Source organism: Rhineura floridana, chromosome 1 (assembly GCF_030035675.1).
Source record: "Rhineura floridana isolate rRhiFlo1 chromosome 1, rRhiFlo1.hap2, whole genome shotgun sequence".
NCBI lineage: Eukaryota > Metazoa > Chordata > Lepidosauria > Squamata > Rhineuridae > Rhineura > Rhineura floridana.
Window position 1 is genome coordinate 160,977,514 of NC_084480.1, and position 112,224 is coordinate 161,089,737.

Consider the following 112,224-nt stretch of genomic DNA (forward strand, 5'->3'; position numbering starts at 1 on the left):
TGAGACTTAAAGACTTAGTAAAATAAGAAAAGCAACTTTATTTATAGAAATACATAGTAGATAGGAAAGGCATACCTAGTTCTAACCAATTAAGTTGGAGGCACAACACCCAGGTTTGGGAGTTGCCCTCTTGGCTCAGAAGAGAGAGCAAAGGCAAAGCTGTCTCCTCTCTCTCAGACAGTTGAAGAAGAGAAAGGGCAGAAGGAGGACGGGCAGATAAGCTTCCCTAAGCATATCAGTCTGTGGCGGAAGGAAGTCAGTCAGAGCATCACAGGTAAAGGTAGTCAAGCCTAGCCATCTGGAGGACCCCAACTCTATCTCCCTTCTGGAACATAAACAAAAGAACAAAACAGGAGTTGGTCTTGCTCCATTTCCAACATCCTCCATCAATTCTATAAGAACATAAGAAGAGCCTGCTGGATCAGGCCAGTGGCCCATCCAGTCCAGCATCCTGTTCTCACAGTGGCCAACCAGGTGCTTGGGGGAAGACCACAAGCAGGACCCGAGTGCAAGAACACTCTCCCCTCCTGAGGCTTCCGGCAACTGGTTTTCAGAAGCATGCTGCCTCTGACTAGGGTGGCAGAGCACAGCCATCATGGCTAGTAGCCATTGATAGCCCTGTCCTCCATGAATTTGTCTAATCTTCTTTTAAAGCCATCCAAGCTGGTGGCCATTACTGCATCTTGTGGGAGCAAATTCCATAGTTTAACTATGCGCTGAGTAAAGAAGTACTTCCTTTTGTCTGTCCTGAATCTTCCAACATTCAGCTTCTTTGAATGTCCACGAGTTCTAGTATTATGAGAGAGGGAGAAGAACTTTTCTCTATCCACTTTCTCAATGCCATGCATAATTTTATACACTTCTATCATGTCTCCTCTGACCCGCCTTTTCTCTAAACTAAAAAGGCCCAAATGCTGCAACCTTTCCTCGTAAGGGAGTCGCTCCATCCCCTTGATCATTCTGGTTGCCCTCTTCTGAACCTTTTCCAACTCTAGAATATCCTTTTTGAGATGAGGCGACCAGAACTGTACACAGTATTCCAAATGCGGCCGCACCATAGATTTATACAACAGCATTATGATATCGGCTGTTTTATTTTCAATATTTTTCCTAATTATCGCTAGCATGGAATTTGCCTTTTTCACAGCTGCCGCACACTGGGTTGACATTTTCATTGTGCTGTCCACTACAACCCCGAGGTCTCTCTCCTGGTCGGTCACCGCCAGTTCAGACCCCATGAGCGTATATGTGAAATTCAGATTTTTTGCTCCAATATGCATAATTTTACACCTGTTTATATTGAATTGCATTTGCCATTTTTCCGCCCATTCACTCAGTTTGGAGAGGTCTTTTTGGAGCTCTTCGCAATCCCTTTTTGTTTTAACAACCCTGAACAATTTTGTATCGTCAGCAAACTTGGCCACTTCACTGCTCACTCCTAATTCTAGGTCATTAATGAACAAGTTGAAAAGTACAGGTCCCAATACTGATCCTTGAGGGACTCCACTTTCTACAGCCCTCCATTGGGAGAACTGTCCGTTTATTCCTACTCTCTGCTTTCTGCTTCCAAACCAATTCCTTATCCACAAGAGGACCTCTCCTCTTATTCCATGACTGCTAAGCTTCCTCAGAAGTCTTTGGTGAGGTACCTTGTCAAAAGCTTTTTGAAAGTCTAAGTACACTATGTCCACTGGATCACCTCTATCTATATGCTTGTTGACACTCTCAAAGAATTCTAATAGGTTACTGAGACAGGACTTTCCCTTGCAGAAGCCATGCTGGCTCTGCTTCAGCAAGGCTGTTCTTCTATGTGCTTAGTTAATCTAGCTTTAATTATACTTTCTACCAGTTTTCCAGGGACAGAAGTTAAGCTAACTGGCCTGTAATTTCCGGGATCCCCCTCTGGATCCCTTTTTGAAGATTGGCGTTACATTTGCCACTTTCCAGTCCTCAGGCACGGAGGAGGACCCGAGGGACAAGTTACATATTTTAGTTAGCAGATCAGCAATTTCACATTTGAGTTCTTTGAGAACTCTTGGGTGGATGCCATCCGAGCCAGGTGATTTGTCAGTTTTTATATTGTCTATTAAGCCTAAAACTTCCTCTCTCGTTACCACTATTTGTCTCAGTTCCTCAGAATCCCTTCCTGCAAATGTTAGTTCAGGTTCAGGGATCTGCCCTATATCTTCCACTGTGAAGACAGATGCAAAGAATTCATTTAGCTTCTCTGCAGTCTCCTTATCGTTCTTTAGTACACCTTTGACTCCCTTATCATCCAAGGGTCCAATCGCCTCCCTAGATGGTCTCCTGCTTTGAATGTATTTATAGAATTTGTTTTGGTTTCTTTATGTTCTTAGCAATGTGCTCCTCAAATTCTTTTTTCGCATCCCTTATTGTCTTCTTGCATTTCTTTTGCCAGAGTTTGTGTTCCTTTTTATTTTCTTCATTCGGACAAGACTTCCATTTTCTGAAGGAAGACTTTTTGCCTCTAAGAGCTTCCTTGACTTTGCTTGTTAACCATGCTGGCATCTTCTTGGCCCTGGTGGTACCATTTCTGATCTGCGGTATGCACTCCAGTTGAGCTTCTAATATACGGTTTTTAAACAACTTTCAAGCATTTTCAAGTGATGTGACCCTCTGGACTTTGTTTTTCAGCTTTCTTTTTACCAATCCCCTCATTTTTGTGAAGTTTCCTCTTTTGAAGTCAAATGTGACCGTGTTGGATTTTCTTGGCAATTGGCCATTTACTTGTATGTTTAATTTAATAGCACTATGGTCACTGCTCCCAATCGGTTCAACAACACTTACATCTCGCACCAGGTCCCGGTCCCCACTGAGGATTAAGTTCAGGGTTGCCGCCCCTCTGGTCGGTTCCATGACCAACTGGTCTAGGGAATAGTCATTTAGAATATCTAGAAATTTTGCTTGTTTGTCGTGACTGGAACACATATGCGGCCAGTCTATGTCTGGGTTGTTGAAGTCACCCATTACTACCACATTTCCTAGTTTGGATGCTTCCTCAATTTCATATCTCATCTCCAGGTCTCCCTGAGCATTTTGATCAGGGGGACAATAGATCGTTCCCAGTATTAAATCCCTCCTGGGGCATGGTATCACCACCCACAACGATTCTGTGGAGGAGACCACCTCTTTTGAGGTTTCAAGCTTGCTGCATTCAATGCCTTCTTTCACGTATAGAGCGACTCTGCCACCAATACGTCCTTCCCTGTCCTTCCCATATAGTTTATATCCAGGGATAACCGTATCCCACTGGTTTTCTCCATTCCACCAGGTCTCCGTTATGCTCACTATATCAATGCTCTTCTCTAAGACCAAGCACTCCAGTTCTCCCATCTTGGTTCGGAGGCTCCTAGCATTAGCATACAGGCACTTGTAAGCAGTGTCTCTCTTCAAGTGTCTTTGGCACTTGTGGTTTGGCCTGTGGTAATTTTGCCCTTCTGAATTTATATCCTGTGCCCCTGCTCTCACAATGCCTACTTCTAGGCCTACCCCTTTTAAAATGTCATCATTTCTTTGGTCTTTATCCCAGGGGGGAGGTTTATTCCGAACCGGACCTTCCTCAGCTCCTGTCGGGTTTTCCCCCTCAGTCAGTTTAAAAGCTGCTCTGCCACCTTTTTAATTTTAAGTGCCAGCAGTCTGGTTCCATTCTGGTTCAAGTGGAGCCCATCCCTTTTGTACAGGCCCGGCTTATCCCAAAATGTTCCCCAGTGCCTAACAAATCCAAACCCCTCCTCCCGACACCATCGTCTCATCCACGCATTGAGACTACAAAGCTGTGCCTGTCTGGCTGGTCCTGCGGGGGAACCGGTAGCATTTCAGAGAAAGCCACCTTGGAGGTCCTGGCTTTCAGCATCCTACCTAGCAACCTAAATTTTGCTTCCAGGACCTCTCGGCTGCATTTCCCCATGTCATTGGTGCCAATGTGCACCATGACCACTGACTCCTCCCCAGCACTGTCTACCAAATTATCTAAGCGACGGACAATATCCACAACCTTCGCAACAGGCAGGCAAAACACCTTGTGGTCTACACGCCCACCACACACCCCACTGTCTATGTTCCTAATGATTGAATCGCCCACTACAAGGATTCCTCCACCTCCCGGAGATATATCCTCGGCACGAAAGGATAGCTGCTCATCCCCCAAGGAATGGGTCCCTTCTAAGGGATCGCTTCCCTCGTCCTTGGCTGGATGCTCTCCTTCCCTGAGACCATCGTTCTCCATGATAGCAGGAGAGCTATCATCCTCGGAGCGGGACACAGCTATAATGTCCCTGAAGGCCTCCTCCACACACCTCTCTGCCTCTCTCAGGTTTTCCAGGTCAGCCACCTTGGCCTCAAGGAAATGAAGTCGTTCCCGGTGAGCCAGGAGCTCATTGCACCGAGAGCACACCCATGACTTCTGTCCAACAGGCAGATAGTCGTACATGCTGCAGGCAGTGCAAAACACTGGAAAGCCCCCACACCCCTGCTGGCTTCTAACCTGCATAGTTTTGTTTAAGGTTTATTACGTCAATGGGTTGGGGACTGCGGTTTAGTTGAGGTCAGGGAACAGACGGGCAGAGTAGGGGGCCCTGGCTTCCTCGCCCTGCTGCCGAACTATGTACTTTACAAGGGAGGAAAAAGTGTCCACCTTTACCACCAAGGGGTATGGGGAGGAGAGGTTACTCAGACGCTTTGTGGCCACCAGGGGAAGATCTGAAGGTTGCCACTACACTTCTGGGTGTCACATTGGTGACCCTGATATAAGGGCTCTGGCAGATTCTAGAATGGGAGGGGGAACCTGGGACCCTCCAGATGTTCAGCTCCCATCAATCCCAGCTCAAATGGTCAGGGATTATGGGAGTTGTAATCCAACGGCTTCTAAAAGGCCACAGGCTGCTCATACTTACTCCAACTTTCTTTCTTAGAGAAAGTTTTCTGCCATGGAGATGCCTGGATTCCAACCAGCCCTGCTACCTGCTCTTCTGACTGGCTGCCATTGTCTCTTAATCTCACTCACCTGGGTCTCACAGCAAGAAATCTGTCTGGCTGTGACCAGAACTCAACAGCCTAGAACCTATTCCTGCACTGAGCTGGGGATTGGACTCAATGGCTTTATAGGCCCCTTCCAACTCCACTATTCTATGATTCTAGAAATATGATCTGCAGATAAACAGAGCCTTGTCCTGTTGGGAGAAAGTGGGCACAAAGCCTTTTGGAGGGCTGGAGGATAAAGCAATAAGGGTGTCAATGGCAAGGAAAAGGGGGTAGGTTCAGAGCATTAGACGATTACTACCTCCCAACCAGTAAATCTATTTGCCCTGAGGGCTAGCACCTGTGTGTTACCTTCTGCTGCCAAGGAGGGATATGCACATGCAAACATTAGGGGCAATTTGGGGACACCAGGGAGTTATGCAATGATGGGAGGTCTCTGTCCTCTTTCATCCTCTTTCCCACTCCCCAGGTTTTATGCCTTCAGCATCTCCACATGGACACTGAAAGTGACAAATAGATATTTCTTGAACTGATCACTTTTTGAAAGGAAGGCAAAAACTGCAGATGTCCCTTTTAAATATGTCAAAAGAAAAACTTTATTTTTAGAAGTAGGGTCCCTCCCAGTGTCCAGACAAGAAGGGCTTTTTGCAACATATAGTTTTGGCTCCTAGACGCACTGAATTTCTCTCCATGGATGGTTTGGGAGGAAAGGCAGGCTTTGGGGAAACAAAATAACCCAACTCTACAAATATCTTTACTGTCTCACTTTTCCTTGCTGCTTGCAGCTCAGATTTCCCCTGCTGAGGCTGCTTCAACACCGCCGCCGCCACCTCCTCCTCCTTCACAGAGCCTTCTTCCTGGCTTCCTTCTTTCCCAAGTGATCCCAGCCAAGCAAGGGTTATGTAGGGAATGTGATGATATCATGGTATTATATAGCCAATCAGATTTAGCTATGACACTTTATCATGGAGAACAAATGGAGCCAATGCTTTCTGTCACTCTAAAATGGTGTGTGGAGAAGGGAAAGCATGTTCCCGTTACCAAGGTGACCATGCTGTGAAGGCAAGAGAGAAAGTACCACCTCAATTGCCTTGGCCAGAGGGGGAGCTCCTTTTGTGTAACAAATTATCCGCTTTCAGCAGACCCTAGAAAAATTACTAAAAGAGAGGCCCTTTTCATAGGAGGCTAAAATGTTCACAAAAATGTGTTCCCTCTTGGCTCAACCATTTATGATACATTCATTTCTCATTGTGCTATCGTACTCTTCCTCCTAGGCATCAAACACTGGAGAATCTAAATTTTTCCTCCCTGCGCTCCAGAGAGAGAGGCTAGGTTGGGAGATCATGTTCTTGCATTTCCTGTCTTTCTTCCATAATAGAACCCAGGCAGTATACATATGGTCCCCAGGCAGTCTCCCATCCAGGCACTGACAAGACTCAAACCTGATTAACTTCAGCAAGCTGGTGGCCTCATATGCCTTCAGACCATGCCATGGGACTTGCCCAAGGCACAATCCCATCCTGAAGACAGTACTGGGCTTTGTGGGCCCTCGGCCAAATGCCTTCACTTGGACCTCTTTGGGTGGGTCCCTCTCCTCCTTGCCACTGTCACAACTGCCCATTCACTTTCCCACCCTCTGAGACAATCTGCGCCACGTCCCAGATGAAGAGCACAAGGCAAATGAAAGGATGTTGCTGTATGCCCCCCTCTTTCTTATCAATGCCTGTGTGTTTGGAGAGGTCTGCTGAACTGACAACAGCAAGGAGAAGGAGTAATAAGGCTAGAAAGCTCTGGAGATTGATAGTGGCTCAACTACGAGGGTGACCCTCAGCTGATACCCAAAAATGCCAACCCCTGACACCCCTGGCCCCAAAACAAGCAGTGAGTTTCATGTAGGGTTGCCATATTGCCCGGTTAGCCGGGTTTTACCCGGATTCTTTGCATGCCACCCAGCGCCCATTTAGCCCATTAGGTGGCCCGGATTCTCAGCTTTAATTTTTTTTAAAAAGTAAGTTTCTAGGTGGTCCGGTTCTCAAGATATACATAAAAACGTCAGCCGCCCCCAACTGTTAAATCTTTCTTTAAACAGTACTTTACAGCACTTCGTAGCTTTAACCCCGCCCATTCAGGATTGCAGCCAATCAGTCAACAGCACAATTCAAATATCAATATGCAAATAATTTGCATAATATGCAGATTAGCCTGCCCAGATTTGTGGAACTGGAATATGGCAACCCTAGTTTCATGGCTCAGCAGGGATTTGTACCTCGGATTCTTACACCCAAGCCTAATACTCTCTCTCCATTGAACCACACTGGCTCTTATCTGCCTCATCATCTCAGTCATAAAAAATGGTAAAGCCACAGGACCAAGCTGCTTCCCTTTCCCCACCGCCTCTTTAACTCCGGTCATGCACCCTGCTGAGCCTCATGTTCTAATCTTGTTTCATTTGCCTGTGAATGTTATATGCATGTCAGGCTGTGAATTTTGTGCATATAGTGAAGAGTAGAAACAAGTAAAGAAAACCTGGTTCATTACGGGCAGAAGTCTCTAGCTCAGGGATCCCCAAACTTTTTGTCGCATTTGGAATTTGTAAGAGTTGCAGGAACTTTTGCAGAGCAGCTGCTGTGTGGTGTGACCAATCACAAAATGGCTGCTGTGGACCTGGCTAATCACAAAATTTACTACCGCAACAAAACACCTATTTTACAGAAAGCAAACTGTTGAGGCCCAAAGACAAGAAACTTGCTCATGAAAACGAGTACAAGGCAGAGGCTGTGTCTGAGTCCCAAATACTAAGCCATGTATTTGACCCCACTTGGCACAACAAAGCATGTTTCACAGAAGGCAAACTGTTGCGCTACCCATTTCCTTTCCTTTCTGTTCCAACAGAATACCCATTTCACAGAAAGATTAGGAGAGGCTTATATCCTAGAGCAAATTCTTAGAGAAGACTTCTGCAGATGATGTGGCAATGCTTTCCAAAACCTAGCAACAATTTCTGATCATATTATGATTGCATTGTTAAGGTAAAGTAATATTAACATTAAAAGATATCAACTCTGATATCTTTGCAACAACTCTGCCTAGGATTGCTGTCTTTTAGCTTTGCTCTTAATAGCAAATTAATCTCAAGCAATGAGCAGGTGACCTATTTAGATCCATTCCACAAAGAAAAATAAATCTGCTTCACTGGCAGATATGAGCAGATCAGTCTTTTCAGAAAGGTACAAAAGAAGGTAGGCTGCTTTGTTAATCTGTTCATTTGGCATCCCAAACACTTTTCCAGGGTAAAATTTCTGCTGACCCTTCCAAGAAACAGATACTGGAATATGATCTCAGTATAGATGGCCTTATAGGCCCCTTCCAACTCTAGTATTCTATGATTCTATAAAGCTTGCACAGAGTCCCTCCAGGCCACAGCAGCCACTCAGCCAATCCCCTTTTTGTTTCCTCTGTGAGGTCACGCTGCTCAACAATTCTGGTAGGCAGATGGTGCTTGAATGTTCATTTCTAACTGACCGTTAGAGCTGGAAGGAGGGATTTGTGGTTTTCTTGATTTGTTCATTTTTGTTATTTTATTAAATATCTATATATATAAGATTCAGAGTTTGTTAGGTTAAGAGTCTGAGTTACTCATGTTTATTTGTTTTTCCAATATATATAAAATATTGTTTGTTTAATGATAGAAATATATATATTTATATATTTGTTTGAGAATTAGTTAGCTAATTGTGTTATTTATGTTTTCCCAATTTTTAATATGCATATTTTATTAGTTGGGGGGGATTCCGTTTAACTTAGATAGGATGATCAGCGTGGGATTTTTCATTTACTATATGGGCTGAGAGAGACCAATGTAATGATATGTGTAGAATACTTTATCCATATTAATGATATGTAAACATTAGTTTGTGGAAAACCATCAAAAATGTTGGGCAACCTGTCAAACTTGTAAAGAACCCACCCACTGGGTTCACTAGTAGCATGCCAAGTAGGACAAATGGAAACACAATTTTAAAGAAATCTTTTTCGACTTCTTCTCTGTAAATGTTGAAGTTGAATATTCTCCCAATCCAATGCCAAATATTCAAAAATCCTACTCTGAGTCCTGTGACTCGGTGGATTGTGTCCATTCCTTTCACTTTGAATACACACAGAGACCCATGTTGTCTCAGTGAACCGCTTTCACTCAGAAAACTTGTTTCCCACTAGCAGGAAGAGAACCCAGTTGGCCCTAAGAGACTCAGTCATTAGAATCACTGGTCATTCTCTCTGACTTCATCTGCTCATTGCTGTCTCCTTTTTCTGTGGCAGGGTTGGGCCCCAAAACTGACCACGCATGAGGACATTGATCCACAACCTCAGGTGGAACCTGTTGCCACTACCAAGACATCTGCCCTGGAAAAGGAGGCTGACAGTTTGAAGGGCCAGTTCTCAAAGAAGAGAGATTCGAAGCAGAAACTACAAAACTGCTTGGTGCAAATGGAAAAGCAGTGTAATGTGCAGGATTGCTATCTAAAACAATTACAGCAGAAAATAAATGAACTGCTGGAGATGAGAGACACGATGGCTAGGCAGAAACAGGAACCTGCAGAAAAAAAGAATGAAAAGAAGACCTGGAGAATCAACTTCAAGAAGCCCAAGAACAAATTGCCCAGATGAACAAGCAGCAAGATGGCACAGAACTGATCAAGACACAGTATGAGAAACAGGTGGCCTTTGAGGGGACCATGAAAACCCCAGCTGTGAATAGGCTGGCTGAGGTTAAGAATAGCAAGAATCCTTTCCAATTAGGAGCCACCAATAGCACCTGACCCTTTTGTACAACTGCCACCAAGAGGTTTGAAGGCAATTTTTTCCTTCACTGAAATAAGACTGAAACATCCCAAAATTTATGAAAAATGTTTTTGTTCTGGAAGGACAGTTAAATATAAATACAAATATTACAGAAGTTAACAGTGAGGTTGTGTTTTTTGCAGCTATATGATTTACTAATGTGTTTGTGCTTATTGAAAATGCTGTGGAGGACTGATCAAATTAGGAATAGCTGGTAATAGTACAAATATAGCTTCAATTCTGCTACACAAAAGCTCCGTTGGAAACATTCACACTACATTTCACAAAAGGAATCAAATTATTTGGGAAACACAGTTCTTCCATATTTTCTTCACTTGCCCTGAAACTCTCATGTCAAAAGAGTTGACATGAAAAGGTGGGTATAATCCTCACTTTTACCCCTCTTGATTTTGAGTACAGTGTAGTGGTGGTTAATGGTTATTAGTATTCTGCCTTAAATTATCTTGAGTTATAAGTATCCCTTAGCCATCAAGTGTCAGTTGGGCAAGCAACACATTAATAAAAAGGGTAAAATTGTCTTGCCAGAGAATAAAGCTGATTCACTAATAGGCAAAAAACCTTGCGGTTTAAGCACGTACCTATAGCCCACAGATATTTCTATCAAACTTTAAAAAGCAGGGAAATTGGGCAGCTAAAGTGAATGCACCAGGGGAGCAGGACACCTGACCTCCTCTCTGAGATATTGGACTGCCCTAATAATTTTTCAAGATGTAAACACAATTTGGGTTGGTCTTTCACAGTCCAATTCACTTCCTCTGTAGCTTGGAAGAATTTGGTAACGTGTGCCTCTGAGCATATGGTGAGTGGTGGCAATACCTGCCATCTCCAAAGATTGAGAATTATATTTTTGTATGTTTGTTGGTGTTCTTACTTTGCTTCATTCCTGTGTTACTATTGTTTCTACAGAGAATTTAATCTAGACAATTTTATTTCTCTCATTATTCATCATAGAAACATGTGTCAAATTTATTTTTATTAATTTCAAAGCCTTTTTATTGGTCAGTGTCATATGATGATGAAGACAGCCTTTTGTGTTTCAAATTGGAGGTTATGTTCTATTTCTATTTTGGGTGCATTAACAGCTGAATCTGAAACTGCAGTTTGATGTAAAATCAGACTGATTGCAATATGTTGCTTCTTCAGGAATGACTCCAGCTGTTGGAAAAAACAACCTTAGCCTGCCCAAGATGCATGTTTTCAGGCTGCTATGTTTAAACCAATTCATTTAAAGCAAGGTGGGCACGGTCAGTTAAAAACATAGAGCACACCTAGAATATATTTCACCTCCCACTGTTTTATCTTGTGCAAACTGAGACACTCCTGATGTCCACGGGACACTATTCTGCAGAATAGTCAGTGCCATTATTGCATAATTATTTTTGGACTTTTTTAGTGTACATTTTGCAAAATGTTGCTGTACTTCACATATTCACAGAAACAGAAGCAAAAGAAAATGATTTCCTATAGGAAACGTCACTAAAATTGCAAAGGAAATCTTGTTCCTGTTATTTGGGCTGATTGCAGGTGTTGCCACCACTCAACATATGCTCAGAGGCACATGTCACCAAATTCTTCCAAGCTACACAGGAAGTGGATTGGACTGTGAAAGACCAACCCAAATTGTGTTTTCATTTTGATAAATTAGTAGGGCAGTGCAATAACTCAGAGAGGAGGTCGGGTCTCCTGCTCCCCTGGTGCATTCATTATAGCTGCCCAATTTCCCTGCTTTTTAAAGTTTGATAGAAATATCTGTGGGCTATAGGTATGTTCTTAAACCGCAAGGGTTTTTTTTGCCTATTAGTGAATTTCTCTGCTTTTTAATCCGGGAGGTAAGAAATGGGATCCTGGCAAGGTTGCTGAGAATGGATTGATCATTTGCATGCTTATTGAGTTCAGTGGGATTTACTCCCCTGCAATCATGCCTAGGATAGGTGAAACTGACCACAGGGGATGGGGAGGAAGGGAAGGGAGGAAGGGCAGAGGGGGGAGGGGGAGGGGAGCAGGCAGGAGGGGGAGGGGAGGAGGACAGGTTTGATCATTTGCATGTTTATTGAGTTCAGTGGGATTTACTCCTGTGCAATCATGAGGAAGAAGGAAGAGGGGAGGGGAGGGGAGGAGGAAGGGGAAAGCCAGGTCTGTTCATTTCTATGCTTATTGAGTTCAGTGGGATTTACTCCTATATAATCATGGTTAGGATAGGTAAAACTGACCATGGGGGAGGAGCAGAGGGAGGGGAGAGAGGGAAGGAGAAAGGGAGGTGAGAGGTGAGTGGAAGGTGGGGGCAGGGAAGGAGGGGATTGGAGTGGGAGAGGCAAAGGAAGGGGCAGGGGAGGGCAGGTTTGAAAATTTGCATGCTTATTGAGTTCAATAGTATTTACTCCCGTGCAATTATGCTTAAGATAGGTAAAACTGACCATCAGGGGGAGGGGAGGGGAAGGAGGGCATTGGAGTGGGAGGTGATTGGAGGTGAAGGGGCAATAGGGAGGAGATAGGAAGGAGGAGAAGGAGGGTGAGTTTGATCAGTTGCATACTTTTTGGGTTCAATGGGATTTATTTCTATGCAATCATGTTTGAAAATGGATGGACTGCCTTCAAGTCGATCCCGACTTATGGCGACACTATGAATAGGGTTTTCATGGTAAACGGTATTCAGAGGTGGTTTTACCATTGCCTTCCTCTGAGGTTGAGAGGCAGTGACTGGCCCAAGGTCACCCAGTGAGCTTCATGGCTGTGTGGGGATTTGAACCCTGGTCTCCCAGGTCATAGTCCAACACTGACCTGGGGGAGGGGCAGGGAAGGGAGGAGCAGGGTGAGGGGAGGAGATTGGGTGGGTGGGCACTGGGCAGAGAGGAAGCCCCTTTCCTTTCCAAAAGGAAAACATTGTGAACAGTATCATTGCTTTCTGGGTTTCGCCCACTGTTTTATTCTACAGCAGGCACATGTAGCCTCCCATGCAAATTTAAACCAAAGCTGTCCCTGGCCATATCCACACCAGACTGTTATTTCACTTTGGACAGTCGTGGCTTCTCTCAAAGAGTCCTGGGAAGTGTAGTTAGTGAAGGGTGCTGAGAGTTGCTACGAGACGCCCTGTTCCCCTCACAGACTAATCAGAGCAGCTGATTGTTAAACCAGTCTGGCCACTGGAACTCTCTCAGGGGAATAGGAGTCTCCTCTCAGCACCCTTCACGAACTACACTTCGCAGGATTCTCTGAGGGAAGCCATGACTGTCTCACGTGAAATCAAAGTCTGGTGTGGGTGTGGCCCCCTGATTAGCCAAGCCAAGCAGCTGTGAGTCTGGCTTTTAGAACACTGACAGTTGGTTTTTACTGAGCATGCCCGACATTATCATTGAGTTCAAGCCAAAATTTCTTAAATTTATTCAAAATCAGCCAGACATTTTTTTTTAACCTTTAAACTGCAGAAGATGAAGGTTAGCATATGAGGTAAGGATAGTAACAGGATTACAGGTACTCTGTGACCAGATTATGAGAACTCTGAGAAAAAAGTCCAAAAGGGCTCTGGTTTTTTCCCCTCTCTTTAGACTTTGAACTCTCACTTCTTTCTGACTGTTTTGTTTATCGCCATGAAAATTTAAAGGGTTGTTAAGCAAGCGTTTCTGAGTTCAGGACTATAAGTTTTGTAAGGTTTTGTTTTGAAATGAGCTTATGGGAAGCATCAGAATAGGAAGGGGGTATTTTCAATTTAACACTGCGGAATGTGAAAAATCCACGCTGGCTATAGCATACAGTCACTCTCATGGCTGTATAATAGAAAAGCGAATGCTGAGTCCTTTGTGCCTGTGATATTCTCTATCTTTGTGGAGAGAATTTTGAAGTAGCAACTCTGCTCATTCTCCCCCTCCCCCCGATTCTTTTTGTTTAAATTCGCTTTGAAATAATCGATAGTGTGAGTGATACTTTGAGTACTTTATGTTGATTGTAAGCAGCAGAGGGGAAGACACTGACTTGATTATCTGCCTTAATCTGCACTTGAAAAGGAATGTAAACAGGCAATAGAGTTCAGAACAAAGATCAATACCAGTGAAGACTCATGAATAGTGATTATAATATTGATGTCTCTGCAAAGCACAGAAAATAAAAAAATTGGAAAAATAAAATGACATGGGAGGAAAAAGGAATCAGATGGTTAACGACTGCACGGGGGCCACATTTACCTGGCTCCTTCTGGGAGTGCAAATAAGGATGTGACAGGGTAGCAAGAGCCTGGCAACGACCAAAATCCCTCATCTCTGGAGTCTAAGTTCTGTTTTCTTTCACACGGCTTTGGCTACCCTTGTAGCTCAGTTCCCCCTCTAGGATGCAGACCTTAACATGGTGAGGGGGTTTGAGAGTGTTGAAGAAGCTGAGAGCAATGCCGTCAGGAGTCTAGACCAAGAGGCTAGACTCCTAGCAGGGGAATACCATGGCAGAATGGTCAATGCTGAGACACCAGACTAAGATGCATCCAAACTCAGAGGAAGGCAATGGTAAACCACCTCTGAATATCTCTTACCACGAAAACCCTATGAACAGAGCATCCAAAATGCAACACGAGATAGTGCTGGAAGATGAGACCCCCCAGGTCAGAAGGCACTCACCGAGCTACTGGGGAAGAACAAAGGACAAGTACGAGTAGTACTGTGACTAATGATGCAGCTGGGTCAAAGCCAAAAGGAAGCCCAGAAGCTGATGCGCACAGATGCAAAAGGAGAGGCCAGAGTTGTACGATGCACACAATTGGAACATGGAATGTGAGAAGCATGAACCAGGGAAAGTTAGAAATTGTCAAGCAAGAAATGGAACGCATCAACATTACAATACTTGGTGTGAGCGAACTAAAATGGACGGGAATGGGACATTTCCAATCAGGCAACTACAAAATATTTTATGCAGGAAATGAGAAATTAAGAAGAAATGGGGTTGCTTTAATAGTGAGAAGCGATGTAGCAAGAGCAATTAGGAGCTACAACGCAAGGTCTGCGAGAGTGATATCAATGAGATTAAATGGGAAACCTATCAACATAACCATCATCCAAGTCTATGCTCCAATGGCAAACACAGAAGAAGAGGAATTAGAGAGATTTTATGCAGAAGTACAGGAAGAAATTGATCACACACCAAAAGAAGATGTGCTGATAATCATGGGGGATTGGAATGCAAAAGTAGGGAACAGAGAAGAATTAGGAATTGTGGGGAAATGGGGCCTAGGGGACAGAAACAAAGCAGGAGAAAGACTTCTTGAATTCTGTGAAGCCAACAATTTGTTTCTTGCGAACACATTTTTTGAACAACTGGAAAGACGACTGTACATGTGGACATCACCAAATGGTCAATATAGGAATCAAATTGATTATATAATTGGTAGCAGAAGGTGGAGAAGTTCCATACTTTCTGCAAAAACAAGACCAGGAGCAGACTGCGGTACAGATCATGAACTGGTCGTATCGAAAATCAGAGTAAAGCTAAGAAAGACCAACAAAGCAATCATAACGCCAAAATACAATTTAAATAACATCCCAGAAGCATATAAAGATCAAATAAGGAACAGGTTTGAGGCTTTAAACGTAATTGACAGAGAACCAGAAGAACTATGGACTGAAGTCAGGGACGTTATCAGGGAAGAATGCAAAAAGACAATACCTCTTGTTAAAAAGAGAGAAAGACCTCAATGGATGACTGAAGAAACTCTTAAAATGGTTAAAGAGAGAAGGAAAGCAAAAGCAAAGGAGATAGAAACACAGTCAGAACCCTAAATGCAACAATACAGCGACTAGTACGTAGGGACAAAGAGAACTATTACAATAGTTACTGTATAGAAATAGAAGAGGACAACAAAAAGGGTAGAACAAGAGCCCTATTCCAAAAGATTAGAGACAGGAAAGGGAAATTTAAACCAAGAGTAGGGATGTTGAATAATCAACAGGGGAACACACTGACTGACCGAGATGAAATAAAAGGAAGATGGAAGCAATACACTGAAGACCTATATAAAATATATGCAAGGATGACAGATTCATGGAGGAACCATATGCTGAAGAATCAGAAATTTTAGAATGTGAGGTGAAAGCTGCTCTTAAAATGCTTGGAAGAAACAAATCACCAGGAATTCACGGCATACCAATAGAGTTGCTACAAGCTACTGAGACTGAATCAGTCCAAATTTTGACTAAAATCTGACAAGAAATATGGAAAACTAAACAATGGCCCACAGACTGGAAGCGTTCCATATACATCCCAATTCCAAAAAAGGGGATCCCAGGGAATGCAGTAATTATCAAACAATTGCCTTAATATCCCATGCAAGTAAAGTAATGCTCAAGATTCTACAACAACGGCTCTTGCCATATATGGAGCAAGAAATGCCAGATGTCCAAGCTGGATTTAGAAAGGGAAGAGGCACCAGAGATCATATCGCAAACATACGTTGGATAATGGAACGGACAAAGGAATTTCAGAAGAAAATCACCCTGTGCTTTAGAGATTACAGCAAAGCCTTTGACTGTGTAGATCATGAAAAACTATGGAATGCTTTAAAAGAAATGGGGGTGCCACAGCATCTCATTGTCCTGATGCGTAACCTATACTCTGGACAAGAGGCTACTGTAAGGACAGAATATGGAGAAACCGATTGGTTCCCCATCGGAAAGGGTGTGAGACAGGGGTGTATTTTATCACCCTATTTGTTTAATCTATATGCAGAACATATCATATGGAAAGCAGGATTGGACCAAGAAGAAGGAGGTGTGAAAATTGGAGGGAGAAATATCAATAATTTAAGATATGCAGACGATACCATACTACTAGCAGAAACCAGGAATGATTTGAAACAAATGCTGATGAAAGTTAAAGAGGAAAGCACAAAAGCAGGACTACAGCTGAACGTCAAAAAGACTAAAGTAATAACAGAAGATTTATGCAACTTTACAGTTGACAATGAGGACATTGAACTTGTCAAGGATTATGTCTTGGTACAATCATTAACCAAAATGGAGACAATAGTCAAGAAATCAGAAGAAGGCTAGGACTGGGGAGGGCAGCTGTGAGAGAACTAGAAAAGGTCCTCAAATGTAAACAACACTGAACACTAAAGTCAGGATCATTCAGACCATGGTATTTCCGATCTCTATTTATGGATGTGAAAGTTGGACAGTGAAAAAGCTGATAAGAGAAAAATCAACTCATTTGAAATGTGGTGATGCAGAAGAGCTTTGCGGATACCATGGACTGCAAAAAAGACAAATAATTGGGCATTAGAACAAATCAAACCAGAACTATCATTAGAAGCTAAAATGATGAAACTGAGGTTATTATACTTTGGACACATAATGAGAAGACATGATTCATTAATAAAGATAATAATGCTGGGAAAAACAGAAGGAAGTAGAAAAAGAGGAAGGCCAAACAAGAGATGGATTGATTCCATAAAGGAAGCCACAGACCTGAACTTGCATGATCTGAACAGGGTGGTTCATGACAGATGCTCTTGGAGGTCACTGATTCATAGGGTCACCACAAGTCATAGTCGACTTGGAGGCACATAACAACAACAACAAGGAGATAATAAACATGGAAATTCCTGAAGAGTTGGACATTTACTAAGTGTCTAGCCACCAGTCACTGCTGTGCTTCTGATTTGACTTACACAGCACTACGTTTCTGAAGAGATCATGTACTGGGTATGGGATGTCCAGTGAGGGGAAGTTGCTGTAATTTCTGCACCTTTGGCTGAGTCAGGCTGTAAGATGTAAAATTAGCAAATGAAAGAGGTGGAAATGTGAACCCTGCTGTCTCCGAGATCCAAGCCCAGCTCTCAGTCCAGTGGAAGGGAAACTGCTAATGTGTGACTTTAGGTCCAAAAAGAACAATGGAACACATTCTGGTGGGAAAGGGGCAGGAGCACATGGCCCTCTACACACTACTTATCCATATCTCAGTAGACCCCTCTATAACCTCCCCACTCCAGCCTTATACCTCTTGAAAAGCTGTAAGTTCTAAATATATATCTCAAAATCTAGAAACCAGAATTATATTTGCATTGTAAGTAAATTTGAGACATCGCATAACTCAGTGGCATATATTGGTTTATGGAGGTATTTTGGACTGGGGGTGGGGGTAAGGGTCCAAACCTAGAGGAACAAGCTTGGCAGAAAGACACAAAAATATTCTCAGTCTCAGACTATACATGGTGGCATCAGATTGCTGCATTTAAACCTGGATCTGTCCCCATCATGCAGAAGACAGAGGAGGGGCTGCATCAAGGAGCAAGAGGGATGCATGGCCAGGGAAGGAAGCATATGGAATTTCTCTCTGCCCGTGGCTTCTCCGCAGTCTGTCCTCCTCCCAAGCCAGATTCTGACATTGGAAGTGAGCTTGGCAAAGAGAGGGGAGCTGCAGGGGAATTACAGGGGGCCACAGGGCAGTTCAGCCTCCTTCCCCTTCCCTCCTTAAGGTTGTTTCCACACTAGGGCATTCATACATACATGGGCCACTGTTCCTGGGTGCCCATTTGTGCACCTTCATCCACACATGAGTGCTTTCAATTTTATACTCCCATTCCTTGACGGGGTGCATTCCTGCTTTATGTTGTTGCCCCTTCCCCTCCATTAATACTTCCTCACCTGCCATACGTTCAAGAAACCTGATGTCTGTTGAGGACGTGCTCAGGTATTTTAGCTGTGCTTGTGCACCCTTAAACATTTTTGCAAATTTCTGAAATACACGTTTTCTAATAATCTGGTGATTTGCACAAAAGAGAAGTAAAAGAACATTTTTTCTAGTGTGTGTCCCTCCAGGCCAGGAAACCCAGGATCTGTTGTGGGCATGCATGCGTACAGGTTTTGTTTATTTATTTATTTATGAAATATAATTTTTCAATAGACCACATTTGCACAAAAGAGCAGTAAAAAAAATACTGTATATGTGTGTGTCACTCCAAGTCAGGCAAAGATTTAGAGTTGTTCACGTGAAAGGGTGCCACGTACTTTCTTCTTTTCCCGATTCCTGTGCCTGCAAGGGCAATTTTTATTTTTAATATAGCTTTTTTTGTGCAAGAGCGGTTCTGTCCAAAGAAATGGTTTAAAAATAAAAATACTCCAAGTGACATCAGCAACAACTGATGGAAAAGTGCAGTCTGCATCCTTTCCTTTCGGCTAATGGAAACAAAATGGAAATAGTGGGCACGGCAATAGACAGCAATGCACTCATCGAAATGTCACCACACATGTAAGAAAACCTACCTGCAAAATGCATTTCAGTATGTCCACAGTTGGCTGGTAACATGCAAATTTACACTGGATTTTCTTCCATTATCAGATTATCCGCATATTGGGAAAATCCAAATTTAACATGGGGAGGCTGCCACTTGGATGAGGACATACATTATGAGGATGCTGCAGAAACAATGACCACCCAGAGACACAAGTTGCTTCAGATCCACATTAAACTCTAGGGTGGATAAGTCCTAAATCAAGAGTCCCCTCCCCCACACTTTCTACATGAACTTCTGGATATAAACATTCACATCCCTGCTATTGTTCCATATAGCCTGAATTTCAGTTTCAAGTAACAAAAATATGGTGGAATAGGATGGAATGGGAATAGGATGGGAGGAAAAACTGTTAATTTCAGAGCAGAATAGAAAGTAGCCCTTGCAGATGGAAGCAGCAGAGCAGCAAAGCAGATGGGGTGACTGATGCAATCTCAGGCAGTAGCAATGGCAACTAAGCAGAAAGTGTTAAGGCCCAGGAGATCTCCCAGTGGGCTGCCAGCTGAAGGATGCATCAGGACAATGCACAGAAAAGTCCCTCGTGGAGAGACATTTGTGGCTGTTTTGTGACAGGAGAGTTTCACATGGAATCCACTATAGTTATGCCAGCTGTGCATTTTGGGATGCAAAGGGAAATGGGCTAGGTCTCATCCCCATTCTCAGCCCTGTTGACCCACACAGGCCCTGAAAGCCGTCGCTGCAGTGTACTGGACTGCTTTCCTCGAAATCCCAGCATCTGGCTGACAGCACGGAGGAGTTGATCATGGTCCCTCTCCATTCCAGACAGGCGGTGCTCCTGCAAGATATACATTAGAGAAACAGTTGCGTAAGCCCAAGCAACTCTCACTGAAAAAATTAAGTACTGGAGCACTGGACTAGTGAGGACCACTGAATCCTTGGTGAAGCAATTGTCTAACATCACAATATGCCCAGACGTATGTTCAGCATGTTAGTGTGCAGTAAAACAATCAGGTGGCCATTTTGCAGCTTGTCCAGTGACTCATATTTTATCACAATGAAATGTGCTGAATTGCCCTTTGGGAGAGTGTCATTCATCCACCAAATGAGATACTGAAGCTTCTGAGTAAACAGTAGGATTCTGTGTGTCCTATCTACTATTTCAGAGCCTCTGTTCAGCAGTGCCCTAGAGTGGCTCCCCATTTCTCCTCCCCTCCCCCACCCTGACCACTGGGTTGACCCAGAGCCCTGAATGGCTCCAGAGGTCCCTTACCAGATGTTTGGTCTTCTCCTCACTAGCGCGAAGCTTCTCGTGATCCTTCTTCCAGTTGGTTTCTACACCTGAGATCCTACAATAGAAGAGGACCCAGCATGGTCTTGAGATTTCAATCTGGACTTAAGAGATCTGGTTTCAACCTCCCCACCCACTGCCACGGGTTCACTGGTTGGCCTGCCTTGGGCAAGTCATTGTCTCTCAGCCTTGGCCCACCACCTGCAGGACCTCACAAGGGTTATAAAGGACAGAGTTGTAGAACTCTTTTCACATTCATGAGATGCTACTTACAACAAAGGATGCCTGCCCACCCCCTCCTTTAATTAATTAATTTATGTTATTCATTTATATCTCGCCTTTATCCCAGAACTGGGACAAAAATTAAAACAAATACAGTTAAAAACATACAAAAGGTTATTGTTAAAATGTAATTAAGCCATCTGTAGAATTAAAGCCATTAAACAAATAGCCATTAAAAAAATACAAAATCAGTAAAACAGCATCCTGTTAATTAATAGCCCTTGCAGTCAGATCCCAAAAGCCTGTTGGAATAGAAACAATTTCACCTGCCGACAGAATGACAGCAGGGAGAGAGTAAGTCTAACCTCTCTAAGAAGGGAGCTCCTTCTGGGAGGAAGGGCAAGATATTAAATAAATAAATAGATAGGTTAGAAGGGAATTCAAGAGCCTGGGGGCAGCCACCGAGAAAGCCCTCTCCCGTGTTCCTACCAGACATGCCAGTGAGGGTGGTGAAATCAAGAGACGGGCCTCCCTGGACAATCTCAGAGCTCAGACAGGCTCATATTCTTGGTACTGGGACAGTGCCCTTCACAGCTGCAGGGACCAGCCCACCATAGAGTTGCCAAGATGTTTCTTTGCATATTCCAAGGGAGAGGCCATTAGAGGCTCAGTCTGGAAGTCCCAGGAGCTCATGCTGTTCTCTGATATTGCCAGCAGAAAACTTCCCTAAATGGTCCCTCTGGCAGTGAAATGAACAAGAATAGGAGCTAATGGATATAGAGCCACCAATTCAGCAGCATATGACACTATTAATGTTAGATGGGGATGGAAAAATATGTCTGTTTCGGTTCTCTCAGTTTCATTTTTCCAATCTTAATTTCAGTTCTCCACATTTTTGCAGCAATTTACCATTTTTTAAAAAATCCTCATGAAAATTCTCCAGTATTTTAGTGAGAATGTCTCCTAATAAACACATTTTTGTAAGCACTTTTGACTGCTATATATATTTGAGTAAGTGCAAATTTGAAAAGGATGGCTGTGTTTCAGTTCTCATATTGTTTTGGAAAGTGTGGATTTGATTGATTCGGCTTGAATCGGTTTAAGGAGCTAGCGACCTCTCCCTGCCCCAAGTTTAAGTACCAGAGCTAAGGTCACCCTGCAGCTCCTTCAGGCTCATCTCGCTGAACTCCTGGTATCTCTTACCTGCTGCTTAGTTGCATAAGGCAGCTCTCTGTGTCCTCCAGCCTCGTGCAGAGAGTCTCTTCCCGCTCCTGAAACTTGGCCTGCTCCTCTAGGAGCATTTGATTCTGGATAGTCAGTCTTTCCAGCTGCTCTTCAAAGAGTTGCTGCTTCTCCCTTGCTGTGGTCAGCTCCATCTGGAGCTCTTCCATCTGCCTACCATACTGTGGGGTAAGCAAGGTCAGCAGTTAGACTAGCCAGGACCCTGCAGGAGTGAAATGTCTCTCCTGGGTCACCCTGCACACGGTTGATGGGGTAGAAGCAGGGTGCACAGCCAGGGCCAGGGACTCAGAGGAAGGAATCCTATCTGTAACTCAAAAGGGGAAGCAGGACTGGGGGAGCCATGCAAAAGCCAAAGAGAAAAGGTGGGAGATGAGTGCTATGAGGTTTGTTCTGTTGCAGATGAGGAAATTTCCAGCCTCTGGTGCCTCAGTAAAGTGTTAACAATATTACAGACCTCAACTGATTTGAGCCCTCTCATAACTGTTCATGCTTCACTCAATAAAGATTTCTTTTGGCAAGAGGCCCTCTGTTCTGCATTAGAAAGCCCCCATTCCATCACTAGAATAAACTGGCGGAGGTGGGAGGGGAAATATTTGCACTGAGTTGCACCCACCTGTAAAACTCAGAGTTGCAGCTATATAGCATAGTTGCCAAGAGACTGAGCAACGAATCAGGGAGTCCCTGGTTCAAATCTTGCCTTCTCAGTCATAGAGACATACTTATTGTGCATCACCACCTCTGTTTTCTGAAAATGGAGGCATATGATGCTAGTCAAACTCTGCCCCTTTTTACTCTTAAAACCTCGTTGGATCAAGTTGAGTGCATTTTTTAAAAATTCAGCTTCAGGCAGATTTTGCAAGTGAATAGTAGATCAGCCCATTTGTCTTCCAGGTATGGCCAATGGGAAAACTTTTCTGCAGGCTCAGGCAGAGATGGTGATTGGCCCTATGATTTGCTCTGGGTGGGCCTTAAAGATCTGACGTCATCAGTGGGAAGGGAGGTGTGGCCAGCAGATATTTCTATACCACCTGTCATCCAAATGGATGCCAAGGCAATGAGTGCACAGTGGGCATGAATTGAGCTATATCACGCAATGAATGTGAAGTATATTAAGCACTTTAAATACTATTTTGTTTGGATTTGATCTAAGAAACCAGACGTGGCTACTGCCACCAATTTTTGTCTACATAAATATGTATTATTAGTAGTGACAGAATTAGTTTGTGTGTGTGTGTGTGTTTCTTTTACTAAGGACTGGAAGGAAAGAGTTGGGACTCCTGGAAATATCTGGGTAGAAGAAAAGATCAGTAGGAGAGTATAGCATGGGCATGGCATTAACACACCTGCTTGCTAAGTCTAAACACCCCAGAAGCATCCAAAGATCTTGAATCTAGATGCTATCACATTCCCCTTCTCAAGTATATATACAGTCTGTAAAATTCTGGGGTGCCAAGTGTGGAACAGTTTTGGGGGGAACTCAATTTCAGGCAAAGTAAGTGTAATGGAACAAAAGTCTACCTCCAGATGGCATAATTAACACCGTTCCAGGCATAGAAGTTTACCAGTCCAGATGGTACAGCCACCTCTAAACTAGCCATAGATCATTGCCAAGGAGAGCAGTTTTTGGAGGAATCACGACTAATCCAAGTTGACAGTGAACTTTCATTCTTGCCCCAACAAGCATAACAGTAACAAGTGGAATCAGGAATCGGGGTGCCTGAGTTAGATGCATTGTTTGATAATCCGAGTGGAATTCTCTACTACCTGTTCCAGCGGGTGCATGGCATACAGGCCACTTTGCTTTGCAGCTGCCTCCTCTGAGTGTCTCAACCACGGCACGGTGGGTTTTGGGTGGAGCGATGTGGATGGGTGGAGCTTTGAACACCCCTAGAAGACAGGCAATGTTATGAGGTGGGCTTTTAGGATAGTTCGTCAAGACAGCAGGGGCATAACAGATCCTGGGTCTCGCCCAGCCTCCTTCCATGATGGAATATTCTACAAATGGAGCATCTCTGTTGGGTACCTACTCAATATTGCCAGGCAACTCATTTCTGGGTTTATTAAATTAAGTCCTACTCAGAGTATACCTACTAAATTAATAAACCAAAGTTAGTCATGTCTATTAACTTCACTGGGTCCGTTCTGAGTTGATTGCAGTCGATTTTGCAGGACTAGCTCAAACAGAGAGACCATGTCGGATAGTAATGTCAAAGTCTTTCCTCCTGGACTTGAATGAGGGACACAGACTGTTCAGCATACTAGGAGGGAAAACTGTTTTGGTGGTGTCTGTTCCTCCTTCTGCCCCCACAGTAGAGAATGGGAGAAGAGAGGATGGCATGTACTGTACTTGCACACTAATAATGCCATGAAGTGTACATGTATGTGCATGTGTGTGTGTGGGGAACCTGGTGCTGACACCACCTCAAACCTCATGACACTGGCACATCAACTGCAGTCTGCACCCACCTGCTCTTTCTTGCCTGTATGTTAGGACTGATGCGCAACTAATCTCCCAGGATATATTCACAAACTCACACCTTAAGAGAGGCCATTGTAAGGCTGGCTACTCCTCTGCATGGATTCCACGTGGGAAGTAATTGCCTGGGTTCCTTTTCTGTCTACCAGAATTCTGCATTTAAAAACCCCATATTCTATGACCAAAAATCAATTCTGTAATCAAATATATATTTGTATGCTTAATTCTATTGGAATAAGAGTTGTGCTTGTATGTTTTATGGCAATGTTTGGTAGAGACTGCGAAGAAGGAGTGGGATCTGTGGATAAACAAGTAAGGGGAGTAACATGGAAGGGCAGGATGCTGTCCTACGTGACAAAGTGCTACCTCCTGATCACCCAGATCCTATCTACTCTCTAACCATGATTCTCTTCACAATGAGAGTGGGTGTCCCCGTGACTGCGCATATTCTGCACTCCATGTAGGCCATACAGTTCTTGCCGAAGGAACTGATATAAAGCTGAAGGCATTTGGTGGCTATCAAGACTGTGCTTGAATGATTGGGAGGCCCAGTCTAGACCCAGATTACCTGAAAGGCCTTGCTGCTGCTGCTGCCATCAGCATGTGGGTAAGAGGTAGAGAGCCGAGGGCTGCTGTCCTGGCTCTTGGCCACGTGCTGTGTGCTGCTCTGCTTCTCAAGATGGCGAGCTGCCTTGCTCTGAGTTGGGACGCTCTGGGTGCGCTGCACTTTGCTCCTGGTTTTGGCTGGCTGCACTGGGGCCAGTGGCTCTTCCTTGGCTCGGCCTTTCTGAATGCTGGTCATGGACTGGCTCTTGATCAGAGGACTGTGCTTACCCAACTCCCGCGGTGGCACAAATCCTGGCTTCTGACTTTCTGTCTGTCTGGAATGCAAAGAAGAAGAAGAGTGAGCAAGGGGCATAACCCTAACACCACACCTATCACCTGAACTCAGTCCCCATCCCTGAACCTGTCACTGCTGCTGTTACTTAACACTACCAAGTCCAGAGAGAAGGAATGACCCTTGACTCTCATTCTAATGAGCAGGGGGGAGTCCCCCCCAGAACAGTTCAAATTTTAATGTAAAAATATCTAAACTCAAATGTATACCTATTTGTTTTATTTTCCCTAACACACTCAATTTCTTTTATTTTAATGGATGTTTTAACATTTAAAACATGCAGAATTATTTCTGCATGTGTGGGGGTGTCAGGAAGAGGGGCTGGGTTAACTGAGGGCCGGTGCAGGAAGGGTCTTGGCTTCTTAAAAACACATGGTCAGAAAATCCCAGAAGGTCATCAAATCCCTACGCAAGAGGAAGGACCATCAAGCTATCAACCATCCACCCACAACTCAACCAACACACCCAAATCACAAAGAAAGCAAACCCCCACCCAGCGTCAGAAGCCAATCTGAGCTGCGGGAAATGCCTTCTGAGCAACAAATATGGTGGTCATTTCAACCCAGAGCATGATCAAAGCCCATCCACTATGGAAGGGTTTCTTCTTCTTATCCTTCTGTGCCTAGAGAGCTAGCACCCATCCCTCACCCTTTCAGTGCACCCCTCCTGCCAACCACCTCGAAGCTACAGATGCAAGCAGGAATATGCACAATGGATGTGCAGTCACTCATTACCTCTCATCTGCGTTGGGCCCAAGTCGAACAGTGACAGGCACTGGTGTCCCTTCCTGGATGGCATGGAGGATTGTGGGCAGGGGCTCCAATCTCTCTCTTGTCCACTTATATGCAACAGAGCAGAAAGTACTGGTGAGAAGAGCCCAGTCATTTCCCAGAGGACTTGCAAAAATGGGAAATTGGTAGTGTTGGCTTGGCCAGACTGAATGTTGGATTTGCTCTCACTCTGGAGCAGAGAATCATACTCACAGCCTGACCAGATGAGTCTGACAATGCCTGCACTTTATGTATTTGTTAAAATACATACACACTCATTTGAAGACTATCTCCTGCTTTGGTTGAATCTCCCTCCACACACCTAACCCTTACAATCCTGTCCTAATTCTTTGTAAGCAGATTCATTTTAAGAATAAGTCGTGAATTTCAAATCTTCAAACCAAATACCCATCTGCCTTCATACCTCCAGTCACAAAAACCACCCCGCTCTCTATCATGTCTCCCGGTGTCCCCAAACTTAGTGCTCCCATATCACTTCCATTTTTTCTGACTGTACTGCCATTGAGTTCCTCTCTTCCAGATTTAACACCATGGGATCCTCCAGATTTAACACCACGGATGCTTGATTTGTGAATGGGCCAATGAGATATCACAAATTGGTAGTTGGCAACAGGGTTTTTTATTTATTGGATTTTCTCAGGAAAGGAAAAATCCAGATTAGATGGGAAAAAAATATGGGCTTGCATTTTAATGCCAACAGTGTCAACAGTAGATACTTCAAAAAACCTGCATGCATGAGGCACATTGTTCCCACAATAAACACCCATCTGGAAGCACCCCATACCCAGTACTAGCCAAGTAGCTGGCACCTTTATGTAAAATGACTGGTATAAGCCACTGGTGAACTGTAGAAGGGAGGGGAACATACAGCTAATCCCAGGAACTTGGATGGCAGGCTTTGAAAGATGTTGTCTCCCTGATGGACAGGCTTTTGGTTCATATATGCTTCTCCTGGGTCCTGCTCTGCATCCTAGACATGAGCAGGTCCCGTCAGAGTATCTTGCCACCAGGGGGCAGGCAAGCCCATCAAGTGGAGATGATACACAGCAAAGCGGCTAATACCTCTTCCAGGGTGGAAAAGATGTTGCAGAGCAGGGCGTGCAGGATGGACAATTCCAGGGCTAGGTCAATGGAGTCGTCATAGGCAGGCAAGTGGATGGCGCTGCCAGGGCTTGAGACACTGCTGAGGAATGTCTTCATGGTGCCCCATTTGCTCTCCAGAAACTCATTCATAAAGCTCATGTAGGCCTCCTTTTCCCCAAACCTGCAGGAAATGGAATGCCAGGTGTGGCTGTGAACTATGGATCAGATACTAGCTCTTTGCACCACTGAGGCTCCTAATCAATTACACAATTCCTGCTGGGACCCCAAGAGGGCCGTTAAGAATGTCAGAAGAGACCTGCCGGATCAGACTATCTAGATCAGCATTCTGTTTCTCACAGTGGCCAACCAGATGGGAAGCCAAAAACAGGACGTTAGAGCAATGGCCTTCTCCTGCTGTCAGAGGCATGCTGCCTTCAGATGCTGGAGGATAGTATATAGCCATCACGACTGGTACCCATTGGTAGTCTTGCCCTTCATGAATTTGTCTAATCCCCTCTTAAAACTGTTAACAATTGTTGAGAGAACAAACATGAAAAAGATCGCAAAATACTTGCAGCTCAATCCTATGGAATGAGGTATGATTAAGACCTAACTTGGCAAAGGACTTATCCATCAAGATTACTGTATACATTATCCACAACAGTAGCATGTGGAATGGCAGGGACTCAAACAAAAATCAGAACACCTCTATCTTGCAGTATCTTCAGCAAAACAGCAGATTCATAATAATTCAAGAGGGTAAAGGAGTTGTCCCTCCCCCAACGTCTCTCCCACCCTGCAAAAACAAGACATGTTTTGGAGCATGACATTTCTTGCATGAGTACAATATATATACTTCTGAATAATTAATTTTTCATTATATGAATCAATTGAACAACTTGCTTTTGGGCATTTCAAAACATATTTAAAGACTGCTGACTGAAATGCCTTCAGTAAATATACTTAGTTTAAAAGTACATATGCCGCTGAAAAAAGTACAATTATCTTCTTTGCTATCAATTCTGCACACGCACAGAAACCTGCACACACACACATTTTTTATCTAGCAGTATGATTGGTTTTAATATTGGATGTAGTTTAATTTCATTTTAATGTAGATTCTGTATGTTTTAATTATATGTGCTTTTATTTGGAAGCCGCCGTGAGTTCCAGTATTGGAAGGATGGCGGGATATAAATAAAGAATAACTAACTAACTAACACACATGGAAACCAAGTGCAAATCTGGCTTTTTTCTTTGAAATCTTGTCTGGGCTAGAATTCCAAACTGTTTCCAGACCTCATATTGAGTCAGTCTTCCTAGCCAGAGCTAGGGACACAGTTACCTACGTGGTCAAGTTCGCCAGGTTCTGGATAACCTTAGCCACTAGCGTCAGGGTACGGGAGGTGGTGTCATCCGGATATTCCTGAGTGAGGCCAAAGAGGCTGGGAGACATGATGGCCGGGCAGAGGAAGCGCAAGAAGAGGGATGCCGAGATGAGCCGCTGCCCAATGCCTGCTTTGCCCCGCAACTGGCATGCCTCTTGCCAGGCGCTGAAGACCTCACTAAGCTCAGCTGGAAAAGAGCTGCAGAGAGAAGGGAGGAGATGACTGGCTGTGAGCAGGCCTGAGGCTGACATTTTGTGATGAAGGGGCCTCAGAGAATGCCAGGGTGGGATGAGAAATCACTACAGAACAATCAACGCCTAAATGCAGGTAGACAAATACGTTTAAAGTTATTGAATTACACTATATTCAATATTGATAAAATGTAAAATACAATATTTCTGCTTGTCAGTTATGCCAAAGAAGATTTGTTGTGTAGGGTGACAGAGCACTTTAATTGCATAAACCAAAATAGTTTGGGCTTGAATTCCTTCCTCAAAATAGGGACAGTCTAGTCTGGAGGCACCCTTAGACACATGGCATGATCATACCTCGCTGCAGGAACTCACTGGCTTAACTCTGCTTAACCCTTTCTATTAATCTCAGCTGTTGGCTTATACTGCATACGCTTAAACCCTTGAGCCCTAACATCACAGAGAGAGCTCCTGTTCAAACTGATTATACTACAAGTTACTAATTCATGTGGGCCAGTACACTGCCTGGTAGAGGAGCTGTAAGAGAGCTCCTGGATTGGACCTTCCTGGTCTGTGAATGAGAAGCACAGAAAACCACAAATACCACACAAAGAAACCACAAATGGCAGCCCCAGTTTCTCTTCCATGGGCCCAGTGGGGAGAGCTCCCCCAATGCTCCATTCAAGAACTCACTGGCTAGAAGCAGCAATCCTCTGGAAGATCTCTTCACAGATGTGTTCCAGGTTGCTGCGGTTGTCAGCCAGGTCACATGGTGCACATTTGCTGGGGTCCACTTCACAGCTATTCTCTAAAGAGCATGGCTGGGCTACAATGTCACCTGCAATACATCCACATGCTTTAATTTCAGCCAGGCTACGATGTTGGCTGTAGTGGCAACAGAGATACTCTTGGACATCACTCACAATGATGACCAGCCTACTTAACCACGCCCAACTGCTACTGCTATGAAGGATCATTTTGCATACATTTGGGTTCCAAAGGAATTGGCACACAAACTGTACTTTTGCATTCCATTGCCATTTAACTCCAGCCTGCCACTGAGGATAACACTCATGAACCTAATAAAAAGGGTTCTTGTCCACAAAAGCTTATTCCACAATAAAATATGTTAGTTTTTAAGGAACCGCAATGGCTTCTGGATAATGCTCAGTGTTTGAGGACTAAAATTCTTGAAGCGGCAGTACTACATTTTGGGACAGATTATTTTTAGGCCTGTAAAGAACCTTGTGTTTTTTTAAACAATGTTAATATTTTGTTATTTAAATTTTTGTGCACTGTATTCTTTTCTGATGTGTATTTTGTATTTGTGTTTTGGTTTTTTTTGTGAGCCGCCTTGAGGGCCTTTTGGCCAAAAAGGCGGCATAGAAATAGAATAAATAAATAAATAAACCACAATACTCTTTGTTACTAGAGCCCCAAAGTGCTTGGGTGGCCCTAGGCTGCTGCTGCTACAATAAAGCACCCTTAAGGCAGGAATAAAAAACCTAACTAGTTCCTCCTGAAAATACCACAAGCCACTGTCCATGTATTGCCAAACCAGCTGTCTGCTCAACTTACTCAGTGTGGCCAGCAGATATGGGCCTCCCACCAGCTTCATGTATTCGTCGATAGCCTTGGTGGCAAGTGTATTCTCACGGAAAATCAATGCTTCACGCTCATCAAAACGGTCCAGCTCTGCCACACCCAAGTCAATGAGAAAGTCCTGCAGTACAGGAGGGGTAGGGTTGGTTGGACAAGCCTAGCTTTGCCTGAGGGATCTCCCATACTGCTGCATCACCCCTGAATCCAGGCTCCCAACTTAGTGATATCTACTATCTATATTCTGTTATCTGGGAAACTGCAAAGTGATTCAGGGTAATTCTTGCAGTTGTTTCTGACAGCCACCTTAGTAGTCTACCACACTAGATATCCTAGAAGAAGAAACATCTGAGGGTAGAACTAGCAGAACTCAACAGGAAAAGGAAATGGGATTTAGGTGGCCAAACATGGCCAGAGGGCACAGAGAGTGGAGTGGGAGCTGCCTCCAGACTCTTTTGGCTGTTGCCTGATCCCAGGCCTTCCTTCTCATCCTCTACAATTGCAAACAAAGATATACCTTGGCTTTGCCTGTGCTTTGCAACACCCGCACTAGGACACCTGTCAGTTCCTCCTTGTCCCGAGCATTGAGGCTGTGCTCCAATCCAGCACAAAGCTCCCGATAGTGGAAGGTGAGATATTCAGCAAACTCTTTGTATTGCACGATGGGCAGCACACGGATGTTGCAGTAGCGCCCTCGTAGCCGCAGGGTGGGCATGTTGGGCCTCTCCCCTCCCAAGGGATACCATCTCTCCAAAGGCTGGCGTACAGCGGCCAGTTCGTGTAGGGGCATGGCCATGCTTGCAATGGTGCTGCCCTTTGGCCGCTGCCCCTCCTCCTCCTGCACTAGGCAGACCTGCAGTTCTACAGCTGGTGGCAGAGCCTTCAGGTCAAAGTGCTCGCCCCAGAAGATAGTCCCAGTGGGGCGGGCTTGCTTTGTTGTGGTGCGAGCATACAGGACCCCATCCAGTCGCAGCTCACTGAGATAGCGCTTCCTGGGAACCAGGTCCCGGGCTTCGTACACCCAAAGGCTCAACATACGCTCAATCCGTTCACAGTTGTCCTGAGGAAATGACCCAGAGATTGCATTAAGAAAAGAGACATGCTGCAAAGCAAGATGTAGTAGGAGCTAAAACCAGAAGTCAATAAACAGGAATCAATATGAGTGTCGGGGAACTGGTGAACAAAGATTAAGGCATAATGAGGGAAAGGCAAGAGGCAAGTACGATTAAGTCAAAGGCAGAGGGAGGATCAAGATGGGAACTGTGGTGGGGGATACACCATAGTGGGGGAATTGGTTGCAAAGGTAGCATGTATGCATTGTGAGAAGCACAAAGTAAGGAAAGTCTTTTTTACCATACTGGGCTGGACAACTCGGCGCAAGTCATCCATCCAGCGGGTCCTCTCAGCAGCAGATGCACAACTGAAGCAGCGACGCCCCCCAGCGCTCAGCACCTGAGAGAAGGGAGAGTTGCACTTAAAGCAGGGCCTGGGTTGGCCTGTCCTTTGCTTTCCTTTTGTTGCAGAGGCCCCATGTGTGACCAAACCCTTTGTTAATGGGGATTTGGAGGGGCAAAGAGGCAGCAGGATTTAATCCAAGCCAGGGATCAACGCTGGATCCCAATTTCAATGCTGCGGCCAACCCTAAGCTTAAAAATGTGTTTTCATGGCTACCTCCCATTAAGAATGACCCTCCCTCTGCCCTACTCCAAAAGATGCTCCTTTGCTTCTTCTGCAAGCCCATCCCCAACAGCCTCTCATAGCCCCTCAACTAGCCAACCCAGGATGGCTTTCCGAATAGAACAGCACAAGACCAAGCTTCAACCTGCAGGCAGCTTGTCTAGGTTGGAAAGCTGAGTTCTCCATGCCTCTGAGTGTCTGCAGAAGCCGTTTTCCCCCATTACTGAGTCAACTGACTCAGCTCCCTCCCACCCACCTGAGGCATGGCCATGCACCTCTCTCTTTATAAAAACACAACTCCTCAGCTCATGGCGTGTCAAGAAGCTCAAACCTCAAAGCAGTGCCGCTCTCCCAGAAGGCTGCTGTGAAGCGGGCGGATCAAGACATCCTTCTCATTGCTCAAGTCCAGGAGGAGAGCTGGGCCAAGAGGGGCCTCCCTGAAGGAAGTGACAGAGGGGACAGGACAGAGTAGAAGCAAACAGTGTGGATGTCCACCCCAGTCCATCTGGCACTATCTCCAGCAGTAACATCATCTCATCCGTTTGACTTTTGTCAAGACTTGTTCTTCCAAGGATTGTTTTTAAACTCTACTCAGATTACCCTGGTCTGCAGCACCTGGCAGAAAATGTTATCAGAGGCTTGTCCCTCCTTTAACTCTTTCTGTGTGTTGCATCCCACCACTTTCCTGCTGGGACTAGCCGAGGAGGACACCTTGGAGGACGGAGAGGGCCCTGTCCCTAATACAAAGAGGGTTCAAGGGGAATCAGTGGATACAAGAGGCTACCAAATCTGGGGGAACCAATGCACCCCAACCAGCTGTACACCACCAAGAACATCTCAAAGACCCCAGGAGCAGGGACTGAGGGGAAGGAAGTCCAGAACCTCAGGTACAGTGCCCATCTGGCAGCACAAGATTTCCTATCCCTGAGCCCTACTCATGAGGAGGAAGCCAGACCACATGCTCCAGATCAGGGCTTTGGTGACATGCCAGGAAGGGGTGGGGAAGCAGAGCCAGCTATAACGATGCTCAATTGGGAACCTAGCCAGTGTCGAAGCAACACCTGTGCTGTGTGTGACTCCTTACTGGCCACCTCCCCTGTGGACAGTTTCTTGGCCTTTTTAGACCTTCCTCTTTCAACAAGCCTTTTAAGTAGAAACCTTATCCCAGTCTGTGTCTGGAACTGCTTTTGAAGATATTTTTAAAGCTTTTTGAAAAAAGATGTTCTTAAAGATGTTCTGTTTTACTATATTTTAATGTCTGTTTTATTATGTTTTATAGTGTTTTTGTTTGCTGCCCTGGGCTCCTACTGGAAGAGTGGGATATACATTTAATAAATAATAATAATAATAGAAAGGCAGAATTTTGAGTCATAGGGAGGGGAAGTAGGAAAGGGACACCCTCTGATATGGGGTTATGGCCAGACAAGTTCTGCAATATATCCCAGCTGGAGGTTGTGAACATCCTTTGAGCCATGGCTTGAACAGGATTGAATGAAGCACTAAACTCACTGAGAGAGCACAAGTACATTTTTTTTCACCATGAAGTACTGGTTAAAGGCAGGGAAGCCTGGAAACTTACATAGTTGCTGGTCTATATTGATTCCTACTGTGTGACCACATTAGCTTTGAACTCCTTTATTAGCCTGCTGCAGTCAACACTTTTACTGTGGCGTATGCAGAATTCTCCAGAATGCCAACCTTCAGGATCCAATTGCTGAGAGTACCAAGGGCTCTGTGGGCCCCTAGCCACATAGAGCTGTTGTGGGGCAATCTGGTGGCCACAACAGAGTAAACAAAGACATGGTCAGCTTGATAGAATTTTCATAGCATCCTAACATGGAGAAGTCATTGAGCCAGCATTTGATTATATTAATTAAATAATTTCCCTACTCTAGTCTTGGTCTTAATTCTATTTCCTTACTTCTCAGGATCTCTCTTGCACACCCCTTCAGACTTTCATTCAATTCCTTTTCAAAACCTTCAGATCTTTTGCATCAGAACAGATTAAGCCAATGCTGAATTGAACCCCGCGCCCTGCCCATCAGCTGATGTCCCCCACTCATTGGGGTGAAGTCATCTGATATACAGGAGGGCATGGTTTTAGGAAAATGGTCTCACAAGCCAAATTGGACTTTCTGGCATACCAAGATTGACCTATAGGGTGGACTTAGTCCACCATGGACTAAGTGAATGGAATTTTCAAAGGGAAAACAGATAATGAAATCTCTGTGTGCCATGCCTTGAGCTTGTCCCCAGGACATGTGAAATATAAATCCAGAGAGGAAAAGCAGGGGCCAACCCAATCAATAAAGAGGTACAAAGAGAAAACAATGCAGTCTTCCATTCCCTGGCTTCAGGGCCTACCTGTCACCATTAGCAACAAGTCCATTTGAGGAGTCAGTCTTGGTCTGGACCCGCCCTTTCCGGTCTCTGATGCGTCTCCATAGCAGACCCTGGAGATGAGTTGGGTGGAATCAACAGTAATTAGTGTCTCTTTCCTGGTAATGTGAGGCATCCTCTGCAAACAAAACGGTGCAAGGCAGCACAGTTGAGAGGGGCTAAAGTCCATCCAATGAGTCCAACTCTTCCCAATGCAGGACTTCCCTAAAGCACTCACATCCCTGCCTACACAGATCAACCTAACCAATGTAGCCCATCATTTCTCACAGGCTGAGAACAAGAGTGAAGAAGCTACACTTCAGAAAGGTGCCTGGAGAGTAATTAGGGTCAAATACCACAACAGAAGGCAACACCACCACCACCACCTCTATGAGGAGAGGAGGAAGAAGAGATGCACAAGTTCTATCACTGAACATCCTGCTGTAACAGTCCTCAGAGGAAAGGAGGGACCCAATGAAGAAGGATGGAGAGGGGAAGTGTCACGCCTCCATCAGATGAGTCCTCAGAGGCAGATGAGGAGCAGGAGCAGGGTTGGCACAGCAAACCCAGGAGATGGAACAAGCAGACCTACCCCAGAAGCAGCTCCAGACACACACACCCCGGAAGATGTTCAGGATACACCTGGGTTCCCTCAGTCAGACTCAGGGAGTGAACATGAGGTCCCTCCACTCTTGCTTTGTTCACTGACTTTACCTTTTGGAAGATGACCTGGAATGTTCACTGAGATTCCTTGACCCTCTCCCTTGCTTATCTGCTTTACAACCAAGCCCTTGCATAGGTAGCTGCTGGCTAATTGTTGTACAGCACCATATATCACCTCGGTTCAGCTGGCAGAGACTGACGGCTTGCTTCCACTCTAAATAGGGTTGGAAATTTGTTTGCTATGGAACAACTCCAGCAGGAAAACCTGCCTCTGTTCTTGCAGGTAAACCAGCTAATGACAACTGTTCAAGCTTTGCAAGCTCAGCTAGGAGAAGCTGCCCCCCCCCCAGCTGTGAAAGTCTCCGGGGCTTCCGACCAGCTCTCAGCATTTCTGGCACAAACCCAATTCTTTATGGACTTGAAGCCAGAAGCCTTCCCTGATGATAAGATCCAGGCTGAGTTTCTAATTAGCCTGTCCACAGGGGCAGCAGCTAGGTGGGCTACACCCTTGTTACTGGAGCACAGCCTACTGCTAACTGATCTGGCTGCGTTTACTAGGGAGCTGTGGGCCATGTTTGAGGAACCTGTGAGGTCGGCCACTGCTAACCACCGTATCCCTTAACAGAGGCAGGGCTGGTGTCCCCTTGCAGAGTATATGACTAAGTTCCGCCTGCTGCAAATAGACTTGGGATAGAATGAATGGGATGGAATGAATCGACAGTAGGTTGGAAAGCAGACAAGCCTCAACCTGGGCCCAGTCTGCCTAGGGAGATCCTTCCCCATAGAAAGCCTCCCTGAAGCCCTCCTGCAGGGACCCCACCCCACCAGAGGAAGCCATGCAGTTGGGAGGGGCTCAGCCATGCCTATCCCCTACAGAGAAGCAGAGGTGCTGGTAGCTGGGCCTATGCCTATACTGTGGGACCCAAGGACATTTTGAGGCCTAGTGCTCAGCTGAACAACCATCACCTTTTACCCCGGGGAAAATCCTGCACTCCAGTCTCTATGGGCCCCTAGACCTTGGTGATCCTGCCATCAAGATGGACTGCCAACTCAGTCCTTCGCTGCCCAAACACCTGACTATGCTGGTCTCCCTGGAGGTCCCCAGGCAGGGGACTCTGCAAGTACAAGCCCTGTTGGACTCAGCTTCGTCCATCAACTTCATGGACATATGCTTTGCAGACCTGCACCACATCGTATGACTTCCTCCCATCTGCTGGACTTCTCTCAGCTCCAGAGACCGTTCAAATGTTTCTTGCCCAGGTGTTCCGTCTATATGGCCTCCTGGGCCATCTGATATCAGACGAAGGAGCCCAGTCCACTGCCCAGTTTTGGCAAGCCCTGTTTCAAACTCTTGATGTCCAAATCAGTCTGTCCTCAGCCCACCATCCTCAATCAGATGGTCAGACAGAACGCACAAATGCCATTGTGGAGCAATACCTGCACTGTTACACCAGCTTTCAGAAGCACAATTGGGTGAATCCACTGCCCCTGGCAGAATTTACATACAATAACTCTCCAGGTGCATCCACACAACAAACCCACTTCTTCATCACCTATGGCTACCACCCCTGGTTTTTCCCATTGGTCTTGCCTTCCTTGTCCATTTCTGCTGCAGGCCATACAAGCACTCCTGAGGGATCAGTTGGATCAGGTGAAGGAAGCATACAAATGGTTTGCTGACCGCCATCGCCAGCCTGGCCCTCCCATTAAGGAAGGGACCAGGTGTGGTTCTCAACCAAGTTCTTGCGTTCCCAAAGACACACCAAAAAGCTGGATGCCCAACACATCGGCCCCTTCTTGATCACCCGCCAGATCAACCCGGTGGCTTTTCAGGTGCAGCTCCCAGCATCCCTTCGTATCTATCCTGTGTTCCATTGATCGTTGCTCAGTCCGGCTCTCCCACCTCATCCCTTGAGTACTCAACCACGGCCCCCACCATCTGTCTAAGTCAGAAGAGGAGTATGAAGTGTCCCAGATTCTGGACTCCCACAGGCCAGCTCCAGTATCTGATTGACTGGAAGAGATTTGGCCCAGAAGAATGATCCTGGGAAGATGCATTCCATGTGCATGCCGCCCGGCTGGTCTGCTGTTTCCACCTTCACTACCCAGCCAAACCAGGGCCAGGGAGGCAGGGACAGGATGGCCCTGGGGAAGGGAATAGTGTCATGCCTCCATCAGATGAGTCCTCAGAGGAGGATGAGGAGCAGGGGATTGGCACAGAAGACCCAGAACAGGGAACAAGCACACCCACCCCAGAAGCAGCTCTAGACCCCCCACCACTGGAAGATGTTCAGGATACAGCTGGGACCCCTCACTCAGACTCAGGGCATGAACAGGAGGCCCCTCCACTCCCTGCAGAGCGAAGACACCTGTGAGTAGCAGAGCAACACAGACATTCAGGCCATTTAAGGCTACAAGCTCCTGGAAGTCAGATGGTTGATTGATAGCACCTGAACCAGAGAGGAGAGCTTAAAAGGTAGTGAGATGCCATTTGCTCTTTGCTGGAAGCAGCATCAAGGTGCCAGCATCAGACCCTCACCAGCAGTGCCTTGAAACCTGGATTGCCTTGGAACACGCGGATCCCACATGCCCCTTTGTGGTCAAGACAAATGGGTTGGATGCAGCCGTTAGAGCAGTGCTTGTACAACCAGCGCTAAAAGGAGGGGTAAGACCCTGCACCTACTTCTTGCGGAAGTTGACAAGTTCAGAGCAAAACTACACCGTGTGGGAAAAGGAGTTGCTGACCATCCAGGATGCCTTTGAGACTTGGCGACATCACCTGGAAGGAGCGCAGCACAAGATCGAGGTGCGCACCAATCACTGGGATCTGGAGAGCCTTCACACTGCCCGCAAGCTGAACCAAAGACAGGTGCGCTGGGCCCAGTTCTTTGCCCGCTTCCATTTCAAAATTCACTACATCCCTCAAGCACAGAACATGCGAGCAGATGAGTTGTCCCACAAGCCAGGATACCTAGAAGAACCAATCCTGAGACTGCCGCGACTTATTATACCCCCTGAGAAGATAGTAGCAGGAGCACGCCAAGAATCCTGGGTGACGGATCTGTAGGTGGTGCAAGAGCAGGACCCATTCGCCAAGGAGAAAAGCTCCGAGTTGGTGACACCACCAGTTGGGGATAATGAGGACTTTGCACTGAAGGAAGGGGTGCTGTATCACCACGATGCCATGTATGTGCCTCCCGGAGAGATGGGAGCCAAGGTGTTGCATCAGTGTCATGGCTCCCCTGCTGCAGGACATTTTGGAGTCTACAAAACTTTACAAGCAGTCGCCAGGGAGTTCTGGTGGCCTTGGATGAAGCGAGAGGTGGAACATTACATTTGATACTGTCCCACCTGTGCTTGGGCCAAACACGCCACTGGGTGACCCGCCAGGGTTTTAGAGCCACTCCTGACCCCCCCAAGGATCCTGGCAGATGGTCACCATGGACTTCATCACTGACCTCTCTACTTTGCAAGGGAAAACATCAGTGCTGGTAGTAGTGGATACATTTGCAAAAATGGCGCACTTCATTCCGTGCTCCCAAATGCTCAAGATACGGCCTATTTGTATGTGCATCATGTGTACCGGTTGTACAGCCTCCTGGATGTTTTGGTCTCCGATCAAGGGACACAGTTCACGGCATGTTTCTGGCGAGCAATGTGGCAAATCCTGGGGAGTGAGCTGAGACTTTCATTGTCCCATCACCCACAGACAGATGGGCAAACGGAAAGGGTTAATGCCACACTAGAACAGTATCTACGTTGCAATGTCAACTACCAGCAGGATAACTGGGTAACCTTGTTACCCCTAGCGGAGTTTGCTTACAACAACGCCGTGCATGCGACTACACAACAGACCCCATTTTTTGCCAATCTAGGATATCACCCTCGAGCTTTTGCCACCCCCTGAGCCAGCCCATCTATCCTGGCTGTGGAGGATTTTGTACAAGAGCTTCAGGCTATGCAACATCTGTTGAGAGAACAGTTAGAGTGGGCCAAGGAGGATTATAAGAAGGCTGCGGATCAGCATCAGCAGGAGGGTCCTCTGATCCGAGTGGGGGACAGAGTGTGGCTGTCTACGCGTTACTTGCCAACGCAGGGACGCTGTCATAAGTTAGAGGATCGAAGAGTAGGACCCTTTAAAGTTGAGGCTCAGATCAACCTGGTGGCCTTCTGCCTGAGACTACCTCCCACGTTCAAAATACATCCTGTGTTTCATCGCTCTCTGCTGGCATTACAACACACACCCCGATCCTCACAGAGAGCGGGTGGAGCCGCTACCTCCCTTCACAGTGAATGGGCAGGAAGGATATGAAGTGGAACAGTTGTTGGACTCGCAGAAACACCAGGGATGGCTTCAATATTTAATTCACTGGAAGAGGTATGATCCATCGGAGCTTTCCTGGGAAGCAGTCGAGGACGTCCATGCGCCAGACTTGGTGAGAGACTTCCACAAAGCCTACCCGAACAAGCCCATGCCCAGGGGGTGGGGGGGAATAGTGCATGGAGGGGGGGATGATATTGACCCCCAGCTCCCCCAGGTAGACCAGGGAGAGGTGTCGGAGGCTTTCGAGAGTGTTGAGGGAGGGGGAGATGGCGACAGCCCACAAGTTCCCATGGAGAGCCCTCCCGTCGATGTAGATCCCGCTCTGTCTAGAAGCGCTCCAACAGAACCGTTGGGAAGTGACCTCGCGAGTGCCCCAACTCCACCACCCCCCAGATTCCCCGCCTGGCACTTTAAACGCTTCCCCGCCAACCTGCTCCCTGCCCTCTGAGGTTGAGTCAGCACCTAGCGAGCCTGTACTGTCAGATGTACAGCTGGAGGATCATTCCCCCTCGCCCTATGTGAGACGACGCGAGAAGCGGGTCAGTCAGAAGGTGGTACTTCGGAGGAGTCAGAGATTACGAGTGAAGACCTTTCCTATTTAAGGCGGCGCCCCCTGATTGGGGTGCTGAGTCAACTTACTCCACACGCTGCAGAGAATGCGTAGGTAGCTCAGGTAGAGACATGAGTGAGTTAGCATAGACAGGTCTATGAAGCGCACTGCTTTTGATGTAACTGTTACTCTAATAAAACAGGAATTAATTCCAGCCTCGCCTCCATCTCGTGATTCGCACTCTGGGCAGGACAACATTTTAATGCCACGAAGTTGTGCCTAGTTAGTCCTAAAGAGATGCTGAGTTCTGAGTAAGCTGTAGATAGATTCATGAATCGCACTGAATTGAGACCGACACTACAATAAAAGAAAAAACCACAGCCGTGTCTGAGTCTGAGTTCTTCAAGTTCAGGCAGGACAACAGGAACCATCTTTGACAAGTGCCCAAGTCATATAATGGTATTTGAATGTATGAAGCAACTTAATTCCAAGTCAGACCATTAACCTATCTATACCAGTGCTATCTAGCAATGGCTCTTCAAAGGGCCTTTCTCAGCCTTGCCACCTAGGGACCTTTAATTAGACATGCTGGGGGGGGGGGCTCTGTATGCAAAGCTTATGCTATACAATTGAGCTAGGGCCCATCCCTCAAAAAGCCTAGAGGGGAATGGGAGATCGGAAACGGCTGAATTGGGTAATTGGACCACACTAACCAGAAAGATCCTGGTAAGCTAGAGTCTCATCAGGGAATGCCTTCACCTTGACCATCTCTTAATGTCCCCCTCCCTCCACTGCTCCTAGTAAGCACCAGTCTGGACTCTCTGAACCTTCAACAAAATACAGAAAAGCGTCTGTACCTTCACATTGCTGAGCTGTGGCCCAGAGGAACCTTCCTGGAAAGGTCTTTTTTCAGCAGTCTGTGAGTCTAGGAAGTTTCGTCCCTCAGTGGACATTTCTGTTGGGAGCAAAGTGGACTAAGTGAAAGTCAAGCAAAGTGGACTGGTTGCCTACCAAATGCCAGGCAATTCTTGGAAGATGGGGGCAAATAGCACACAGCACACACCATTCGCCACATGCCTGTATCCTGGACTGTAGCACTTTGCCCACCTAACCCTGTCCAACTGGAGCCAAAACAGATATTAACAAATATTTTTTACACTGGAGCTCTTAAGGAAATATTTGCCACATACTGTAATGTCTTGTGCCAGGAGAGGTTGTAAAGGGTCCACCACCATGGTCATCTCATTAAAGGATCACATTGTGCCAATTTACAATGCAACTCGATGGCTACTGTAAACCAGTCTCCCAGTAGTTGGTAGGGCTCTAATCGCATGGGGCAGAATGATTTGAGTTGCCATGTTTTGATTTTACCCTGGGCACGGTGTCAGGAGGAAGCCAGGGCAGAATGCACTGAATCATGGATCAGAGAAGGACAAAGCCTGATGAGCTAGGAACCGCCTGAATTGATCAATAGCAAAACCAGTTGGTTCTGCTGTTTACTTGATCTTCAGACTCTGATAGATGTCAGAATGCAGCTTATGGCATTTCACACACCAAGGAAGTTGGGCGGTGGCACTGGTGTGAGGATCAGCTAGGTTAAGGCCTGGCAGCTTATCCAAGTCTGCTGGACTACCCTTTCTATAAATCCCTGAGCGTTCCCTTGAGGGCTTACATAGGAAAAGAGTAAGGCACTTTATACCAGTTCAGACCATTGGTCTATCTAGTTCAGTACTGTCCACACTGACTGGCAGCAACTGGATTTCCAACAGGGGGCATTCCCAGCCCTCCCTGGAGATGTCAGGGATTGAACCAGATACCTTCTGAATGCAAAGCAGATGATCTACCACTGAGCTATGACCTTTCCCCACAGACTACAGCCTCTCTGGATAGGAACCCCCTGACACTTAGGGTGGTTTGTTATATATCTATTTGTTAATAATATTTTTACCTCACCATCCCATAGGTCGTAGTGACTTGCAAATTAGTTGGATTTTTAAGCCTATTGTAGATGTGTCTTTCAATTGTTTTATTGTTATTGTTACATAACAAATTTTAGGATAATTTATTTTAGGAGGTGTCTTACAAATAAATTTTAATTAAAAAATTGCAAAACAGAATAATCAAAGAATCCATTTAAAACAGCATCTGTATATGAAAACTGGTCATCCCATAAGATACGCCCTGCAAAAAACCTACAGATACTTTGCAAACACCCAACAAAAGAGGTGGGCCTTACATTCCTTTCTAAAAGCAAAGAGGGAAGTGCAACTCTGAACTGCACCTGGACGGACGTTCCATACCTTCTGGACGATTCACACAAACACACACAGTATGGACCATGTAGGGGGCATGGGGATGGGGATGCTGGTCCTGCCTCCCAAGTCCCCATGTGTACCACCTCTGCCCCCAACATTCCTCCGTGCGCCGGTCCCTCTGCTCCTGACTTTTGTGCATTCAGCTTTGAAACCTCCTTGCAGTCGGAAACCCTGATAACCCAGGGGTCCTGGTCATGGTCTATGCACACTCAAATGAATGCACTTCGAATCTCCCTTCAGACCTTCCTAGTTTATGCCTCCAACACAGCTTATGACCCACATGTTCTGGTAAATGCCTGAATAAGGTGCCCTGCCACTACCAGGAATTGTTTTAACTTCCTGAAATGAAGCTGTGCCCTTGATGAAGAGCAAAGGAGCTCATATGTGGATAGGCAGCAGCTTCTGTCTTTTATTTTCCTTTAGACTGCTTTTAGTGGGTTTGTTTGCTGCCCTGGGCTTGTTCTGGGAGGAAGGGGCAGATATACATTTCAGTGATGATGATGATGATGATGATGTACTATCCAAATAAATGACAAATGAAGAGCGTTAGCCTTCAAGAATTCATAGGCCCCAAACTGCTGCCATCTAGTGATGGAAAGATGGATATAGGAAGTGTTGCTTCTGTTAAAAGAGACAGCATGATTACACTCTCCATCTTAGCCTCAAATTTTAATGCAATTATGCAGACTCTTTTTTAAGGAGGCTGGAAACAATGGGCGCAATTGTCCTACACCTTATGCGGGGAGTAGTGGCAATGTGTGGAAACAGCACTGCACAGCCACATCAACAAATGACCAGATCCTTTCCCTTCCAAGGCAGTAACATTGGTCAGTGAAAGTATACACCCAGAACCAGGAACAATTTCAGGACTTTGGACTTGCACTATGTTCCAGATCTGCTCCTAGGGTCCTGTCTGATCTACACATTTAATCAATCAATGAATCATTAACTCCTTTCTCTCTCTCCCCCAACACAAACCAAGGCAGGCCAGTAGCCTGTCTGGAGGGCAGGCTAATAGAGCCAATAGCAACAGGGTATGTTTACTTCAGATTCGTATTTAATGTTTATATTAGGTGATATAATATGAAGAGAGGATCCTATATGCAGACGGTATTCTCTGGTTTGTAAATTGATCTAACTTTTTTTTTTTAACTTTCAATTTTTGACACATAACATTTTAATAAACTGCTGATTCTGATGATACATTTAGATAACTTTTGAAGAGATTATATCCACAATGGAGAAAAGAATTACACTGGCAGAGGATGGAGTAGGAAGGATGGAGGACCTCAAATGAACATTCTTAAAGAAGGCCCAAAATTAATGGCGATAACAAATTCAACCAGAGGTGGTAAGAGATGCAATACTTTTGGTGAAAACTGTGAGGAGGACCTAGAAACCAAAGTATTTATATTGTTCTAGACCAGTGTTTCCCAAACTTTCAACATGCGCGTACCCCTTTTGAGACATTGATTTTACCGGCGTACCCAACTTTCGCAAAAATAATTGGGAGAGGGGTAAGGTATTATAACACATTCGTAATTCCTATAATTTTATATGAAATGTTTGTAAAAAATAAATACAAAGTAGGTAATAAACATTTTAATAATAGAAATAATATTTATATAACAAAAATATATATTCAAAAATATAGAAATAATCCATATACTAATAATTAAAATTACTATTATTCAAACAAAAAAAAACATTCTGGAAATAAAGACCCGGAGGGGACCCCCCAAAACCAGAAACTCCAGCTGAAAATCATGCAGGATGCAGCGGGTTTACAGAGGCAGTGCTTGCCTGGGCTGGAGTTGAATCTCCTGCTCTTTGGCTGCAGAGCGTTTTCCCCGCCATCCTGCCTGGGAAGCCACTCAGGCACGCAGCCCAAGAGGAGGCTGGGGATTCAAACCTCCTGCCTAAATTTCACAGCTGATGAGTGGGCAGGCCAGGCAGGATGGGGGGAAAAAACGCTCTGCAGCCAAAGAGCGGGAGATTCCCCAAGAGGGAAGTGGCTGGCGAGATGGCCGCTGAAGATAGAGGAAAAAACCCTGCTTCCGGTGTGAACATTTTTGTAGTCGAGCATACGCATAAATATCTTTGTGGCACCATCTGTCTGTTTGTAGAAGTGTTTTTTGGTGGCCAAAGTCATTGCGAGGGAGTCCGGGTCTTATGAGAAACTGGAGGGGTGCACGAAAAGACAAGGAATGCATTGAGAGCGTAAGAGACTACGCGTTGAATAACATCGGGATAAACCACTGTTATTATGTTGATCTTCCCTCACTTGATTGTGTGAGAAACTGGAGAAATCACAAGAACTGTATTTTCTATTAAAAGAACACAAGCACACGTTTTTTGCCGCTAAAACCCAATGATAAAGTACAAAAAAAACACATTAGGCCGCATACCCCTTGAAACCCTTTTGCGTACCACCAGGGGTACGCATACCACACTTTGGGAAACACTGTTCTAGACATTAGGAGAGGTGTCTATAGATATTAGATCACTAATTTAATGGAGCCAGTTTGAACCCTATGCTTTTATTCACTTTGTGGTAACCATTGTGATTCAGCTCTGTGAATGGAGAAGCATGTACATGCACTCAGACGCATACATTTGTGCCCAAGGTCCTGCGATTGAGAGACTTTGAGTCAGTAATGGAGAATGTGGCAGCCTCTAGACATTAAAACCTGGCTCAGTGTCTGGCAGAAAGATGGAAGGGTATCAACAGTTATCTGATTAATTTAAACTCAGCTTCAGTCTTAATGTTGAACCAAGGTTTTCATAAAACTCAGAGTTTGGTGTCATTCATCAATTTCCAAGGAACAAAAATGGCAGATGTAGCTCTTACAATTTTTTAAAATAAAAAATGTACTTTATAAAGTTGACTGGAAACAGAAGGAGACTGAAAACACCCCTGTTCCTCTGGCTGCTGCTACAAAGCTGAACTCTTGCAGTCCCTCTCCTGCAGTCACATTGCAGGCCACACCCACAACATCTTGCTTTGACACATCAGGCCTTTAAAGTGAGACAGTGCAGTCTTCAGGTGAATAGAAGACAGGAGGCAGGACTAAACCCCAGAGTTTGTTTTCAGAACCAAGATTAAATCCTAGAGTCTGCACAGTAATAATTAAAAAGAATGCGTAAGCAAAAGTACAGAGGACAACATGGCTCATCTTCATCACTGAACAACTGCAGCTTGTTCCACACATCTGAGATAAATGAGCAGGTATTCCAGGGCAGATGACACCTTTATTTTTAGAAATAAAGAAACTACACACAGCTTCCATGACTTAACCTTTCACTCAATCCATGGATGCTCTTGCCTACTTTCTTAACCCCATCAATCCACCCCCATTATGCATTCCTGGGCTCCATAGGAATGGGTGAGATCCTCCATGACCTCCATCTTCCATGCACCTAAAAACTGGCCACCTTGATCTCTAAAGCTGACAAGAATATAAATAATAATAAATAAATTTAATTTATGTGTCGCCTATCTGGCCGATGGCCACTCTAGGTGACATACATATGGCAAGTACAAAAAATGCAATACAACAAAATACAATATAACAATAAAAATTATGATAAAAACATTACAGGGTAGGAGGCATTTCAATAAAAAAAAAAAAGGTCAGCCCTCCCCAAAAGTCCCAAAAGCCTGTTGAAAGAGCCAGGACTTTAAGGCCTTGCGGAATATATTCAGGGAAGAGGCAAGCCGGAGATCTTGTGGGAGGGAGTTCCAGAGGGTGGGGGCCGCCACTGAGAAGGCTCTCTCTCTGGTTCCCGCCAACCTAGCTGATTTAGTTGGTGGGACTGAGAGAAGGCCCTGTGTGACTGATCTTGTCAGGTGGCATAATTGGTGGCGTTGGAGGTGCTCCTTTAAACTGGGCCGAGACCGTGTAGGGATTTAAAGGTTAATACCAACACCTTGAATTGGGCCCGGAAAACAACTGGGAGCCAGTGTAGATCGAACAACACTGGTGTGATGTGGTCCCTGCGGCGACTATTTGTAAGTAGTCGAGCTGCCGCATTTTGTATAAGTTGTAGTTTCCGGACCGTTTTCAAGGGTAACCCCACGTAGAGCGCATTACAGTAATCTAATCGAGAGGTGACCAGGGCATGTACTACCAGTGGGAGCTGATGAGCAGGAAGGTAGGGTTGCAGCCTACGTATAAGGTGAGGTTGATACCAAGCTGCCCGGCTCACTGCCGAAATCTGAGCCTCCATGGACAGCTTGGAATCAAGCACAACCCTGAGGCTGCGGACCTGGTCCTTAAGGGGTAGATTCACCCCATTGAACTTCAGGTCAACATTCCCCAACCTTCTCTTGTCCCCCACAAGCAGTACCTCGGTCTTGTCGGGGTTCAGTTTCAGCCTATTCCTTCCCATCCATCCACTCACGGACTCCAAGCACTTAGATCCTTCCATTGCCCTGCCCAGAAACGTGTCTTTTTATTACCCCTTTCCAACAGAGTTCTGTCCCTTCATGTTTAGAAGCACAAGCAAACCCTGACCTGCAATACTAACAATACTAATATTATAATATAACAATAATAATAATAATAATAATAATATTTCCCAAAGGAGCCCATGTGCAGACATGTGTTAGTGGATGTGTATACACATGTGTGTTTGTGCATGCCTGGCAGTCTCTCAGCACTTACCACAGTCCCTCTGGCAAACTGGTGGGTATAGTGAACTAGACTCTGAAACAGTACTGCTAGCTCGTTTCCGGTTCTGGAGCAGACCCTAAAATAGCAAAATGAAGATCATGAACAACAATAACATCAGCCTGCCCTTTCCCCCATTCTTTTACACCAGAGCTTGCTGCATGTTCCAGTGGCCCCTCTCTGTTGTCAAATCAGAGTGGCAAGGACAAGAGAAGGTGTTTCAGCCATTCTAGAAATTCTGGCAAGAAATCTTTAGGATCTGAAAAACCACCACCTATAACCATCATGGTGGGGCTCAGGTCCCTGAGCAGAAGTAGTCAGTCGGTGTTCTACCTGCCATGCACTCCTGAGGAGCATATACCTCCTTGACATGCTCCAATGGGTTGGGTGTGCTCAAATAGACCTCTCCCCTATGCTTCTCCTTCCTACAGCTTTAAATGTAAGAGATGGACCCACCTCTTCATCTCTTCCCAAGACCACTATCTGTTGATCAAACAGAGACACATTGGCCACGTCCCAGAGGGGTGTATCGGTTGTTACTGCTGAAGTCATTCGGGTCAACTGGAGAGCAGAATTGTCACCTGCAGGAAGAAACATAAGGAGATTTTTTTTGGGGGGGGACTCTCAGAGCTTACCATGGTTCATACTTACTAATAAAGAAATGAGGCCAGAATATCTCCTCCCCCACCCCAAGTACCTGCAGCCCACTGATGTGCTCAAACAGTATTTGTTCTTGCATTCTTTCCCACTGTCCTCCTCCTGTCCTTGTTCACTCATGCTGGATGTCCAGAGAGTGAATGTATCCTGCTCCCCCTACCTGGGATGCACTCTTCCATCATTTTTGGTTGAATCCAGCAGGATGAACTTGAAACAGGGATTGCCATGATGTAAAAGACTGTGGGAGTGAGGTACAATACATTTGTTGACAACCTGCCCATTCAATCAAAATGGGACAAGAACCTAATCACCTAGCATTAGGAGTGAGCAGTGAAGTGGCCAAGTTTGCTGACGACACTAAATTGTTCAGGGTTGTTAAAACAAAAAGGGATTGCGAAAAGCTCCAAAAAGACCTCTCCAAACTGAGTGAATGGGTGGGAAAATGGCAAATGCAATTCAATATAAACAAGTGTAAAATTATGCATATTGGAGCAAAAAATCTTCATTTCACATATACGCTCATGGGGTCTGAACTGGCAGTGACCGACCAGGAGAGAGACCTCGGGGTTGTAGTGGACAGCACAATGAAAATGTCGACCCAGTGTGCGGCAGCTGTGAAAAAGGCAAATTCCATGCTAGCGATAATTAGGAAAGGTATTGAAAATAAAACAGCTGATATCATCATGCCGTTGTATAAATCTATGGTGCGGCTGCATTTGGAATACTGTGTACAGTTCTGGTCGCCTCATCTCAAAAAGGATATTCTAGAGTTGGAAAAGGTTCAGAAGAGGGCAACCAGAATGATCAAGGGGATGGAGCGACTCCCTTACGAGGAAAGGTTGCAGCATTTGGGCCTTTTTAGTTTAGAGAAAAGGCGGGTCAGAGGAGACATGATAGAAGTGTATAAAATTATGCATGGCATTGAGAAAGTGGATAGACAGAAGTTCTTCTCCCTGTCTCATAATACTAGAACTTGTGGACATTCAAAGAAGCTGAATGTTGGAAGATTCAGGACAGACAAAAGGAAGTACTTCTTTACTCAGCGCATAAACTATGGAATTTGCTCCCACAAGATGCAGTAATGGCCACCAGCTTGGATGGCTTTAAAAGAAGATTAGACAAATTCATGGAGGACAGGGCTATCAATGGCTACTAGCCATGATGGCTGTGCTGTGCCACCCTAGTCAGAGGCAGCATGCTTCTGAAAACCAGATGCCGGAAGCCTCAGGAGGGGAGAGTGTTCTTGCACTCAGGTCCTGCTTGTGGGCTTCCCCCAGGCACCTGGTTGGCCACTGTGAGAACAGGATGCTGGACTAGATGGGCCACTGGCCTGATCCAGCAGGCTCTTCTTATGTTCTTATGTTCTTAACCTTGTGACAGAAACGAAAGCCATAGGTTCTTAGTGAAATGGAGTTGCATCTATAAACATTTCCTTAGAAATGGCTCAAAGGATGGCTTTTTCTCATGTTTAAGCTCCTTGCATTTGATGCCACATACGGCCTAGACTGTGATTTGATGTCATGGCCTCTTAGTCCAGGACACCAAGTAAGAGACTACAGAGCCACTGGTTAAGGAGCCTGATTCTGCTGATCAGGGGATTATTAAAGCTGGCAGGTAGTAGCCTTCTAAACCAGATTTCACAGCACTAGGACTCATAGAACCAGAGGCAGGACCCTCATGGGTGCCTTTCCCTGGGCCCAAGGAACTGAATACCTCCCAATGCGACAGCACAGGAAGTGCACCAGGCATGAGACCATGGAGTTCAGGAGACATGTTTTTCTTCAAGCCAGAAGGCTGGGCTCTTAATAATTATAGTTCTTAAAAAGAGGGCAGAGCGTAGGAGAGTCTCAAAAGGCCCCAGTTCACTTCCAACCCTTATTGGAGCAAGTTGCTCATCTGGAACTCTCTATGGTTCTGCAATAGCTGGCCTGACTTGTTCTGTGGGCTCCTTCACTGAATCAAGGCAGGAAATCCATATTAGTATATTAATATGGAAATCCACATTACTCCAGTAAGTGCAAATCTGGTTGGCTTGCTTCAAAATGCAGACGAAACAAAATCCTCAAGCATCATTACCTGAACCTCAACCATATTATTGAGGCCTATCACCTTGCAAGGCCTATACTTGAGGCCTATCCTCTATCTATCTATCAAAAGGGATTGAGGCGTATCCCATGCAAGTAAAGTAATGCTCAAGTTTCTACAACAAAGGCTCTTACCATATATGGAGCGAGAAATGCCAGACGTCCAAACTGGATTTAGAAAGGGAAGAGGCACCAGAGATCATATTGCAAACATACGTTGGATAATGGAATGGAGCAAGGAATTTCAGAAGAAAAGCACCCTGTGTTTTATAGATTACAGCAAAGACTTTGACTGTGTAGATCATGAATGCTTTAAAAGAAATGGGGGTGCCACAGCATCTGGTTGTCCTGATGTGCGATCTATACTCTATACTGTAAGGACAGAATATGGAGAAACCGATTGGTTCCCCATCGGAAAGGGTGTGAGACGGGGGTGTATTTTATCACCCTATTTGTTTAATCTATACGCAGAACATCATACGGAAAGCGGGACTGGACCAAGATGAAGGAGATGTGAAAACTGGAGGGAGAAATATCAATAATTTAAGATATGCAGACGATACCATACTCTTAGCAGAAACCAGGAATGATTTGAAACGAATGCTGATGAAAGTTAAAGAGGAAAGCACAAAAGCAGGACTACAGCTGAACGTCAAGAAGACTAAAGTAATGACAACAGAAGATTTATGCAACTTTACAGTTGATAATGAGGACATTGAACTTGTGAAGGATTATCAATACCTCGGCACAGTCATTAACCAAAATGGAGACAATAGTCAAGAAATCAGAAGAAGGCTACGACTGGGGAGGGCAGCTATGAGAGAACTAGAAAAGGTCATCAAATGCAAAGATGTATCACTGAACATTAAAGTCAGGATCATTCAGACCATGATATTCCCGATCTCTATGTATGGATGTGGAAGTTGGACAGTGAAAAAATGGATAAGATACCATGGACCGCGAAAAAGACAAATAATTGGGTGTTAGAACAAATTAAACCAGAACTATCACTAGAGCTAAAATGATGAAACTGAGGCTATCGTACTTTGGACACATCATGAGAAGACCTGATTCAATAGAAAAGACAATAATGCTGGGGAAAACAGAAGGGAGTAGAAAAAGAGGAAGGCCAAACAAGAGATGGATTGATTCCATAAAGGAAGCCACAGACCTGAACTTACAAGATCTGAGCAGGGTGGTTCATGACAGATGCTCTTGGAGGTCACTGATTCATAGGGTCACCATAAGTCATAATCGACTGGAAGGCAGCTAACAACAAATCACCTTTATAGATCTGCCTTGAGAGCAGCACAGCCTGAAACTTGGCTTCACTGGGTCACACATGCAAAATAAAGTAACACTGCTATTTTTATGTTAACTGGTATTGTTTGATTTTGACTTAGGTTTATTTTAAAAAATAACGCTTAAATGGAAAGCCCCAGTAGTTCTTTGGGCTGGCTTTTTGCAGCACCAGTGTGTGTGGTCTCAATTTCCTCCATCTCTGCAGAGTTTCTGGTGCTAAATCCTGTAATACTAGTATTGTGGTGTCTTTGAACTTTAATTCACCTAGATCTCTTAGATGATGGTGCAGCTCATCTTTTTTGGTGTATTTGGTAAAAGAATCTATTACGTCTCTGGACCCTTCTTTCCTTCTTGGACCCAATGCTCTGTGCTCTCTTTCTAAATCTTCAGTCAGCTGGAGTAGGGATGTCAGCCATTTTACTAAGAACCTCTTGATGTCTCCTTGCTCTACTTCTCCCAGGCCACAAAAACGTAGGTTGGTATGTCTATTTCTGTTCTCCAGGTCTTCTAGCTTGATTTTTGCTTCTAACTGTGCTTTTTTAAGTGTCTTGGCACTGCCATTCTCTCCTCTATTGCTGCAGTTTTGATTTTTACTGTATCTAACCTGGTTCGCATCTCTTCCAGTTTGTTTTCTAATATTTTCATCCAGCTAGTCACCAATTCCTGTTTAAAAGAGCAGAGTTGACTAGCTATTTCTCCTCTATTTCAGCTATTGCTTTTGTGGTCTCCATCTCTCCCTCTGTTTGCGTGCTTGCAGAGATGTTGTTTGATACTGGCGCCATATTTGTTTCCTTGGAGGTCATTCTATCCAAGGTGGGCCTCGATGCTATTTTCCATCCTGTTGCTTTGAAATAAAGTTTAAGACCTTCACTGTTTTGCACTCCAGATAGCATTCCTCCCTGGGGCTTGTGACAGAAAGGGTTGAGTTGTTCCTTTTTCTCTCTTTCTTGGACACACATTTTCTAAAGAGGCCGAGGAGCTCCCACTCTACACTGCCATTTTACAGGCATCGAAGCCCCACCCCCCACATATATACATATTCTAAAGATACAACTGCTGGGCTGAGGGCACTAGAAAATCAAATATATGGACTAGAAAGTTGGCCTCTTTGTCTGCTGCAGCCCTCTTCCTGGTGACTGGGATTTTCTATCCCACTCAAGCACAGGGAGAGGTCAGAGGGAAATGAGGGGGTGGCTGCCATGTTCCTCCTGTCCCTGAGGTGAATTCTGCCTGCACTTGTGTGGCTATGTGCAGATAGTGATCAGGAACCAGGATGGGTTGCCAGACCATCTGCAGCAGAAAAGCACAAGACTATGGTTTCCACTATCACCAAGAGACACTTATAGCTGCATTATTTGTTCTGATATTGGGTAGTTAGTGCATGGGGAGAAACAAGCAGTGCTTCTACCCTACAGTTCTGCCTGCATTCTGACAAGCAAATCATCACAGAATAATCTTTGAAACACATCCCCACCCACAACAGCAGCCCAGCCCACCCTCTCCTTTGAGTGGCAGTTGGCAGTTATTAGCCAATTTAACAATCCCAAACAAAATTTGCTTAGAGAGATTGGGTGCAAATTAGGAAGGGTGGTGGATAAGAAACCAAAATCCTATGCCAAGAAACATGTATACAACGTTCAAAGTAAAATCTGAATATAAAGTTCTTGTAGATTAGCTTACTTTGCACAGTCACCATGCTCTGTTAGCGTGCTTTCCCCTGTACCAGTATTTTTGAGTTTTAGCAGAATTTGGGCATTTCCTTCTAGAAGCAATGTGGGGACAGGAAGAGAGAGGGCTGATTCACACGGGAGGTGAACTTCTGATTAAAGACACAGCTTTTCCCATTGCAATAGTTTTGCAAGATTCACACTACCTTCCAATCTGCTGTTTTCCATCCACAGTTGGTGTTCCTATGGAAAGATTTAGTACTTGCTGTTTCCTTGTGGCCCCGCCCCCAAATTTACATGTTTACTCCCTCCAGATAGAGAGAAGGTGAAGGTTTTTTTGTTTCATTGTTTCTTTTCAATTGCACACTGAAGCTGGGAGGGGGGGTGCAACTGACATGAAAACTTGAGTCCCACCCTGAAGTTTCTCTTTTCTCTTTCGCTTATCACTGATCTCTGGAAAAAGAACAGATGATGGGGGCGAGAGAGAGATCAGCATGGGTTATGCATGTGTGCATACTTGTGTGCAGCTGCCGAAGTTGTTAGTTGTTATGATTCTGGGCTGCCCCATTTCTATTGCCCCAGGGCACTGACAATGACTCTGCCACACACTTCATAGCCCAGCTTCACTTTTGCAAAGTCCAAGGGAGTTTGGGTGGAAAGAGTTCAAACTGTACCGAAGTTTTTTTTTTAAAAGAAAGAACAGTGTCAGTGACAGTAGTAGTAGTAAGCGCCAATAACAAATCACTTCCTCCCGATGAGGGAGGACAGAGCGAGTCGGAAGTGGCTGTTTGAGCCACCGGAAATAAAATGAAATTCATAGAGTTTAGTGGGTGGAGAAAGGGGGAGTATCTGAAAGTGACAAGTGATGGGAGGAGCACAGTGAAGCAGAGATGGTTTTTCCTTTACTTTTCGCATTTTCAGTGGGTTGGTTTAATTCGGATTTAAAGGGAAAAGCAGCAATACACCCTCCCTTTGCCTGCAATCCTGCGAATTAAAAGGGGATGCAAGTAGCGCCTATCTCACATTAAATCATCATGTGAACCAGCCCAGTGAGATGGGTAAGTGAGTGGCAGGAGGGATGTCTCATAGGGTTGTGATCATGAGACCATGAAAGAGGAATCATGGCTGTGCAAAGTATTATTATTATTAATTAGTTAAAGTTCGATGCCGCCCTTCCTCCCAGAAGGAGCCCAGGGCAGCAAACAAGAGACAAAATACTAAAAACATCTTAAAAACATATATATATATTTTAAAATCTCTATAAACCTCTTAAAAAGCAATTCCAGAGCAGACCCAGGCTGGGATAAAGTCTTTACTTAAAAGTCTCATTGAAAGAGAAAGTACAGAGCCTCCACCACCCTGCTGCCCATCACTAACCACTTCTAAAGACACTGGCTACATGCTTTGCAACACATCTCTAATGATGAGTAGAAACATATTGTTATGAGCTCTACATTTATTTGAAACTAGGTCTCTTTGACGATAGTCTGATTCACTGATCACTACACAAGCTTGGCCCTCAGGAACCCCAGTTCTGCTTGTTTTCTCTATGCTTGCACAGAATTGCAGCAGGTAGTCACCCAGCCCAGAGAACCATAGAACCATTTCTAGGCTTGAGGTAGTGGATCTGTTTCAACACTGCTCGTTTATCTACAGTGGCCAGATGTAAAAGAAAACAGGACTCCTGCAACTTTAATAGTTGTGCAGATGACCACATCCGTGGAAACTTTCTCTTCTATACACCAGCATTGAAGAAGCATTTTGCCTAAGTGAAGAAAATTTAATGGAAGATGGCAAAGAAGGAAAATCATATTAGCAAAAACAGAAGGAAATGGGCCATACTTGGCATCTCAGAGAGCAAAAAGTGACAAAGATATTCTGGATCTTGATATATAATGGATAGATGGAGACACTGTGGCCCTCCAGATGTTGGAATTCCAACTCCTATCAGCCTGATGGTTACTGGTCAATGGTTAAGGATGATGGGAGTTTGATTCTTTGGGCTTGATGGCATGGATTACACACACCCAGCCAAGGCATGATGAGCACAGGTGGCAATTTATATGTGGTTATAGGCCAATTTTTAAAATATTTTAAACAGCTGCTTTGTTTTGTGCAAAGCAGCTGTATCAAAAATAACAATATATGTGTGCACTTCAGAGAACTTTCACAAGGGCAAGACCCCCACACACAAAACAAGAGGTTCATTTCCCACAGAAGCAGGAAAAGGAAGGGCTGTACAAGTCCCTTAGGCAACCAATCCCCCCCCACACACACACTGGTGGGTGGTGTGAGGCCACAGTCCCCTGCCCACCTGTGGAGAAGTGTGAAAAGGCAGCTCTCAAGGTGGGAGTGCCCAACTGAGCAGCAACAGAGCACCACCTTCCGACCTTTCCCCTCACCAGCAGCAGCAATGCACCCCGCTATGGAGAGAAGAGCAGCCCACCGAGGAACACCTCAACAGGGCAAAGAATAGCCAGATGTGAGGAGGCATGGAAGCCTCTGATCTCCACACTCTCCCTCCCAGCTCAGACGCTCACACAGCAGCTCAGAGAAGGTTGCCTTCAGCAGCTCTTACAAACAGGATCAGATTTGTGCAGAACTTATGAATTACAATAAAAGTGAAAGACACAGTATATTTTCTGTGTGTCTGTCCGCTCGTGCACACACGTATACAGCAAAGACAAGACAGGGAAGGACGTATTGGTGGCGGAGTCGCTCTATATGTGAAAGAAGGCATTGAATCCAGCAAGCTCAAAACCCCAAAAGAGGCAGACTCCTCCACAGAATCGTTGTGGGTGGTGATACCATGCCCCAGGAGGGACTTAATACTGGGAACGATCTATCGTCCCCCTGATCAAAATGCTCAGGGAGACCTTGAGATGAGATATGAAATTGAGGAAGCATCCAAACTAGGAAATGTGGTAGTAATGGGTGACTTCAACTACCCGGACATAGACTGGCCGCATATGTGTTCCAGTCATGACAAAGAAGCAAAGTTTCTAGATATTCTAAATGACTATTCCCTAGACCAGTTGGTCATGGAACCGACCAGAGGGACGGCAACCCTGGACTTAATCCTCAGTGGGGACCGGGACCTGGTGCGAGATGTAAGTGTTGTTGAACCAATTGGGAGCAGTGACCACAGTGCTATTAAATTAAACATACATGTAACTGGCCAATTGCCAAGAAAATCCAACACGGTCACATTTGACTTCAAAAGAGGAAACTTCACAAAAATGAGGGGATTGGTAAAAAGAAAGCTGAAAAACAAAGTCCAGAGGGTCACATCACTCGAAAATGCTTGGAAGTTGTTTAAAAACACTCTATTAGAAGCTCAACTGGAGTGCATACCGCAGATCAGAAAAGGTACCGCCAGGGCCAAGAAGATGCCAGCATGGTTAACGAGCAAAGTCAAGGAAACTCTTAGAGGCAAAAAGTCTTCCTTCAGAAAATGGAAGTCTTGTCCGAATGAAGAAAATAAAAAAGAACACAAACTCTGGCAAAAGAAATGCAAGAAGACAATAAGGGATGCTAAAAAAGAATTTGAGGAGCACATTGCTAAGAACATAAAAACCAACAACAAAAAATTCTATAAATACATTCAAAGCAGGAGACCATGTAGGGAGGCGATTGGACCCTTGGATGATAAGGGAGTCAAAGGTGTACTAAAGAACGATAAGGAGATTGCAGAGAAGCTAAATGAATTCTTTGCATCAGTCTTCACAGTGGAAGATATAGGGCAGATCCCTGAACCTGAACTAACATTTGCAGGAAGGGATTCTGAGGAACTGAGACAAATAGTGGTAACGAGAGAGGAAGTTCTAGGCTTAATGGACAATATAAAAACTGACAAATCACCGGGCCCGGATGGCATCCACCCGAGAGTTCTCAAAGAACTGAAATGTGAAATTGCTGATCTGCTAACTAAAATATGTAACTTGTCCCTCGGGTCCTCCTCCGTGCCTGAGGACTGGAAAGTGGCAAATGTAACGCCAATCTTCAAAAAGGGATCCAGAGGGGATCCCGGAAATTACAGGCCAGTTAGCTTAACTTCTGTCCCTGGAAAACTGGTAGAAAGTATGATTAAAGCTAGATTAACTAAGCACATAGAAGAACAAGCCTTGCTGAAGCAGAGCCAGCATGGCTTCTGCAAGGGAAAGTCCTGTCTCAGTAACCTATTAGAATTCTTTGAGAGTGTCAACAAGCATATAGATAGAGGTGATCCAGTGGACATAGTGTACTTAGACTTTCAAAAAGCGTTTGACAAGGTACCTCACCAAAGACTTCTGAGGAAGCTTAGCAGTCATGGAATAAGAGGAGAGATCCTCTTGTGGATAAGGAATTGGTTAAGAAGCAGAAAGCAGAGAGTAGGAATAAATGGACAGTTCTCCCAATGGAGGGCTGTAGAAAGTGGAGTCCCTCAAGGATCGGTATTGGGACCTGTACTTTTCAACTTGTTCATTAATGACCTAGAATTAGGAGTGAGCAGTGAAGTGGCCAAGTTTGCTGACGACACTAAATTGTTCAGAGTTGTTAAAACAAAAAGGGATTGTGAAGAGCTCCAAAAAGACCTCTCCAAACTGAGTGAATGGGCGGAAAAATGGCAAATGCAATTCAATATAAACAAGTGTAAAATTATGCATATTGGAGCAAAAAATCTTCATTTCACATATACGCTCATGGGGTCTGAACTGGCGGTGACCGACCAGGAGAGAGACCTCGGGGTTGTAGTGGACAGCACGATGAAAATGTCGACCCAGTGTGCGGCAGCTGTGAAAAAGGCAAATTCCATGCTAGCGATAATTAGGAAAGGTATTGAAAATAAAACAGCCGATATCATCATGCCGTTGTATAAATCTATGGTGCGGCCGCATTTGGAATACTGTGTACAGTTCTGGTCGCCTCATCTCAGAAAGGATATTATAGAGTTGGAAAAGGTTCAGAAGAGGGCAACCAGAATGATCAAGGGGATGGAGCGACTCCCTTACGAGGAAAGGTTGCAGCATTTGGGCCTTTTTAGTTTAGAGAAAAGGCGGGTCAGAGGAGACATGATAGAAGTGTATAAAATTATGAATGGCATTGAGAAAGTGGATAGAGAAAAGTTCTTCTCCCTCTCTCATAATACTAGAACTCGTGGACATTCAAAGAAGCTGAATGTTGGAAGATTCAGGACAGACAAAAGGAAGTACTTCTTCACTCAGCGCATAGTTAAACTATGGAATTTGCTCCCACAAGATGCAGTAACTGCCACCAACTTGGATGGCTTTAAAAGAAGATTAGACAAATTCATGGAGGACAGGGCTATCAATGGCTACTAGCCATGATGGCTGTGCTGTGCCACCCTAGTCAGAGGCAGCATGCTTCTGAAAACCAGTTGCCGGAAGCCTCAGGAGGGGAGAGTGTTCTTGCACTCGGGTCCTGCTTGCGGGCTTCCCCCAGGCACCTGGTTGGCCACTGTGAGAACAGGATGCTGGACTAGATGGGCCACTGGCCTGATCCAGCAGGCTCTTCTTATGTTCTTATGTTCTTAAGGAGGGATAGCTGGTGGGAGGGGAATTGGGACAGCAAGCGTTTTAGTTGTTCTTTCTTCTATCGTTTCCCATTGCCCACACTTACCAATTCCTATTTATTAAAGGGCTAATTTTTATTTTTAAGACAGTTCTTTTTATATGTACAGTTTGGTGTGTGTGTGTAATATATACATGGTAGAACCTCATTATAATGCAGGAGTCGGGGACAAAGGATGCACTCGCATTATAGGGGTTCTGTCTTACAACGAAAACCTCGGTACTGCATACAGTATTGTACTAGAGGACATCGTCATACAGTATATCCAAATCAGCAGAACAGTGAGGTTCCATTGTGTGTGTGTGTGTGTGTGTAAATAGCCACTCTGCATCATTTGAGCTGATGGAAACAAAATGACTATGTCATGTTCAGATGAAGACCAAATAGAAGCAGAGGGTATGGCAACAGAGACCACACAATAAACTGCACATATTAAGAAACAACCAGAAAAGCATGATGTCACTATGTGCTTTACTTCATTCACTGTTGGGCAATGTGCAATGTATATTGGATCCCCCCCCTTTTTTTTTAATCGGATTATCCACGGATCAGGAAAGTCTTGATTCAATGGCAAAAAAATGCAGATTGGTACATTTGTCAGCAGTCTTGCTAACAATATTTTATTTATTCATTACACTTATATCCCACCTTTCTTTCATCATAGAACCTAAGATGGAATCAGTAAGGTGGTGGCCTCATGTGCCTTCAGACCATAACCTAGGACCATGCAATACAATGTTATGGGGAGGAGACCTTTATGGAAAGATGAGCTCCATATCCTTTCACACACACACGGTTATAGGTGGGACAGAAAAGCAACCCAGATTTATTTGTTTTGTTTTTTAAAAAACCTCAAATAATAAAATATGAACTAAAATAAAAGACAAAGTAGTAGTCTTAGTAGCAAAGGGAGAGGTTGCATCACTCATCACTAACTGCGTTATAAGAAATGCAAGATACACCCTCCACACCCAGCTCTTTCACCATCACATTCCACAAAAGTGCTACTGTGAGGTAAGATGTGTGGGTTGAACACAACAAACAGAAAACAAGTGCAGATTTATGGAGCATAACACTGACTCATGCCGGGAAAGGCCTTTCAACGAAGTGAGGAAAGTGGCTGCTCTGATTGTCATTTCAACACTGGGAGAACAAAGAAGTTTGCATATTTTGATGTGGGCCTTAGATAGTCCAATCAAAAAACAAAACTGAGGCATGTTACAGATACCTGAAACATAAGTTTAACCACAGAATCATAGAATCCTAGAGTTGGAAGGGGCCTTGTAGGCCATCGAGTCCAACCCCCTGCTCACAGCAGGAAATCCACAGCTAGAGCATCTCCCGCAGATAGCTGTCCAGCCTCTGCTTGAAGACATCCAGCGAAGGGGATCCCACCACCTCCCTAGGCAGTCGGTTCCATTGCCGAACTGCCCTTACTGTCAAGAAGTTCCTTCTAATGTCCAATCTGAATCTACGCTCCTGCAACTTAAAACCATTAGACCTAGTCCTACCCTCTGGGGCAGCAGAGAACAAATCTGTACCCTCCTCTATGTGACAGCCCTTCAGGTACTTAAAGAGTGCAATCATGTCACCCCTCAGCCTTCTCTTCACCAGACTGAACATGCCAAGTTCCTTCAACCTTTCCTCATGAGACTTGTTCTCCATACCGGCTATCATCCTCATCGGCCTCTTCTGAACCCGCTCTAACTTGTCTATATCTTTCTTAAAATGAGGCGCCCAGAACTGAACGCAGTATTCCAGATGAGGCCTGACTAATGCAGAATGAATATAGTGGGACTATTACTTCCCTCGACCTGGAAACTATAGCTCTGTTTATGCAGCCCAAAACCGCGTTTGCCTTTTTTGCCGCAGCATCACACTGCTGGGTCATGTTCAACTTGCGATCCACTACAGTACCAAGGTCCTTCTCACACGCACTACTGCTAAGCCGGGTATTTCCCATCCTGTACCCGTGCATTTTGTTTTTGTTAATAGCAAATGTTATTAGCAGTTGGTGGAAGCAATGGATCAAGAGAGGGGAGAGACCATAAATGGATTCTCATTTGTAGCTCAAGAGTCTGAATTAAACCAAAAATCACATTTCATATTTCATAAAGTCAAATGATTTTAGGCATCAAGATCTCCACTGACTTCAGTCAATAGGACTAAACTGGTTTCAGCTTAACAGTAGATCTGTTTTAGATCCCAATTAGTTTGTCTTTATTTTGGATTGCACTCTTCCCGTCTCTCTTCAGCAAACAAGAACCTCCTGCCACTTGATTTTGAACATAAACTGAAAAGGGGCACAAGTATACAGTGAAGACTGGGAACTTGCCCTTTCCTAGACCTTAACTACTTCCCCAACCAATCACCACACCATTTGCTTTTTCACAGCAACCTGAAAGACAGCTGCTAACTTATTGCACAATAGTTTCTAAACTGTGGCTTAAAACCAACCATTATTATTCCCCAAAATTGTCAGAAAGAGAGGGGTTCCTGGAGAAATTAAGAGCCTCACCCTTTGAGAAACAGTGGAAGACACTGCCAGCACAGGCACAGTGTTGTCTGATTTTATTCTAGACAAATTAATCCAGAATATCTACCCCCCTCTGGTTCTTTTTGCATAATAAATAATGCCAGTTAGAACAGTTCAAGGCAATGTCAGCTCAGTTAAAACAATCCAAATTCTGTGTATTAATAAAATATGCACTTTAAGTGTATTTGTTTTGCATGTAATCTACTCCTGTGGGTGCAAGACAAGGAGTTATGCAGAGCACTGAAGCACCAGCTCCTCATTGTTCCTGTGCTGGCTCCTGGGATTTCACCAGTCACTGCCTGCATGTTTTCAAAACATGCCACCCTGGGCTCCTGCTGGGAGGAAGGGCGGGATATAATTCAAATAATAAATAAATAAATAAAAACATATCTCAGTCAAATGTAGAAATCTACTTCAAAAAGAAAAATAGGGAAAGCCGGTGGTAATGAATTCTGCACAAGGCACCACATTTTGCATGTGAAGTGGGATTGCAGAAATACACTCCGTATTAGAGAGGATGGGATGGGTATGGGAGAGAATTTTGATTCAGCTTGCATTCAGTTTGCACTTTCTGAAACAATAGCCATCCTTGAAATTTGTGCTTCTCTGAACTTCGCAATGCAACTCTCCAGCCAAGTAATGTGTACAAAATGGATATGCCAGGGTAAAGTTTGCATAAGAATGCGTATATTGGTGAAAATAACATTAAGAAATACTTTTTTTTAGGGGAAATTGCATTGCAAAAATGTGTGTATTAGGCCAAATTACATGTAAACATGTGCATATTTAGATAAATGCACTCTAAAATGCTGGCCAATTTTCATGAGGACTTTTTATTCAAAACCCGTTCTCAAACTGATGTGGAGATGTGGAAAACTGAACTTAAGACTGGAAAAAATGAGAAACTGGGAGAAACCAAAATTGACAGATTTGCCCATTCCTAGATGGGGAATGATTTTTAAGCAACACTAGGCTTTGAACCAGCTATATGTAGCTACCCCACCACTACCACCATAGGCTCCTCTTGTTCAATACAAAATAATGCACCAGCCCAGGTGAATCCATTACACAGTTTCTCCTGGGGAGAGTTGTCTTACCTTTGCTTACTTCCTTAGTTTCCCTTTCTGATTGGAGGGTACCATCCTGATTCCTCCGATGGGACATGGAGCGCAGGTACTTCCTTAAACTCAGCTTACTGCTTCCCTCCTGAGCTTTTGGCAGCTTGGCTGGGGTAGAGAAAGCCCTTTGGAAGACAGACCTCTTAGCAACAGCTCTGTTGTCTTGGGGGGCCACTGGTGGTGATGGCTGTTCATGGCCAGGCTCAGGATGTTCACTCTCTGGCTGGCTTTGTGCTCGCTTCCATTTCTGCAGCTTGCCTCTACGCCTGCTGCCGCCCCCTGATGCATGATTAGGACTCAATTCTGGTTCCTTCTCCACATACTGTTGAACTATCTGCCACCGGTAGGACCTCAGCAAGGATGGGGTATCTGTTCTGGACCTGTGTTTCTGGGCGGCCTCCATCTGAAAAGCAAAGGAACAAATATGAAGGCCTCCAGAAAACAACAGCAAAAGACCCTCATATCCCATCTAACTTTTCTGGGACACTACCACAGTCAAACTAGAAGTGAGTCCAGATTTCCTACCCTCTGGTTCTTGCTAAATTGCCTAATACCCTTTCTGTCTAGGCAATTTGATCAAAAGCACATAACCTGGAATACCTCTCGTGAGCAGCAAAGAAAAACAAAGAGATACCTGCTTCTCAGGGCTATGGAAAGATGCACTCTCTCCTCCCTGAGACCCAGATGGGATTTTTTTTTGCCAAGGAATTATCCTTTTTAGTGGCAGGAGGGTGTTGAAGTAGGAGCAACACAGCCAAACTCCATCCCTGTCAATTCAAGGAACACTGGTGAGTGTTCTGTTCCTGAAAGATACTGAACTGTGCCAGCTGCATCTCGGTTACTAACATTTCTTTAATAAGGCTCCTGTGTCTTTAACAACAGAACAGAAAATAAGATGGCAAGCTCAACTGCATCCCACACTGTCATTCACATACCCAAGCACTTCCTGTGTTGAAAGAGCTTGCACTGCATAGAGTTGCTAATTGTAACTTGCAAGCCAAGCTTCCTGAAACTTGCAGAACCTGGGAGTTGACAGTGGACTATCATTGGAGCCCATCTGCTTTTTCTGAAATCATCAAGAGATGGTTCACAGTGCTTCTCCGAACCTTGCAGACTGTGGCTTAGCTCCAGAGGACCATGGGCGGGGCACTGTGGGGTTTGCCTCTTGAGCAACCAGCTCTGCTGTGACCCACAGAACCTGTCCTACCACATCCCTTGTGCGTTGGGAAGCCACGCTGCCCAACCTCCTTGCACATTTCCAGCCTCTGAGAAGGGATTGCTGAGTGTTGCTCAGAGGAGAAGGAATTTATGGGTACCAACATCTTGTTTCCTACCCTCCTCCCTGCTGTGAAGATTGCTTTGTTCCAGGTAGCCAATCTCACAGCCCCTTCTGGGTTTATAAGAGGTTTACTACTGCAGAGGAGTCCAACATTACTTAGGCCAAAATATGAGACCCACAGGAACTAGGAGGGCTTGTCTGGCATAAGTCCTTTAAACCATGAAAGGAGAAAGTAACATCTGCTGAGCGAAGTGTTTTAGGGCCTATTTGTGCAGGACTTTGTTTAGTCTCAATTGTGCTTTGCTGGGCTGACTTTGGGCCCCTCCAGTTGTCCTTTTATTGTGCATTTCTGAGTATCTGTGCTCATGATGGTACCGGAGTGATTATTTGCGATTCCACTTTCCATACTGTTTGTGCCTGAAAAAGTTTCAGGGTGGACATGGTGCTTTGTTTTCAATCAGTGCATGTCCCATAGTTTCTTGCTGAAATCCAGTAACCACAAATACCACAAATGTTGTTGTTTTGTGTCCTACTTTGTTGCACTATCATGCAAGAGTACCCCCTCTAGATGGCAATAATGTGGTAACATTGGGAAAGCATTGCAGAACAACTAAAGCAGACTTATATGTTGATGGTCCAGTATAAATCCACCACTAATGCACTATTACATCAATGACATCTTGCAGAATTCAATCACAAAAAAATAATCCGTCTGGAGAGACCCTACATGTTGCATGTCAGATCAGGGAAATTACAGGTGGGTTTTGGGTATAGAGAAGCACAAACCACCATGCAGTGTGGCAGGCTTTTCGTCTTGGAAATGGTTTCTGCATCTCTGGTTGTACATTAAAGCTCTAAACCCAAACCAAAGATATTCCTCCATGGACAGAGAAGCTGGATAAGTCCTCCTCAGCAAAAAGTGGGGGAGTAACCCTCCGGATTACTTTAGGCAGTGCAAATTATCTTCTGTCAAGGCCAGCATAGCAAGGTCACACAGTGGGTCTACACTTCCTCTCAGAAGCACCTGCTGCCCTAGGAACCTGCCAGGTGTCTCCTTGAGAACACCCAGATTGACCTTCACATGGATGTCATTTCTTCCCAGAACTGATGACACAGAGAGCAAAGAAGTGGCTTGTTTATGGCATCTCAGTGCCCGGCACTACTAGAAGGACTGCAGTCCTGGAGTTGCACCTATGGCCACCCTTGACTTGTGCTTTTCCCAGAGGTCCCTGGAAATTCTGGTATCCCTTCCCCCGCCTCCCTTCCTCCTCCGGGGTTCTACTCAATCAGCAGCCAGATCTGCTGCAGCAAAGGAGTGTACAGGTGTTTCTTCCTGTCCCAACTTTCCTTTCTTACTTCCCATCCTCATCCCTCAAGTCTACAACACCCCTCCATAACCAGTCCCCCTTCCAGCATGACACAGAACTATCTGTCCAGTTACCTTGGCTTCCTGCTGTGCTTCTCACCCCATCCTGCTTTCACCACCTCTCTGTCTGACTGATTTCCTCTCCTGCTCATCCTGTGCAAGTCCCCATGTGATCTGCAGGCAGCAAGATAATAATCTCACCTCACCCTGCCTGAGTAACACCACGGCTGCCTCTTACAATGTGGGTGGCTGAAGCCATCCCCTGTCTGTCTGCTCTATTAGGTACACATTTGTTTTTGAAACATGGACTCAGGCTGCTTGGACCAAGCTAAGCCAAGCCTCTCACCTGGTTGATACGCACTGCCAGTGCCATCAGAGAAAAGGGGATACACATTTCATATCAGCCCTTTCTCCTGTGAGGGCATCAAATCTGTATTTATTTAAAGTGTTTTTACCCTGCTCTGTAGGGAATAAAAAAAGGGGGGGAAAGGCTTTCAGAGCGGCTTAGAAAGATCAACAATAAGATGATCCCTGTCCTTGGGCTTACAGTCTAAAAGACATGATGAAAAACAAAAAGGGATTAGGAGGGAGGAGGAAAAAGCAAACCCACACACTAGTTCTTAGTCACCAAGTTCTTAAACATGTTCTTCTGGCAGGGTGTGAGGAAGCAAGCTTCCTGTAGCTGCAATCAGCATGCAGATAGCATCATAACTTGGGGCAGATGTTCAAGGTAACACTCATATTGTACAGTAGCCCTAGAAGGAGCCATTCAGAGTTCTCTGCCCACCCAAAGAGAATTTCATTTCTCAAAGCCTGGTGCTCAAACATGCCTATAAACCACATCCTCTGGTCTGGAAACATTCTTTCTAATATCAAATACATGGGTGATGACTCTCATAACGGTTTGGTAAGACAAAGGCTCTCTTTGATGCACTCTGCTACTGATCATTACTACACATGCCCCTGGCAGCGGGTCTGAGGAACCCTGGTCCAGATTAAGCCCTGCCAAGCAGCAAGCAGTTTTCACCAGTGATAGCAGCCACAAAGAGCAGGGTCTTTCACTTTTAACAGCAGCTATAGAATGCAGACAAAAGACTCATTACCACCACCATACATCAAGACGTACCTTTGATGACAACAGAGACTGTCTAACCCAACACTTGAAGCTTTTCTCCACGCTGCCCTTAAAACATTCATCAAAATGAGTTCAGTTCAATATCAAACACAGATTTTCCCACCATTTGAACACACTGCATGATTTACCTAAATTGTTGTGGTTTCTCAAAATAGCTCTGCTTCTGTTTCCTCTAAAAGCGCTGTAGTGCTGACATTTTAAAAAAAGCTAATTATTTTCAGTATTGCTCCTGGGTCAGAGTTTCACTAGTCTCTTTCTCACTCTTTATCAGTAGCATCAATTTCTAGCCTAGCCATAGAAAGTTTCAGACTGACATTTCTTTTGTCAGTAGGCCAGATTGTCTTACTTTTGACATCATAGATTTTTCTTGTTAAAATTGTAAAAGTGAAATTCAGGAATGTTTTACTCCAGGCAATTAGCATCAACATTGTTATGGAAATATGTATACACAGTGATTCAGCAGTCTGAGCTGCATATGTCCCAGTATGTGTATTTATCTAATAAACAGGCTTTAACCTGCATTTAACTCACTGAGACTTAAGACTCAGTAAAATAACAAAATCTACTTTATTTACAGAAATACATAGTAGATAGGAAAGGCATACCTAGTTCTAACTAACTAACTAAGTTGGAGGCGCAATGCCCAGGCTTGGGAATTGCCCTTATGGCTCAGGAGAGAGAGCAACGACAAAGATGTCTCCTCTCTCTTCGGACAGTCAAAGAAGACAAGGGAAGAAGGAGCACATAATCTTCCCTGAACATATCAGTTTACAATGGAAGGAAGTTAAGGAGAGAACAGCACAGGTAAAGGTAGGCAAGCCTAGTCATCTGAAAGACCCTAACTCTATTTTCCTTCTGGAATACAAACAAAAGAACCCAAACAGGAGTTGCTCTTGCCCCACTTCCCACAACCCCTTCTCAATGAGTGTTTGGTTCAGCCCACAAGGTTCATCTTGTCTCACAGCTTGCAGTATCTGACTTTGCCCAATGCCTTTGTCAGAGGGTCAGCAGCCATGTCTTCTGTTGAACAATACTCCATCTTGAGTAGTGCTCTGCAGTAGGTATCTCTAATGAAATGGTGCTTCACGTCTATGTGCTTGGTTCCTGAACTCACCCCTTGTGACTCCATGAGTCTGATGCATACTTGGTTGTCTTCATGTATCACAACAGGCCCAGGTATAGAGATGCCTAAATCTTTGAACAGTTCAAGTAGCCATGTCAACTGTCTGCTAGCTTCAGAACGCGAAACATACTCTGCTTCTGTGGAAGAGAGCGCTGCAGTCTTTTATTTCTTACTTGCCCAGCTGATCATGGAATCTCTATAGTAGAAGATGTTTCCACTCGTGTATTTTCGATCTGTAGTGTCTTCAGCTCAATCAGCATCTGCATATCCCACTAATTTGGGATCTCAGGTAGCTGCTAACCTCAGTTTCATGGTTTCAGATATCTCGCCACTCTCTTGATTGCTTCCCAGTCCTTCTTGGTTGGTGAACTGGTTTTTCTACACAAGTATCCCACTGCTATCGCCACATCTGGCCTGGTAACAGTGCTGATATACAAAAGTTTCCCAATGGCTTGTCTGTAGCTCTCATGGTCTTCCCATGGTTGTTTGTTGTGGTCCAGTTTCAGGAATCCTACTTCCATTGGAGTAGGTGCTGGATGGGCATCCTTCAGTCCTAGGGCTCATCCAGACGACTACAAAATGTGTGACACGCCCACTATGCGTGTTCATTATTTTTCGGTCGTCCAAATTATGTCTCGCGCTGTTACGCATTTTCGCGGGTTAAATCTGCTCCTTTCAATATCGGCAAAAATGCGATTTGCTCTTTAAAATCGGGAATCATCCGCTGTGCCTTCAGGAGTTAGGATGCAATACTGCGGACTTTACAGCTGATGGGCGGTTCTTGGGCGTTTCCCCTTGCTCCTTCTCCTCATTCCAGCCAATCACGTATCTGCACTTTTGTGCATGTGCGAGAATAAGCCCAGGAAAATTGAACCAATCATCGCAATGGTGGGGTGTTGGGGGGGTCTGCAACTACTGCGCAGATGCATTTTATTTTTTGCCAGCCTGCAAACTGGGCGGCTGCTCTGGGTGAGATCTGCAATGCACAGCAAGCGAGTAAGGGGGAGTGGTCGGTTTCAGCCTGCCTCCAGAAAGCTTTGTCAATTTCATTGTACTTGCTGGGGGTTTTGCTTCAAATCAGAAAAGCATACATTGGTTTAAGTGTAATATCCCAAATACAAACTTAGAAAAGGGCTTCTGGTCGGTTTCAAGCCTGCTCAAAAGCTTTGTCAATTTCATTCTCTATGGGAAGGAAAGGGAGAAGGGGGGGGGTGACACGTTTCTTGCTTTTTTGGAGAAATAAGTGCAATTGCCAGCGTGTGTATCTCCTTAAATATCAATAAAGGCAGAAAAGCATACATTCCTTTAAGCATAATATTGCAAATACAAACAAGGTGAAACCGACCAGCAGCCTTTCCTTCCGAGGTGAGAACTCCTTTACAGCCATATTGTGCTTCGCTGCAAAGGGGGAGAGGAGCATACGTAATTTTTTTGCTGACCAATTGGTTGATAGGGGGTTTTAGAGGCGGAGCTTGGAAAAAGCGAAAAGAATGTAGGGGTCTTACCGTTGCGGGTGCGGGTGCAAAAAAGCGGTTTTTTTTAATTGGGAAAGAGCGAACTAAAAGGAAAAGTGAGGACTATCAGATGACAAACCGAATATGGAAACCATGGATTATCCCGCTCCGTTTGGATAAGCCCCTAGACTCTTGAGAAGGTCTTGGATCTTTTGTCTTTGATTTAGCAAGAAGGATCCATCACCTTCTCTTTCAATTTGTATTCTGAGATAGTGAGTGACATCATTTAGTCACTTCACTTCAACCTCCTTGTTGAGATGATTCACTAGTTGTTGCTTGTCCAGTGGGTCTTGATAAGCCAACAATAGATCATCCACGTGAATTAGTAAGTAAGTCCATCTGTTGTTCCTGAATCTGCTGTACAGGCATGGCTCTTATCTGCCTTGTACAAAACCTTCTTTCAAGAGCATTTTGCTCAGTTTCTCATTCCAGGCTTTGGCAGCCTATTTAAGTCCATAGATGGATTTTTGAAGTTTACACGCTAGGGTTTCTTTTCCTGGAACTTCAAACCCTGGTGACTGTAGCATGTAGATTTCTTTTTCTATTTCTCCATGCAAGAATACAGTTTTTATATCCATGTGCGCCACCTGCATTTCCTTGTTAGCAGCAACACTCAGAAGAGTTCTCATGGTTGTTTGTTTGAAGACAGGAGCAAATGTTTGATAATAGTCTTGTCCATACTTTTGAGAGTATCATTTGGCTACTAGTCTTGCCTTGTATCTCTCAAAGTTTCCTTCAGCATTGGCTTTTTTTTTAATATCCACTTGCAGCCTACAGCTTTTCTTCCTTGAGGAAGCTTGCTCAGTGTCCAAGTTTTATTCTAGTGTAGAGCTTCCAGCTTGTCCTTGGCTGCCTGCCTCTACTTCTCAGCTTCAGGTAAGGCTTCAATCTCTTTTCCTGGTCTCCGGCTCTGGAAGTTCATCTCTCACAAGGTAAGCAAGTCTGTCTGGTGGTACACCTTTGTTAGTGCATTCAGAGTGTCTGGGTGCTGGTGCTTTGGCTATCCCTTCTGGCTCTGATGCCTCTTCTGACTCAGACTCTTCATCTTCATCTGCTGGTGTATTATTGTGATCCTGTGGTGGAAGAATAGCTCAGTTCCTTCTTCCATTTCGCTGCTGTCTGTTTGGCATAGCACCCCTTCTGGTTGGTGTGCACACTCATGTTCATCAAAAGTGGACAGCTCTGTATACTCCAACTTCACCAGTTTTGGGATCTATGACTCGGTATCCCTTCTGCGTTGAAGAATATCCAATGAATACTCCTACCTTGGCAATGTTGTCAAATTTTGACCTCTTTTGTTATGGGATGTGTACAAAGGCCTTGCAGCCGAATACATGAAGGTGAGACACGCTTGGTGTCCGATCATGCCATAGCTCAAAAGGTGTTTTGTTGGTTGCAGCTGCCGGAAGTCAGTTCTGCAGATAGGTGGCAGTAACGGCTGCTTCCCCCCAATACTTCTATGGTAACTGTGCATTCCACAAGGAACGAATCATCTGTTCATGCATTTTGCGAACCCATTTTGTTCTGGAGTATAAACAACAGTAATCTGGTGTTCTATGCCTTCCTCACGTAGAAAGTCTTGCATAGACCCGGACTTCTCATCCATTGTCGGATCTTATGATCTGTGGCTTTCTGCCAAATTTGTTGGCTTATAGAGAAACATCACAAGATTTTTATATTTTTTCTGATACACCTTTTCCACCTTTTCCCATATTTCTTTAGCATTTCTACAGCCCATGCAAACATTTAGTGCCTCATCTGATAAAGCAGAAACAAAAAGAGACCATTTTGACATAGTCCTTCAATTTTTGAAGTATTTGACTTTTTTCTCTCAGTAGGGACATTGTAGTATACCTCCAGTAATCATCTATGAAAGTGAGCATGTATAAATTTCCGCCCTGTGATGGCATTCTTATTTATTTATTTATTTATTTATATACCGCCCCATAGCCAAAGCTCTCTGGGCGGTTTACAGTAACTAAAAACATTAAAAACAAATATACAAATTTAAAACACATCTTTTAAAAACAATTTAAAAAACAATTAAAAAAATTTAAAACCACATGCTAAAATGCCTGGGAGAAGAGCAAAGTCTTGACCTGGCACCGAAAAGATAACAGTGATGGCACCAGGTGCACCTTGTCAGGAACATCATTCCATAATTTGGGGGCCACCACTAAGAAGGCCCTCTCCCTTGTTGCCACCCTCCCAGCTTCCCTCGGAGTAGGAACCCGGAGGAGGGCCTTAGATGTTGAGCGTAGTGTACGGGTGGGTTCGTATTGGGAGAGGCGTTCCATCAGGTATTGTGGTCCCAAGATGTGTAAGGCTTTATAGGTTAAAACCAGCACCTTGAATCGAGCTCAGAAACATACAGGCAGCCAATGCAAGCGGGCCAGAATTGGTTTTATATGTTCGGACCGTCTGGTCCCTGTTACCAATCTGGCTGCTGCATTTTGCACAAGCTGCAGTTTCTGAACCGTCTTCAAAGGCAGCCCCACGTAGAGTGCATTGCAGTAATCTAATTTGGAGGTTACCAGAGCATGGACAACTGAAGCCAAGTTATCCCTGTCCAGATAGGGGCGCAGCTGGGCCACCAACTGAAGTTGGTAGAAGGCACTCCGTGCCACTGAGGCTACCTGAGCCTCAAGTGACAGAGATGGTTCTAGGAGAACCCCGAAGCTACAAACCTACTCCTTCAGGGTGAGTGCAACCCCATCCAGGACAGGTTGGACATACACCATCCGATCAGAAGAACCACCCACTAGCAGCATCTCAGTCTTGTCTGGATTGAGCCTCAGTTTATTAGCCCTCATCCAGTCCATTGTCACAGCCAGGCACCAGTTCAGCACATTGACAGCCTCACCTGAAGAAGATGAAAAGGAGAAATAGAGCTGCGTGTCATCAGCATACTGATCGCAACGCACTCCAAAGCTCCGGATGATCGAACCCAACTGTTTCATGTAGATGTTGAACAGCATGAGGGACAGAACTGACCCCTGTGGAACCCCATACTGGAGAGTCTAGGGTGCCGAGCAATGTTCCCCAAGCACCACCTTCTGGAGCTGACCTGCCAAGTAGGAGCGGAACCATCACAATGCAGCACCTCCCACTCCCAACTCAGCCAGTCTTCCCAGAAGGATACCATGGTTGATGGTATCGAAAGCCGCTGAGAGATCAAAAAGAATCAACAGAGTCACACTCCCTTTGTCTCTCTCCCGACAAAGGTCATCATACAGGGCGACCAAGGCTGTTTCTGTGCCAAACCAGTCCTGAAACCCGACTGAAATGGATCCAGATAATCGGTCTCATCCAAGAGTGTCTGGAGCTGGCCCGCAACCACTCGTTCCAGGACCTTGCCCAGGAATGGAACATTTGCTTACTGGCCTATAGTTATTAAGATTTTCTGGGTCCAGGGAGGGCCTCTTCAGGAGTGGTCTCACTACTGCCTCTTTTAGGCAGCCAGGGACCACCCCCTCTCGCAGAGAGGCATTAATCACTTCTGTCAGCTCTACACTGCGTCAGCAGTGCCGGTGGGGGGCTGGAAATTCCTGGGTGGTTGTCAGGGAAGCAAAGTCCTTAGCCAGCAGTCTGGTCATAAATCTGCCAGGTCTAGGAGGAGGGGAGTTGATAAGGGCCAGGCTTGTCCAAAGCATACTTGCCGAGTCAGGAGTCCAGAAGTGAGGTCAGTAGAGGTCCAGGATCAAGTGCCAAGGGGTCAGTCCAAAAGAGGGTGCCAGGAAACTAGGAACACACAAGCCACACCTGACGTTGCAGTCAGCAACAAGCTGCAGCCAAGGTGTGCCTTATAAAGAGCAAGGTTGACAGCAGGTGTGAGTCCTCAGCGTTTGGGCCTTAAGGAGACAGGCCTGCCTCTCTTCTGCCTGACCTTCTGCTGTCTACGTTCTGCAGGTGAGGGGGGAGTATCCTGTTCACTGTCTGTGTCTGGCTGCAGGGCCTCTGCTGTCCCTGGGGTGCTCTGCAGCTGAGGGGCAGAAGGAGCTGGATTCTCAGGAGGCTCCTCCGTGTCTCCTGCTGCTCCTGGGTCTGCTGCTGTTACTCCCGAGTCATCCTCATCTGAGGAGTCCTCTGACGGGGCCATGACAACTTCCCTGGCCCAGCTGGCTGTTCCATCCCTGCTAGCTTTTATTAGCCAAAAAGGGCAAGGATCCAGCACAGGTTGCATGAACCTGTCCAAGCACCTTGTCAATGTCCTCAAGCTGTACCAACTGAAACTCATCCAAGAAATCGGGACAAGGCTGTGCTCTGGATACCTCGCTTGATTCACCTCCCATTCTAATGGGTCCACTAAGGTCTGTGTGAATTAATTATGAGGTTTTGTAGTTTTCCTTTCACTTTTCTTTGGAAATTTTGGTTTCACACTTTTTGTCTTTATACAACATTCACATTTTTCTGTACATTTACACTGTCCAATTTTAATGCCTCTAGCCAAATTTTCCTTCTCTAGAGCATTGATTCCGGCTAAGCTGGCAAGTCCCATTCTTCTATGCCAAACATGTAAACATCCAGAATCACAGGTTTCTTTAACCATTTTAAGAGTTTCATCAGTTATCCATTGAGGTCTTCCTCTCTTTTTAGCTAGAGGTATTGTATTTTTACATTCTTCCCTGATAATGTCTCTGACTTCAATCCATAGTTCTTCTTGTTCTCTATCAACTGAGTTTAAAGCCTCAAACCTGTTCCTTGTTTGATCTTTATATTCTTCTGGGATGTTATTTAAATTGTATCTTGGCGTTATGATTGTTTTGTTGTTCTTCTTTAGCATTACTCTGATTTTTGATATTACCAGTTCATGATCTACACCACAGTCGGCTCCTGGTCTTGTTTTTGCAGAAAGTATGGAACTTCTCCATCTTCTGCTATGAATTATATAATCAATTTGATTCCTATATTGACCATTTGGTGATGTCCACGTTTACAGCTGTCGAAAAATGTGTTTGCTAGAAACAGATTATTGGCTTCATAGAATTTAATAAGTCTCTCCTGCTTCATTTCTATCTCCTAAGTCCCATTTCCCCACAATTTCTAGTTCTTCTTTGTTCCCTACTTTTGCATTCCAGTCCCCTATGATTATCAGCACATCTTGTTTTGGTGTGTGATCAATTTCTTCCTGTACTTCTGTATAAAATATCTCCAATTCCTCTTCTTATGTGTTTGGCGTTGGAGCATAGACTTGGATAATGGTTATGCTAAAGGTTTCCCATTGAGTCTCATTGATATCACTCACTCAAACCTAACATTATAGCTCCTAATTGCTTTTGCTACATCACTGCTCACTGTTAAAGCAACCCTCTTTCTTCTTGATTTCTCATTTCCTGCATAAAATATTTTGTAGTTGCCTGAATGAAAATGTTCTATTCCCATTTTAATTCACTCACGCCAAGTATTGTAATGTTGATACGTTCCATTTCTTGAGTGACCATTTCTAACTTTCCCTGGTTCATGCTTCTCACATTCCATGTTCCTATTGTGTACATCGTACAACTCCAGACTCTCCTTTCGCATCTGTGCACATCAGCTTCTGGGCTTCCTTTTGGCTTTGACCCAGTTGAGTCATTAGTCACAGCACTACTTGCACATTGTTCTTCCCCAGTAGGTCACAGAGAGCCATCTGACCTGTGGGTCTCATATTCCAGCACTATCTCGTGTTGCATATTGGATAGTCTATTCATAAGGTTTTCATGGTAAAAGGTATTCAAGGTGGTTTACCATTGCCTTCCTCAGTCTGGATGCATCTTAGTCTGGTGTCTCAGCTTTGGTCATTCCACCTTGGGCGACCCTGCTAAGAGTGTAGCCTTTTGGTCTAGACCAGTGGTTCACAACCTTTATGAGTATGAGACCCCATTTGTAACCTCAAAAAATTTCATGACCCCCCCCACTAATTGTAATTTTAGTGTCTGTTAATTGAAAAAAATGGTATGTGGCAAAATCACATCTCTAAATATCCTTTTGCATAAAAAGCTCCTTGCAGACAGGGAGGTGTTGCTTTTTTTTCTTAATGCAAAGATCCAGTCAAATTAGGATCTCCTCTCCAACAATCTGAAGATGTACAGTCCTGTCTCCCAACACCATTGGGTTACAGTGTTGGACCAGAGCTTGGAAGATTACTTTTAAAAAGTAATAAATTACAGTTACAATTACATGGGCCAAAAAAGTAGTAATTACCATTACAATTACAATTGATCTGACAGTAACTGATTACTTTACTTTTTTCAAAAGTAATAACTACAATTACATTTCAGTTTCTTTTTTAAATAAATGCCTACAAGGTGCTGGCCTTGGCTGCTGTACATCTAAGTAACCTAAAACAGCATTACAAATAAACACACACATACAGAGGTAGTAGAATAATTCTTTTTATCCATAAAATAGCAATGGTGGTCTCTCTGCTGGTAAGGGAGGTGGGAAGGGAGGCAGAGGTCACTACTCAGATGTTTGTACGTCAAACCAAGTGCAACTCCCCCCCCCAGCAAGCATAATCTCTCTCACTTAACCACCTCCCATACCCTACCCTGCCCTGCCACCAGCTCAGGGACACTCACCCAAGCAAGCATTTCCCTCTGAGATGCAAAAAAGTTAAAATACTGCAAATGCAGCACAGTAGCCAGAGAGGGTGGTGGAGGCCACTTTGTATGCCAAGTGCAAACACAGTATTGACACACACACACATACGTTGTCATCTTTCACCTCCACAGTTCTTTATCTCCATGCTGCTGCTGCCTCCTTCTCCTCCTTTATCTATGTTCTTGTCCTCCGGCTCCTTTTTCCCTCCACTCCATTCTTTACCATTACCATCCATTTTAAAAAAAATTGTTTTCTCCACTCCACCCCTGTCTCACTCTCCACCTCCTCCCTCGTTGCCTCCTACCCACCCACAGAGCATGAGGGAAGAGAGGCGCTGCACAGAAGCCAAGTTTGAGGCACATGATTTTCATCCACAAATCAGAGGAGCAAAAGACTTCCCCTGCTCCCCCTCCAAGTAATGCCCAAAAGTAATGCTGGAAACGTTACAATTACTCCACAAAAGTAATAAAATTACTCCTAGTTCTATTACAATCAAAATGTAAAGGAATTACCCACTCGTTCCTCAAAAAAGTAATGAATTACAACTAATTACTTCTGTGTTGGACTAAGATCCAGGTTCAAATCCCCACCCAGCCATGAAGCCCATGGGTGACCTTGGGCCAAACACAACCTGACCTATCACACAGGGGTGGTGTAAGGATAAAATCGAAGGGGGGAACCATGCGCACCACCTTGAGCAACTTGGAGGAAAGGTGGGATATAAATGCAATAATAATTAAATAAATACATTTCAGCTGCAGTATGTGGACCTCAGCCAACCTGCTGAGCTTTTCAGAATCATCATCATCATCATCAAAAAGCAGCAATGTGGTATCGGTGGGGATGGCAGATTCTGAAGACAAAAGAGTAGATAGGTTGAGGAGGGGGTTTAGTGCTTTTAGGCCTTGGGATGATCATCAGAACTGATAACTTGGTTAGCGACACAGTTGGGGAATGAGAGTGGAGCAGAAGACAGATCAGCGCATGCACACATCATGCCTGCCCCTCCTGCAAGCATCTGCAGGTGTACATGCATTTGGGCACATGGGAGGGGTGAAACCCTCAACTGCTGCAGCATCTTGGAGAGAGAGGTTTGGGGGCGGAATGTAGGTGGAAAGGGGGACACTGGCAGACCACGACAAAGATGTCTCCTGTCTCCTTGGACAGTCAAAGAAGAAAATGAAGGAGGGGTAGATAAGCTTCCCTGAGCATATCAGTTTACAATGGAAGGAAGTTAGGTAGAAAACAGCACAGGTAAAGATAGGCAAGCCTAGCCAGATGGAGGACCCTCACTCTATCTCCCTTCTGGAATACAAACAAAAGAACCCAAGCAGGAGTTGCTCTTGCCCCACTTCCAACAGGCATATCCCCCCTGCCCACAGCAAAAAAAGTAGAAGCAAAAACAGGTTGATACCTTTTCAAACTCAGGCTTTGAGGAAATTCTAATATTTTTAGTACTTCAAAATTACAGAATTGTGCATCAAATGCAAATGTAGTCTAGAATTACTATCCCAGTATTGCAGGTGAGAATCCTAAGGCTGAGGGAGCATGAAAACCTTACAATGTAGTCCAGTGTTAACATCCCCATATTACAGATGGGGAGGGTAATACGCTGAGAGATAGCAGCTTATAGTCACCCTACAGTGCAATCCTATATTGTAGAAAAGGGAGAAGGGTTTACAACTGCCCTGTGCTCTCCATTTTATATAAGAACTAAGGCTGATAGTGGCTTCTAATAATTCCCTAATAAAGGCTTTAAGAGTTGTCACCAACTCTGTTCACTCTTTCAAGTTAACTCATTTGTGTCTGTGTCTCCTTTCAGTGGTAGGGAAATTATATGCCAGTTACCTAAAAGGAAAACTGCTGACCTGGATGGAGGAGGAAGACATTTTGGGATATGAGCAGGCAGGATTTAGGAGAGGCAGATCCGTGCTGGACCACTGCCAACTCCTACATCAACTGGCAGAAAGTATAGAAATCAAATGGGGAAAGCCTTATTTGTTGCCTTCGTGGATTTAAAATCCGCTTTTGATTCAATCTCAAGGGACACACTCTGGGCCAAGTTGGAAAAAACAACAATAGACAAAAGGCTGTTGCTACTAATTTACCACCTCCACCAGCACACCTCCATACGTGTACGTTGTGGTAGCAATGGCGATCTAACCAATTTAATACCCACAACGAAAGGAGTTAGGCAAGGTTGTGCGTTGGCCCCCTTGCTTTTCAACCTCTTCCTAAACGACTTGAGATCAAGATGTCTATCACCAAAGTTTCATTCCCCCAAAATAGGTGAGCACAGATGCCCAATCTTAATTTATGCAGACGATGCTGCTCTGCTAGCATTTTCAAAAATTGGCCTAAAACGACTCTTAAGAGTTTTCATGGAATACTGCACTGAAAATCATTTAACAATCAATTTCACGAAGACCAAAATCCTAGGCTTTACCAATCGCCCCATAGAGGCAGAGTGGACTATCAATGGGCAAAAAATTGCCCAAGTTTCAAGCTATAAATACCTCGGAATTATTTTCCACTCCTCCCTCTCCTGGACCACACACATTCGAGCGGCAGTTCTTTCTGCTCGTGCGTCTGCGAAAAGCATCCTACGGTATTTTCACACTAAAGGGGGGCAATATATTCCAGCTGCCATACAGGTTTTCAGAGCAAAGGTAATTCCCCAACTTCTTTTTGGTGCCCAGCTCTGGATCTCTGAATATAACGCTACAGTCGAGTCAGTACTCTCCCTTTTTCTACGGAAACTTTTTGGTGTCCCAAGATGCGTCCCAAACGCGGCCCTTAGACTCGAAGCTGGCCTTATCTCGTTAGAATGCCAAGCATGGTCCAGTGCATTTAATCATTGGGTCAAACTTTCTTATGAGCCACCAATTGGATACTTAACAAGCCTCTGGGAAGATACTTATCTTTCCAAATGGACCAAAACTTTGCACGCTAAACTCCCCAAATTAGGCCTCTCATTAGAATATTTAACTACAGTAGAGCCAATAGTGGCCAAACACACAGTTCTAAATAGACTAAAAGACTTAGACCGACAAACCTCAATAGCAGCAGCATCGAAGACATGTTCTCCTCTCCACTCCAATCTGGACTTTAATATTGGATCTCACGCATTATATCTTGACTTTCTAACAATACCTAAACTCCGACATTCTTTTACTAAGGCAAGATTCAACTGCCTAGACTCTGCCCTGCTGGAAGGGAGATATCGGGGTATCCCTTATGCCCAGCGTTTATGTCCATGTACAGCGGATGAGCCAGAAACCCTTCTTCATGTACTATTTGCATGTCCAATATATTCTTTAGAACGCTGTAGATATCTACTTCCATTTACCAAAAAATTTAAGAGCAAGACTCCAGAAGAGTTATTGAAACACTTCCTATACGGCTCAGATAAGGTTCTTACCATTTCAGTTGCCAAATTTGTATACGCAGCCCAAACTAAACTTTCTAATTCCCGCTCCTGAAAGCTTCAGTTTGGTGGTACAGCAACCAAATTTAATAGCTGACCTCTACCTTGAATTTTACCCTATAACCTACTCATATTACTCTTTGTATCCTACTCCTCTGTACTGATCTTTTAGACATGTGTTATAATTATATCCTATGCTATTTCTATGTATTTTTATACTGGTCAATGACCGCAATAAACTTATTCTGATTCTGATTCTGTCTGAATCACCTGAAATCATCACAGTCATGTTGAAATCAGACAGTACAACAAAAGAGATACCATACATAACACACACGGTTGCTGTAAATGTAAATTGCCAAGGGGGCAGTAAGCTATGGTTGCTCTGGTATACCATCCACCCTGCAGCCAGCAGCTTCTCTGACCAAGCTGGCTGAGGCTGTCTCAGGTAAGGTACTGGAGGAACTCAAAATGATAGTTCTGGGTGATTTCACGTTCCATGCTGAGACTGCCTCTAGTGTTCCAGCTCAGAACTTCACACCCTCCAGAACAACCATGGGACTGTCTCAAGTTGTCATTGGTCCAACACACAGGGCAGGACATACCTTTGATTTTGCCTTTGCTCCAAATGGAGACAGGGGTGGTCTTAAGAGGGGGTGGTAATAGATATCATTCCATTATCATGGCCCAGCCACCTCTTAGTTTAAACTTACAGCTCTGATCCTCTCCTCCAGGGTAGTGGACCAGTTTAGATGGTTCACCCTTGGAAACTAATGGAATCCAGTGGATTCCTGAATGCCCTGCAGGTTTTTCCAGCACCTAAAACAGGTCACCCTGTTGAAACCCTTGTCTCGCTGTGGAATAGTAAGACACATTGGGCTTTTGACAATGTTGCCCCCAAGTACCCCTCTGACACTATAGAACCTGCTTTGCATCTTGGTATACCAGGGAACTAAAGGTGATGAAATAGGCTGGACTTGGAGCACAAGTGGTGAAATATGTGCTGCAAAATTGACGGAGCACAAATGAAACAACATAACTGTGCCAGCTACATTGTGGTAAGGGCAGCAAAGAAAGCCTACTTCTCTGCCTCTGTAACAGGGTAAAACTGTTTAGCTTATTGTTTTTCTTTCCCCAAAAAGTTTGAACTTCACCACAGTCCCTTATGCAAAGCTTTGTACTCCCCCCCCCCCCCGTCCCTGGGAAAGGAAGGGGGGAGTGGAGGGGGAAAAGTGTGAAGTTAGAGAGACTAGAAGGTGGTGCAGCCATGGTTTAGGCCTTTCCCCTTGTTTTCTTGTTAATATTTTTTTTAAATTTTACTTATTGACCATTTGAATTTATTTCTTACAGTGAGTTGTGTAACTTTTCTTCTGTTCATGTTGTGAGCCGCCTTGTGCATAAATTGTTATGGAAAGGCAGCATACAAATAAACAGTGATGATGATGATGATTTTAATGACTGGCTTGTGTGTCATTGGGAAGCAACCGAGAAAACCGGCAGAAGTAAGCCAGTTTACACTTCCATCATATCCTCAAATAGCCATCTAGTGAAGCTTTTTCACATTGTCTGAGACTTGTTAACATGTACTCCAGGGAATTGACTTTAGACCCTTTGGAAGCTCACTGTGATTTGTTTGCATGGTACTTTCAGGGTAAAGTCTCTCATCTTCTTAGCAATCTTGACTCCACATTTGTTACAATCTTCAGTGAGGTGCCGGATGCAACATCTGTTGTTACATCATGTGATCACTTTCGGTTGATGTGGTCTGATGATGTGGACAAGGTGCTTGAGACAATGCACCCAATCACGTTTCCTCAACCCTTGCCCCTCTTGGCTTATTAAAGCATGCTGAGACAGTATGGCTGGGTTGGTCCAGTGTGTGGTTAACACATCTTTGTGGGAGTGGTCCCAACCATCTTGAAAGAGTCAGAGATTCAATCACTCCTAAAAAAAGCCCAACCTGGAATGAAAAATAATGTTGGATCACAAATACCGCACTTTTGGGGAAAGTGACTGAGAGGTTCTTGACAGGACAGCTGCAGGCAATTTTGGATAAAACTAATTATCTTGACCTATTTCAATCTGGGTTCAGGCCTGATTATAGGACTGAATCAGTCTTGGTCACCTTAACAGATGACTGGAAGGACAGAGGGACAGTGTGACCCTGGCTTTCTTACTTGAATTCTCTTTGGCTTTTTGATACCATTGTACATGGTATCCTCCTGAAACGACTTGGTGAGAAGGGTATTGAACGCACTGTTTAACAGTGTTTCTGATCTTACCTCCAGGGTCAATTTCAGAGTTAATCATTAGGTGATTAATTCTTGGCATCCTGGGAATTGTGCAGTGGGGTACCATAAGGTGCTATGCTGTTCTCAATGTTTTTATGAACCCATTGGCAGTGGCGATTATGAGACTAGAGCAATGTGGCATCAGTAAGCTGATGCTACCCAATACTATTTCTCTGAATATCTGAATAAAGAGAAGCCATGCAAGCCCTGGACCAGTGCCTGGGCTTGGTGGTAGGCTGGATGAGGGCCAACAAACTGACTCTGAATCCTAGCAAGACAGAAGCACGAGTGAGTAGGTGGTTCCTGACTCCAAATAATTGGTCAATTGCCTGCTTTGAATGGAAGAAGCAGCTACTGAGAACTAGGAGTGTCTTTTTTCAGTTTTGGCTGGTAAGACAGCTACAGCTGTTTCTGAACCTGTTCTCAATGTGCAGGTAACCTCCAAGTTGGACTACTGCAATGTGCTTTATGTGGGGCTGCCCCTGATGTTAGCCTAAAAACTACAGCTAGTGCAAAATGCAGCAACTCCTCACCGGAGCAGAACATAAGAACATAAGAAGAGCCTGCTGGATCAGGCCAGTGGCCCATCTAGTCCAGCATCCTGTTCTCACAGTGGCCAACCAGGTGCCTGGGGGAAGCCCGCAAGCAGGACCCGAGTGCAAGAACACTCTCCCCTCCTGAGGCTTCCGGCAACTGGTTTTCAGAAGCATGCTGCCTCTGACTAGGGTGGCACAGCACAGCCATCATGGCTAGTAGCCATTGATAGCCCTGTCCTCCATGAATTTGTCTAATCTTCTTTTAAAGCCATCCAAGTTGGTGGCAGTTACTGCATCTTGTGGGAGCAAATTCCATAGTTTAACTATGCGCTGAGTGAAGAAGTACTTCCTTTTGTCTGTCCTGAATCTTCCAACATTCAGCTTCTTTGAATGTCCACGAGTTCTAGTATTATGAGAGAGGGAGAAGAACTTTTCTCTATCCACTTTCTCAATGCCATGCATAATTTTATACACTTCTGTCATGTCTCCTCTGACCCGCCTTTTCTCTAAACTAAAAAGGCCCAAATGCTGCAACCTTTCCTCGTAAGGGAGTCGCTCCATCCCCTTGATCATTCTGGTTGCCCTCTTCTGAACCTTTTCCAACTCTAGAATATCCTTTTTGAGATGAGGCGACCAGAACTGTACACAGTATTCCAAATGCGGCCGCACCATAGATTTATACAAGGGCATTACGATATCGGCTGTTTTATTTTCAATACCTTTCCTAATTATCCCTAGCAATGAATTTTCCTTTTTTACAGCTGCCGCACACTGGGTCGACATTTTCATCGTGCTGTCCACTACACTAATGTATCACTAACGTATCACCACATTATACCGCTGCTCAAAGCTGCCATTATACTGGCTGCCAATTAGCTACATTCAAGGAGTTGGTGCTGGTGTACAAAGCCCTATACAGCCTGGGACCAGGATACCTGTATACTGCTTATATACTCAACCAATCACTGTGCTCTGCAGGCTTCATACAGATACCATTTCGTCAGGAGGTCCATTCCATAGAATATAGGGATTAGGTCTTTAGCATGGTGGCACCTACTTATCAGACAAACACTATTTCTACTGTTTTTTTGGTGTGTATTGAAGGCCTTTTTTCAATAAGCCTTTTAAGTGGAGATTTTTATTCCAGCATGTATCTGCATTGGAACTGAAATTGTTTTTACGTATGAAATTATTTTTCATTGTTTTTTTTTTTTTTTTTTCAATAATTTTTATTCAGATTTTCATAAAACATACAAAACAAAATCATAAAACATTCAAAGACAAAAAACAAAATCAAAAATAGTTAAACAAAAAGAAAAAAAGAAAAAAAAAAACAAAAATAAAAAATAAAGAGTAAAATATTGACTTCCCATTTGTCAAAGATCAAATCAGTTATAAGTCTATAATATATAACAATCCTGTCTCTTAAGTCATATTATAAAATCACTTTCCTCCAGTAGTTATCTTACTTAATCATCAAATCTCATAAACATTACTTTATTCTTTCCACAAAAAGTCAAAGAGAGGTTTCAATTCTTTAAGAAATATATCTATCAATTTTTTTTTCCAGATAAGCATATCGATTAATCCATCTCATTACTAATTATGATAATCTTATTGTCATAACCATAGTCAAAATAAACATTTCAATTAATCCATCACATCAGAATCTGTTAGGTTCAGTAATTTCAGTAGCCATTGTTCTATTATCTCTATTAGTTCCATTTTCCATCTTCCATCTTCAGTAGTCTTGTTAAGTCCAGTAATTTCAATATCCAATCTTCCATTATCAGTATTCCATAATAATCTTGCTGTCAAAGCCATAGTCATATAGTAAGAGTCTGATGGGAATTACCTCTATCCCAAATATTTTCTTGCCATCCATTCTGAATAGGTTGCTGAAATACTGCTGTAAAATCATATCTCTGTTCTTTTTTTCAAAATACACTGGGTCATCTCTTAAAAGTTTTTCCATTGTCACATGGCTGCAGTTAATTCCATAGATTTTCTCTATATTGGGCTCCATCACATCATTCCAGTCCAAAAGATAATCCATGCCATTGATAACTTTATCTCTAGAATCTTCATTAATTTCTTCAGAGATAACATTGAGTTCCAAACAATAGATTTTATTTCTAAAGTCCATAGACTCCAAATCTTGTTCCTGTTCCACGTTTGTTCCAATCTCCGGGATCTCCTCTCTCACAGGGACCCCTATTCCAGTCTCCAGGGTCTCCTCTCTCACAGGGACCCCTGTTCCAATCTCCGGGGTCTCCTCTCTCACAGGGACCCCTTCCAGGGTCACCTCTCTCACAGGGACCCTTATATCTTTAATCTCCTGCTTCATTTTACTCAATTCAATTTTCGTTATCTCAATCTCATCCATTATTTTCTGAAACATAGTTATTTCCAGATTCTCAGCCACTTTCTTAATTGCCATTTTAAAAGAAAAGTATAGGAAAACCACTTCTTATTTCAGCAACAATTGGGTTAATACTCCAAACTTGGTGACATCACAGTATAAACAGAGCAGACAGCCTTATCTCTCCAATAGTTAAGTAAACAAAATGCAGTTCCCAGGATCGAAACAATTAATGGCAATCGTCAAGAAACAGATTCGTCAAAATAAAATAGACCAAAAAGAGAGTAGTCTCAAAACAGTATAATATTTTTCAAAATAAAAATCTGGAATAGAAATCCCTCTTCTGTGTATATCTTTAGAATGCAAATCCAGGACAGCTTTTTGCAACAAAAACAGAGATAAGCTATTAATTAGTGCGTAGCAGAGAGAAGTTACGGCTCCCCAGTGAGATGTCAAAAACCGATCAATCTGGCAAATCTCTTTTAAACAGCAACAATTTAAGTCAAGTAAAAGAAAAATATAGAAAGAAGGGTGCTTGCCTGTTAGTGCGTTCTCTCTTAGAAGATAAGATGAACGTTCGCTTTAACAGATAGAGCTTGCTGTTGAAAATCCGTCCCACCTTCGTCGGCTGGACCTCGTCCCATAAATTAATGAGATCTGGTCGTCCCAACAAAAATAGGCTTTGAGGTTAATCTCTTCGTTTCTCCCTACCCGGGAGAAGTTTAATCAGTCAAAAAAAAAAGAAAAAACTGACTGATATATCTGAATAAGCTTCTTTTGAGGCAGGAGCCCGTCTCAAAAGCAGGCACAGGCTAAGTCACCCTTCCCGGAAGTCGAAATTATTTTTCATTGTTTTTACATATGAAAGTGTTTGAATTGTTTGAATTGTTATTTTTTATATACGGAATTGTTTGTTTTTATTTTGTTTTTATTATGTTTTTATGTGAAATTGCTTTGAGATATTTTATGGGAGGTGATTCATAAATGGAAATAAATAATCTAGGTAAATTGCTATTTTGGCAAAAGAAGTGCAAGCAGACAATGCTAATTTTTTTAAAAAAACAACAAAAATTCATTAAACACACTTGTAGTAGGAGCTGGAGACCATTCTAGGGAGACAGCTGGACTCTTGAATGACAATGGAGTCCAAGGTGTGCTAAAAGATAAGGAGATTGCAGAGAAGCTGAAAAAATTGTTCGCATCTGTCTTCACCGCAGAAGATACTGAGCACATCCCTGTGCTTAAACTAACCTTTGCAGCAAAGGAGTCTCATGAACTAAAACTGATAGTGGTGATGAGAGACAAAGTTTTAGGCCTAATACACAAAATAAAAACTGACAAATTGCCAGGTTCTTGTGGCATCCATCCGAGAGTTCTCACAGAACGCAAATGTGAAATTGCAGATTTCTACATGAAACCGTTGGGTGCGGTCATCCAGAGCTTTGGAGTGCGTTGCCATCAGTATGCTGATGACACGCAGCTCTATTTCTCCTTTTCATCTTCTTCAGGTGAGGCTGTCAATGTGCTGAACTGGTGCCTGGCTGCAACAATGGACTGGATGAGGGCTAATAAACTGAGGCTCAATCCAGACAAGACTGAGATGCTGCTAGTGGGTGGTTCTTCTGATCGGATGGTGGTTGTCCAACCTGTCCTGGATGGGGTTGCACTCCCCCTGAAGGAGTAGGTTTGTAGCTTGGGGGGTCTCCTAGAACCATCTCTGTCACTTGAGGCTCAGGTAGCCTCAGTGGCACGGAGTGCCTTCTACCAACTTCAGTTGGTGGCCCAACTACGGCCCTATCTGGACAGGGATAACCTGGCTTCAGTTGTCCATGCTCTGGTAACCTCCAAATTAGATTACTGCAATGCACTCTATGTGGGGCTGCCTTTGAAGACGGTTCAGAAACTGCAGCTTGTGCAAAATGCAGCAGCCAGATTGGTAACAGGGACCAGACGATCCGAACATATAAAACCGATTCTGGCCTGCTTGCATTGGCTGCCTGTATGTTTCCGAGCTCGATTCAAGGTGCTGGTTTTGATCTATAAAGCCTTACACGGCTTGGGACCACAATACCTGATGGAACGCCTCTCCCGATACAAACCCACCTGTACACTATGTTCAAGATCAAAGGCCCTATTCCGAGGGAAGCTGGGAGAGTGGCAACAAGGGAGAGGGCCTTCTCAGTGGTGGCCCCCAAATTATGGAATGTTTTTGACGAGGTGTGCCTGGCGCCAATACTGTTATCTTTTTGGCGCCAGGTCAAGACTTTCCTCTTCTCCCAGGCATGTGTTTTAGCATGTTTTTTAAACTGTTTTTAAAAGATGTGTTTTTAAATTTGTATATTTGTTTTTAATGTTTTCAGTTATTGTAAACCGCCCAGAGAGCTTTGGCTATGGGGCAGTATATAAACACAATAAATAAATAAATAAACTTCTGCATGCAAAAGTTTCTCTACCACTGAGCTACAGTCCTTCCAGATAGTAATTTCTAGATTTCTATCCCTAGACCAGAATTTTTAGTTCCAATTGATCATAAACACTTTCAAACAAAAATTATGATTACTTTACTAAACTACATCTTCCTTTCAAAGCCAGTGAAGCACTGACTTAAGCAAAGGACGATAAATGTAGCAGGCTTACAGCCTTCAGTGTGAAGCAATGGATCCTTATATACAAGAGTTCCTCTGTTTTTAAGCGTAAGAAGTTCAAGGGGGTGAGAACACACACACGACTGCGGAAGCTCAAGGGCTCAAGCCAACGCCAGGGCTTTATGGCGGGAACGAATGGCTCCTCCCTCTCTCTCTATCCCACCCCCCCGGTCAGGCAAACGGTGGCGGCAGTGGAAACCGTGAAGCTGCTCTTTTTCTGTCGCTTCGGCTGGGTAGCAGCGTCCTCGTTCTCCCGCAGGTGCTTTCTACTACGCCCTAGCAGCCTCCGGAGATTCGCTGGGAGGGGAGTGATGCAACCACGCGTGGGGGCCTCATTGGTCTGCACGCTTCGAGTGGGTGTGGCAGAGCAGACGGCAGAAATTGGGCTGAGCGTTGTAGCGCCGGTTCGTGGCCCACGCGCGTTGCGGCACGCACTCCGGCAGCGAGTTGGATTCCGGAGGGAGCACCTCTAGGAGCGTTGCAGGCGGCAGCGCTCGCTTGCCCTGCGGAGAAGCTCTGCCCTGCCCCCTGGAGCGACGTAGGGACCTTCGCCTCCGAACTAGCGCGGGATCCCCCTAGCAAGCGCAAATGCGGGGGGTTCCGTGTGGGCGGGAGCGCAGGCGGCTGGCTGCATTTTTCCAGCTCAAAACACACCGCCACTGAAAGGCGAAGTTTATAGCCTGGCATTTCCTTTGACAGGTTTTTTTCTCTTGTGTGGAGAGGATTTTATATTTATGGGGAAACTTTCTACATGTCACACACACCCCTTGGTCCAACGACACTTTTGCCGCTTTACTTGTCTTTTTTGTGTGGACCTGTTAAAGCCTACAGGCACCGAGTGGACCAAGGAAAGGCTGGTGGCCTCAGGGGTTGACATCGTTGGGCATCGGTTGAGGCCCACGTCCCACAGCAAGAGAGCCTACTGGACTCTGCTGCCACTTGGCCACCCATCGCCTCCTGTTCGCCTGCCTTTGCCAAGCAAGCGAACAGAGGGGGGGGGGAGCAGTCCCTGCGCTGGTCACATCTGGGCAGTGGGGCGGATTGGGCCCAGAGAAACCGGTCAAGCAAATGAGCAGCAGCAGCAGCAACAACAACAACGAAGTGGAATTATTCAAAATCTGAACCCCCTGATATGAGCCATCTTGCCCAAACATCCAAAAACCTGTAGCCAAAATTGGCCAGAGATCTCTTTGGTCTTGCAGACAATGAAAAAAGACAATACGCAAGGGAAAGGGGGTCCCAGACAATCTCAAACCCACTTGAATACAATTTCTTGAGCCTTTTGCAGTCTAGGGATTTCAGTAACTTGAGAGGCACAACACACACTCTACTATGCTCACACTTTATAAATTGTTGGTTGAAATATGCTGGAAGAGATAAGGGTGGGAAATTGTAATTTAAATTGTAACACTGGCATTTCTTACTGTATTCTTCAGGGATAATAAAACTTATTTTCAAAAAGGCAGGGAAAGAGTTTCAGGAGGGAAGGCTGTGTTCTCCCCGGCCCAACAAATGTTTCAGATGACATGCGATTGCTTATAGCACACCTGTATCTCTGGCCCGATACTGATGTTGTTCATGGTGATCATTTCTGAAGTGTCTGGTGTGGATAATATTGCTATACATTTGGTTTTTAAAAGTTATAATTATTTTTTTCTTTTTCTGCAATTTATCCTTTAAGATACGTATCCAAAGCAGGCATTTGTTTCCTGCTGAATCTCACCCTTGAATATGAAATGCCACCCCTGTTAAGATTAGCCTTGAACTTGAATATTCTGTACATCTGCATGCAGGCTTGGTAGGGGAGGAGAGAGTAAGATGGACAACACTTATAATGCCCTCCCCAGACACTTGACCTCAAAAATGGTGAAAATTTTCAAATATTCTGTTAACGTTTCTATAGCAATCTATATTGTGGGATATTTCTTCTGTGGGATGACAGTACCTATTCTGTGAGCAGCCACTGTGAAGGTGGGAGAATATAAATGCTTATTATGTAGGATGAGGATGTCTAACTTGTTCTGGGCATAAAAACAGGTGCAATTTTGATTTCAGTAACCTGGTGTCTAGGCAGAGCCACACAGAGAAACTAGTACGAGTCCTTCCAGTAGCAACAAATGTAAAAAGGCATTAAAAGCCCTGACAGTGCTAAGAGCAGGGGAGAGGAATTGTTCCTAAAGGACAATTTCCCCCCTCTCTATTTAAGGGGGTGGGGGTAATGCCTTGCTTTCATAAACTGGAGTCCTTGTAGAGAGTATGTTCTTGTATTGCCATTCTTTCTTCAATCTTCACTCATTTTTATGGACAATCTTGGCAGTATCAGATCACCACAGACTAGTGTTTTTTGTACTTTCTTCCCATGTTTTTTCATACTTGATTTATTCTTTTTAAAATATAATAAAGTTGCAACATCAGGATGGACAGGTAAAATTCAAACGAGCCTTTTCAAGGTTGCTATGCCTTTAATTAAAAGCTTCCTATTTGCAAGTCCTGCCCAGAACAGAAACAGACATTGAGGTAGAGGCTATTCATCAGGAATTGTGCAAGTGCAATCCAAGGGGAGGCAATAACATGGCCAGGATCTGCAAACAGGAAGTTAACGTTGGAAGGGAGCTGTGCTGGATGGGACTGACGTGAGTGAACATTATAGAAGCAATGGGGAAGGCACTGCTGGGTAATTACAGTGGCCTGCAGTGCTAAAGGGCTATAGTGTAGAAGCAGCCACTGTGGGGAGGGGAGGAAAGTTAAAAACAGCCCCTGTACTGCTGAGGTTGGGGTGAGTAGTGCAGCCAGCCGTAAAAAACCCTTAGCAACCTACAGCACTATAGTATGGTAAGAATTCTAGACACTGGGGAAGGGAAGGAGTAAAAGAAAAACCTTACCCTGCAGTTTCACAGGTTAGAGCAGCCTTTCCCAACCAGTGTGCCTCCAGATGTTGTTGGTCCACAACTCCCACCAGCCTCAGCCAGCATTGCCAATGGTCAGGAAAAATGGGAGTTGTGGTCCAACAACATCTGGAGGCACACTGGTTGGGAAAGGCTGGGTTAGAGGATGGCCAGACATCTTATTGCACAGCTAGCCCTGAATCTCCCCCCTCTATGGTACTCAGAATCAGGGCTGCATGAGAAGAGGGTGCTGCTCTGCTCTGGTTCAGGGAAGTGTTTTTAAGCAGGGGAAACACTGATTTACACACGTAAGTACCTTTTTTCACTGAAAGCCGCTCTCTTCCACACTAATGCCTCCATCATTGTCCCACGTATCTTGTATATGCATTCCCCAAATTTTCAAATCAAAATATTTAATTGGATGACTTTCATAAGTTACTTTGGTTGAAGAATTTGAATTTGTTCATTGCAGATGTTGGAACAGCTGGCCTCTGGTGTTTGACTAGGGCACTGATGTCATTCTCTGTTGGTTTACAAGATGATGGATTCTTGAAGACTCCTCTTGAATCAGGAAGCTCTATGCTGTAGGTTAGATGCAGCGATGAACACCGTTGTCCATAAAGCACCTCCGTTTGAAACCTTTCCATGTTTCTATCTCTTGGAAGAGTCTGTCTCCTGGGCATAGGGTGTGCCCCATTTGGCGGTGCCCATAGACGGTGTAATTGGCCTGCAACTTGGCGCCCCTCACTGCACATTGCATGAAATTGTTCTTCACAAGCTCCAGATCAACAGCGTCTGGCAGTACCTTCATGTAGTCCCCGATGAAACTGATGCCATAGCCTTTGCTGTTGTAGCCCTTTGTGTGTGCTCCTACCCAGTGCCAGCCCCGCCCCTGGTACATATAACCATCGCCTCCAACAACAAAGCTGTACAGGAATAGAAGTACTGTGTTACCAAGGAGCTCAGCCTTGCTGTCATTTTTAATATACCTCCTTGACTCCTAAAGCATTGCCCTCCCAGTGACTGTGCTAGGAATGAGTCTGTGCCAGCACAACAAAGGAAGTGAAGAGTGATGCATCCTAGCTTCTTTCTATTGGATTTAGGCTTACTCTTATTTAGGGATGGAAGAAAAAATCAGTTACTATTTAAAGGCAAACCCACCTAATTCACACTTCCTGAAACAATACACAAACCAAAATGCAGCCATCTTTCAAAATTTGCATTTCTCTGAATTTTGCAATGCAGTTCTTCAGCCAAGTAATATGCACAAGGGTAACGTGTTCACAAAATTGCATATATTGGTGACAATAACATACAAAGCTGCATTATATTAGGCAAAATTATTTTGAAAAAATGTATATAGTAGGCAAAATTGCATACAAAAATGTATGTTCAAGAAATTCTCAGTAAAATGTTGATTTTCATGATAATTTTTTAAAATGCAGACAGATTTGCCCCTCTTTACCTTCACTGCCCACAAGGTGTAAGGATTCCAGATATATGCAAATGTCTTACTCTATACCCAGCTCATTTTGTGCAAAGCCACCACAAGCATGTACCTCATTGTTAGCATTCATAATGGTTGGGAACCCAATATCCAGGCTTGCACACTGAATTCTATAGTAACTCGGAGACAGAGCTCTGCTGCCAGAGGCTCCCTATTCAAATTTGCACACTGTACCTGTCTTTACCTAGGTCACTCAAGATTATCTAACTTTTTTCTAGGTAACTGATCCCCCTCTTAGGAAACAGAACCCTTTAGACTTTTTCACTAAGAGACCATGTTTTTCAGTCTTCGTGAGCCTTCTTGGATCTTACCTGGACTGCTTCAGCCCTATCCTCTCTTCTCCTGGGTACCTCTGGTTCCTCTCCACGTTTTGTCATTTTGTTTGGTCTAGTCAGAAATCGAAAAGGGCCTCATGCTCTTCCCTTTAAGCTGTCTTACACCTGTGGGCACACTAGTCATTTGAAAAGCAGCCAGAATCGTTTTTTATGGCTGCTTTTTGAAGCAACACTGTTCTCTGCTGGCCACACCTTGCTTCCCCACTGCTGCCTTCAGACCTTTCAGGACCATAATTAGGGATTACTTCCTAGTTACAAGGTCAGGTCAGCATTGGAAGAAGACTGCAGAATCTCCATGGAGGTTTCCAAAGGGGGCTTGAAGCTTGTCAGAACATCCTTTACGAGGACACATGTTGGCACTGTTTCACACTTATGGTTTTATCTTTTATGTCACCACTGCCTGACTTAGGCCTAGTTCTCGGTAAAGTGATAAACTTTTGTCTGGACATGTGAGGTGGTGCCTCACTTGATGGAAGCTTGACCACCACTGTACAAAAATAACCCCACATGGAAAGCTAGATGTCAGGAGAAAGATTCTAGTCTAGTTTCCCATATAATACTAGTTTACTTTACAAAAAGCACAATTGCAAACAATTCCAAAGAGAAAGAAAAACGGAAGACATCGGAAAAAGCCAATGTGGCTACACGGAAGACTGGTGGAGGAGGTAAAAGTAAAAAAGAGCATGTATAAAGAATGAAAAGAAGGACGCATCACCAAGGAAGAGTACCGACGAGCGGCTCGGGCTTGCAGGAATAGTGTAAGGAAAGCTAAAACCCAGAGTGAGCTGAGGCTGGCGAGGGAAGCGAGGAACAACAAAAAGGGGGTTTTCAGATATGTTCGAAGCAAGAGAAAGACCAAGGAAACGGTGGGACTGCTGCTCAGTGAGGATGGCAAAATGTTGACAGATAACAAGGAAAAGGCAGAACTGCTCAACGCCTATTTTGCCTCCGTTTTCTCCCAAAAAGGGAACAGTGTGCAACCTTGCATCAGTAGCAATCTCAGTAAGGGGTCAGGATTGCAGTTCGAGATTGATAAGGAGATAGTCAGGAAATACCTAGTTAACCTAAATGAGTTCAAATCTCCAGGGCTGATGAACTGCATCCCAGAGTATTGAAGGAACTTGCGGATGTACTCTCGGAACCTCTTGCCATCATCTTTGAGAAATCCTGGAGAACGGGAGAGGTGCCGGAGGATTGGAGACGGGCAAACGTCGTCCCGCTCTTTAAAAAGGGTAAAAAAGAAGATCCGGGGAATTACAGGCCGGTCAGTCTGACTTCAATACCAGGAAAGATATTAGAACGGATAATAAAAGAGTCCATTGGCAACTATCTAGATGACAATGCTGTGATTAGCAGGAGCCAGCATGGGTTTGTCAAGAAAAAATCCTGTCAAACTAATCTCATCTCTTTTTTTGATCGGGTCACTAGCTTAGTAGATGGTGGAAATGCTGTAGATGTCATCTATCTAGATTTCAGCAAAGCGTTTGACAAAGTCCCCCATGACCTATTGATTAGCAAACTCGTCAAATGCGGACTACATGGAAATACTGTCAGGTGGATTCACAACTGGTTGGAAAACCGTACTCAAAGAGTGGTTGTCGGTGGCTCTGCTTCGGACTGGAAGGAGGTTTCGAGTGGAGTGCCACAGGGTTCTGTCCTGGGGCCGATACTCTTCAACATTTTTATCAATGACTTAGATGATGGAGTGGAGGGAAGCCTTATGAAGTTTGCGGATGATACAAAACTGGGAGGGATAGCTAACACAATGGAAGACAGGAATAAAATCCAAAGGGACCTGGATAGACTAGGAAATTGGGCTGAAATTAATAAAATGACATTCAATAAAGACAAATGCAAGATTCTGCATTTAGGCCACAAAAACAAAATGCATGGGTACAGGATGGGAAATACCCAGCTTAGCAGTAGTGCGTGTGAGAAGGACCTTGGAATTGTAGTGGATCGCAAGTTGAACATGACCCAGCATTGTGATGCTGCGGCAAAAAAGGCAAATGCGGTTTTGGGATGCATAAACAGAGCTATAGTTTCCAGGTCGAGGGAAGTAATAGTCCCACTATATTCTGCATTTGTCAGGCCTCATCTGGAATACTGCGTTCAGTTCTGGGCGCCTCATTTTAAGAAAGATATAGACAAGTTAGAGCGGGTTCAGAAGAGGGCGACGAGGATGATAGCCGGTATGGAGAACAAGTCTTATGAGGAAAGGTTGAAGAAACTTGGCATGTTCAGTCTGGTGAAGAGAAGGCTGAGGGGTGACATGATTGCACTCTTTAAGTACCTGAAGGGCTGTCACATAGAGGAGGGTACAGATTTGTTCTCTGCTGCCCCAGAGGGTAGGACTAGGTCTAATGGTTTTAAGTTGCAGGAGCGTAGATTCAGATTGGACATTAGAAGGAACTTCTTGACAGTAAGGGCAGTTCGGCAATGGAACCGACTGCCTAGGGAGGTGGTGGGATCCCCTTCGCTGGATGTCTTCAAGCAGAGGCTGGACAGCTATCTGCGGGAGATGCTCTAGCTGTGGATTTCCTGCTGTGAGCAGGGGGTTGGACTCGATGGCCTACAAGGCCCCTTCCAACTCTATGATTCTATGATTGTCTTCTTTTTTAAAACATGAGCCACCTCAGCAGTTTGAGGTGAAATGGTATAGCCAAAACCCAGGTTTAGTAGCTCATTGAAAACTAGGCTTCACAGGTTTACTTTTAGCCATGTGACAGGAAGGACGTCTAACTGCAGTTTCACCCCAATCCCCCCCCCATTTCACCTTTCACAAGAGTCTGCTTTGGGAAATGTTTTTCTAGTCTACTGATCTTCAAACACAGAGATGCTTGAGGAATTTGATATTTGTGAATTTCTGTACAAAGTGGCCTGATGGACACCTTGGACTAAAGCACAGATCGGAACTAAGGTATCTACCAGATTTTGCACTTCTTCAAATGTTGCGCACAGTTCTTGGCAGCTTACATTTATCAAAATATGCTTTTAGATATGCAAATGAGAGAAAATACACAGTTAAATACAGTTTAACATTTAAAAAAGTTTTTTAAAAAACACATTAATCCAGAAATGGGATGGAATTATAGGCAAAATCATACAAAAGTGACACTAACTGGAAACAGACAGACGTTACCCTGCTCACCTGTAGCCAATGTCATCCCAGCCACGGACATCCTGGTGAAATCGCTGCATGGAACGCATGTCAGCTGCACATGATGCAAAGGTGCGGCATGGCTTTGCAGGGGTATGAGTATGGTGGATGTATACAAAGGCCAAGGGCAACTTAAGCTGAGTAGGTGTTCCTCTATAGGGCCGGGCCCCCCACATGCACCGTGGGATAATTGCAGGACACTCTGAGGGAAAAAGAAAAAAAAGTTGTAAATTAGGTCACAGTTAAAAGCAGGTCAGCAGGCATGTCTATCTAGGGGAGGGGCAAACTATAGAATCAAGACATTGCTGATGCACAGCTTTTAAGACCAGATTGCACAGTGCATGATTGCCAAGTGTTTGCCAGAGTCCACAGAAAATCAGCTCTCAATATGGTTAGAGCAGCCTTTCCCAACCAGTGTGCCTCCAGATGTTGTTGGACCACAACTCCCATCAGCCTCAGCCAGCATTGCCAATGGCCAGGCAAGATGGGAATTGTGGTCCAACAACATCTGGAGGCACACTGGTTGGGAAAGGCTGGGTTAGAGCTAGTGTGTGATTTCACCCTCAGCCACCTTTCTCCATCAAGATAAAACTCATGCCAGGCTTAAATGGATTTTTCCTTACATCTATAATTAATATAAAGCCTACACTGGTAACACTCAAAGTTTCTCTTTAGTATTCTGCCCTCCCTGGGGAACGTGCAGTGTGGCACAAATAGTGCAAGAGAAGATCAAAAAGTGTGTTCCAGTGTCTCATGAAAATGGTCATCTGCTGCCCAGGGATATTAGTTTGTACTTTGTGTAAGGAAGCACAAAATGAGAGCTGTGCAAGCTACCTTAATCTTCTTTACAGAAAAGGGGGATAGGAATATGATAAATAAATGAACCACATGGGCAAGGGATTTTGAAGAGAAGTAAATGTGGCCAGCAACACATATAAATAGTGGAAGGGCACATTGTTCAAGACTTTGAGATGGAATGGGGTTAGGGGATGAACAGAGGACAAGTAGGAAAAAATCAAGACGGAGTATAAATTCAAATAATTGCATGTACATGGGTGTTTTTTTTTTTAAGTATGTTAACCTTGTACTATGCTCACAACCATCAGAAAGTCTAGTTGTAGAGAAGTAAAGTAGTCCTCAGGATGTCAAATCATGACAGGTCTATTTGAGAAAATGAAAACAAAAGCAAGTTCTTGGTACTTGTGGTTTGACAGTGTCTGGTGATCACAGGTCAGAAATCAAAGTGAATATTCAGCAAGGACTCCAGTGGCCAGAGGATTCAGTTTGGAGCATTGCATTACTCTCTATCTCTGTGCTCTCCTGCACCTCAATTGCTTTCTTACCAGATTTTGTAAAATTGTGCCAACAGAACAACTTGTCTAAAGTTAACCTAAGTAAAGAATTCAGAGTTTGTGGAGTTTTATTTTTTTTTGTCTGATAGAAAACAAGTGCAGAATAGTATCACCTGTTTTTCTTCTAGTGGCAGGGCATTCAAGACAGAGAACAACTGGTGACATAGGCAGAGCTTGGAAAAGTTACTTTTTTTGAACTACAACTCCCATCAGTCCCAGCCAGCATGGCCACTGGATTGGGCTGATGGGAGTTGTAGTTCAAAAAAGTAACTTTTCCAAGCCCTGGTCATAGGTTGGGCTTTCTTTATATAAATGGGGTGGTGGTCAGGAGGAATATACCAGGTATCCTATGATCTATCCAACCTTAGACTGGCCTGTATCCTGCACCAGACCCAGCTTGTATTAGAAATTATGCTGTCAGGAAAGGGACCAGCAAGTTCACGTCATCATCATGGGTAGGCTCATGTGATCAGTGCAGGAGCTTGGCAGGATCTGATCCAAAAAAGAGGCCAGGTAAATTCTGGCCTAGGGCAGAAACAAGATAGGACTGTGGCCAAAGCAGTCAGGCAATTGCAAGGTCTGAGACAATATTTGGAGGTGGGGAACAAGAGCAGAAAAAGATTCAAGAAAAAGGTGCGCCAGTGCAAGGAGACAGTGCTGTCTCTGAGGCAGTCAAGGTGCTTGAACATACAAGTGTTTTCTGCTGCCCCTGGTGCAGCACGTTTGGTGAGATATCTCCCCCAGTGGGACGTGTTCTCTCAGGTTCTGCAAGTGATTAATCAACTGCCTCTGGAGGCTTCTGATCTGGGACATCTCTTGTAGAATAGGACATGGAAGATTGTGGGTGGAAAGATGGAGAATCACCTTTTGCTGGGAGATGATTTTGTGGGAGATGGGGTTAACACAAATTTTGAAGAGTTGGTATGAGCCATAATTCAGGGAAGCAGGAATGTAATAGGGCTTATTTATACGCATAGTGAGGCAGGGCTTGGTTATATAATATTTTACTGGTCTCTTGATTCCAGTTCTGTTTCTGCACTCTGATTTTCTTCTTTCACTAATTTCTCCATGCCTGATTTGACTGGGTTTGAGAGCTGCCAGAGGCTGATTCTTAGCTATATATTATCAGTGCAGGTGTTGTATCACCTGTCCTGAGCCCAATAGTTAGGATGGCATGCACACTTCTAAACAAATGAATGAGGTCACATGGACTGATTAGCATTTATGCAATACCACAACAGTGAAAGGGTAGACCAGATAGATCAGCAAAGTCATTAGAAGGCAGGAATAAACTGAATGGACCCATCAGAACACATTTTCCTGATCCCTATGTGACATACCTACAAACAATGCCATGAACTCTTCTACAGCCTGGTTTGCAAGAAACATCAGTTCCTCACTCGTGATGCCTTCAAAGAAGGGACTGGTTTCATTCAGCCTCCAGAGCAGGTGGAGGGAAATCTCTACCTGCTTCCTTAGCTTTTCTTTGCTCACCAGAGCTTCAAAGTTCTGTTGTCGGAAGTTGCTCCGGATCTGACTTTCACCTTCCAAGCCCTCTCCTCCATAGTAATCATTCAGCAGGCTGCTAATGTTGGATATTGGATCAGCTTTTGCTGCCAAGTAAGTGCCCAGAATGAAGCCATCCATTGCACCATTGATAAAAGCATCAGGAATATGTGAGGGAGGACCCATCAAAGTGAATTTTTGAGGTGCAGAGATACTGTCCCAGCAGCCATTTGGCCCCAGAGCCACCTGGGTTTGCTTAGTGTGAAAGAGGAGAAAGGCTTTGCCAAGGTCCATGGCAATCGTTGTGGCATAGAGGGGGTCCAAAGCAAGATGTAGCTCAACATTAGAACTGTTGGAGGGATCTGTGATCAAAGGTGTGTCAAGCAGAGTTGTTTCATGTCTCCTCTTGAATCCAGCTGCTATTCCAGCAAGAAGAGGACTGAATGAAACTGTTGTCCCATCAGGAGTCAAGACCACTCCATGTTCTACCAAAGAACCATCAACCTTGTGATTCACCAGGTGTTTGAGGAAAATGATCTGCTGCTCACTCAAGTAAGGTAAATCTGAGGACACTGATGTCACTGGGCCCAGGAAAAGCTGGCACAACTCGCTCTGGCAACACTCCAGCTCCTGGAAAAGCTCTGTCATAGTCAGGTCTGGGGGCCCTTTCAAATGGTATTCCAAGTCTTCCAAAATTCCAGTCACAGAACCAATATGGAATGTCAAGTTATCTGGAAAGAGCAGGATTGAAAGATCACAGTTAGAGCTAGCAAACAGTCAGTAAAACATTGCACAGGTGATGAACTCTTGGACCCAGCACACTGGGTGCAAAATTGTGTCTGTACAAGGACTGGACTCCCTAGGTTATAATGGGGTGCCCTCTTTTGGAATGGGTTTAACTCTATTGTGCTGTCAGGAAGCTGAGACTGGATAATATGGCAGGTCACGGTGCATAAAGAAATGTATTCTGCTCTTCACAATCTCCCATTTGTTTGAATGAGGTTGTGCATAGCAAGAGTTCCTAGTGAATTACACCTATAAAGAGCAAAGCTCAAATCTGGGCAGGAAAGTTTCACTTCCCCCACCTTTTTTTCCCTAAATAAGAGAATAGAAGGTTCTTGAAAATGATTTTTTGTGTACCAAAATGCATTTTTCAAAATGAATATTTAATAACTGGATTTCCCTGATGCACTCTCTTCTTGATTGCAACAATTAAATTTAATTTAAAACTTCAACTGCTAAACCCTGAAAAGATTCTGATTTGGAAGAAATCATAACCAAAAGCTTATTTAATAGAAAATTATGGGTATATTTTCAGTTTTAAAAATGGAAGGCAAGTTTTTCAAATGGCAAGACACAAACAGAGTAACTTTCTTCCACATTCATATTAATAGTCCAGATTACTGTGGCAATGATCCATAAACATGTCAGGTCATATTACTTGGGTTAAAATGTGTGGCTCACTTGATATTGAAATGGGTCTAACAGCACAATCCTATAAGTTCTACTCAGAAAAGGTCCCATTACATTTAATGGGACTTACTCATAGGTAATTAGGTACAGGATTATAGCCTAATTGAATTGGGCTGCCTTTTGGCAACCAAGATCAGGCTCATAAAATTACCATAGTCAGCTGTTGGTACCAGTATTGGAAGCAAAAGCCCCTAATTCCCCAAATTAAAGCTGTCAGGACTTGCCTTTAGCAAAGAGAGAGAATGAAAAAGAAAATGATGTCACTTATTAGACTTCCTAATTATGCATCATGCAAAGACAGGCAGGATTTGTGGAATTTTTGAGACAGTGCTAGAAGCACTTTCCCTCACCTAAGCAGAATATTAGACCTGGATCCCTGTGATTTCAAACATAATATATCCCTCCACCCCATCATCCTTCCTGCCCCTGTCCTTCTCAAACCTAGTTGTTTATCACCCAGGGGATAGGTGAAAATAGAACTGGTCTTACTTGAGTGGTCTCAGAAGATAAAAAAGTGTTGCAAGTATTTTAAACAAGTCTTACCTGCACTGGCAGAGATACAAAAAAGCAAAGGTCCAAGGCCCAGCAGCCACATCAGGAACATCTTGCCTGCAGGGTGAAGTGCAACCTTTATGGAGCCAGCTGGCACCTGAAGTGCAATGGGGGAAGGAGGAAGGAAAAATAAATAAATGACAGAGGGCTGGGCCTCTACATGTGGCCTAGAGGCCAAAGAGGAAGAGCCTTGGTTCACAACATTGCCAGACTATACTATACATCATAGGAAGTGAGGAAGCCTGTCTTGAGAGCCTGCTAGTAAGCAGGCAAGCGACTAACTCTCATCTCTCCACTTGGACAGCTGTGTAGATACATTAATAATAATAATAATAATAATAATAATAAAATTTTATTTTTGAGTCGCCTATCTGGCCGAATTAACGACATTGACTTTTTAAGGACCTGGAGATGATGTTGTAAATCAAAGGTTAATGGTGCACAAGTTCAACGTTTTTGTCACGGTATCCAAATCATGTTTTCAGATTTTCATAGCATTTGAAGCTGCACCCTGGAAAAAATGGAAACTCCTTCTCCCCGAGATGCACAACCTGTTCTGCTGCAATTGATGTATGAATACCTACAATGCTGCGTCTGTATACACACATGCCCAGAGTGTTCTTGGAACTGTTTTAAACTTTCTATTGTACATTGAAAGGTCAAGTTCTAATCCATATGGAGTATTATACAGCCACGAGAGTGGCTGTATACTATAGCCAGCATGGGTTTTTCACATTCCTCAATGTTAAATTGAAAATACCCCCATGCCATTCTGATGCTTCCCATAAGCTAATTTCAAAACAAAACTTTACAAAACGTATAATCCTGAACTCAGAAACACTTGCTTAACAACCCTCTAAATTTTCATGGCGATACACAAAACAGTCAGAGAGAATAGAGAGTTCAAAGTGTAAAAAGAGGGGGGGAACCAGACCCCTGTTGGACTTTTTCTGTCAGAGTTCTCATAATTTGTTGAAATTAATTAAAAATCAGCCATGTTCACAGAATACCTGTAACCCTATTACTGACCTTGCCCCATACTCTGACCTTCACCTTCTGCAGTTTAAAAGTTAAAAAATGCCTGACCAATTTTTAATTGATTTAAGAAATTTAGCATTAGAGTCAATGATAAGCCCGGGCATGCTCAGTAAGAACCAACTGTCAGTGTTCTAAAAGCCAGACTCACAGCTGCTTGGGTTGGGTAATCAGGGGGCCACACCCACACCAGACCTTTATTTCACTTTAGACAGTCATGGCTTCCCTCAAAGAATCCTGGGAAGTGTAGTTTGTGAAGAGTGCTGAGAGGAGACTCCTATTCCCCTGAAAGAACTCCAGTGGCCAGGATGGCTTAACAGTCAGCTGCTCTGATTGAAGCTCGGTGAGGAGAACAGGGCATCTCCTAGCAACTCCCAGCACCCTTCACTAACTGCACTCCCCAGGATTCTTTGGGATAAGCCATGACTGTCTGAAATGGAATAAAGGTATGGTGTGGATGTGGGCAGTGACAGCTTGGGTTGAAGTTTGGGTGGGAGAGTACACATGCCTGCTGTAGAATGAAAATGCTGAAAATGATACTGTTCACAATGTTTTCATTTTGGAAGGGGCTTCCCCTCTGTCCAGTGTCCACCCACCGAATCTCCTCCCCTCCCCCAGGTCAGTTTCACCTCTCCTAAGCATGATTGCACAGGTATAAATCCCATTAAACTGAATAAGCATGCACATGATGAAAAAGCAGATAAATTCACTAGTAGGCAAAAAGCCTTGTAGTTTAAGAATGTACCTATAGCCATCAGATATTTTTATCAAACTTTAAAAAGCAGGGAAATTGGGCAGCTATAGTGAATGCACCAGAGGAGCAGGAGACATGACCTCTATTGTACTGCCCTACAAATTTGTAAAAATGCAAACACAATTTGGCTTGTTCTTTCACAGTCCAATCCACTTCCTGTGTAGCTTGGAAGACCTCTGAGCATATGGTGAGGAGGAGGAAGGGGAGGAGGGAGATGGGAGATGGGAGCAGACAGAAGGGGGAGGGGAGGTTTGATCATTTATATGCTTATTGAGTTCAGTGCAGAGCTTGGAAGTAACTAGTTACAAGTAACGAATTACTTGTAATTCATTACTTTTTTGAGTAACGAGTGGGTAAATTCCTTTACATTTTGATTGTAATAGAACTAGGAGTAATTTTACTACTTTTGTGGAGTAATTGTAACATTTCTAGAATTACTTTTGGGCATTACTTTGGGGGGGGAGCAGGGGGAAGTCTTCTGCTCCTCTGATTTGTGGATGAAAATCATGTGCCTCAAACTGGGCTTCTGTACAGTGTCGCTCTTCCCTCTTGCTCTGTGGGTGGGTAGGAGGCAACGAGGGAGGAGGCAGAGAATGAGACGGGGTGGAGTGGAGAAAACAATTATTTTAAAAAACAGATAGTGGTGGTGAAGAATGGAGTGGAGGGAAAAAGGATCCGGAGGTCAAGAACATGGATAAAGGAGAAGGAGGCAACAGCAGAATGGAAATAAAGAACTGTGGAGATGAAAGATGACAACATGTTTTGGCTCATAAAGTGGCCTCCACCACCCTCTCTGGCTACTGTGCTGCATTTGCAGTATTTTAACTTTTTTGCATGTCAGGAAAATGTTTGCTTGTGTGAGTGTCCCTTAGTTGGTGGCAGGACAGGGTCTGGGAGGTGGTTAAGTGAGAGAGATTGTGCTGTCTGTCTGAGTGGGGGGGGTGTTGCAAATAATAATAATAATAATAATAATAATAATAAATTTAATTTCTGTGTCGCCTATCTGGCCAATGGCCACTCTAGGCGACGTACAAGGCAGTTAAAACACAATATGATAAAATACAATGGTACAATAAAGAACAGTATAAAAACAATACAGCAGCAAACAATAACATTAAAACAGGATAGGAGGCATTCCAATCTTAGTAATTAACCGTCCCCGGAAATCTCAAAGGCCTGTTGAAAGAGCCAGGTCTTTAAAGCTTTACGAAATGTATTTAGAGAAGAGGCGTGCCGGAGATCTTGTGGGAGGGAGTTCCAAAGGGTGGGGGCCGCCACTGAGAATGCCCTCTCTCTAGTACCCGCCAATCTAGCTGTTTTTGTCGGTGGGATTGAGAGAAGGCCCTGTATGGCTGATCTTGTCGGGCGGCATAATTGGTGGCGTTGAAGGCGCTCCGTAAGATAAACTGGGGCGATACCGTATAGGGATTTAAAGGTTAATACCAACACCTTGAATTGGGCCCGGAAAACAACTGGAAGCCAGTGTAGATCGAACAACACTGGTGTGATGTGATCCCGGCGGCGACTGTTCATAAGTAGTCGAGCCGCCGCATTTTGTATGAGTTGTAGTTTCCGGACCGTTTTCATGGGTAACCCCACGTAGAGCATGTTACAGTAATCCAATCGAGAGGTGACCAGGGCGTGTACTACCAGTGGGAGCTGATGAACAGGAAGGTAGGGTTTGTAGCCTTCGTATGAGGTGTAGTTGATACCAGGCTGCCCAGCTCACTGCCAAAATCTGAGCCTCCATGGACAGCCTGGAATCAAGTACCACCCCAAGGCTGCAGACCTGGTCCTTCAGGGGTAAAGTCACCCCACTGAACTTCAAGTCAACATCTCCCAACCTTTTTTTGTCCCCCACAAGCAGCACCTTGGTCTTATCAGGGTTCAGTTTCAGCTTGTTTCTTCCTATCCATCCACTCACGGATTCCAGGTACTTGGACAAGGTCCCCACAGCCGACTCTGGTGAAGATTTAAATGAGAGATAGAGCTGAGTGTCATCCGCATATTGGTGACACTGCAGCCCAAATCTCCTAATGATTGTCCCTAGCGGCTTCATGTAAATGTTAAATAGCATGGGAGAGAGGATAGAGCCCTGTGGCACACCACAATTGAGAGGCCAAGGGTCTGAAACCTCCTCCCCCAATGCTACCTGTTGGTACCTATCGGAGAGAAAGGAACGGAACCACTGCAATACAGTACCTCCAATTCCCAATCCCTCCAGGCGATGTAAAAGGATACTGTGGTCGACAGTATCAAAAGCTGCTGAGAGATCGAGGAGGACAAGAAAGGAGAATTCTCCCCTATCTAATGCCCTCCTCACATCATCTACCAGAGCGACCAAGGCTGTTTCAGTTCCGTGACCAGTCCTGAAACCCGATTGGTATGGATCCAAGTAATCCGTTTCATCCAAGTGTGCTGACAACTGGTTGGCCACAACTCGCTCAATGACCTTGCCCAAGAATGGGAGGTTCAAAATTGGGCGGAAGTTATTAAAAACTTGGGGATCCAAAGATCTGAGTAGTGTCCTCAGCCTCCCTCCCCACCACCCTTACCAGTGGAGAGACCACCATTGCTATCTTATGAATAAAAATAATTATTCTACTGCCTCTGTATGTGTTTGTTTATTTTTAATGTTGTTTTAGGCTACTTAGATGTGCAGCAGCCAAGGCCAGCACCTTATAGGCGGTTTTTTTAAAGTAACTGAATTGTAATTGTAGTGATTACTTTGGAGGAAAAGTAAAGTAATCAGTTACTTTCAAAGCAATTGTAATCGTAACGGTAGTTACTACTTTTCTGGGCCATGTAACTGTGATTTATTATTTTTTAAAAGTAATCTTCCAAGCTCTGGTTTGGTGGGTACTCCTGTGCAATCATGCTTAGAATAGATAAAACTGACCATGGAGGAGGGGGAGGAAACAGGAGGGGGAAGAAGGGGGAGGGGATTTGAAGGGGAGGGGGAGACAAGGGGACAAAAGGGAGGGGATAGGAGGGAGGAGGAGGAGGGAAGGGCAGGTTTGATCATTTGCATGCTTTTTGAGTTGGGGGTCCAATCTACATCGAGTGTATTGGGCCCAGGAAATCATGTTGGCACCCCCGTTTCCATCTGAGTGTTGCAACCTTAAAAATGGAATATACAAGTAACTTTTTTAAAGCCTTCTTAATCCACCACCCCCTTCTCCAGGAAAACAAACATAAGGAGAAACAGAAGACAAAAAAAGACCTCTTCATTCTAAGACGATAGGAAGCAGGGCAAAAAATAAGCCTCCCTTGGAAGACGTTAGAGAAAACCTTCTTTCCTTTGAGCTTCCCAGTGGGGTGCGCTGCTTGGAAAGAGTTCCAAAGCTCCCAACCTCCTGCTTGGCTGACCCACACTTCCCTATAGCAGCTCCCAGTGCCTCTTCTCTTTGCTCCGGCTGAGCTGCTGCAGCGGTTTGAGGCTGGTTCCCTTGTTTGTGCCTGCACGGTCTGTCTCCCATCCGCTAAGGGAGGAGAAGAGGGTACGGAACGGGGTGTGTGTGTGGCTGGGCAGCCAGTGATAGGGCTATGGGCAGCTTGAGCAATCTGCGACTTGCTACCGGTCGGAGCTGGTGGACTCCCCTGGCATGCAGCTGCTGGGCGCTGTGCCTTTCTCAGTGGGTTGTGAACTGCAGGAGCTGGAGCAGGTGGTGCTCCCGGTGAGCAGGATGGGGGGCGGGTCTGCCCTCTCTTTGCTAACCTGCTGCTTTGCCCCGGGAGAGAAAAGCTTGCTGTTGGTGGCTGCTCGGAGGTGCGTGTCGCTTGAGAGAAACTGGCTTCCAGGGAGGATGGTGGTGCTCCCACCGGGCTGACAATTCCGGCCCAAATCAGTATTTCTCCTCCTGGAGCATCAGCTTCGATCGCGAACAAGCTCTGGGGAGAGGAATGGAGGTGAAGGGAAAGGTAGATTGGGATCTACTGGAGATTTCTTGGGGTTTCTGACTCAGTTGTTTTAACAACAGCATCAGCCAAAGTACCTCCACATCCCCTTCTGCTGAAAGAAAGAGAGCTAGGGTGGGCAGAGAGAGTCCAAGCGTGGGATTTTTTTGTATGATTCCACTGTGAGCTCAGTTCTGGTACTGAAAACAAATTCCTGGGCTGAGCATGTGATCTGGGCGCCTTGTTCTTCCATCCCCCAACTATTTTACACCAGCTCCAGTTGGAGAACCTCTGGGTTCTAGTAAACAACGAAGTAGATCCCATCAGCTTGAAGTCTGCCCACTCATGATCTAGTGCAGGGGCTCCCAAACTGTGGTCCGTGGATCCCCACATTGTATTTTATTATATTACAATTTGAATTCTATGGAATGTAAATTGTAATACAATAATATACCATGTAAGAAATAAGACACAATAAAAATTCATTTAAAAATCATACAGCATCTAGCACAGTGCATTACAATTTCTACAAGAGGCAGAAAAATCATTAATTGAGCCACTAAGATCAGCAATTTTCAAATGGTCCATGGGGGAAAAAGTTTGGAAACCCTGACCCACTGTTGGAGCTAGTTTGTACACAACACATTTAAGCCGCCACTATCTTACTAGCTGACCTCTGTCTGCTTGCCCTTAATATCGGCAGTATTTACATCTTAATGCCTTTGTTGCTGGCTTCTGAAGAGAACTTCCCTGTTAGTCCGACTTGAAGGGGTTTGTTTGCCGCGTCCCCCCCCCCCCCGCTGAATGTACTGGATGTTGGATGCTGAGATCAAGAGGGGGTGTTGTTTTTCGGTCTTGCATATGGACTATCACTCACACCGGTCTTTGTGCAAGGGTGGGAAGACTCACATCACGAGTTTCCATCTGAAGGCGCACTTTTTGGACTATACAGATGAGAAGCCTTATTGTAACTGAGTTAGTCTCTGTGTTATTGTTTAGCTTTCTTGCTTAGTGTTTGGTGTTTTTGATGTTTTATATGTTTTTTGCTTTGTACGTCGCTCAGAGTGGCTGGGTAGCCAGCCAGATGAGCGACTAAGAAATCGAATAAATAAATAAATAAATAAAATAAGTGCTCAAAGAACTTCATTTCCATGACTGGTGTACTGTCAGGTAACTTCAAGAGCTTGGAAAGTTCGTTTAAAAAAAGAATTAGGTCAAGTTCAAGATGTCAAACAAGGAACTAATTCCAGTTCATGTTTGTCCCTCTACAAACTTAACTAGTTGGGTTCACGTTCAGTTCACACTTCAGGTTCATCCAAATGATCCTTGACAATTCTTTTGTTGCAAAATTAAAGATTTTGTTATTCTGCATTGTTATTAAATGTAATAGACCCATTAAAATCCATGAAATTAAGTTAGCCATGCCTACTAACTTCAACTTTGGGTACGACTAGCATTGTATACCACCTATTCACCACCCTTCACCACAAGGTCCTAGAGTGGGTCACAACAATGTAAAAAAAAACATTAAAAACATTTTAAAACAAATTACAATCACAACTAGAATGGGTCCTAAAAACAAAGAAAAAAGAGGTGGATCTTCACTATTCGTTTTCTAAATGGGACCTGTACAACAAGAACAGCTATGCACTGCTGCCTTGATTCTTCTCTCTGCAGCCCATTTTACTCAAAGGGATAAAATCCCTGAAGTTTAATCACAGCCACTGCTGTGACTTTTCTCCCAATTTTGGTACAGCTGTGGCAAGATGTAGAGGAGGCTTAGAACAAGAAATGAGGAGGTTGCAGAATCTGCTTGGACTGAAAGGACCATGACCCCCGGTTAGTGCATTGGCCAGCTGGCACAAAGGTGAACCCAAATGGGTCAAGTGAGGGGAAGGGAGCACACAATGCTCTTTTAGGGGTGGAGGAAGATTGAGAGGGCACTGCTATGCATGGTGCTCCCTATGCAAGCCCATCACTGAAACCTGTGAGAGCTATCCCCTATGCTTCAATTGGAAAATGAGCACTTACCTTTCTGCTACAGAGAACTGATGCACTAACGCTGCCAGCTGGTTGGGCTTAGAGGGATCTTTTATAATTCCTGGCAGTTGCCCAGCATTACACAAGCGATTTCCCCATTCTTGTGACAGATTCAGTTGCCGTTGCTTCTGCACTGCTAGCAAACCTGCTTGGCACTCTATCAATGTAGATGAGATACCCAACCCTGCTGTTCAGAGGAATTCCCAACACTCTGACCTTGTTGACCTGCTAAGGGAGTTTCCCTGGATGCTTAAAGCAGGAATTTGATGCTGTTCTTCTGAGAGACATGGTACTGATGTGAGGAACTAAACAAGTTAGCACAACACATGAAGACGTATTGTTATCTTGATATGGGTAAGTCGGGCCAGTGGTGGGGGTTTCATTCCCTATTCATCTCCAAACAGCATAAATTGGTAGGCTAAGCCAGTGGAGAAGAAGTTTTTCTTCATTAGCATAGAAACATTGGAGTTTGCATTTCATAGGGGCATCTTGTTCCTTCACTGTATTGACTCCTAGCCCTGCAAGTCCAAAGTAGCCCAATTTTATTTTTAGATTAGAACATATTCTCTCCACAGAGCCCATCAAAGCAAAATATTTGGCAACTAGTGACCTGATGGGCACAGTCCAGCCCTCAGAATCTTCTCCAGGATAGCCTCTGCTCCCCATTAGGCATCTCCTCACCTGCACAGTGCGAGCAACAACAACACATTCACACGGAACATTTGTTCCACTTTAAACAGTCATGGTTTCCCTCAAAGAACCCTGGGAAGTGCAGTTTGTGAAGGGTGCTGAGAGTTATTGGGAAAGCCATAGTCCCCTCACAGACCTGAAATTCCCAGGGAAGGAGGACTGACTGTTCAACCCGCTCGGGGTATAGTAGCTCTGTGAGAAGAATAGGGATCTCCTAGCAACCCTCAGCACCCTGCACATACTGCCCTTCCCAGAATTCTTTGGGAGAAGCCATGTCTGTTTAAAGTGGAATAATAATGGAACAAATGTATAGTGTGGATGTGGCCCAAGAGGGGTTCTGTCAGAATTCTCCCCTTATGGACCTCAGTTGCTCACCCCTATATATAAGACCCAGGCCACTGGGGTGGGGGGAGCAGCTGAAGAGAAGAGCTCTGACAGAACCTCTCCTGTTGATCACCCTGAGAAAGAAGGCATTAAAGAGCTGCTTTGCCTGAAATGTAGCAGCCAATGTGATGTCCTTCAGCTGTTGCCCAATTCATAACATGGCTCCTATTAAGAACGAGTACATTAGATGAATTTCTCTGGCAAATGTACATCCAGTATGTTACAAGTTTTATTGGAGGCTGTGGGAGATAGATTCTAGCTTTGGGGGTTTTACCTCCCCAGTCATCTTTAGCAGGTCTCACAGCTAACGTACTTAATTCAGCAGCAAACAACTAGGGATAAAGCTGCAAGTATATGAGCTGTTTATTCATATACCAGTCTAGAGCTCTTAAAATCAGAAAAACAGAACTGGCTTCAATCCTGAGATCCTTTAATGGACATTAGTTCATGGAAGCCAAGTTTTCCATTCCCTTAACACCCCCTTCCCAACTTCCAGGTCAGAAGCAGATTAAATATCCAGCACTACTTCTATTTCAAAGGCTTATTAGGACTAATATAGTACAGATAGCAAAAAATAGGTCCCCTTATACAGATCTCCTGCTATATGGGATTGAACCCGAATAATTAAAAGGACTGTGAGTGTAAGAATATATATACATGCATATTCACCTGTTGATTGTTGTACATGTGAACCAGCCATCACAGATTAGTTACCACAAACAACTTTTTTGTCCAATGTTGATTTGATCTCCAGTAATAACCCTGGAACCCCAGTATTGCAATTTAGTTAAGATTTACGGATGACAATTAGAGTCATTTTAATTACTTGCTTACTACATTTCTTTTCTCCAAGGAGCTTAAGGCCACATACATAGTTGCCCCCACTCCATTTCATCCTCACAACAACCCAGTGTGTGTGTGTGTGGGGGGGAGGGTAGCTTGTTGTTATCCGGTAAGCTTCATGTAGATTTATTTATTATATCCCGCCCTTCCTCCCAGCAGGAGCCCTCCCAGATATGTCTGTATTTGCTTAGGGTAGAGAAATCCTGACAGACTGATGGCTTGTTGCCTGAGGATATATATTGTTCCCTGAAATATGAAGAATATTAATTACAGGTAAAGCCTAGGTCTGTTCATCTGGATCTGGAAGAGTAAGGTTATTCCTTTAAAGACTGTATCATTTTAAACTGCTCCCAATATTGTAATGACCTGACCTCACTCCACCACTATCCACCTGTCATATCTACTGTTGATTACAAGTCCTCTAAGCAGATGCTGCGTGGCTTCTCTGTTGAGTACAATGCCAAGACATTTTTTAATGCTAAATAAAATACTGAATAGCAATAGTAGAAAGGGCAAAGGTTCGTTGCATGCATGTAGCATATTGTTTTCTCCATTTTAGATGAGATTTCTGGTCTTTTCCTTAGAGTTTGCACACGTAAAAGCTGTGCTTCAATGTAGGACACTATGAGGAAATAAGGCCAGAGCAGGATTTGCAGGCTCAGTTGTGTAGTAAGAATGGAAAAACACCTAACACACAGGTGGAGACTGGAAGTCAACGTTGTAAAGAGGAATTCTGAAGATGAAAGACTGAAATGCTAAAAAGATTAAGAGATTATAATTCTACACTAAAGCCAGAAAAACATAGAAGGCCTAGCTCTTTATTTCCTAGTGTTGTGGAGGGATTTGAAAAGCCAAAATCCCCTCATTTATACAGCTATTACAAGCACAGATATCTCACTATTGAAAGATTGGTCATTCCTTCCTAAGGGGACGGTAGAAAAAGTAACTCTAGCAGGATCCTATTCAGTTGCAAGGATGTTTGGGCAGGATGAGGCAAACAAACATATAATTAATGAGTATATAAAACAGTAAAGGTCCCACTATATTTATTAGGATGTCTCCATTTTTTAACATTGTTCCCTTCATTATGAAAGCTGTTTGCTTATTCTTATGCTGTTTCCTGTTTTTGTAAACAATTTTTAGTCTATGAGAGGACATGGCCCCTTGCACCATGATAACAAAATTTTCATAAGAGCCTTTGATAAAGAATTTTGTCAGTTTTTTTCTGTAAGCCCAAATGCACACTTTCTGCTAGATCTCCCTTTTTGCCAATATGCTTAAAGAATTCTAAAAGGTTAGTGACTACAGAAGCCACGTTCATTTTTTCTCAGCAAAGCTTGCCCTCCTAAGCATTATTCTACTTTTCCAGCCTTAATGTTTTCCACTAATTTACCTGGGACAAAATTATTCTTGACAGATCTGCTATTTGTTGCAGGGTGCAGACACAGCACTATAGAAATGCCCTATAGATTAAAAAAGCAGAAGAATCTTAAGGTCAGCAGACAAAGCAAAAATAGCAAGTGGCCATTTAGGAAGGGGAAGGGCTGTCACTCACCAGTTTTGCATACAGAAGGCCCCTGGCATGTCCAGGTAGGGTAGGAGAGACCACTGTCTGAACCCTGGAGACCCGGTGCCAATCAGTGTAGAGAATACTGAGCCAGATAGATCAATGTTCTGCAATATTAGGCAGCTTCTTATGTTCCTATGTAGATACTGCATGGATATATTTTCTTGTGAATTGTATCAGACTCTAACAAGAGTCTGACGTCCCATGGTACTACAAGCAGTTTGGGCAACCTGACATTTAAAGGTCAGTTATTCTGATTTTCATTTTAACAGATTGGCTGCCAATAACTTTACAAGAAGACAAGTTTCAAATATCACACTGTGAGATTAAAGAACAGATTACGTAAAAGTGGGGATTCCCTTTTGAAATATGTATGTGAAGAATGATGACACCGAGAACTAAGCAGAATGTGCTATTCCTGCTTATATTGTAAATATGGTAAGTGCTGGTTATATAGAAGACATATGGTAAGTGGAGTGAAAGAGGAGGGGGAGTACATGAGCAGTAGAATGCTGGATGATTGGCTGAGCGTTTGAATGGCTGGGAGTATAAATGGAAGAATGACAGTTGAATCCGGGGGTTGTTTAGAAGGTGTTTGGAAGTGGTGAATTGAGGAGGTGGATGGTGGTCGGTGTTGTAGTTGAGAGTGAGTCGGAGTTCTGAGGCAATTAGTAAGAAGTCAAGTACATAACAGAATATAGATGAAACCATAAGCTTGTCAACAAAGTAATAAAGTAATCTTGTTATTTCTAATTCTTAATAAATATATTTCTTGGTTAAACATAAGCCTGATTTCTTCAGCTGGGAAACACAAACCAGGGGGAATAGCAAAGTAACCAAGGCTGAACAGTTGTATCGAATGGTGGCAGCGGCGGATCGGAGGAAAGTGTATCCAGTTCCAGTCCCACAGAGAAACCCAGGGCTATATGCTTCAGTGCAAGAGGCTGCAGGGGGGGTTGGGAATTACCTATACAAGGTATCGAGATAGCCTGCCAGGGACTAAGGCACAGTCTAAAGGTTATAAGAGATACAGAGTGTGGGGCAGTAAGGCCTAGCAGGGGGATTTGTTGAAATCTGTGCTAGAGCTGTAAAGGGTAAGAAGAAAACCTGACGTTCCTGTCTGCTGGTAGCCACAAGTGAGAGCTTCACAGGTGGTGCTGGGGAAGGAGGTCACAGAGAACAGTAAGAGTTTCTTGCAGCACAATCCTATGTATGTCCCATTGAGTTCAATGAGGTTGCTCCCAGGTATAGGACTGTAGCTTCCCTCATGCAATTAAATTCAAATGAGACAGAAGCACAGTCTGAATGATGAATCCAAAATATCAGAAATTACATAAAAGAACTTTCATTATTGAAGCTCTAGAAGCTAACATGACTGAAAATAGACGATCAGTCAATTATAACACAGTCTTTTGAAAAATATTTTCTTTTATCAGTTTTTCATAATGTATCATAAGTAAAATAAAGTTTTTGATGCTGACTGTTAAAGGAACAACTCTTTGGAAAGAAAAAATGGTTCAGTTCTCCAAATACGTTTTTTCTACAAAAACACATGTTAAAATATACATTTGCAATATTTATTAGAATTGAAGCTTATACATCTACTTTTGATGTCTCTTAACAGTTTACTCAAGGTGAAAAAATAGTTGGTGAGTATTTTTAGTGGAACAGTAAACTTAAAATTGTGGCTAGAACAGACAAAATAATAGTAATAAATGCTCTAATTAGAAATTTTTCATATAGGGATTGACATCTTGAAAAATGGAAGATCTTTTAATTCTAGTCTCTTACTTAGCATTTATAAATATGTATTTATTATTAATTTAGAATTCTTATATCCACTTTACAGCTCCAGAAGGCTCTCAAAGCAGATTATGAAAGATTCTCAAAATAAAGTCACATTCAGATCTAGCACAGGAACAGAAATTACATGGTATCCAAATGGAACCCGGATTATTCAGGAAGCATATCCGGTTCATATTCTTTCCTGGTGCGATACCAGGCAGCAGCTCCCACCAAAATCTGCCAACTCAAGGGATTGGAGCCAAACAGCTGGGTCTCACAGCCCATGACAGAAGTAATCTTCCCTTGCTCACTGTACGAGCTCTTTAAGGAAATAAGGCAAGTCAGTAATTCAATAACATGTGTTTTTTATAATGCCAATTTTTTTATCATAAGAGTAGATGTAGAATTCGATTGGTCTCTG

At 44.2% G+C, this 112,224-nt stretch overlaps 2 protein-coding genes across 7 annotated transcripts; both read right to left on the reverse strand.

The window, feature by feature from the left end:
• Nucleotides 1–17,922: 17,922 nt before the first annotated feature.
• RASAL3 (RAS protein activator like 3) lies at nt 17,923–86,312 on the reverse strand. 6 transcript variants are annotated; one of them, XM_061582628.1, is made up of 20 exons: nt 86,031–86,312; nt 61,758–62,181; nt 47,661–47,738; nt 47,300–47,424; nt 46,838–46,922; nt 40,713–40,810; nt 34,304–34,392; nt 32,271–32,376; nt 31,616–31,714; nt 30,780–31,322; nt 30,242–30,386; nt 29,357–29,501; nt 28,434–28,670; nt 27,064–27,265; nt 25,945–26,048; nt 24,881–25,193; nt 23,601–23,723; nt 21,798–21,997; nt 20,355–20,430; nt 17,923–19,919 (listed from the first exon to the last, which is right to left on the reverse strand). In XM_061582628.1, exons 2-20 carry the CDS (start codon nt 62,179–62,181, stop codon nt 19,764–19,766), a joined length of 3,348 nt encoding a protein of 1,115 aa, XP_061438612.1. In that variant the 5' UTR covers nt 86,031–86,312; the 3' UTR covers nt 17,923–19,763. The 6 variants fall into 6 exon arrangements, with proteins under 6 accessions (XP_061438612.1, XP_061438620.1, XP_061438595.1 ...); XM_061582636.1 differs by lacking the exon at nt 86,031–86,312 and adding an exon at nt 65,550–65,572; XM_061582611.1 differs by lacking the exon at nt 86,031–86,312 and adding an exon at nt 64,499–64,591.
• A 2,168-nt stretch (nt 86,313–88,480) lies between these two features.
• Nucleotides 88,481–106,580, reverse strand: PGLYRP2 (peptidoglycan recognition protein 2). The gene is made up of 5 exons (XM_061582653.1): nt 106,526–106,580; nt 98,800–98,905; nt 96,618–97,514; nt 93,917–94,127; nt 88,481–89,849 (listed from the first exon to the last, which is right to left on the reverse strand). The coding sequence occupies exons 2-5, from the start codon at nt 98,858–98,860 to the stop codon at nt 89,513–89,515; spliced, it is 1,506 nt and encodes a 501-aa protein (XP_061438637.1). The 5' UTR covers nt 98,861–98,905; nt 106,526–106,580; the 3' UTR covers nt 88,481–89,512.
• Nucleotides 106,581–112,224: the final 5,644 nt, after the last annotated feature.

What these genes read in the sequence shown, in the direction of transcription:
- PGLYRP2 (XM_061582653.1), bottom strand. Translation starts at nt 98,860, where the DNA reads ATGTTCCTGATGTGGCTGCTGGGCCTTGGACCTTTGCTTTTTTGTATC. An exon ending in GTTCATGGCATTGTTTGTAG is followed by an intron (nt 94,128 to 96,617) that starts GTATGTCACATA and finishes TTTTTCCCTCAG; the next exon opens with AGTGTCCTGCAATTATCCCA. An exon ending in TGGGATGACATTGGCTACAG is followed by an intron (nt 89,850 to 93,916) that starts GTGAGCAGGGTA and finishes ATTCCTGTACAG; the next exon opens with CTTTGTTGTTGGAGGCGATG.
- RASAL3 (XM_061582628.1), bottom strand. Translation starts at nt 62,181, where the DNA reads ATGGAGGCCGCCCAGAAACACAGGTCCAGAACAGATACCCCATCCTTG. An exon ending in TCTTGGGAAGAGATGAAGAG is followed by an intron (nt 46,923 to 47,299) that starts GTGGGTCCATCT and finishes TTGCTATTTTAG; the next exon opens with GGTCTGCTCCAGAACCGGAA. An exon ending in AGTTTGCCAGAGGGACTGTG is followed by an intron (nt 40,811 to 46,837) that starts GTAAGTGCTGAG and finishes TGCTCCCAACAG; the next exon opens with AAATGTCCACTGAGGGACGA.